Here is a 144179-nt window from a genome sequence, read left to right on the forward strand (position 1 = left end):
GTGTTACTCTTAAAATGCATGAGTTATTATTTAGTTATCTTTATTTCTGATCCTAGAATCAAAATTCCGAATGTATATGTTCATAAACCTGGCTCAGAGCGGGGAAAATGGACAGAAGAAACTCTGAAGGAGGCTGTCACTAGACTAAGCAAGGGTGACATTGGTCTTCGCGAGGCTGAGAGGTATTGTGGCATACCGACTGGAACCCTGAAGAGAAGAATGGAGTATGCTAACCTTTCTAAAAACAGAAAGGTCACATCAGGAGAAAAAGGATGTTACGACCTTACTTATTTTGTAACTTTGAATTTCCATGTTAAAAGAAAAATCTATATAGTGTTACCTCGAGTCCTTGTTAATGTCCATAATACTACATGTTGTATGGTTCGGGTTGTGACGCAAATATGAACGCGCCAATCAAGGCGTTGTTGAACTAATGTATTCACCTTTCTGTAACAATCTAATGAAGTCAGCTCGGGCATTTATTATGATGTAAATATAGATTTGCCAATAAAAGATTATCAATGTTTGCTGAACTAACCTAATTGTAATTAAATAATGGTGGAACATTTAAATTTGTATATTTCCAAAATGTAAGATTTTATCAACGTTAAAGAAATAATTGTTAGCTCAAATGAATATGTAAACTTTCTTTGTAAATTATTATTTGCCAAACTATGTATTTTTCAAATATTCTTCTGTTGTAATTTGGAGTATTGTAATAAGAAATTACCTAAAGACAGGTGTTCGAGGCTGGAACTTTGGGTATAAATACGAAGCAGTTTGGTCTGTGAGGAGGTCTGTTTTGGTGTCAGTCTAGGAAGAAGTGAATAGGTGTAAGCCGCTCTTCTGTAAAGCCTAGACTGGCCAAATAGGAACGGTCTAATCTAGGAAGAAGTGAATAGGTGTATGCCGCTCTTCTGTAAAACCTAGGTTAGCCGAATGGAATATAAGTTCCAATTTAGGAAGAAGTGAACAGGTGTTAGCCGCTCTTCTGTAAGAGCCTAAATTGGCCATCTCGGGTGATAACGCCAAGTCTAGGAAGAAGTGAATAGGTGTATGCCGCTCTTCTGTAAAACCTAGGTTTGGGTCACCATAATTTGACCTTTCTAGTAAGTTTTAAATTATCTACTAACAATTGATCTCCAAGTTCCAGTTACGAGTTACGTAACCACTGGCTGTAAGTACTCAAGTAGTAAATAAAAATTTCATTAAAACTTCAAGACTTTGGTTGGATTTGTTCTGCACCTACCCTGAAGATAGGTTTCAGTGTAGGCCCTTAGAGCCTCAATGCTCCCGGTTATAGAAGTAAAGGGTGAGGAAAGTTACTAGGAACGTAACAAGGAGAGAATGTCACCATCATTGCTTGTTGCAATGCAGCTGGGCTATTCTTACCACCAGTTCTCATATTTAAGGGGGGAAATGTTAAACATGAACTTGGAAGAGGACTTCCTCCTGTCGCCCAGGTGTGGATGAATCCCAAATCCTTCTACATAAGCACCGACCTGTTCATAAAATGGTTTCATGAGCAATTTCTGCAGCAAAAACTTCAAGGCCATGTAGTACTTCTACTGGATGGTCACTCGAACCACTGAAACTCTCCTAAGTTACTTCAGGATGCAAATACAACGATGTCACACTGGTATGTCTACCTAGCCACACGACGCTTTATCTGCAACCCCTTGACACTGCTGTGTTCAAGTCTTTGAAGACAAGGTTCCAGAAAGAGGGCCATGCCTGGATTGTTAGCAGCCAGAAGCGGCAGCGTAAAATTCAGCGAACTGACATAAGCCAGCTGGTTGGAAATGATTGGAAAGCAGCAGCAACAGTGGGAAATGCTGTAAGTGGATGGGAGGTACCAGGATTATTTCCCTTTAACCCGAACAAGATTCAAGATGAATACTTCATGTCAGAAGTTTGACCATCCACAGTGGAAGAGACATCACAAGGAGAAGAGCAGACAAGAGGGACAACATCAGCATCTTCAGATGATGGACGAAACAAGGCATCGAAAAGACCTTTGTCCAAGGCTCCATCACCAGTTGCTGGCACATCTCCTGCCCCGATCCAATGCCACATTCTACACCAGAACATCAAGAGACACCTTCCAAAATATTGAAGAAAATAAGTCCTGTTCCACAGTTACCCAAAAGGTCAACTTCTTCAAGAAAACAGTTGGGAATGATTTTGACAACAGAGGAAAACATAGACCTCAGAACTACCAAAGAAGTAGAGAAACAGATGAGAAAGAAATCAAGAGGAAAAGGGAAGACTGCTAATCAAAAAGAGTCTACTGCTGTTCTGAGTTCCAACTATGAAAAAGAAGGGCCTTCTTTGGTGTGCTGTGAATGCTGGGAAAGGTTCGAAGAGACCAAAAAACAGATGAGTGGATTCAGTGTCCCTATTGTTCTCGATGGTTTCATGAAACATGTTCTCCATACTTTGAGACATGCATTGATTGTAAAAGAAACGCTTTGAGAAAGAATAGAAAATCTAACTAGGCGGAGTTAATCAGCAGGATATCTTTGTTACATTTAGCTACATAGGCCTAAGTATTTTTATGATCTGATTTCACTGAAACATTCATTTGTGTTCACATTTCAGAAATTCAGATTTCCTTTTCTAATAGTTGGATCTTTTTTTACCCAGAGTTTGTATTTGTCATGATAATTAGGCTATATTATTTTAACGAGAATTTATTTGTTCAGTATGATATATTCTTAAGTAAGCAGTACTCTCTAAAGAAGACTTGTCAAATTTCAGTTAGCCTTAGTTTTCTAAATAAAATTCTTGAGAATTTAAAAGGTAGATGTACAAATTTGATTAATTTTACATTTACCATATTCTTTGACTTATATATAGGGATTTTAGTTCTAAGGAAGTTTAGTACTTAAGGAACCGAATATTTTCCACTCATTTATATTTAAACTTGATGCTTTTGATCACATTTGTTTCACATTTTCACTAAGTGTTGTATCTGTACTCCGTGTGGCATCTCACCCCGTTAAAAGAGGCATCTCTCCCACGCATATGGGAGAGATGCCACAAGTGAAAGGGTTAATTTAACAAGCTCCATCTGATTACGTGTAATACATTTACATATTTTTTATTGGCTATTGCTACTGACATAATAAGGTTTCTGGTGGTGATTATTGATGTTTGTTATCGTCCTTCATTTTTATAAAAATCACGTTTTTCCAAAAAGTGTGGCATCTCTCCTGAAATTACCCTATACCTGGGCTAGAATGAATATGTGTTGTTATTCTTAAATCGTTATTTTACCAAAATATTTAATAACAACAATAAAATATTAATTAATTTACATGTTTCAATTAATATTATATTAAATTAACATAATTATGTACTTATTTCAAGGTGTCCCGGGTTCGATACCCGGTAGAAGCACATAGTGGTTCGGATCCCACTTTAAACTGTAGGTCCAGTCCCGATTAGCCTTACTGTGCATAAAGTGGACTTAAAACACCAATTTCATCGATCAATTCAATTACGTACTTATTTCAATTTAAATATTACTATTAGTAGTATTATTGTTGTTGTTATTTTTAATTCTGAGACATTGGTTCGAACCCCCGAAATATATTTGTAGATACGTGCCTGGGCTTGATGTAATATAATACATCAGAGCCTGTTCGGAAGACAAGCTTAGCTCAAGTGGACGAATTCAAACACGAAAGGTGATGTAAGTTTCAGATCAACATTTGTTTACTATGGAAGAAGCTGTTTGATGAAGGCCAGTCTTACAGAAAAGATTTCTTTCAGTCAATTGTCTTCACAAACGCCTCGAACAGTGTTGAATTCAACCATTTTCCTTGGGGGAGGACATCAAACTTCACGGGGACAGCGGCGGCGATTATGGAGGCTTTTTGCCACCTCCGCCCCCCCCCCCTCAACTATGCTAAACCTTATCTATCAAGGAAAAGAACATAGCGTCCTTGCCCGACAGTTTTGGAACCTATTCGCAGCCACTGCACGGGGGGATATCATAGTCATCAAATTATATTACCAATACAACAATACTAATATTTACAAATTGCCCTTTGCTTCTGGTATGTAATTAAATTAACTATAATTAGGTAATAGGTATAATTAACTATCATTTTAAGAATGAAATCATGAGAATCAATAAAATAATATAGCATGCAATTACATTTACAACAAATTAAGACATCTAGGCCTTCTACAACATATCTGTGGATGACATCACTCATCGCCCCCCTCAGTTGACACCTTCAGACAATCTTGAAGAGTATCCTGATTCCTGATCTATCCTATTTCTTAATTTATCAGTTATCAAAACGGACGATAATTTAAATTTGTTTATTATTTTCATTTTTAATTGTAAGGAAGACTGAATCAATGGTTATTACTACGAAAGAACCAGAAAAGGTACGTTTTACTTTAAATTAAAGTGAATGAAAGGAAGCCAAATTGAACATGATTGCCAAATTTCTTAGCTATTGTTGAATGCTCTGCTAGGTCACTGAAACTTTCGGAGGGGGAGGCATTTTAATTTCCGGGGGATTCCCCCCTCCGGGACAAACCCTGAATTCATCACTGCGTATGAACCAGACATAGCTTGTAAACTCTCATTAACAAAGTTCGTGAAAGAGTTGGTATCCAATGGAAGCAAGCCCTCGTACCAGTGACGACGCCACAGGGGGGCAGGGGGCGAGCGCCCCCCAGTCAGACACTTCGCCCCCTCGCCCCCCCCCAACTGAAGGTAATGAAATATCGAATAATAAGAGAGTTCATTCCTAAGAGTATGACGAATTTCACCTTTTCTAAGTAATGTATTCTGCATGATATCACTTTTCCTTCTTATAATACCAACATGACTAGCAAATATTAGTATATATGTGTGTGTATGACTTTCGTTCAAGATTCGAGCGCCGACCTGGGCATAGGCGATTTCTCATTCATTTACTATGTCCTGTAATCGTCCGATTAACCTAAGTTTTAACGAGTTTTAAGAACTGGAAAAAGCGTTGAATGTGGATTGTTTTAAAACATCACGGACATTCTGAGAACCACAAAACATCATCTGTAGTACGGGCAAATTATTATAATCATGGGTCGTTAGTGACAATGCTAATTAGTAAAAGACATTCAAAGGTGATTCAATATTTGGTTGGTTGATTTGGTGTTTTAAGTCCACTTTATGCACAGTAAGGCTAATCAGGACTAGACCTACAGTTTAAAGTATCCCCAACGGGTATCGAACCCGGGACCAAAGTTGATCCAAGAAATCCGACACTACATGTCAGTTCTTGTGGATGCATCATGGGTTCTTACTATTCAGGGACTTGATTTTTGAGATGATGAGTCTGAGGCAAACCTTAACACAGGGAATTTATTTCTTCGATACTCTTGAAGTTCATTTCAAAATGAGGGGATATTATTCGGAAATGTATTGAACTTGAACCTTAAAATGCAAATTACACTCAAAATTCGATGTAAAACAACTTAATCTGCGTAATGTCCACACTTATTATCAGCAAAATAAACCAGGAAGTGGATCAGGTGAAAGTATTAGCACTGATGTCAGATGAAACAAAATACATTGCGAGAAAGGAACATGACAGATATTTGTATCGCGGGCAGGTAAAAGGACGCTTTTTTAGGATGTGTCACTCTTCAATCATTAGATGCAGGTTCGCTCTTTCTCGTACATATAAAAATCGAAGAACTTCTTCCCAAGAACTCCATAGGTGCCTGTAATTGTGTAGCACAAACATACTTTGGAGTGGTAGAATGAGAGGTGCACCAGGGTCAGAATATTTCTTGAATTATGAGATAACTGTAACCTTTTTAAGATATTTTTTCCTGTGATAACATTTCCATGAAAGGTGAAAAACAGATTTTGCCCAAAACTCTTCAGCGTTACAAAGATGGAACAAAAGTACTCCACTTAATGGATTTCTTTGTATTCCTAGGAAAGTATAAATTGACATTTCCCAAGGTTCTCACTCTAGTTGTATTCTCTGTAACAATTCCAGTTCCCAATGCAGCGTGTGAAAGAACCTTTTCGTGTTTGAAACCTTTGAAAAGCTTTGCTTGAAGCAGGATGCTGGATACCAGCTGCCTCATTTGGCTGTCCTTGGTATTGAGAAGAAATGTCAAGTCCTGGACGTACCGAAGGTAGGCAATGTGTTCTCCAAAGCACATACAGCAGAATTCTCGTACAGGAGAATTGCATTTCACTAAATGGCTTTCTTTGTTTCTAATACTTAAAAAGGTTAATTTCTTCCAAAATCATTTTTATTTTGAAAGAAAATTAAACTCTTCGAAACATTTTTTTCGGCATTTATATTATTATCTTATAACTTGAATATTATTTATATCAGTAGTTTCATCTGAAAGACGATTATTATTATTATTATTATTATTATTATAAGCATTATTTTATATTTATATATATATTATATTTATATATAATGTTTTCGGGCGTTTCAATGTGACTGCCCCCAACAATATTTTGTCGCCCCCCTTCCGCTCCCCCCAGTCATTTTTCCCTGGCGCCGTCACTGCCTCGTACCATAAATAGAAGGCGTTTTTCTTACATGAAAAGATGGTAAAATATAGCACAAACTATTAAAAGAGAATACCCGCCTTCAAGGGCGTATCCAGGGGATGGGTCGAAGGGGTCCGGACCCCCTCCAAATTCCTTTCTTCTTTTTGAAAATACCATGGTAGATTCAGCATCTTTCCTATGAGACACTTGAGGTGTCAGATATAGAAAATGTTCTCTGTGTGCACGGTTTGTGGATTCTGAAAATAACATCCACTAAAAGTACTTTTAAGTTTCATACTGAATAGTGATATATGAGCTGAAAACCTGACCTCAGTGAGGTGTTTTGGTACAGTAAGTGAAGTTTGTGTGTGTGTGTGTGTGTTTCTGTTGTTTTTTTTAGAAATTTTACATGCAGAGGTGAAATACTACTAAAAATAAATATATTGCATTATGTACCAGACAGTAAAACCAAACTATTGTCAGTGTGTGAAACTCGATTTCTAGAAAAATATGATTCACTTATTGTTTTTATTTTAAATTTCTTCAACATTATCAAATAACTGGAGCTGTCCGAGTGAACCTTCTCAAGCAAGTGGTCTTCTAGCCGCAGTTGAAAAGGGAACTTTCTTAATCGTACTCCTTATCTGTGAAAAGATTTTCAGTTTTACTGTACAGTTGCCAAAGTATTTAGAGCCCTCATCACAATTCAGCATCTGCTCTTTCTTATGCAAGAGGCGTCATAGAACTGCTTCAGAGACTACGAGATATTTCAAACTGCTTCTGAAAAGTGTCAACAGACATTCTATTCTGACATTGCGATCCCAAGAAAAACAAACCACCAAAAACACTCGTAGTATTATAGAAAGGGGGGCCATGCGCCATTGGCCTTGGGGGATAAGCACCCCTGGCTGGACCCCCTCCAAATTTTCTTTCTGCATACGCCCCTGCCGCCTTCGCGTACAACTAATTCCAGGTACGCTACTGGCTGTTCTGGAATCCTCCAAAAGCTCTCGTCTAGCTACAATAACCGTCCTCTCATGCAGAACTGAAAACAAGAGAAAAACCAGCCTGACATACAGAAGGTGTGAATCATTGACCCTAACCGCGTCTATTCAACAAACAATGCAGTTTGTCAACATGCATCGCGTGACCGACTTCGATGAAAGCTACCTTGCCCAAGGGCTAAATTTATGATACATAAAAACATGGACATTAATGATTAATCTTAAGGGAAAAGTGAACACGTAATAAAAATGTTTTATTGTTTATGCATATTTCATGAATAATGTGCATTCTTGCTCATCTTGGCCAATGAAGCGACAAACAAAAGAATCCTGGTAATTTCGAAGCGTGACAAAATGGTTGTGAATTCTATTGAGGAATGTAGGACAATTGCGATGACGCACAATTGCGATGACGCACAATTGCGATGATGCTAAAATCACGGTCAATTGCGATGATTTTGACGGTGAAAGTCATTTTACAAATTAATGGTAGGACAATTGCGACGATCAGGACCTAACCTAACCTAACCAAAGGCGCCACAGAACTAATAATGCTGTAGAACAGTGGTTTCCAACTTCACAAAGTCCGAGGGCCAAAATTATATACAGCGGTTGATTGGCGGGCCGCATTTTTTTGCGGGGGGGATTAAGAATTACAAAAATTGTAAGTACTGAACTGAAAATGTAGTACTTTCGCATGACCTAAATTTCTAAAATGAGGCAATAGAAACAATGGAATCACAGATCAAAATTGTATTATTACAATTTATTTCACAAAATCCCAATACTTATGGATCAATTGAAAGAAATGAAAAACACACCATAGAAATAAGAATCCTTCATAGTGAGTGTTCAATGTGAAAATTGAGGCCGATCTACTTATTTTATTAAAGTTGGAATGTCCACTTCAATTTCTGTATTTGAAAGTCTCAGAAGGTGAAGCAGTGAAGAATCTGCCAGTTGGCTTCCGTAGCGGTTCTTGATGAACTTCATTGAAGAAAAAGCACTTTCACACGTGTATGTGCTCCCGAACATCGACGTCATTCTTTGCCCAAAACTACGAAGGTTTGGAAAGCGTTCCTTTGAAAGGTATTTGAAAAACTCTGGCCCCTTTTCTTGCCATTGTTGTTTGTAACGATGTAGTATTTTTCCCAACGTTCTTGATAGGTTCTATTTTCATTTTGAATCTTACGTTTTTTGAGATATTGCTCATTTCGATATTTGCACAAACTTTAACAATCAGTCACTGTACAATCCGAGTTAGAACACTGGAAATCTCTTCGTACTTCGTGCGTAGTAAAACAGATCTCTAAGGGGTAGAATGCATGGTGTGAAGAGAAAGTTATGTCACTTTAGATTTTTCTGATGATCATTATTGACTGCAGAATCAATTCTACCTGTGATATTGTCTATCTTCACAGAGCTTCCGTTCCTTCAGTAAACACAGAACGTATTTTAATAAAAATACATAAAATGAATGTATTTTGTAAACTGGCTTCGCGGGCCGCAAAGAAAGGCATCGCGGGCCGCATGCGGCCCGCGGGCCGCCAGTTGGAAACCCCTGCTGTAGAAGGTTGGAAAAACAAAATAAATAGGTGGCTTGGAAGACCATATCCAAAACTTCATGATGTTCTGGCCTGCCTCAAGAGCCAAGCAGAAGACACCAACATCAAGCACATGCGGATGGAACTTAATCTAGAAGGTCACAAAAAGAAGAAGCAGGACATTAAAATCGACAAGAGAGTTGGAAAGTGTATTCGCAGGCTGACTTCAAAAGGTGCCTGTTGGCTCTAGCCAATGTTCAAAAACTTTATTGAACCAAATTCCCAGCCAGAAATGAAAGAAGAGAGAAAAGTAATAACAAAAATACGAGAGTGAGGAAATAGTGAAGACTGACGATGCGTGGAATAACACTGATTTTAAACACGCCAAAATGGTTGTAATGCAAGTACCTACGTTTACAAGCTACCTTGCCAGTCTCAAGCCTGAACAAAGTGTGAAAGGAATCAGTGTTCTATTCCAAAATATCAATATTTCACATAATTACCTTGTAAGAGGTATTGTACGGTGTGTTAAGTTACCCTTCAATTTGATAGAAGACTTAAAATGTCATCACAATTGTCCGCCCGTCCTTTCATTTCTAACTGTGTTCATCGCAATTGTCCGTCATCGCAATTTTTCGCCATCGCAATTGTCCGACTACCCTATTGAAACTGCCATTTCTGTGAGAGGAATGTTTGTTCTACCTCGTTCATTTCACTAAATAATGAAATATCTGTCTTGACAATATGACCCTTGTGACGAAGCACTGTGACTATATTCATCTCTTGATGCCTTCTTCTTAGCTGGCCGCGGTGTGCATAAACTGAACTAAACAAACAAGCAAGCAAGCAAATGGCATACTTGAAGCACCATGCGTTTGGCAAATGGCAAATGGCAAAATGTAGCAAAAGCACTGTATCGGTAGAAAATAAGTCCACTTTATGCACAGATAAGTTAATCTGGAATGTGGGATTTACCTAGTTTAATTTTCAGTAAAAATTAATTACCAAAGTTTCAAGAATGTCGCAGTCAGCCATGAAAAAAACTGGAGGGGAGATATAAAAGTGACACAACGACCTTATACTACTTTACAGGATTGTTTGTTTGTTTGATTTGATGTTCTAAGTCCACTTTATGCACTATAAGGCTAATCGGGACTGGACCTACAATTTAAAGTGGGATTCGAATCACTATGTACCTCCACCGGGTATCGAACTGGGACCCCTTGATTATGTCACAGGATTCGTCGGAGAAAGCGCACGCGTAACGGTAGAGAAGGGAGAAAGCGAGTGGGTGGAGCGAAGCAGTGCGCGCTGTGGCGTAGTTGTAATGTCGTCGCCTTGTAATAAGACTCGATACCCTGTGGACGCATATGGCACAATACTTTAAACTGTATGTCCAGTCCAGATTAACCTTTCTGTGAATAAAGTGGACTTAAAACAACAACAACAATTCAGTGTGCGCCGCTGCAAACGGCTGGTAGCTCCAGCCGCGCTGTCCCCTCCATGCAATTCCTTTCCTTCTCACGCGTTCATTAGTCGGGCCCTCTCGAATCACTGTTTCCTATTGGATGTATTCATTTTCAAAGCGGAAAGAATTTTAAATTATCTCTTCTGACCTCAAATAATAACAAAGTTGAAAAGTGTATAACAACATTTGCTCTGCATTCATGACTGGGCATTTACAAAAGAAAAGTGATGCCCTTGTTGGGATTCGAACTTGGAATCTACGGCATCCAGATTGTGGTTCCATCGTTTAACGCACTTCTTTAAGCGGCAGTTTCCCTTGGCATGTATATTGTTTAGGCCGTACAGTTCTCCCATAGCAACACCAACCAAAGCTTTTCTTGTACTTTAATACGGGTCTAGCACTTAACATGAGCTTTTACGAGAGGAAGTTTAAGCTATAGATTGCGACAATAATCTTATATTTCATTTACACACACACACACACATTGTTCTGCTTTCTTCAGGTCACATGCCAGCTATTCCCGAGCTATTCCGATAAGATCGAACGTGACTATACGGCGTAAGCTTTTAGAAGGAACATGAGTTCAGCCAATACGCTGCCAGCGCTCTTGCGCTGTTGTCAAACCAACTGCTAGCGGAAGGGAAACACAGAGAATTCGTTGTGTCCAATATTCAACTTATTATATATAATGAATGCACGTGACATTTGAGTACAATGAAATATATAGTGAAGAATTCTACACAGGATTATATCATATCACTGCGGCATATAAGAGAAACTCGTACCTGAAAGAAGTTTGAAGGTATTTATTGTAGAGGAACTGCAAGGTCATCATCATCATCGCTCGTTTCTGTTTTCTGGCATGTTTCCCAGGAGATTTGAATAGGGGATCACCGATTTCTGTGGTAGATACTTTACCCTGTTTTATATTACGCAACACAGTACAAACAAATACACCACACGCATTAGCCGTAAGTTCTCTACTCTGAGAAAACACTGTTTCAGCACGCACTTCTTCCGACGCCAATTTACTGAATTAAGAATATACTTTAAAAGTAATATTTCTGTCTTGTGAACGTAATATACTATTACCCTCGGTGCCTGTACTACTGGTACTACGTTTCGAGAGCAACGTTATTAATTTGATTTGATTTGTTTTACTTTGCTTTTCTGTCACTTTTAGCTAATTGCGAAGATGGGAATGAGTGATGATATAATGACATTGATGAATGGACATTCATAAACGTCCAGGCCGGGATTCGAACCCGGGACCCCTGGCGTCGTATCGCGATATGCTAACCACTGCACCATAGGGGCCGGCGCGACATTATTTAATAACACTCACGGAACACAAACTATTGCACAACTATCGAACATAATGGCTGTATTACACAGCGCGCTACGACGCCAGGGTTCTCGGGTTCTAATCCCGGCCCGGGTATAGGTGTTTGTAAGTTTCCCTTCATCAATTTCATCATATCACCCACCCATCCTCATCTTCGCGATTAGCCAAAAGTGGCAGAAAAGCGAAGTAAAATAAATCGAATCAATCAATCAATAAGGGCTGTATTGAATCCTCTCACAATTGTTCTTCGTGTCGTACGAGTATAATTATCTTACACCGCCCTTGTTACGAAAACGCTGAACTCAAACTGACTTAACTGACTCGCAATGTTCGTGAATGCCAACAACAATGAAAGGTTATTGTGTATATTCAGCAGAATTTGACAACCATAGCTTTACCAAGACACAACAACTCAGCGGGGTCAACACGGTGGCAACGAAAAAAACAGACTGAACACGGATGGAAAACGAAAGGGGTCATTGTGTGTGTGTGTGTGTGTGTAGAGACGTGTTGTTTCCCGTGTTTCTTCGAGAAGCGATAATTCCGGCTGTAGGCGACGGAAATTCATGGGACTTGGACGGTCATGTTCAAAATGTGGTGCCCCATCTTACGGTTAGCCTTAAAGTGGCGAGTTTTATGCAAACCTTTTGCGCGCAAGAAAAAATACAGAACACGGCGTTTAACTTGCGCGCCGCATTCTCCTAACTGTACAACGTTGCCAGGCGCGGAGCGTCCATGTAAGCAGGGCTTACACTTTATTAGTTCTAGTAAAATGTATGTAATTATATGGCAAAATTCGTTAAAACTTCAAAGTTCAACTCGGCCCGATACCAGTCTTCGAGATCCTGTTTGTTAGATTGCAACACTTCAGCACCAGGGGGCACATGGGAACTCCCGCCTTCTGCTTGCGGAAAGATGTAAGCCGTCTGAACGTTGCCTTACAAATTTCTGACCATGAAGGAGCAGTGCCTACAGTATCTGAATGGAGAAGAGCAAGGAATATAGGGAGAAGAGCGGGCCAAACCCTAGGTTTGTAAACCTACGGCCACAGGCTTACAGTAGCGTTGCAAACCTCATGTTTGGAAAAAGTGTTGTTCATGGACGTCCGCAGTATTTCCACCAGGGAGGATTAAGCATTTTTTTTTTTTTTAGGGGTTGGGGTAAACTAGGTATATTTCCCTTCTTAAAATATACTAATTCAATTTGAAGTTAACATTTTTCTGCAACGCCCTTACAATAATTAACAATTTGATGTGACTGAAATGAAATTGTTTGTGTGAAAATGGTTGACATTCATTTTTCAGGAAGTGTCTCCTTGCCTTGCCCCTTGTGAACATCGATTGTATGGTTTAAACTCCGAAATTATGCTACATACTACTAAATTGTTCTGTGATTTTCATATTATTAATATTAATTTATAACAAAAACATAAATACAAATTCGAATGGTTCAACCAACGGCATGGGTTCGACCAGGTTCGACGTTATACGTGAAAAGTTTGAGAAAATTCAATCAGAACGAAAATTGGCCCTCTTGTTTTATTTATATCCCCAACTTACAAACAACTTTTTAAACTTGTGCGAGATTTAGCACCATTATGCTTGGGTTGGCTTCACTGAATACGTGCCAGCGAGACACAGGTCCTGCAAGAGGAGGGGCTCCAGCGTTGCCGGGTATGAATGGTTGACGGCAATTTGAGCCGGTGGTGCTTCAAGGAGTTTTTTTTTTCAAGAACAGGGAATTCTGAAGCAAAAATCTAACATGAAGGGTAAAAAGGAGAAACCTAAAAATGAGCGGGATACGGGAAAACTAGATACACATTGATGTGCTAAATTCTTGTTTCTGTTTTTAGCTTGTAGGAGAGCATAAACATCAGAAATATTAAGATCTCTGTTTTCTGTTTATGTATGAACTCAGCTGGTAATAATAGAGCTAAAAAGGGCAAAAATAAATAAATAAATAAATGTTAATGAAAGCTGAAGATTGAAACAATTTTACAAATCTTATGTCAAATGTGAATCAAATATTATTAATTACGTAGTCCGTGATTCAAACACTCTTCGAACAGCGTTCGAAAAGCCTGTTTATGTTCTTTTAGGTGCTAGATTTGCTCTTACATTATCCTAAGAAAGCATTTACATGTCCTTTGATAGAAATTTATGGATATGTCCCTACAATTAGTGAGCATTTCTTTTATAATTAATATTGTATTTTTCATTTTTACTAAATATAGGGAATTTTAAGGCAAGAGAGGGGAGTTATTTATATCCGAAAGGGATATTCCCCTCACAGTCCGAAAGATCACTGCTTTGAGCAGTGACCAATTTTGGATCTGGTTTATTTTTGTTTCCCCGTTCTTGTTGTCGAGGTATTGCTTTTGCGAATTCCATCTATTGAAAGCGGACTGTCGGCCCTGTGCTGTGGTTGGATAGTGAAGTGCATTATGGAATAAAATGAGTGATTGTGCGGTGGGGTGGAGAACTTGTTGAAGACGCCGTTTTCCAGCAAGGATTTTGCTGCCAAGAAGAAACTTGTGGATGTAGGTAGGCCCACCCCTTCCTTCTCTAGCAGGCATAGTAACAGAAACGAAAAATAAAGTGCGCCGATTTTGTGATTCAGGGTACGAAGCTGATACTTGGTTATGCGGGTGTAAAAAGTATTCAGCACTTTTCTGTTTCCTTCTGTTTTCGTTTATTATTATTATTATTCATTTTATCTAACTTTGCATATTTTTTATCGTTACGTTACTCATTGTGATAGGAATAAGACTGACTTAATTATCAGTTGAAATGTAGGAGATACACAGCCTAGCAAAGAAAACAACAATCCCAGGGATTTATCCAGAATTTTTAATTTGGTGAAAAATTCCAGGGAAGTGTTCTGAAAAAATGGGGGGGGGGGTTGATGTATGTGGATAAATCGCTAACCATGTCAGCCCAAAAATAAGCACAACGGGAAATAACCTTCATCTTGATAGGCTTACACTGTTGGAAAGTTCACGCTCCGCCACTGAACGTTGCACTCCTGCCATTGGCTGGTCGCCAAGGACACGCTTTCAGTAGCTCCGCCCGATATCGCTTCTAAAAACGTGCGTCGTATAGTGCTCATATCAGTGAATTTCGAGTCCTAATTTTGTCATTGTTGACGTGCTTTTTGTCTATTTCGTATTTTTTTTAAATAACCAAACCAACACTATCTGTTGGATTTGTGAAATTAAATAAAACTTCATGAGCTTAGAGAGACCAACGCGCCCAGCCCCCTCCCCTCCCCCCGAATCGCAGGGGTTGCGGGGGCGGCTGCTACTCCACTGGAGCTAGACCTGTGTAAATTTTGTCCCATTTTCTTACCTGCTGATGCCGGGTAAAGGGGGTTCGTTAAACACAATGCGACGCTCGGGAAATTAGTTACGAAACCTTTGAAGGATTTTTCAATTTTAACACGGAATATTGGTGATTTGGTCGTTCACGAATCTAAAGATTATCACAAAAAGGCAGTGGAAGATGAGAAACGGTTTTTGAAGATGCGAAGTGATCCTAGTCTCGACGTAATAAATATTCAGCAAAACAAACACCTAGAACAAATAGCTGAAAACAGGGAAAAGTTACTTACTGCTATTGTGAAAACTGTCATACTGCTTGGACGTCAAAACGTTCCCTTCAGAGGTTCACAGGGATGACGGAAAACTCTCCGAATATGAAACTAAAGGTCCAGTCCCTTGCAATGAAGGCAATTTCCGTGAATTTTTGCGATTTCGTATGGATCTTCTAGCTTCTGTATCTGGCCCGATCATCAGGTACAGTACCAATATTTTATTCTTGTTAAAATAATCTAAACTCTAAACGTATGTTTTGATATATTCAGTGGCGTGCCCAGGATTTTCGAAAGGGAAGGGTTATGTATACTTTTTCTTTGTAGTCAGCCCTCATTTTGTCATATTTTCCTACCTTTGACGTTCTTTTTTTTTTTCAGAAATACTGGGCCAAAGGGGGGGTTATAACCCCCATCAACCCCCCCTTGGGCACGCCACTGGATATATTATAATTATTAGTAGCATGGAGGAAGTGTATTTGATATTTACATTTTAAGTTATGAAGTAGTTCTGTCTCTCTGCATTGTAGTCCGAAAGAATATCGCAGTCTGCCAAGGTGATAATATTTCCTCAGGTGCAAGTAATGAGTGACAGTTTTGTTTGTCATCAGTTTATTTACAGATTTACGATGCATATTTTTATGTGTGTGTCACGAAGTTGGAATTAATTACGATAATTATGAAGAAAAAAGTCTAGAATTGGAATTTTCAAACCCTTGTTTCGAACGCTACCAACGAGACAGACTTCAGGCGATAACTCAGCTTCTCTTGAAGCAGCATTGTTTACATAACAATTGAAAACGTACGTATATCAGGATAGTTTCCTGGCTTGGTAAGGTACTCTAATCTACCTGGCGAAAATCGCCACTCCCAACTGCCAATCCTGGATCCGCCACTGCTGTAAACTCTAGGTTCAGTCCCAATTAGCCTCTGAACATAAAGTGATTTTTTTTTGCAGGAAAGCAGCTTTATCGCTTCATTGTGTTAGATTAATGAAACATTGGGGGAAATGTTCTTCTATGACTGACAAAATGTATCTTTTCCGTCATGGGAAGTAGACTAACGCATTTCTTCAAACATAAAACAAACCAGACATGTTTATTTACAGGAAACGCGCTATCATGATAGCATATGTGTGTAATCTTTTCCTGTGTTTTTTAAAGCACCCGTATCATTCTAATGAACACACGCGGGCGGGAGCTAAGTTGTAGTACTCCGTGTTGCTTACACGTTAGCACGTACTCAGTGACATTTCATTCATGAGAAAGTCTCGTGAAATCTAAATATACATTGTGAACAGTCGAATGGCCGCAAAGTTAGCTGAGTCCCGAATATTGGATGATGTTGAAGCAAACGACGGAAGTGTGCTTGAATGAGGTGTGGCCTTTTTCCGCGTGTTGGGTGTAGGGAGGGGGAATGTTGCGACATTCAGGAAATGAAGCGGTCTAACTTTCAGGGGCGCCAAAAGTGATCATTGAATCGTTGCGAGAACAGCCAACACGGGATGGAGGCAACATGGCGGAGAGCAGGCGAAAAGTACGAGTGGAGGAGCGTTTAAAGATAAAAATAGGTAAGTTGCAAGTAAATCGTTGTACTAAATGTTTGTCGAAATGATTCTAGAATATCTAGAGATAATATTTGCTGAGTGTCTTATGCGTTCAGTGGCAATATGTGCATCAAATGATCGTGTCAAAATTGTCAACACCTAGAACAGGTGGTACTGAAGCATGAAGAGAATCTGTTGAATGAACGTACAGCTGGGTGCAAATAAGAAACATTACTGTGATTGAAACTTAGATTGAGCTTATTGCTGTAATATATGGTGTGTGTATACTGCAAATTCATTAACATTACTAAAAGAGATGGCATTAGAAGTGACGCTGTGTCGAACAATTTTGTCAAACCCTTGTCATTCATTAATGCATGATTCAACTTGACGTTATTGATTACTACGTTCATTCATTTAGAAAGAGACATTGCCTAACGAATGCAGTGCTCCAGCTGTTTGGCGTAACATGTGATATTATACATTATTAGAGTTGCATATTTATGAATAAGACAAAATGAAATATACTTGCAAAAAGCAATAACAGATATGTTCTTGTCGTAATTTGGCAATTCTAAAAGTTGCATAACTAGGCCATTGGATTGGTATAAGTTTCAATGTTTTAGATAAATATCATTTATAGATAAGAGATAATTTAACCATTCATTGCATTATGACTGTTTTCAGTGACGTTATTACCATAAGTTTAACCTGACTAAAATAAAATGGTAACTCGGCAATTACTAATCTAGTGCACTAATTTACTTGTTGCCCAGAATGAATCTCACTATTTCTTGGAGTACTCCCTGTATTTCTTTATTTGTAAATGGAGTTTCTCACTAGCTTAAGCATAAGTAACGTCTATTATAATGTTTCGAAAAAATGGTTGAGATGTAAAGAAGGTTAGGTCATTGCCATTTATTCTTATTGTGTTAGCAAGACGAAGTTAAATGTAATAACTGTTTAACCATTGATTAAAGTGAGAGTATGGGCGAGGAGAATTTTTCCCTTGTTGGCTATTATTAGGCTTAATGCAAGTTCGTACAAAAAAATAATTTCTTAATTGACCTCCATTTTTGTCGCAAATATGCAAAATATCAGTAAATTTACTTCATTGAAGTACTACACTAAATGGTATTGTAGTAGTTGTTTCTTCACAGTTAATGTGCAAGGACATATTTATATTGTTAATTTTAGCAGAAGCAAAGAACCTGCCAGCTAGAAGCCATGGATCTATTGGACAAAGGGATGTATATTGTACACTTTCATTGGATCAGGAAGAAATCTTCAGAACAGCTACTGTGGAAAAAACTCTCGGGTGAGATAGTGATTTTTTTTATACTAACTCAAATAATATTTTCCTTGTCAGTGTAATAACCATCTTGAACATTATGTGAATATGAAATGAGTGCAAATGTGATGTGTCAATAATTGGGAAATGTCCTATGAAATGTGTGTAAGTAGTGATGCATTCAGAGGCAAAGAAAATGGTTGAAGTGACATGGATATGTAAGTGAAGATAATTGAAATTGTTTTAAATTACTTGTAGTGAGAGAAAAACTACATATCTGTGGAGTGAAGTGTGAAATGACATCCAGGAATTTGTAGGTAATTTCATAGAAACAACATACTAGCCCCATCTGGTTAGCTGCACTTTTTGACTCGCTTTGACACTCTTTGCACCAAGCATCTAGTTGGTTGCATGGTGCGGTACTTGTCTCTTCTCGACCGAACACCTCTCACTTGTTTATTTCGTTACTTTTTCCATTCATACTTGCCTATTGTGCATTGCGAAACATTCTTCAAGGTGTAATTTTGCTTTTCTCACGAAAATAATTTCAATTTCTGACATTTAGAGTAATTATGGTTCTTCCTTTTTTCGCTTCCGTAACACACAACATGTGGGTATGCAGTGTTTCCAACCTTTGTAACCGAAAAATACCTGAATAGCCCCACAAACCATTGCCGGATAGCCGACGAACAATTTCTGGCTAGGTTAGGTTAGGCAAGCATAGTTAAAATTTTGTTCGTAAAACAATGCGATACAGCTTTAAAAAAAAGTCAACTTCACTTCTTGTAAAACAACGGCGTGGTTGGAAACACTGACAGAAGGTTACGTCTTCAAACGTGCGCAACATCCGCTTCATGTAGAGGAAGCAAAGAAAAGCAATGCCTATTATGCGTCGGAGAGATATTTTTCTTGAAAAACACATGAATTCCCGATCAAACAGATTCAACGATGAAAGAAAATACCTCCACGAACTTTCAAAATGCTACAGAAACTCATTTCGGTAAGTACTTTCTTCTGTAAAAATGAAGAATTACGTTATTCTGAGATGTAATTGTTACCCACGGTGCAACACCGAGTCGTGTAGTTCGTTGATTTCGAGGCAAGTAGTGTATTTGTTGTCTGACCGCCTGCACTATCTTTCGGACCGGTGTATGGTCACGTGGTGCGTGCTAACTAATCAAATGACAGTTTAAAGCAGTAGACAGTCATTTGTTGAATATTCTGAACTTGAAAACCACTTTCCGTCTAGTTGGTTGAACGTAATTTCCTTGCACCACCCTGACACTGGATACACCTGCACTGCACCGAGTGTCAAAAAGTGGTACCAATTAATATGCTAGACCCCATGTTGTAAGTGTCAATTAATAATGTTACCTCCTTTGTATACCACAGCTTTATCTCAGGATGGGTCCTTTTTAGAGAACAAAACTAGACAACTCACTTTAAAGAGATAGAACTATTATATTGTTTAACACTACACTATACACATGGAAATTTGAAGGACTTATACACTGCTAATCTTATTCATAAGCTTTGTGAACTTTGTTTCTTCTTGCATCATGAAAGTTACTTAATCATCATCTCTTCACGTCATCCTTTATGTACATATGTGTATGTTGTTATATTTTCATTGATATGTATTGTCTTTTACATACTTATGCTTTAAGAATCATTCTGCACTGTCCTTTTAAATAAAAATTGATATGTAAACAGTTCCCATGTTTCACTAGTGCTTTATTCAAGAAAACAATTTTCGGGGCATCTTGATGTCTTGGCAAAATGTCAGCAACTCTGGACAGTGTCTTGAGGTCGTCTGTACAAACTCTCGGCATCATCTCTCTGCAACTCATACTGGGCACTCTAGGATAATGTTGATTGAATTTTTCTTTCTTTTGTTCCCACAAACTTTCTAACTTTTTGTATCTGGAACTATTCAGCTTTGGTATTTCTGTTGAATTCCAAGATTTTACTTTCATTGGACTCTATATGGTGCTTCCATCTATCTTTACATTCTGTAAACTTTCCTTTTCTGTTTTTATTGGATTTGTGACAGTGTAGTGAAATGAATCATAAAAACTGACATTTGTCACTTTACAAAAAAAAAGAAGTTTTAATGCCCAAATAAATACTGAAAGCTGAATGTGCAATCTTATTGGTGACAGATTTTTGATTTCCAATGATAGTCATAGGTAGTGTATTTTGCATGCATAATTTGAGTGCCATGTTGTCTTGGCTCTGCAATTGAAATATGGACTGTATAGTGTATATTCAGTTTCTGTACAGTGAGAATATTATTTAAACCAGATGAGTGAGAGCACTTTTATTTTGTAGTGGTTAGCATGATATGTCGTCAAGGATAAAGTATGGTTAGAGTATGGAACTGTTATATCTGTCATGAATTTCATCATTCATCCTCATCAGTAAAGGTTAGGGTTGTGATAGTGCATAGAATGTGTTCAGTTAGGTTCATTTTTTTTTTCGCTTTGTTCATGATATCTAACAATCTAATGTGTAGATTTCATTAAAGTAATCTAACTATACCCATAATGTGGCGGAGTGTTTACCACATCGTGCTATGATGCCAGGGGTCCCGGGTTCGAATCCCACCCTGGGCATGGATGTTTGTGAGCGTCCATTCATCAATTTCATCATATCATCACTCATCCCCATCTTCGCAAATTAGCCAAAAGTGGCACATAATGCATAGTTAAGTAAAGCCATTCATTATATTGTTTCATGCTTGTTGACTATCAGTTTGGACAAAAATTAAAAAAGACATACTCGTAGATATGACTAGAGACTGGGGTTACTATTTCTCGAGAGATAAGACAGTTTTGGTAGACCCCCACACCCAAATGTTAAGGTTTCTGTGAAAACATTAGTTTCCAGCAATATTTTACCATGGCCAGAGAATTTTGCGTTTTGCACATCATTTAGTGACTGGTAAGAAAAAGTACCTGGCACCCTTCATATAAGAGGTTTGGCTAGAAAAAAACCGGACTGATGCTATGATATCTTTTATTCGGCTTTTTGTACAACAGGAACTTTATCTCCTTCAAAGTACTCCCCTGCATGATCTGTACACCGCTCCATACGAATTTTCCATTGCTGGAAGCAGTGTTGCCAGTCATTTTCGGAGATCATGTTCATTACATCTGTCGCTTTTCTTTGCACAGCTTCTACTGTCTCAAATCTGGTTCCTTTCAGGGTGGACTTCACTCTGGGGAATAAAAAGAAGTCACAGGGAGCAAGGTCCGGCGAATACGGCGGATGTTCTAACACTGGGATGCCATATTTAGCCAAAAATGTCTTAACTGACAGGGCCATATGGACAGGAGCATTGTCTAGGTGCAGAATCCATGACTTCCGTTGCCACAAATCAGGTCGTCGTCTTCTTACTCGCTCACGAAGGGTTTTTAGCACATTAATGTAATGATGTTGGTTTACAGTTTGACCCTCGGGTACCCAATGAACGTACACAATGCCTCGATTGTCGAAAAAGACAATGATCATGGCTTTGAATTTGGACTTGCTCATGCGAGCTTTCTTGTGACGTGGCGAACTGGGGGTCTTCCAATGCATTGATTGGCACTTTGTGGCAGGGTCGTACGTGAAAAACCACGATTCATCACAGGTTATCACTCTCTCTAAGAATGTAGGGTCTGTTACAATGTTCTTCAAAGTGTCCGTACAAATGTTCACTCGAGCTTCCTTCTGTTCCAATGTCAGGTTCCTTGGCACGAGTTTTGAACACACTTTACTCATGTTCAAATTCTCGTGTAAAATTTGTCGAACACTTTCTTTGTCTATTCCTGTGATTTCAGCAACTGCTCTAATGGTCAATCAATGATCTTTTCGAATCACATCACTCACTTTTTGAATGTTTGTTTCCATTTTTGACGTGCATGATCTTCCTGAATGTGGGTTGTCTTGGATCATTTCCTGTCCTCCTTTAAACCGTTTAAACCACTCAAACACTTGTGTGCGTGATAAACACTCATCCCCTTACACAGATTTTAACATGTCGTACACTTCTGTTGCGGATTTCCCCAGTTTGTAAAGGAACTTCATATTGACACGCTGTTCCATTTTAATACTCAGCATTTTTCCGACGGAGCACAGACGCACGTTCCGCTTTGTCCAAGTGCCACAGCGAAACTGAGAGGCCTGCACCCAGGGCAATTAGTCATTCTGTAGGCAGGGTATGGTAGTATAGAATCATGCATTGCTCAACCTTCGTGCATTCGTTGTTTGCCAATAGCAACATCAATCCGGTTTTTTTCTAGCCAAACCTCGTATATACATATATATTCTCAAGAGATGTGAATGTACATTTGCATCTACAAAAGGTGCTTATGTGACCCTTTAAGAAGAACATGGATTCTGAAGAGATTTTACATTAGTACACAAGCAGTTCTTTGAAATGCAAAATGAATTCCTGTTCTTAATGTTGGAAATTTACTGCTGCCAGATTCAACTTCAGAAACACTAGTTTTGGAAGCACTTCTGGAAGTAACCTACTTCTTCTCTTATCGCAAATCTGTTCAGGAACACTGAACACTTAATCACTGAATACTGATGCAGCAGGTATGCCCAAATATTTTCTCAGCACTTGCTTCAGGTTTGAATACTCATTTTTGAATTTCCAATACAACATCAGATCCTGGTTCAGCAATGTACTGTTTTATTTCCGATTTTGAGTTAGGTTGATCCTCTGAATGAGAGTTTGCAATAATTTTATTACAAAAACTCTACAACAATGATGAATCATAACCTAATTTTCAATAAATCTTACAAAACTAAAATATAAAACTTATTCGAAGGTAAAACTCTAGTATAATCTGTACCGGTTTAAATATCGGATTTTTGCCGATGCCGATATGTCAATTTCGGCCGATTTTCATGCATCTGTAATCGGCTTCGGCACATCCCTAAGTAAAAGCATTTAATTTAAAAAGAAAAACTACAACAAATGATAACATTTTAATAGTTGTCAGGTGCATTGTGCTTAATTAGTACATATTTTTCTAAGTGTTCTTCTGTTTATGTGTACTGTTGCTGAAATGTTCCTGAATTAAGAAAATGCTTTTTCCAACTTCACTAAACATTATAAGGCTCTGCTTAATATTTCCAAGTAACGCATCTAAAATAAATCCATGCGTGGAAACAGGGGTTAGGTCTTTTCTCCTGATTGATTGGTTTCTGTATTACGAGCACTTCTAAAGGGTATTTTTTTTACCTGCCACCATAGGGATAGACCCCTTAACTAAAGCACAGCTGAGGATAGGGCCATAAGAAACAAACAAAATGTGTGTGTTAAAGACGTCCTCACTCAATTCTCAAACTAATGCAGTCCTTAACAAGAAGTTAAAGGTATATTGTCCCCAATGATAAAATCTTCATAGCCTAGTTAAAAGCTGAGTCTGTAAAGAGGCAGTCAATACAAGTAAGTAAAAACACATTACAACACATCCGCGCAGAGGATTATGCTGGTCATAGGTCCAGATGCCCAAACTTCGTTAGTCTACAAGACTGCAGTTACCAGTTTGTGTAACATGGAAGTGAGGTTGACTTTGTGGTGCCTTCTCAGGTCACCCCTTACATGTCCTTTTTGTCTTCATATCAGTGGGTATGTAGACTGATGTGGTATATTCTAGTGGTTTGTTTCAGTTGCATTTTCTCTACATTATAATGCTTTCTGCACAAAATGATAAAATTGATGGACATGAAGATAGAACACAAAATTGGAATATAATCAGAATGTATTAGGGATGGACCGATATGAAAATTTGTCCGATGCCGATAATGTACCGATCCGATATAAAATTACAAATGATCCTTGAAGAACCTGAATGGTTCACTAACCTCTTCAATAAATGTAAGTTACCATATAGCTACAATGCAAAAGAAGCTTCATATTTAGATGTTTACTTTTAAAAAATCTCGGGCATGTAGATTATATGTTTATATTGAAAAAATGTAACAAAATGGCAGAGTATTGCACTAAACTAAAATATATTTATAGATATGTCAGATTGGGAAAATTATCGGTAATGTTACTGATACACTGATATACCCATATTGGCCAATACCAATAAGAGTGCCGATTTATCTGTCCCATCCCTAGAATGTACATATATTGAACTGATTTTTCATTATTTGTCCATTTTAAACACAAAGGAAGTTAACACTTGTGTATTCCTTTCTGAAATGGATTCTAATGAAATGGACTAGGAAACAAGAAAAGCATTTTTGGACGAAACTTCAGCATAGTAATGTCACATATTGTGTGTCAAAAACAAATATGTGTGTCCTTTCAGAGCGACTACAAGGAAAAGACCCTTCGGCCAAAAGTCTCAGCACACCTTGCCCTCCACCAGTTCAAATCTGGGCATCAGAAAGCCTGCAGGAGGATGATACACAGTAGTTGCGAGCCTGTGCAGCCTCTTTTGCCTGGTTCTACTATAGCTAATAAGCTGCTTTCTCTGCACAGTATTTGTGATTCATCATTTCACCCAAATACATTGGCAAAGATGCACAATGGACGAGTATGGTCGTTCATGCATGCATAGGTGACTGGTCCAAAAGAATGTGTTGATTAATCACAACTTTCACATAAGTTTGTGACATACACTTGTCTCGGTAATTTAATTTCTTTTCACAGTGTTCATTATTGATTTCCTCTTCTAGCCCATTCTTCGGTCAAGAGTTTCAGTTTGCGGTGCCTCGTTCATTCAGATTCCTGTCAGTGTATGTGTACGACAGGGATCGTCCAATGAAACAAGACAAGGTGATAGGGAAAGTGGCCATTAAGAGAGAAGATCTGAACAAATACCACAGCAAGGACCATTGGTTCAATATTATGCCAGTAGATGCAGACAGTGAAGTTCAGGTATGTAGGAGGAACTACAGAGCCTTCGTTTGGTTATTGTGCCAATCAAATGCATGGTGGTGTAGTGGCTGAAATCATGTCTCTTGCTGGCAAAATGAGATGTGTCATAATCCCTCAAGTGCATAAGATATTTCTCAATTACAATCAATCATTAGTGCCACATATTTATGCTGAATAAAATATCAAGATTTTTGTACAAAAACTGGGCACATTTTGGGATCGAGAGATATAAAATGGTATTTCAGTCTTAAAATGGTGAATAAACTTACTAAATTTGATTTAAAAACTACACATTTGTAAAGTTAACTTTTCCCTTCTAATATCACATTTATGTAGTTATCAGATTATTAAATTTATTCCTGTGTAAATGAAACCATTTTCGCTTCTGAAATATTTGCAGCAAAATGAAGCAATTTTCGGTGATTTGCATAACTCTCAAGATAAATCAGACTTCAGAAATGTCGCTTCAGTAAATAAACTAAATTTCGTGTTTAAAAGTTATTTTGCACTTTGCAGTTCATTTCGTGATGAAACATGGTAGGGAAATACATGAAAAACATGCACATTACAGTTGGTTTTTTCACATTTCATTTTTCCGTCAAAAGCAAAATATGCATGCCTCTAGTAATCATGTGCTTTTGTCACAGATGATGATAAATGAAAATGGTTTCCTTTTACTGACACACATTTCTCACATATTTTCAGAAAGTTCACTTAAAAATGCCTCCATACACTTCTGCATGAGTTTCTTTTCACATAAGAATCAATAAAACTATTTTGTTCTAAACTTACTCAACACTAATAACACTGATCAACATTTGTCAGTTTATTACTTATCACCTTAGCAAACTTCAGAGTGGTCATGAAGTGGACATACCCCCTTCTCCCTTTATTTTCAACACTACGATGGTTTTGGTTAAATGCTTGATATGGACACATACCTGATGGTTTAAGAATCCAGAACATCTGTATGGAGACTGTCATTTCTATACACAGCCGAATTCTTTGCTATGTTCTGGCAGATGTTTTGCAGAGATTAATACAGGATCACGTACGGGAGGGCATATTTCACAGCTGCTCGTAACTTTTGTGTTGCATGATACTGGCTATTTCAGACTGTCATTGATGAACCCCAAGAGATGAGGTCTTTCTTCTTGGAAATCAATTTTAGGGAGCTGGGTAATCTTTAGAACCTCCTGCCCAGGAAAGGTCTTATTTACTCAATGACACACTTGCAATGCGAAGTGTGCCAGAACATGGTGCAGAATTCGGCTGTGCTACTAAAATGACTGTCCCCATAACAATGTTCCGGAATCTTAAAGTATCAGGTATGTGTCCATATAAAGCATTCAGCCATAACCATTGTAGTGTTGAAAAGAAAGGGGATATGCCCACTTTGTGATCACTCTGTACACAGAAACGAATATAAATTCTTCTTCAACATGACACATCCACCCTTGTGAAAGCAAGTACTGACATTCACAGCAGTCAGAGAGGTGTCTGTTCTCAACAACGTGTTGATCAGTTAGTGCTATGCAGTGTGCTTATCGAAGAGAAACTTGGAAGAAATGTCAGTGTGAAAAGTTCCCAAATGCCCTTGGGGCTACATGTGCACATATTCAAGCAACACAATAACCAAATGAAGGAAGTATATATTTAAAATTTCTGTCAAATGCATATATTCAGAAATATAATTGAATCTGTTAGATAAAAGACAAATTTAAGACCATTTTGGCTGCTGCTGTATGATATTGACGTTTTGTAGAAGTACTGTAGTAAGATTATTCCTGTGTTTAAATTAATTCTCAACCTTTTTTAAAGGAAAGATAATGTTTATTCATGAAAATAGTAATCTCCATTGAAATGTATGCGCTACTGCCATCTTTCGGGCAGCTGGTGATAGAACGACGGCAGTTTGAAGTCTGCATACTTAACAATGCTATTTTTCACCTCTTGAAGGTGTCTGAAGTGGGAATCCACTTGGTGGTGCAGGAACTGGGACACGGTAGTCTGAAACTGGAATAAGCCACATGAGATGGAACTTCCCAACCCAATGAATAAAATTTCTCCTTAATTCATTTTGCCTTGTACAGCCTGGTATTATAATGCAGCAATATCACCTGCCTAGTCTCACTGCCTGTAAAAGTCCCATGGTTCTTTCCTCCGAATCAATTTTATCACTCAAATGAATCCATTGATAATCCTCAGCATTGACAGCTTCACCCGATAGCAGCAATACATAGTATGAAACACCCTTTATGTCCCACCAAATGCACAAAATAACTTTTTTCCCATGAATATTGGGTTTTGCAGTCGATGTCATTGTATCACCAGGCTTAAAGTTCGACTGGACCATTGGCAGCCATGAAGACGAATTTTTTCAAATTTTCCTCTCCATTCTAAAAACCTCTTTGATATTCCAAAATATGAAAAATTACTTCTGCTTAGAATTCCTTCTAGACCATTGACGTGCATTTTCGTGTAGTTTGCTTTCACTGTTATCTAGATATTCTCAATAGTTTAATAGTTACATATCGCGAAACTAAATGAGAATATCTAGATAGCAGTGAAAGCAAACTACATGAAAATTCACGTCAGTGCTTTAGAAGGAATTCTAAGTGTATGTAATTTTTCATATTTTGGAATATCAAAGAGGTTTTTAGAATGGTGAGGAAAATTTGAAAAAAAAATCACTCTTACGGCTGCCAACGGATCATTTTCACCTTTTTGGATTTCATTCCCAGTCACTGTTTTCAACGAAAAGGCCTTCCTTTTAATCCACGATAGCAGCAAAACTGACGCATTTCTCCATGTTGTGACATAATCGTGCAAGGTAGGAACTGTTCTGGTTGCGGCGATGATGACGAACATCAGAGTAGGATAAGAGAAATGAGGATGAAAGAAGAGGTGGATTCCAGATTGGGCAGCGGTAATCACGATGATAACTTACGCACAATTACTTATATAGTTCAAAGTTTCAACTGGCAGGCACCGAACCCTAGCTTCACTGATTCTTCCCTCATCGACTATTTCACTAAGGCGACTTAGGAATGGAATTATCCCTCACGTGGTGCCGTCAATTCAAATCTTTCAATAAAAGAAGAAAAAGAAATGCAAAAAAGTGGGAAGTCCCAAAGACGTCAACGCGTCATCATTTCTAAAAGGGAACCTTTCTTCTACGTGCCACCAGTAATTATTCATTTCCCCTTTCCTTCAGGATGCGCCTCAATTTTCTCTCATTTTCCCATATAATATAGTTTCCTTTTAGGCCCTTAAAGCTAGCCGGTGGTTGAGCAGGTAGAGACTTTCAATGTGGAATCTTCTGTGACGTCATCTCAGGAATGGGGGGATTGAAAAACCATATATTTGGGCACAACAAAACATATGCACAATGGCGCATGTAATACAAATTGGTAGTGTTCTTTGTGAAAACCTCAATGTAAGAATGTTTGAGAAAAGCAGATCATAAATGGTTTCAAAGTACAAAATAACGTTGAAATTGACAAAATTCACCAAGTTCTTTACAACCCTCTTTAAACTTGAGAGATGCTATTTCTTATAAAAGACATAACACATAGAACAACAATGGGTTGATTAACAGAAACAACAACAATGGACACACATGTATATTAAAGATAAGGACATCTGCTTTTATTTCCATCTATCTTTCTTGCTTGGACAACAATGATGCGTAACAATGTGCTTCCCATCTCATCAGGAGCATGACAACAATACAAGTCAAATTGACAGTTACCTGTTCCAAGATTAACATTCTTTTCTTTAAAACAGTGCTTTGCATAATCTTTGAAAATAAAAGTCCAAATTACTAGAGGCACATATTTTTGGTAAATAAAAAAGCAAAATTTCGGTATAAAAACTGAGTCAATTTCGGGTTCAAAAGCGGTAAATAAAATAAAATATTGGTGTTATAGCGGTGAAAAATTGGATCAAAAGTGGTATATAAAAAGACATTTTGGTTTTAAAATTGTGAATATAATCCTAAATTTTATTTAAAAACTACACTTATTCCACAGAATTTCACTTCTAATAACCCATTTATGTAGTTATCCGAGTATTAAGTTTATTTCTGTGTAAAGGAGTCAATTTTTGTTTCTGCAACATAACAGCAGAATTAATCAATTTTCCGGGAATTGCATAACTCTCAGGATAATTCAGACCTCAGAAGGTGCCGCATCGGTGAATAAACCCTAAATTTCGTGTTTAAGAGTTAATTTCGCTTTTTGCAGTTCATTTCGCATTATTTCGTGACAAGAAATGGTCACAAAATGCATCTCACACCTTTCAAAAACATGAAAAATTAACACTACAATGTGTTTTTTCAAATTTCGTTTTTTCGTCAAAAACGAAATATGCATGCCCCTACAAATTACATATTAATCTTCACAAATGTTTGCATTACAAAATGTTCACTTTTCTCCTTGAGCTTTAAAATTACTTAGGTTACACTGATGAACAAATTCAAATTTTTTTTGCTCCTTTGAACGAAAATAGGTGATTATTTATAATTCGACCCCGCTGAATCCAAATCTGAAAGTAGAAATGCTGTATCACCTATCGTTTTCCCTGGATTTTCATTTTTTGTTTTTAATAAAAATGTAATTCCCTTTGTAATAATACATCAAAATTTGAAATTATTTTTGTTTGTTTGCTCATGAAATAAGTTTTAAATATTGAAGTGAATAACTATGAAATATAAAAAAAATAAAAATATATATAGGACCGATTTTGACTGTTCAATGAAGTAATTTCATGCAAAAAAAAAAAGGAAAAAAAAAACACATTTTTCACTCTCATTCTCAAAATTTCTTTCTTGAACTCTGCCGTTTGTAACTGCCACCAGAAACCTCTTCGTTGAGGTTCCAACTGTAGTCTGCTAACATGTTCTGTACCGATTTTCCTGCATATCGTTTCTCCATGACAGAAATATCCTGGTGAAATCTCTCGTCGCATTCGTCACTAACCACGCCGAAGTTAAGGGGGAAAGAGTCCAAATGTGAATGTAAAAAGTTGAATTTTCAAGGACATATTGCACCCCATGCGCTGATAACACTTCAACAAGTTCCTTGTAGTTGTCAGTTTTCACATTTCCAAGAAAATTACAGCATACTTGTCTGAAGGCTAACCATGCGCATTTCTCTTTTTCTGGTAGCAATTCCAGAAAGTTGTCATCATGAATGATCTCACGGATTTGTGGCCCAATAAATATGCCTTCTTTTAACTTACTATCACTGAGTTTAGGAAATGTTTTTCTCAAGTACCCAAAACCCTCACTGTGTTTATCCAAAGCCTTAACAAAAATTTTCATCAGCCCTAACTTTATATGCAACAGTGGTAACAAAATCTTGTCTTTCTCAAGTAGAGGGTGATTCCTAACACTCTTCTCTCCAGGACTTAAGTTTTTTCATATGGGCCAATCCACAATGTTGTAATGTTTATCTTCTGCCCAGCTGTCCCATTCGCAAAGAAAGCAACAAAATTTTGTAAACCCAGATTGCATGCCTAACAGTATACCAATCATTTTGAGGTCTCCTCATATCTGCCAACCATATTTTTCATAATTTATCACTTTTAATATTGTATCCATACTTTCATATGTTTCCTTCATGGTGGAAGAATAGGCAAGGGTTACTGGTGGGTATATTTTCCCATTATGCAACAATACTACTTTTAAACTATTCTTAGATGAATCTCGTTTGGGTTGTGACTCCTTCCAAGTTTTTGCGGAAGGCCTTCTACATCATTGCAGTAAGTTAACTCATTACTAACAGAAAAAAAATGTGTCCGTGATTGTTGACGTTTCCGATATGTCACCTTAACACCATCTTGTAATAAATTCCACCCTCTGAGACGAGAACCTAATAATTCCGCTTGAATTTTAGAAAGGTTGAAGTCTCTGACTAGATCATTTAGTTCGGATTGGGAAATAAAGTGAGGTATATTTGGATCAGGAAAATTTGGATCGGTGTTTGAATCTGAGGATCCAGGTTCGTCATCTGGAGAAGCACTGCTTGGTTCTGTTTCATCCACTGTCCATTCTTTAGGAGGCTTAGGAATTTGTATAAAATCATGACTCGTAGGTTTCTTGGCTGAAGGAACATCAGGATAAAATATAGATTAAAAATTATAAATTTGATTTAGAACTATATCCACTATGTTTGTTAAACAGAAGTAACAATCCGTAGTATGATCTTTCTGTTCTGTCCATATTACAGGGTTTCCGAAGGGCATTGATTTGTGAGTGCCATTAAGCCAACCACGTAAAGTTCTCGAACAATTACAACAAATTTTACCTGGTGCCCAGCTTTTTCCCTCCTCTACTTTACTTCCAAAGTACAACTCATATGCTTTTTTCACTATAGGAGTGATAGTATTTCTGTGACTTCGGAGTAAATTCCCCGCAAACATAACAAAACAAGTTCGGGTTATTCACACATTTGCCTGACATGGCGAATTCATTGATTGACTTATAATATATTTCTTTAAAAAAACAATTGTGAATGCTCTTATTGTTTTGTTAAAATACAACTTACACTTCACTTCACTATACAATATTACATTCACAATTTCACGAACATACACATACATAAAATACGGCTACTTGCGAAAGCTACTCGCGAAGTTGTCGGAAAGGAAGTTGACTCGACTAACCCACAAAAGAACAAATTTTAACAGAGAAACAGGAAATTTCTCTACTGCCAGATGTTTCCTCCACTATACATTAAGTGCCAGTCATAAATACAAGGTCGCTGAAAAGTTCTTATCCATTTGCTAGGAACCAAACGTTAAGTTGGATGCGGAGCAGGGTGCAGATATCTGAAACCATAAAACTGTAAAACGTGGGTGTTCTGCAAAAAAATTAGGTGATACATGAAAACGGATGCGATATTCATTATCAGCACATCTGAATACATAAAGATCACTTAGTTTTATTTAAAGGAGTATTTCATTGTTTATCAGTGTTATTATTGAAATCTGATGTTAGCGTAGCTGGCGTAATCGTAGGTCGCGAGTTTGAATCTCTGAGTGTGTTCTCAATTTTATGGCAAACAAACAGGTAACTATACAAACCTGAAAAAGGCCTACCCGTCGCCAATATACGAAGCAAATATCTACTCAAAGAACACAGGTGATAATAAAAAGGAAGCAACAAAACAAAAGCTATGTCTCAGTCACTGCAACACTCGTGATAGTGTCTGGGTCGAACCCCAGAATGTGGAGTTGCACAGACCCGAAACTAACAAAACCAACGTTGTGGTGAGAGAAAGTTACATAAGAGAATATGGAAGTCATGAACTACAGACCAAATTAAAAGCACATTCACAACTCTCCAACAGCAACACTATGCTGAAACGGTTCCCCCACAGCAACATCAATGACCAACAGCTCGGCCCAGTAGCGGCTTCTGCCTATTCACACATTCTCACGTGCACACCCAAATATATCTGCAATGCAATTATTTTTTATAAAACTTATTCACTGAATACTATCTCCTTCAAGACATCAAACGTTCCGAAGCCCAATCGCCCCATCGGCTTTGTATTACCAGGGCCAGCTGCTGAGATACGTTCACTCGGAACACAAGCCGCCTGGTGCTCATTGGCTGCTGTTTGCAGCACGCAAGAAAAGAGAATGGATTTGCTTTTCTAGATCATTGTATTACACGCTAGTGCTGTGTTCACGATACAGCATTCCATTCGAGATCGTGTGGCGGAGTAGAGGCAGCACACACATCACCGTAAATCGAAGGATTTCTTTTTGGGAAAGGGAATTTCTATGGTATGTTCGCCCACCCTGTTCCAAGCATGACAAGCGCAAGGGAGAAGACAGGAGGGAGGGGAGGACAACTGAAAGCGAAACCAGTGCTTTAAACAATGTCTTGCATTGCCTTTGCGTGGCCAAAATAAACTGTCCTTGTGGTGCTGTAGTAGAATTATCCACCCGCTCAGTCAAGGGGGAGGGGGTGGGTAGACGTGGATCAATCAGCTCTTTCCATTGTGTGGCAATATTGTTAAGCTATCAAAAGCTCATCCCTCTTTCATTGCAAAGTGAGCATGATGAAAGGGGGAAACTACATAGCGAAAGCAGATACTTAATATTTAACGTTGTTGAATATTTGGAAGGAAGTTAGCTACTCGTACAAATCGCACCAGCGACTGCAGTAATATAAGACAGATAAGGTGGAAGGGAAAGACAAATTATAAAGTACGAAGAAGGGTAGTGTGGACTGAGTACTGTTATTTTCTTTAATGTTTTTTATTTATTTTCTTGATTTTGCTTGAGTTTGTTGGTTTGATCAGTCGGTCGTTAAAAATAAACAGCTGCTAGATAGATTACAACTGATTTTCTGCATGTGGTCGTTGGATCAGCTACCTTGTTTGCAGGAGTGGCTCAAGATAAAATTTTCACCTGGTCGAGATGGAATTTTGGCTCCCCCTACTTTCCACATTCCTCCAATATAAATCATAACCATGTTATATATTTACAGTTTTAATGACTAAGAATAATAACCTTATTTCAAAAATACTATAATGCTGTTAAAGAGCACGTGTATTGTAGGTATCTGTTTATTTTATATCTACATAATTACATCAAAACAACAATAATCTCCTAGCTTAGATGATTTTGCAATATACTTATGAAGTTATTCATAGAGGCACATATTTTTGGTAAATAAAAGCAAAATTTCGGTACAAAAACAGAGTTGATTTCGGGTTCAAAACGGTAAATAAAATAAAATTTTGGTGTTATTGCGGTGAATAATCACATGAAAAGTGCTATATAAAATGACATTTTGGTTTTAAAAGTGTGAATATAATCCTAAATTTGATTTAAAATCTACACATATTACACAAAATAAACTTATCCCTTCTAATAGCACATTTATGTAGTTACCAGAGTTTCCTGTGTAAAGGTGTCCATTTTTGCTTCTCAAATACTTACAGCAGAATTAATCAATTTTCTGTTAATTGCATAACTCACAGGATACTTCAGACTTCAGAAAGTGTCACGTCAGTATATAAATGGTAAATTTCATGTATAAGAGTACATTGTGCAGTTCATTTCGCATTATTTCGTGACAAAATAGTTTAGGAAAATGCACCTCACGCCTTTCAGGAACATGAAAAATGAACATTACAGCATGTTATTTCATATTTCGTGTTTTCGTCAAAAACTAAATTTGCATGCCTCTAGTTATTCATCAGTAGCTTCAATTAATTCTTGTCAACAATGAATTCAACTCTTTTTAAAACAAATAGCCACGCAGCCGGTAGAGGCACATAGTGGTTCGGACCCCTCTTTAAAATGTAGATCGTCTGTATCTGTTTGCTTTTCTGTTCCTTAAAGTGGACTAAAAAATAAACTCACGCTTAGGATTTGGCTCTAATCAAGGAGGATGCCCTGGTTTGGCACCTTGGGCAGTCGCCCGATCCTTCTTGTTTCATGTATGCAAATGTAATTATTCTTGTTCACATTTATCAGTGGAGCGAAGGGGAAAGTTTTTACTAAATATTTTGCAAATCAACAATAATATTGAATATTGTATGTATTCTATGTTTATAGTGATTTTGTCAGGTTATCAAATGTTGAATTATCTATATATTATGGTGGAGTGAAAAAACTTTTATTTTTATTTTTATAAGCTAGAGTATGGAAAATGTGCCATTTGTCCATAGTAAGAATCCTGCAAAATCATATTATTTTCTGTCAACTCCTTGATCGCCCTTCACCTTATTGAAATAATTGGAATTTTAACCCTTTTTATGACTTTGTAGCCTGATTCAGTTTGATTTCAGCATGGCTTATTAAGTAGCGAATCTAAGCGAGCTGCTTATTGAAAAGGTTTTGTCCATCTTAAGCTTACCTATACATTGTATGGGAATATCCTGAGGATAGCATTATGTCCCCAGGATATCCCACGGACATCCTGGGGATAGCGTGTGTTGTATAGTAGGGTGGAGTGAAAATTTTTATTTTTTTATTTTTAGAAGCTAGACTATGGAAAATGTGCCATTTGCCCTATAGCTTACCTATACAACCCACGTTATCCCCAGGATGTCCGTGGAATATCCTGGGGACATCATGTTATCCTCAGGATATCCCCATCCCCAGAACTTCCATTTTCAGAGAGATGGCAGTTACAAGAGATATTTGGCGCTCCACGAAACCTACCGACCAATACTCATGAAGAAATATATTCAACTGCAACCAGACCTGAGGACGGACAATGGAAAATACCCATCATTTTTGGACATATCTCACAAACTGTGCTATGAACACGAGACACACAGCGGCCGTTATCCTCCGACTGGAAGAAACCTTGGAGCGTCCTCTGCAGTGGCTGGTATGTCTGCTCCATGCCAATGAGCTGCCCCTTCGCCATCTATTCCAGGCACTCGATGGCACGACTACAGGCCCGCATGGATTCTGTGGAGATTTCAGAAAGCGGTTAGTGATGTGTAGCGAACAGCCTGTCTCTTCATTTGCACCAGTGCAGCTGACCGAGTAACTGTCCAATGTTGACCCGAAGGAGTTGAGCACAGATCAGCGCTATCTACTGGAAACGTGCAATAACATCGGCAAAGGTGAATGTAGTGTCAATCTGGCAATGCGAAACCCAGGTTGCCTGAATCACTCACGATGGATAACGACAGACAATCGAATCCTCCGATTATATGTAAGCGACATGGAACCATCAGAGAATCTGAAAAAGCTGGTGACGTTCATCATTCGCGTATATGCTCCAACGTGGTTCGCCGTAAAAGCCCACTGGTGATGCAAAGATGGAGCTAGGCACCTTCACCAGATGCTCGTCAAGTGACGATACCTCAGCCCTAAGCACAAGAAGATCGTTGAACCCGTCATTCATCACAATGCATACTTCGCTCACCCGGAGAATCTGCTCCTGGCCATGATGACGGACCATCGGCCACACATACGTGAGCTGGTCCGGCAACGAGTGATGAAGGCCAGAGCTGCAGCAAACCCCAGTGGACAAATACGGAGGTTTAAGGTTCCCGCAAAACTCAACTTCGACGCTGTGGAATACTTCGACGTGATCGACTGGGCCATCTGCCGTATCTCGGACCTGACACTGACCTGAGGGATCTCATCACGACGTTGGTGACTCCAACTCTCACCTTCTCAAAATTCCCCAACCACACACAGGCTGTGGAAAGACACATGAAGATTGTGACCGAGGTGGCGAAAGCTGTTTGTGGACAGAAATCGCGAGATGGCTTCATCCGTGCACGCATCGCTTCTCGACAGCTAATGCCGACGTTCGAGTCGAAACATGACTTCTCTCACTTCACCTTGTAACTGTTTGTGGCATTTGATTGCATTAACTCAGTTTTAAGGTGACTAAACTGACTAATAGTCACTATTGACTGATTATATCGTTATATCGTTGTAATGTCACTTATTTTGGCAAAATAAAAGGTTGCGAAGGGCAATCAAAATATTGTTCAAAAGTCTTGAATTTTTTACAGTGTTCTATTGATCTATTGGCACCTTTTGACATATCTAGCTAATTGAAATTCAAAAAAATAATTTTTTAGCCCATTTTCACTTCACCCTACTATGTATCCAATAGCATCGCTCTTTTCATGATCGACGGAAAATTCGCCGCGGTATTTCAAATTTGTAAAAATTAATATTTTTTATTAAATAAAACTCCTATAGCCTTATTTTTCAGTAAAAGGTGTTCATAACGAGGGTACCATCATTCTCACTACTGCTTCTTTATGTTATATCTTCTGCTAGTCAGATAGTTTACCTTGTTAAGTTGGTATTGGGAGTGGCCAAACACAGTGGAAAAAGTTCCAATTTGAACAATCACAACAGTAAAGTATAATAGGTGAATTAATTTAGAGCCTGAGAATTAATTTGTACATATAAATAATCAGTTTACTGATGATGGGGTGGTTAATGAATTTCAACTTAATGTTGTGTGTAATAAATATACATGGACTTGCAGTACTTTTTATCCTGTGCATCCTCTCACATTTGCAGCAAAGTTATTTATATAATTGCCAGTGCATTTAATTGTTTTGTGTGGGATGACTGTTGTGTTACCCAAAACCTTGTAATTGTAGGGAAAAGTACACATTGAAATCAAGAAAGAGCCCTTTCTAAAAAGCGGGAGTGATCTAGAGCAGCAGCAACAAAGGATAAGTGTTAGGTGAGTAATGATTTAATTAAGAATTTATTCACCTATACTGGCCGATACCTTCCTGGAGTTTGGCCTTTTTGCAGAGTTTACAAAAATGCTGAATGGCATGGAGTCCAAATATCGTGGAATTTATGCAAATTTCAAAATTGTAATTTATTTGGCACCTGTATAGTGTGAGTTAATTGATTTTGTGATTAAATAGCAGCTATTTTAATATTTTGATGTAATTCTTGAATATGTTAAGGCAAGGTGGGTACTTGCACGTTAATATTAACCTTTAGTCGATGACTGGAATAAAGAATGAGAAAGAGTGCCAGAAGGGCGGATAAATAAAAATGACATAGGAGACAGTAAACACTTACCACAATTGAAGAAAAAGTCTGATATTTCGAGGCTGTAGCCTCATTGTCACAAGTAGGTAGAAAGTATGGAAGTAAACAAAAGCATAGAGGTACAGAATACTGATGCCAGCGTCTGCACAGTGGTGCCAGAAACAAATGATAGAACACAGGTTTTATGAATAGATCCTTTCACCAGTGTTTACTGCAGGTGGGATGGTGGGTGAGTTGTGGTTGGGGAGGGAATGGAGAAATACTAATTCGGTGGCTAGGTTGAGTCTAGGGGGTTTGGTGGCATGCATGCCTGATATGTAGGCCCTTTACCATCGCCTGCGGGTGGAGGTGTCAGTCTGCTGGGGTAATAAATGTATTATGTTCAGGGTGGTAGAGGTTTCACCCAGGTAGAAGTAAGCACAGATTTGACAGATGAGGGTGTATGTGAGGTTGGAGGAGTGGCAGGTGCCCTTTGGGTGAAGGGTGAATTCACCAGCTGCAGTCGGGATCTGGAGGGTTGGGGAGGTTGTGAGTATGGGGCAGGTCTTGCACCTGGGTTTGTTGCACTTGTGGGCTGGGAGTGGTGGGATGGGAGCGGTGGGTGTATTATGGACCAAGATGTTCTTGAGGTTGGGTGGTTGGGGGGGGGGGGGGAGGCATTGGAAGATGGCCGTAGGTTTGTCCCAAAAGATGTCTCTGGTGTCGGGATGGGAAGGAGGGAGTGGATGGTATGTTTAATTTTCAGGAGGTGAGGATGGTATTGGGTGATCAGAGTGGGAGGGTTGGTTTTTAGTTGTATGGCACGGGTGTGGGAAGTGGCCCTGGTTATTTGTTTGTTGATGAGGGTGGAGGGGTAGCTCCAGTTGATTAGGGCTTGGTGCAGGCGTAGGTTGTAGTTTTGGCAGGATGAGGGGGGGGGGATCAGTTGAGGCGTTGGCCTCTAAGGGCTAAGGAGGCCTGCAGCCTGTTAACCTATTGCCAACACACCATGTGGCAGCAATTAATGTGGCATTTCTTGAAAACTACACATATTATTTCAATTATTTTTGTTCATTAGTATACATGTGAAGGTGCGACATACTCAAATTTTCAAAACAATATATCATTGTTGTTATTATTAACAATTATTAAAATCTGTTATTGTTATTATAACAACATATTTTAGAAAATTCAATATTTTATCATTTATAGTGAATAGAGGTTCCATGATAAGTATTTCTACATATAAATATTAAAAATATGTAACATATTACCAATATTTTCTAATAATCTAGGAGTTGCCACAAAACAAAGTGACTGCATATCAAAATAGTGGAAATTAGAGAGCCATGGCTTTATATACAACTGCCGCAAAATGACTTCGTACCTCATAACAAAAGCACAAAAAATTACAAAATCCCAAATCATTGACTTGTTGATAGAAGCAAGAGACTTGGTAGGATTAATTGTTCTATCATTAAAGATATTTTCAGTCGAGTAGCCAATCGATATCTGCGCTCCGATGGCTGCCATCTTGAGAATAATCCGCCATATTTGATATATCTCGGGAACGGTATCTCCTATTTTTCAAAAAATATATTTAGTGATTTATTATGAAAATTTACACTATTTTGAACATTTCTGAGAAAACCGGACGTTGACAGAAGACACCGTACCCGAGATATATCAAATCAAAAAATATCAAATATGGCAGATTATTTTCAAGATGGCAGCCATCGGAGCGCAGATATCGTTTAGCTACTCGACTGAAAATATCTTTAATGATAGAACAATTAATCCTACCCAGTCTCTTGCTTTTATCAACAAGTCAATGATTTGGGACTTAGCCTCCGGCCTGTGGTCCTAAAGATGTAATTTTTTGTGCTTTTGTTATGAGGTCTGAAGTCATTTGCGGCAGGTGTAACAATGTATTGCCATTGGACTTGTTCATGGCTAGTTCTGTAATATGTATAAACGTTATATTTCAGGGTAATTGAGTGTAGCGATCTAACAATAAAGAATGGAGCCTGTGATCCATTTGCAACAGTTACAATGTGGTATTCCAATACAAAACAGGAGTGCAAACGAACAAAAGTGAAGAAGAAAACAGTGTGCCCACAGTTTGACGAAACTTTTACATTTGAGGTACGTATGTTTGAATGTCCATCCTTTATAGGGGATGTTGTCATCTTCATGGCTCTAATGCGTTTAAATTTTATTATAATATATGTATTATCAGTAGGACTAGAGAAAATTAAAAATAATTCAGGCACCACCCCTTTTTTCTCGGGCCTTTTTTTTCTCAAATATTGGATAAGAAAGCCATGAATCCAACTAAGATAAGCTATAAAAAAAGTGACCTTACAACATTTAATTTATTAATTGAAGGTCTTAGGTGTAAAACAGGTAAGTGACATTTTGGTCATTTCTGAGTTCATTAAGAAAAAATGTTATTGGAAACTACACTGTAGATAAATTATTTTTGTGTTGTATTTACCAATTTTAGAAGGCTTGACTGAGTCCAATGCAAATTGTATGACATGGCAATTTCACTCGAAAGTTGAAGGATGGAACATTTTACTTATTAACTCAAAAATGACCAAAATGTCACTTACCATGTTTTACACCTTAGTCCTTCAATTAATATAATATGGGATTAAAAGTAATTAATTTTTGGACCAGAGTGTCTTCCTAAAGAAGGCTCAACTTGTAACAGCATGAATAACTAAACAGTACATTCTTATATATGGCTGACTCTACCATATCACAGACATTGTTAAGACAAATGTCATGCCAGGAAAGAAGCTTTTGTAAAGCCATGCCAAAAATACCTGCTGCCTATCTCATTATTTAGATGAATAATTGAATGGTTTGTTGAATATTTCTGAATATCACTGTAATCATAACTGTTAAATTTTGTTGAGTACTTAATTAATTGCTTCATTCACTTTGTTGTTGTTGAAGTTATTAGTATGAGATTTGTTAATGTGTTATTTTGGTTGGAGCAGCTTCCAAACAAAGGCCAGAACCATGACCGGGAAAACACCTACAATCTCCACGATGAGGAAATTTGCTTCTCTGAGCTACGGGTGGCTTTATGGCACGATGCACCGGGGATGTTTGAGAATGTCTTCCTAGGGGAAGTGAGGATACCATTGAGCAATGACATAGGGAAGGAGCATAATGCATGGTGGGTAAATTTTACTAGTGACAATCTCTGTCCTTGTTACATTTAGTTCAGTGAAGATCTGCGTAAAACAAAAGTGGAATGTGTACTGATACAATAAAGTATTGGTTGACTGAAAATTGATGTTGTACCCGTCCAATGTGGAATGGCAAACATTTCATGAAGCACCTTAAATTATTCAAACCTTTTTTTTTCATACATGTTATAACTCTTGGTTAACTCAATGGATTTTTTTTTTTTTTTTGCTATTTCTATAGGCTTTCCCCAATTTGTAATTTTCATTCTACCTAGGCCTTCTTGATATTTCTTTTTTGGTCTTCCTCTTTGTCTGGATGTCTAATCTCCCCAATTTAAATCAGCATATTTTAGATACAAGTTCTATCAGAGGAGTAGTTGCTAAAACTAGACCAGATAGAATCAGAGACACTAAACTTAGGGCATACCTTCAAATAGAATCATTTGAATAGGTAAGATAAAATCAAAAAATGCACTGGAAGCGAGCAAAGAAGTCAGGAGAGGAAGAGGAAAAACTAGAATAGAGGGGAAGCAACATATGTCAGAGATGGTTACTAAAAGAGGGAGGACCATACTGGAAGTTAAGCTGGTCCCTGTGACAGAGTGGTTAGCACGAATACTGGCCTGGGCATGGATTTTTTTGTGTCCATTATTCAATTTCATCATATCATCACTCATCCTCATCTTCGCAAATTGGCCAAGAGTGGCACAAAAGCTAAGTAAAATAAAAGCAAATGATAGTGGAAGTAAATGGCTCTATGAAAATATTTAGAAGATTGCTGAAGGACCCTGACACCTAACAGCACAAAGGGGAAGAAAAAGTATGCTCTATCTCCATAGAGCTACCCATTGCAACTTGCTGTGAATTGGTAGGGATGTGGAGCCATTTATGGAGGTGATGTGATCAGCACCACACTCCTCCATGTTTACCCACAGGTATCAATTTATTAAAAGCTGGATGAACCCCAGAGCCACTCCGTGCAGGGTAATGCCACTTGCTATTAGGTGCAAGCCATCCTTCACCTAAACAGATTATTCTTAATGATAAGTGTCGAATTCAAGCAATGGAAATTTTCAAATGGTTACCGTAGAGGTCTCAGAAAAATAACTTTAAGCAACAATTTTCAAATATTTGGAGATTTACTGTAACAACCAGCTATAAGGGCTTTAGGCACCACAAAAATTTTCCAAGCAATATCTCAATAAACCCCATGAAATTCAGAACAGTAACTACACATGTTAAGTAAAAAAAAACAATAACAACCATAACCAACAATTAAAACCAGGAACTTGTTGCTCCAATTTTACTCGCCTGTTCAGCCTCCAACAGTCAGGTATGGAGTGGCATGCTTCGAAGCCCCCACACACTCCTCTCTCCTCACACAAGTCACATTGCTGCCATCTTTTGGATACACTGCTAAACTACCAAATGATAGTATATTATTATTAGGGGCATTGCTGGGAACATTTTCAACTGGAATCACCTACCCCAGGGATTGAACTGGGGTCTCCTGCATGGCAGCCAAATGTCCTGCCAACTGGACCACCGCAGAGAATACTGAATTGAATAAAAAAATACGAAATGTATAGTGTCATGACTCTACTCTGAAATTGATATTGACTGTTCTGTGAGATTCACTGTGTTGGTGTATGACTTTATGTATAATGCACTTAGAATATGTACTGTTGTTACATATGTTACATACGAATTATGTTCAGTAATTGTGATCATCCTGTATTGTGTGTAATAGATATTTAATATCTTTGTGGTTGCAACATTGTCATTATTGTTGAGTGTAAATCAGAAGCATTTTCTTTTCCTCTTTCAGCTGCTATCACAATATGAACCGTAGCTGTTAATTTTTAATTTAAAATTATGCCTTGATTGTGTTGAATATGAAATATTTGCCTACTCTGACATAAAATGGATCGATAACAGAAACCAATGTTGTACAGTGTCTCTCAAAAGTTTTAGGACAACGACATTTTGAACTAGGCAACCCAATTTACACAAAGCCTTGGTGGGTTGCGTGTAGAGTTAGGCTCAATTTCAGGGTTGCCACATGCACAATAGATATTTATAAAATACGCGAAAGGAATAAAAACAAGTAATATTGTATAAAATTATTAAAAATATCACTATTATATCGCAAGTGACAAAATTCTTTCTGAAAGAAAGGAAAAGAGGTGAGAGAAAACGAGAGGTGACAAAGGAGAGCAGAAAGAGAAAGCGAAAAGAGAAGAGGAAAAGTAGAGGAGAGAAGAAAGAGAGGAGAGAAGAGAAGATTGGAAGAAGATTCTAGGAGAGATGAGGAAAATGGAGCAAAGAAGAGAAAAGAGGAGGAAAACGAGATGAGAGAAGAGGAGACGAGAAGAGGGGAGTGGAGAGTAGAGTAATGGAGAGAAAAAGAGAAGAATGAAAAGAAGAGGAGAAGAGTGAAGTGGAGTCGGAAATCTAAGACAGGAAAGGAGATACGAGGAGTGGGGATGAGTGGGATGGAGATAAGATGCAAGAAAAGTAGGGAAGACGATATGAGATAAAAGCAGAGAAGAAGGAGAAGAGAAGAACAGAAGGGACTGAAGAGAAGAGGTAGTTTCAGAAAATATCGTCTCAGCGTCAAGAATTGATGCATTGGTTAAATTATCGACATGAAACATTCAATAACATTTTGAAATGTATTGGAGAATGTATTAGATCGGTTCGAAATGCCTTTTGGGTTCTTTCAGAGCAAGATAAAATCTTCCATGTAAGATCTTTGATTTTACCTGCGATTATACCACTAAAAACATGAATGTAATTTTAATATTTATAAGAATTCTGCAATTTTTGTCCACTTCTCCATTGAAATGGAGATTTTGTAATTTAATATTTCCCCTTCCCCCATCGTTAATTCCAAACTGAATCATTCCGTTTCACACGGACAATGAACACAATGGGATAGGTCTAAAACTTACGAAAATTTTCTGCCACTGGAAGGGTTTGAACCTACGACCATTAGATTGACAGTCCTGAACGGTAAACACTACCCCACAAGCCTTCGCTCCTGAAAGTAAGTAGAAGGAGCTGACCAATGTGAAATGTAGATGCAACTCTCCTCCTACATGTAATGTGCAAAACAATACTTGTTTGTAACAAAGAAAACGAAGGTAGTACGACTCGGCGAAAACATTTAATGGAGAATTGCACATGATGAGAACTTTTCATTCGATATTTGCGGAGGTATCCTTCCATTGAACTCGAGTGGGAAAAGGGGTAAAATTAGTATGTAATGAATTGCCACAAATATAAATAGTTATTTCATTAATATTTGTCAATGTCTTTGAAGCAGTACACAATTATCGTTAGAGTATCATAATTCACGATCTTATACATGAAAATATCCCTTTGAACGTGTGTCAATTCATTTATTTGTTTATAAATTCCATATGCAGAACAATGTAGCCACTATACACTACTATTACAAATAATGTTACCATGCTCTTGTTTGATAGAAGGGGATTTAAAAAAAAGAAAGAAAAGAATACCTAGTATGGAGGATCGAACCTGGGACCGGAATCAATGCTTTCAAGAACTCTAACCAATACACTACGCCCTTTGTTTCCTTTGGAGCAACAGTTCTTAATTATTCTGTCGCGTCAATATTGTAAACGTTATCCTGCAAAAAGATGTTTAACACTCTCATATAGCTCTGTACTTCTAGAATTACTCTATACACATGCATTTGAAATTTAACTCTGAATTTATTTCTTCGTTGTTAGTATATCTAAGCTTGTGAATATATTTTATTTGTATTTTTATAACGGTTACATGAACATCTACGAAATAGTTCCTTATAATAACCTCCGGTTGACTAAGTTGCCAATATAAACAAATGGAATACAGATTGTCTTCGAGCTTACATTGTTAAAAAGGAGCGGATACTCATATTACTATCCAGATACTTATTCAATAAGGTTTCTTGTTTGTCAGACATTATCACTTAAACTATTTCATGTTGAGTGCCCAACTTGAAATCTATCATTCTTCAGATTCTCTTTAAAATTCGACTCTGGTCACTTGTAACTTGCTGGGTGCAGACACTGCATTGACAGTGGTTTGCGATAAGAAGCGGCCTTGAATAGCGTGAGTCACTTTGAACGCGAGCAAGCTACGATACCAAGCTTGTCTGCCTTTGAAAACCAAGTCATTTTTTTTCACCGTTTCCGAACGCGATTGCTATTGTAGAAGTATATATTCTCTCAAAAGAGCAAGAAAGGAAATTCGACCAATGTTCTCCCGTCGTTTAAAACCAAATGAAGGGCCAGGGGGAAAAACGATGAATGTTCATTCGAGACGATTTGCCAGGAAATGAAAAACAAAGTATTTCTTTTCATAAGTACGTTAATATATGCCAAAATAATAATGCGTTTTTCAGGCACTTCTCATCGTTTCCCAACCAAGGCCGTTCTCATTCTTATAGTACAGCTTCTGAACTATCAGATGGCGTTGCGATCTCAAAATGGGCGAAAAATCGACATTCATCGTTTTTCCCCCTGGCCCTTCAAATATTATCTATTAAACGAAAAGTTCACGATTGCCACTAAACCTATCTGAGCATAAGGTGGATAACAATAAATTTAATAGATAGATTCTCCAAAATTTCTCTCGCACTGTCTACGTCAGGCCAGTACCCAAGGGGGGGGGGGTACATGGGGTCCATGCCCCCTCGAACCCTGAAATAATTAAATGTGAACCTATCAGTAACTACGAAAATAACATCGTCGATTTTAGAAATGTGTAAAAATTTTAATTTTGTTCTTACATAAATGAATCTGTTTCTTGCGCAAAAGTCTTCAGGGTGCAATGTTGGATGGTTTTAGTTTTTTAATGCAAGGCTAGGAAACGTCTGATTTACCGATTTAGTCAGGACAGTGTGTTACTTTCAATCCCTGTCCCGACTTTTTCGAACTGCAATCGTGATGCGAGATGTCTCTTTATTATTGTTTTTTCTTAACTCACAATTAGACATGTTCTTTATTGTAATAATAATTCTTAGTACGCAACATTTAATTTATAAATATATTATTTTCTAAACATAGAATTATCATGACTTTTCAATGGCGCATGCACTATTTGAACTATTTTGTAATATCTGTCTCTCTCTCTCTCTCTCTTATATATATATATATATATATATATATATATATATATATATATATATATATATATATAAATAAATTTGGGTCTGGCCCCTTCCTCAAAGAAATCCTGTGTACGGGCCTGGTCTACACCAATGACAGAAATGCAAGCAATATTTTTATTTTAAACCCAATTAAAGGAATGTGGAAGAATTTAAAAGAAATAAGAAAGGGCGGAACGACTGTTGCTCTACTTTAAAAATTGTTGTTCTTCCAGGAAGAAAAATAAGAAGGATTTCCTCCAGCACCTTAACACAGTGTCCCACGAGTCTCTCTTGATGAATACTGTCAAATGTGAATTGATTTTATGAATAAAATTTTCCGCCTGTTTACGTCTAACGTTGCGCAGATTTGGTAGTTCGCAAACGGTGTAATTATTTCGTGTTACCTTACGCAAATATCAAATACATTTCATAAGACTGTTCTGAACACGAGACTTGCATCAGTAAACAAGCATTTCGTCTGTTGTAGTATCACAGAAAAAGAATATCGTCCTGCAATGTTCAAGCCTCTAGATATTTTCCATTAATAATGTCTAATCACAATAACAAATTTGAAGAAATAACTCGCATTTTCACAACTACGTACCAAAATTCTCGTTTTTCTTCATCACTTCGAAAATAATTTCTCGAAGATATCTGCTATACTACAAGAAAGCAATCCAAAATTAAAGTAAAAGTACAACTACATGTATACCCAACGACATTTACAATATTGGAGGGACAGAATATTTAAAAATTGTTGTTTCAATCGAAGGTAAGGGCGTGGTGTAGTGGTTAGAATTCTCGGTTGGACTGCTCGAGATCCCAGGTTCGATCCTCCTTAGAAGGTTTTCTTTTTTTTAATTCTCCTTTTATTATAAACAAAAGCATGGTAACATTATTTGTAATAGCAGTGTATAGTGGCTACATTGTTCTGCATATTGAATTTATAAAAAAATAAACAAATAAATGAATTGACACTCGTTCAAAGGGATATTTTCATGTATAAGATCGTGAATTATGATACTCTAACGATAATTGTGTACTGCTTCAAAGACATTGACAAATATTAATGAAATAACTATTTATATTTGTGGCAATTCATTACATACTAATTTTACCCCTTTTCCCACTCGAGTTCAATGGAAGGATACCTCCGCAAATATCGAATGAAAAGTTCTCATCATGTGCAATTCTCCATTAAATGTTTTCGCCGAGTCGTACTACCTTCGTTTTCTTTGTTACAAACAAGTATTGTTTTGCACATTACATGTAGGAGGAGAGTTGCATCTACATTTCACATTGGTCAGCTCCTTCTACTTACTTTCAGGAGCGAAGGCTTGTGGGGTAGTGTTTACCGTTCAGGACTGTCAATCTAATGGTCGTAGGTTCAAACCCTTCCAGTGGCAGAAAATTTTCGTAAGTTTTAGACCTATCCCATTGTGTTCATTGTCCGTGTGAAACGGAATGATTCAGTTTGGAATTAACGATGGGGGAAGGGGAAATATTAAATTACAAAATCTCCATTTCAACGGAGAAGTGGACAAAAATTGCAGAATTCTTATAAATATTAAAATTACATTCATGTTTTTAGTGGTATAATCGCAGGTAAAATCAAAGATCTTACATGGAAGATTTTATCTTGCTCTGAAAGAACCCAAAAGGCATTTCGAACCGATCTAATACATTCTCCAATACATTTCAAAATGTTATTGAATGTTTCATGTCGATAATTTAACCAATGCATCAATTCTTGACGCTGAGACGATATTTTCTGAAACTACCTCTTCTCTTCAGTCCCTTCTGTTCTTCTCTTCTCCTTCTTCTCTGCTTTTATCTCATATCGTCTTCCCTACTTTTCTTGCATCTTATCTCCATCCCACTCATCCCCACTCCTCGTATCTCCTTTCCTGTCTTAGATTTCCGACTCCACTTCACTCTTCTCCTCTTCTTTTCATTCTTCTCTTTTTCTCTCCATTACTCTACTCTCCACTCCCCTCTTCTCGTCTCCTCTTCTCTCATCTCGTTTTCCTCCTCTTTTCTCTTCTTTGCTCCATTTTCCTCATCTCTCCTAGAATCTTCTTCCAATCTCCTCTTCTCTCCTCTCTTTCTTCTCTCCTCTACTTTTCCTCTTCTCTTTTCGCTTTCTCTTTCTGCTCTCCTTTTTCACCTATCGTTTTCTCTCACCTCTTTTCCTTTGTGTAGACTCATCAGCGATGAAATACCAGAAAACCTATTTTTTTTCTTTGAGAATAAATTTTGTCAGTTGCGATATAATAGTGATATTTTTAATAATTTTATACAATAATAATTGTTTTTATTTTTTCGCGTATTTTATAAATATCTATTGTGCATGTGGCAACCCTGAAATTGAGCCTAACTCTACACGCAACCCACCAACGCCTTGTGTAAATTGGGTTGCCTAGTTTAAAATGTCGTTGTCCTAAAACTTTTGAGAGACACTGTACCAGTCTGGTAGGAATAGACCGATATGAAATTTTGCACAATACCAATACTAAATTCCAAATAGTTCATTGACCTCCTTAATAAATGTATGTTACCAGATGAACCAAGCTTTTGCAATGCAAAAGAAGCTTCGTCTTTAGACATTTACTTTTATTAAAGAATACACAATTAAGATTATATGTTTATATCCACAAACATTGTAATAAAATGACACAATATTGCACTAAATTGTAAGATAATTATAAAAAATAATTATATATATACACTGCTCGCCATTAAAATTGCAACACCCAGAAGGAAATGAGATAGAAACACGAAACTTGGCAAATATGTAGTTCATAATAAGATAAGAAAATGATTACAGTTAGAGCTCGGTGGTGTGACATGTGACACGTAGAACATGGTTGCATAACCCCAAGGAGCTAGTAGCGTGTACAGCCTCCACGGGCAGCAATAACTGCTGCAACACGGCGAGGCATGGACAGAATGAGTCTATCGATGTCTGCTTGCGGTATGGCGTCCCAAGCGGCTTCCACACGGTGCCAGAGGTCTTCAACATTACGTGCTGGAAACCTGAGTTGGGCCAGCCGGCGACCCACCATGGACCAGACATGGTCAATTGGCAACATATCGGGCGAATGTGCTGGCCAAGGAAGCAGGGGCACGTGGTTAGCTTCCATAAATGCGAGGACATTCCTTGCAACATGGGGGCGCACGCTATCCTGTTGAAAAGTGGCATTATGCAGTGCATGGATTAATGGGACAGCAACAGGGGTGAGAACCTGTGTGATGTACCGTTGGCTGTTCAATGTCCCTTGAATGCGTACGAGACGCGAACGAACACCTATGGCGATGGCACCCCATACCATGATACCCAATGAAGGCCCTGTGTGATGATGCATGATGCAGGCATCATGAAGCCTAGTGCCACGGTGCCGCCACACGCGTGTACGTCCATCATGATGTTGTATACAGAAGGGGGATTCATCAGAGAACACTAAAGCATTCCACTCCGCCATCCATGCACGACGGTCTTGGCACCATCTCAGACGCAAACGCCTATGCTCTAGCGTCAGAGGAATCCGCAACAGTGGGCGCTGGGAAAAAATTCCCCGGTTCACCAAACAACGAAGCACGGTTCGTGGGGACACTGGACGTTGTAAAACATCCCGTACTTCATGCACAATCCTCGTTGACGTGGCCGTTCTGTCTGTAAGGGCCATGCGTATCAGACGTCTGTCCTCTCGTTCCGTCGTCCGACGCGGACGTTGTGAACCTCTACGTCGCTCTACAGTGCCTTCCTGGACCCACTGGTTCCATACACGGATCACTGTGGATGCATTCCATCCTACACGGGCACCGATCTCACGGTAGGATAATCCGCATTCACGGTATGCAACAATTCGGCCGCGATCGAACTGGGAAACCTGCTGGAATCGCTGCCGTATTTGATGACGTGACATTGCTGACCGATTTTAACACACTACACTCATGGCCATGCACTTTCACTGCTCTTCTGCACCTATCTGACCTGCTACAGGTACCACTTACCAGATGGCGTGGCAGGCGCACATGATGCATGACGGCCTTGAACACCTAATCATTTCCTTCTGCACCTCTCCTCTACACACTGCACATTTCGTCCGATTCCGATTACTCCTTCTGGGTGTTGCATTTTTAATGGCCAGCAGTTTATATATATATATATATATATATATATATATATATATATATATATATATATATATATATAAATCAAATAAGGTAAAAGGAAACACTCACCGGACAGTAGGAAAATTCAAAGTTTTCGCTAATTTATAGCATCATCGGTGTGAGAAGAAACAGAAGACGGAACCGGAAGTTGGGGTCCTGCAGAGTTGCCAGGTCCCCATTGAAGAAGAAGCGGTGCGTAGAACGAAAAAAAACACTGTTTCGTCACCAGGCTCGACGTAAACTGTGAGTGTGTAGGATGAGTTGGGAGGGCGGGAGGGTGGGTGAGGGTTGGGCATTACTGGGTGGCCTTGTTCAGGCCAGGTGGAGTGGTTGCACTCATGGCCGATATATAGGCCCTCTCCCATCTTTTGCGAACAGAGGTGTTGGCTGGTTGGGGTAGGAGGTGGATGATCGCTACCCGGAAGCAGTCGTTGAAACTGATGTTGTGGTGGTTGGTGTGGACGGCGACAGTGAAGTCCAGGTTGTGGGTGGAGGAGCGGTGGTTATTGATGCGGAGGTTGAGGGCCGTTGATGTTTCCCCCAGGTAAAAATCACCACAGATGTTGCAGGTGAGGATGTAGATAAGGTTTGAGGCATGGCAGGTCCCTTTGGGATGGAGGGTAAATTTGCCAGTGGCCGTGTGCACCTGGAGGGTGTGAGAAGTGATGAGGATGGGACAGGTCTTGCACCTGGGTCGGTTGCATTTATGGGCAGGGGGGTGTTGGATGTGTGGTGAAGGAGTGTTGTGGACCAGGATGTTTTGGAGGTTAGGGGGGCGTTTGAAAACCACCCTGGGTTTGTCGGGAAATATGTTTTTGGTTTCGGGATCACTGTGGAGGATTGGGAGAAGAGAGTGCAGTGTGTGCCTGATTTTGTTGAGGTGGGGATGAGTGATGAGTGCAGGTGGGTTGGTGGCAGCAGGTTTCTTGGTGGTAGTGGTATGTGAGGCAGCTCGTGATATTTGCTTGGTGACCAGGATGGAGGGATATCCACGGTTAACCAGGGCCTGGTGTAGGCGGAGGTTATAATTCTAGCGGGAGGTGGGTGAGGTGTTCAGGCGCTGTCCCCTGAGGGCCAGAGAGAATGGAATTGCTTTTTTGGTGTGGAACGGGTGGGAGCTGGAGAAGTGTAGGTATTGCATGTGGTTGGTGGGTTTTATGTGGATGGAGGTAGTCAGGTGTCCTCCCTCGATGTGCACGTCCACATCCAGGAAGGTGATCTGGTTGGGGGAGTGGGTCCAGGTGAATTTTAGGGAACGGAAGTGGTTAAGTTGGTCTAGGAAGGCTGACAAGGATGGTTCTCCATGTGTCCAGAGCATGAAGATGTCGTCGATGAAGCGGAGCCAGAGGAGGGGTTGGAGGGGTTGGGTAGCCAAAAACTCTTGCTCAAGTTGGCCCATGAAGAGGTTTGCATAGGATGGGGCCATTCTGGCTGTACCTCGGATCTGTAGGAAATTTTGGTTTTCAAAGGTGAAGTTGTTACAAGTGAGGACAAGGTGGGCTAGGTCTGCTATTGAGATAGAATTCTATGGAGCGGAGGCCATGGGAGTGAGGTATGTTGGTGTAGAGGGAAGTGACATCAATGGTGGCAAGGATGGTATTTGGGGGCAATGGTGGGAGGGTGCTGATTTTCTGGAGGAAGTGGTTGGTGTCACAGAGGTAGGAGGGCAGAGCTTTCACAAGAGGCTGGAGATGGGAGTCAACAAAGGCTGAGATTCGTTCTGTAGGTGAGTTATAGCTGGACACAATGGGTCTGCCAGGGTTGCCAGGTTTGTGGATTTTGGGCAATAGATAGAAGGTGGGGGTGCGGGGATTGTCGGGTATTAACATGGCGGTGGTACGAGCTGTTAGGCCTTCAGGTGGGCCGCGGGTGTGGATGAAGTCCCGGATTTTGGTGAGGTGTTCGGCGGATAGGTCAACTGTGGTGGGTTTGTAGGTGGAGGGGTCAGCCAGCTGGCGGTTGGCTTCCGCCAGGTAGTCTTGAGAGTTCAAGACCACCGTGGTGGACCCCTTGTCAGCTGGGAGGATTTTGATGTTGTGGTTGTTGCGGAGGTCTCCGAGAGCTTTCTGTTGGGGGGGATTGAGGTTAGGTTGGTTGTGAAAGTTATTTAAGAATGATCTGTCAGAGGTGGTGGAAATGACGGCAGTGATGTATCTTTCCAAGGGGTGGTTGGTGGGCAGGGGGGGTGGATCTTGGGAGTAGGGGAGGCTAAATTGAAGGAGGCTCGGGTGGGTTTCACTGGTAGTAGTTTGGAGTGAGGGATTTTTGGCCCAGAAATGTTGCCATCGGAGGCTGCGAGCAAATGTGTGTATGTCAAAAAGTAGGCGGAATTTTTTGGGGGGAGTTGTGGGGGAGAAGGTGAGGCCTTTTTATAAAACAGCTATTTCATCAGTGCTCAGTTTATGGCTGGATAAATTGAGTACAGTCTGGTTGTTTTTGAGTGGGTTAGGGTCATTGGTGGTCATGGATCTGGTAGGGGTGGGTTTGTCCGTGGACTGGTTGTTTCCCAAGGTGCGATGTATGGGAGTGCAGTTTTGGTTTTCAGGGGGGGTCTGTGGCTATAACTCACCTACAGAACGAATCTCAGCCTTTGTTGACTCCCATCTCCAGCCTCTTGTGAAAGCTCTGCCCTCCTACCTCTGTGACACCAACCACTTCCTCCAGAAAATCAGCACCCTCCCACCATTGCCCCCAAATACCATCCTTGCCACCATTGATGTCACTTCCCTCTACACCAACATACCTCACTCCCATGGCCTCCGCTCCATAGAATTCTATCTCAATAGCAGACCCAAACCTCACAACCCCAGCACCAACTTCCTGACCCACCTAGCCCACCTTGTCCTCACTTGTAACAACTTCACCTTTGAAAACCAAAATTTCCTACAGATCCGAGGTACAGCCAGAATGGCCCCATCCTATGCAAACCTCTTCATGGGCCAACTTGAGCAAGAGTTTTTGGCTACCCAACCCCTCCAACCCCTCCTCTGGCTCCGCTTCATCGACGACATCTTCATGCTCTGGACACATGGAGAACCATCCTTGTCAGCCTTCCTAGACCAACTTAACCACTTCCGTTCCCTAAAATTCACCTGGACCCACTCCCCCAACCAGATCACCTTCCTGGATGTGGACGTGCACATCGAGGGAGGACACCTGACTACCTCCATCCACATAAAACCCACCAACCACATGCAATACCTACACTTCTCCAGCTCCCACCCGTTCCACACCAGAAAAGCAATTCCATTCTCTCTGGCCCTCAGGGGACAGCGCCTGAACACCTCACCCACCTCCCGCTAGAATTATAACCTCCGCCTACACCAGGCCCTGGTTAACCGTGGATATCCCTCCATCCTGGTCACCAAGCAAATATCACGAGCTGCCTCACATACCACTACCACCAAGAAACCTGCTGCCACCAACCCACCTGCACTCATCACCCAATATCATCCCCACCTCAACAAAATCAGGCACACACTGCACTCTCTTCTCCCAATCCTCCACAGTGATCCCGAAACCAAAAACATATTTCCCGACAAACCCAGGGTGGTTTTCAAACGCCCCCCTAACCTCCAAAACATCCTGGTCCACAACACTCCTTCACCACACATCCAACACCCCCCTGCCCATAAATGCAACCGACCCAGGTGCAAGACCTGTCCCATCCTCATCACTTCTCACACCCTCCAGGTGCACACGGCCACTGGCAAATTTACCCTCCATCCCAAAGGGACCTGCCATGCCTCAAACCTTATCTACATCCTCACCTGCAACATCTGTGGTGATTTTTACCTGGGGGAAACATCAACGGCCCTCAACCTCCGCATCAATAACCACCGCTCCTCCACCCACAACCTGGACTTCACTGTCGCCGTCCACACCAACCACCACAACATCAGTTTCAACGACTGCTTCCGGGTAGCGATCATCCACCTCCTACCCCAACCAGCCAACACCTCTGTTCGCAAAAGATGGGAGAGGGCCTATATATCGGCCATGAGTGCAACCACTCCACCTGGCCTGAACAAGGCCACCCAGTAATGCCCAACCCTCACCCACCCTCCTGCCCTCCCTCCCAACTCATCCTACACACTCACAGTTTACGACGAGCCTGGTGACGAAACAGTGTTTTTTTTCGTTCTACGCACCGCTTCTTCTTCAATGGGGACCTGGCAACTCTGCAGGACCCCAACTTCCGGTTCCGTCTTCTGTTTCTTCTCACGCCGATGATGCTATAAATTAGCGAAAATTTTGAATTTTCCTACTGTCCGGTGAGTGTTTCCTTTTACCTTATTTGATTTTTACTTAGCCCTTTTGGCCCTCCTTGCTTTTATCCTATATATATATATATATATATATATATATATAAAAAGTATAATTATTGGTAATTTTACCGATATTCCTATTTCGGTCGATACTGATATAGTACTGAATAATCTGTCCCATTCCTTCAATCTGGTATAAAATTGCAAATGTTCCATTCGAAGAACTCAAATGGTTGGGTTTAGACACTTCATAAAAATAACAGAACAGCAGTCTTTTGCTTTAAGTTACATGCTATTATTTGAAATGTTAATAGAATATCAAATTAACTGTCCCACTCTTAATATACAGGGTGGCCCAAAAAAGGTAACCAAACAATAAGGTAATGTTTCTACATTTCGGTTAACTTTTTTTGGGCCACCCTGTACTATATTAAACATTACCTGTGAGTAATTGTTGTCTATTTCAGGTATTTTCTTAAACCTCGGGAGACCACGCGGGCATCTAAATTGGACCTTGGCTCTTTGCGTTTGAAAATTCATTATACTGCTGACCATGTATTTTCTAGTCATGTGTATGATGGGCTCAGGAAATTAGTATTACAGAGTCCACAAGTAGAAGTAAGTAAATTGTTTGATTACCTTATGTATGCTGAACTGATACTCATGTATCGTTATCAGCCAATACTGGTGGTATTAATATTGGTTAGAATTTATTTACCAATGCAAGCTGAGACTTTTCCAGTATTTTGGTCTTTCACAGGACCTGCAAAAATGTCATACTACACCTTCTCAGAATAATCCTGTAAATTTTTGCAAAATTTGAAGTTTCAGTATATTTTTAACCAATATTGTGTAAAATAATAGTTTCTCTGATTACAGAACAGGTATTTTAATATTCTGCTGTAATTTTTTGATATTTTAAAGTAAAACTGGTAAATTGATGTACTGCATGTGTGGAATACTTGCACACTAATATTAATCAGTACTTTCAATGACTTTCATTGGTTACAATTTTAATTGATTGGTACTGGTGGGAATCTGTTACTTTTGACATCATTATGGATATTGGATCACATTTAGTTCTTGAATTTTACATTTTCCTGCATTTAAAGTTTTCTCACCTTGGTTCCAGTGGTGAACTCAGACTCTGTGCTCCAAAGAGGGGTAGCAAAAACTCCCCCACCAATCCCCTAATTTTCCTCATGTTTAGGTATATAAGTTTATTGAATATAATAATGTAATAATAAGGGGTGTCTCAGAAATATTTTCATTTTTAAAACTATTTTAAATTTTTTGTATAAAGATAAATTTATTACCAAAAGAAAGCTTAAACATTAAATTTTCATTTGTGGAAAAGAGTGTTGGGTAAAAATTTACTATCCTTCGGACACCCCTAATTTTTTCGGTTCCTCAATTTTTGACATTCGTAGTTACGTATCTCCTTCGCAGAACATTCCTGAACGTGTATCAACGTTGTTTTGATGACAGTAACAGCACTTTTTCACATTACCAGTACGTCTTTCTCGTAGGCCTTTTCGCTTGCCTCACACACAATATGGCGAGTACACCTTCCTACATAATCACACGTCGTGCTTGTCTTTTGTCAAATTTTTGACATTCGTACTTACGTATTTGCTTCGCGGAACATTCCTGAAGGTGTATTGACATTTTGATCAAAGTAAGAGCAATTTTTCACATTACGAGTACTTCTTTCTCCTAGCCTTCCCGCTTGCCTTACACACAATATGGCGTGGACACCTTCGTAAATAATGATGCGTCGGGATGACGCAACGGCCTTGTCTTTTCTCGATTTTCAATTGTTATGCAGTGTTTTAACCTTCAGAACCCAAGAAATGCCCGTGAACAAACTTCATCAGATCTCTTTCTTTTTAATTTTATTTTTTGCGTTCTTTTACGAAGAAAATTGCAATCTTTCGTGGCGCTATCCGTGAATCGTTTTTGCGGCTATCCGTCCTGGAATAAGTGTGAAACATCCACAAATTGCAAAATAAGCTAAAATAAGGCGTTTGTTTTCGGAATTGAAACTGTCGATTTTCGTGATTTTTTTTTTGTTTCACAACCAAATACATATATTCCTGATACTACCACGACACCAAATTTTAACTATGTATCCCAACGTAACTGAACTAACCTAACCACGTGCCAAAGGTTTGTGGGGCTAGCGCCAATGGTTCGTGGGGCTAGCGTCAATGGTTCGCAATTATTTCCAATTTCTAGATCCTGATACTACCATGACACCAAATTTTAACTATGTATCCCAACCTAACTGACCTGACCTAACCTAACCACGTGCCAATGGTTCGCAGTTATTTCCAATTTCTAGATCCTGATACTAACACGACACCAAATTTTAACTATGTATCCCAACCTAACTGACCTAACCTAACCACGTGCCAATGGTTCATGGGGTTAGCGCCAATGGTTCGTGGGGCTAGCACCAATGGTTCACAATTATTTCCAATTTCTAGATCCTGATACTAACACGACACCAAATTTTAACTATGTATCCCAACCTAACTGACCTAACCTAACCATGCACCATTGGTTCGTGGGGCTAGCACCAATAGTTCGTAGGGCTAGCGCCAATGGTTTGTGGGGCTAGCGCCAATGGTTCGCAATTATTTCCAATTTCTAGATCCTGATACAAACACGACACCAAATTTTAACTATGTATCCCAACCTAACTGACCTAACCTAACCATGCACCAATGGTTCGTGGGGCTAGCGCCAATGGTTCGCAATTATTTCCAATTCCTAGATCCTGATAATAACACACCAAATTTTAACCGAAACATATATTCTCTTTCTTACCTTTCCATTATACATATTTTCATCAAAACTCCAAATCTCCAAAAGTTCTGCACTTAAATGTACTCCATTTTACTCGCTTGTATAAAAAATTCATGCACTCTACTTTCCAGTGGAAAATTTCTCTTGAACAGGTACTCCGATAAATAGCCTGTGAAATGGTTCAAAAATTGGAATGCTATGCCGAACATCACACCACACTCTCTCTATGTTCTGAGAGTGAACTGAAACTTCGTCCACCATCGTTCGTCGCAAATTTTCCTCATGAACACGTCCACTTGCAGCGGTGTCAATAAACTCTACACTGTGGTTAACTCTAAGCTGTCTGTAACCTGCTCCCTGTAAGTTGATATATGCTTTCCAGCAGTCTGACACTATAGTTGTTCCAGGAAGAGCAAATGTACGAATTACTTACAGGAGAGTTTCTTCGTTCCGGTTTTCCACAGGAACCATGAAAAGTCGTTCAGGATTTCCCCTCTCAATCCCTCTCAAACACCCACTGTCCGATAACTGGACGTGCCCTTCTATTTACACATCTCTTGGTCTTCCCAAACTTTGCTTCATCCACTTCTACAATTACTCCCTCACCTTCTATTGGTCCAGAATTTGCAATTACCCATTTCTCACACACTTGTCTACAATGATTTGACCAGTCAACAATTGTCCGTGAACTAATGTCAATCTGAAATTTTATAAAATCTTGTCTTGGGTATGGCACAGTCAGCCACAAATTACAAAAGTATATGATTTTCTCCTCAGAAAGCTTAGTTTGTCCTATGAACATACCCAATCTGGCTGATTGTTGAAATCTACACGGAACTCTTTTAAACCGTAACTTGCCACGTCCCTGCACTCTCTTTGAACACGCATATACCCACATCCCATTCCTTCTAACGAGTAGCTTACATTCACTGCCACATTTTGGACATTCCTTTCCTTTCTTCACGACCCCGTGTTCAATTAGAAACTCCACTGGATCCTCCACACCCGGTACAAGCTTTATCACGCATCCAGGACACGTCATTCTTCTAACTCATTTCACCGTTCTAACTTTCGTCGCAAACGCAGACAGTTCAAAACACTGGATACCCAATGAACATAAACAAAACACAATCATGACGCATCATGATAGTCACGATGTTGTACGAAGGTGATGGTGTACGAATGTGATGGTGTAGGAAGGTGTACGCGCCAAATGCTAGTCTCCGTCGGAGAATTAATTTTCAACAAACAACATGAATTTCAGCTATGAAACATTCCCACATCACACAAAACACCTTCCCGATGTTCGACAATGATACAGGAACTTATTACGGTAAGTAGTTTCTTCTGTAAAAATAAATAAATGTGTCCGAAGGATAGTAAACAAGTACCGAGTGTTGGACAAATGGTGACGATTCATGTTTTCACATTCAATTATTCTTGAACTAAAGTTTTTGATCACTCGCCGAAGCATTGCACGAGGAATAGCATTGATTTCATCTGTAATTCTTTGCTTCAATTCTGTTCGATCTTGATGACCTTGGACGTCCCTGCGGTTTACTCCTCATAGTGCTTCCAGTGTTTTCAAACTTTCTCTCAATATTTAATTAAATTTGCGTTTGGGACGTCTCTCATTCCTGCCAGGTTATAATGATGCCGGTACAAATAACGCACAACAACATAAGAATCATTAATTTTATAAAATGCACGAACACAAAAAGCACGTTGCTGCCCCGTAATGCGCTGCATGGCAACTAAATATTAACAATGTTGCCAAGCGTTTGCGATCTATCTCATTTCTCCGTAATGTGCAAATTGCCCCAGAGGGCATTCAAAAACGAAAATATTTCTGAGACACCCTTTACATATGTATGGATATATATATCGGGATGGCATTTGAATTAATGTAGGAAAAGTTGACCTGATTATGTGATGATTTTTCTAATAATTGAAGATCAAAAATTGAACCTGCACTAACATGCTTTGGGCTTGGCTTGGGATGCACACGTGAGATTTCAGCATTGTATGGGACCGGTAGCCTTCCACCATCGTAAGGAAATTGGGGAGCTATGGATGAGTAGCATAACCCGGTCGTGCTGACCACACATCATTCCGAAAATGGTTGGATGATCACCCACCTCTGCTGAGGCACGTGGGAGTGAGAACAGGAGCCAGTATGTAGGCCCTGACCCTCATGGGCTGTTGAGCTAAGGGTTGCCTTTTTTAGGCTAAACATGATGAGCATGAATTATGATTAGATGAAAACTGATGGAACAGGCACTTGCAAAGAAATACCCATACCCATACCAGCACTTGACCTGAAACCGTCGATGGTAAGATTTTGAGTGAAACATTACAGAACAGACTGCAGTAAATCCTATATACATCGTACTTTTGTGTGATTTGTTAAACTATGTTCAATGAAGCATTTTGAAGTTCATTTCTTGAAAAAAGATAATATTTAGCATTGTCAGCTTTGTAAAAATTAAGAGCTACTTTCATAAAAAGTAATGCATGGAATGCAGTAGCAGAAAAGATAAATGGTGAGTGGAGGGGATGTGTACGTCATTCGATATCCTCAGTATGGATATTTCCACCTTTTGCCCATTTATTTACATTTTTAAAACCTTATTTAGGCCACATTAAAAGAACAAAACAGCGTGCAGGGGACAGACCATTCAATGGCAGAACTCTATACACTTTCATAAGGACTTCATCAAAAGGTCAAACACCTCTTTCCCCATTTTTAGCCATTCTGATCATCAAAACCCATACTATTTATCCATCACTTGGCACCTTGTAGGCCTATTTATCATGAGCATACATACAACTGCTTTTAATGAACAAATATAAACATGACAGAACTCTTGGATAGAAATGGCAAAATTGCAAGTGAAGCAAGGAAGATATTAGTTAACCCTATTTGTAAAGCAAGAGAGATTTGGGAAAAGTTAGTTTTCTTCACTTGGACGAGAAAAATTAAAATGTATAAACTCTGAAAATTTATATAGATAATCTTGAATTTCGTTGGCATGTAATTTTTCTTCAGTAGGTGGACAAGATTGTCTGACTGGCAACTGATAGCCAGCCAGACATAGAAGGTTGTGACAGAGCAGCTGCTACCTGATTTTTAAGTCGTGACTAACTTCCTAATCCTTTACATTCCATCTTTTAGCATGTTTTAATCCAATCTTGCCTATGTATGCTTTATCTAAACTTTGATATATTGACTTGAATTCCAATGAAATATTTATATGTTAACACTCTAAATACAGTGAAGCCTTAACTTTTTTCTCATGGGATTAATAGAACAACTTAATATGTGCGAAAATGTAAAAACCGGGGAAAGTTTAAAACTAGAGTTGCGCTGGTATCAATGCCGATGTATCAGTTCCAGCTAATACCAGTGCTATCAGTATCAGAAAGTATCGAGTATTTTTTTTTTTTCACCGGTACCGGTTGATACTTTTGTCGGATTTTTATTGTCGTGCATCACTTTCGTGGAGGCTAATTATCCTGCAAGTTTTGCTATGATTGATTTATTTATTTTACTTTTTTTTTTGGCCACGTTTGGCTATTTGCGAAGATGGGAATGGGTGATGAATTTGATGAAGGGGCACTCACAAAGAACACCCATGCCCTGGCCAGGATTTGAACCCAGGACCCCTGGCATCATAGCATGCTGTGCTAACCACTCTGCCATGGATGTTAGTTCCTGAAAGTTACGCAAAATTTGAAGTTTCCATTGTTTTTGTGAGAAGAACATGTTGAAAAAAATATATTTTGTGAGCACATAACAGGTGTTTTTGTATTCTTGTGTAATTTTTGCATGTTAAAGATCAATTGGTAAATGGATGGTTATAATTGGAGTAGAATTCTCATCCACTAATATTAGTCAATATTTTGACCAACTTTTGTTAACAATTTTCAAGTATCTATATCTGCTTTGGTGGTAATCAGTAAGAATACAGTATTGGTTCAAAGTGGTATTGTATCAGCCCTATTTAAGACATTTTGCTACGTTGGGACCATGAAGTTTGAATGTATAATGGGAGATGTAAAATTCAGAAGTGTAATACCTGGGTTCCACTGTATGCTGAACTATTTATAATTGTAAATTGTCATCGGTCATAGAATCTGTGAGAGCATCACTTTCTCTTCAAAGTGTCATTAGTTGACCCTTCATAATCATTAGAGGCATGCATATTTCGTTTTTGATGAAAACGTGAAATGTGAAATAACATATTGTAATGTTAATTTTTCATGTTTCCGAAAGGTGTGAGGTGCATTTTCAAACCCTGTTTTGTCACAAAATAATGCGAAATGAACTGCAAAATGCGAAATAGATTCTTAAACACGAAATTTAGAGTTTATTTACTGACGTGCCACTTTCTGAAGTCTGATTTATCCTGAGAGTTATGCAATTCATGGGATTCTGCCGTAAATATTTGAAACAAAAAATGGACTCCTTTATACAGGAATAAACTTAATATTCTGGTAATGACATAAATGTGCTATTAGAAGGGATATGTTTATTTTGTGTAGTAAGTGCAGTTTTTAAATCAAATTTGGGATTTTATTCACATTTTTAAAACTAAAATGTCATTTTATATAACAGCAAAATTTTATTTTATTTTCCACTTTTGAGCCCAAAATTGACTCGGTTTTTGTACCGAAATGTTGCTGTTCTATTAACCAAAAATATGTGCCTCTAATAATCATGATTCTATAATAGTACAAAGTTTCTTCCAACTGTACACACGCACACACATATTTAGCAATTACTACTTCTTTTCAGCCCATCACATCAAGTGTTGCGTATATTCTTGGGGAAGTTGTTCCTGATAAGCTTGATGCTGCTGAACCATTGGTCCGTGTATTTATGCATGAAGGTACAATAATACCCATGATACGGACCCTGGCGAAATGGGAAATCTCCAAAGTGACGTAAGTGTTTGCTTTTTTATTGGTAATGTTTGCATGATATTTGCCTACACAAAAAATATGATTGATGCTTACACCCCTACATCAGATAGGAAGTTATATTTTTCATGAACCGTTCGCATATTTAGTAAGATGTATGAGAAACTTTTCATATATGTACAATGTAATATGTTAATACAGATAGACCAAAGTGAACAATAAAATGTAATGTACAGCAATTGTACATTCCTACAACCATGCATAGTTGGGTTGAAAATAGGCTGATACTTCTTGGGAAAAATTAAAAGCAATGTATAAGGAGGACAGTGTTGCCATCTTATAAAAAAAATGACTAAAATCGCTTCTAGCCTCAGCCCTATGGATGCAGGATGGACAAGATTTGCAGGGAAGAAGCGTGACAAACACCACTCTTTGAGGACAGGTAATTCCCGTTCTCTAATTTTGAGGATAGATAACAGACAGGAAGTTTTAAAAATTGGACATTTTGGGCTTGATCCCAAATTGTTACATTTTGTGAACAAAAGAATGTTGTCCTTTTGTTTTCATTATTACATGTAAAAGTAAATATCATCATCATCAAACTTTGCTGTTTCCTGCCTCTGGCTTGGTGGGCATAGAAGTCAAGCCTCTCCATTTTTTCATGGTCTTTCACCACTCCTCTCTTTCTACGGTGTTCCAATCTTGTCCTCTTCTAACACTTTTCACTATCTGCTCTTTCCACTGACATCTTGGTCTCCCCCCTTGGCCTTATTCCCACTCCTTGTTGGCCTTATTCCCACTCCTTGTGCATTGTAAGCTCCTACTGGTAGTGTTTCTGCATCCATCCTCTACATGTGTCCGAACCATCTCATCTCTGCCTAATTTATCCTGTTCTGAAGCTTCACCACCTCCACTGTCTGTCGGATCTCCTCATTCCTTATTCTATCCCTTCTAGTCTTCCCCAATATACTCCTTAAGAATTTCATCTCCACTGCCTGCAGCTTTGTTTTGTCTCTCTCTCTGTCATTGTCCGAGTCTTTGTACTCACATAGTACAGGAAAACCTCGTTAATACGATATTGGTTAATACGAAGTACCCTTTAATCCGAAGTTCTTCCCATTCCCCAGCCGATAAGATAGGATTTATAATGTATTTCAGTACGGATAAATCGAAATATGGATAATTTTTAATACGAAGTTGTTTACAAGACCCTTCCGCAAAACTGGTTTCGCTTAATTTGAAGTAGACACCTGCGTAAGTCGACAAGAGAAGATCGAAAGTGGAGAGAGCTTGGACGTTATTTTAACTTGACCTTGACATGTTTCCTTGTCCTAAGAGCTGCTGACAACTCGAGGGAAGCAGCCCGAAATGCCCGCTGGACATTGACATTCTTTGTCAATGTGCATGGCAGGTCAAGCTCTTTCCCAGCTGAATGCGCCACCTTGGAAATATTCACCAGTGTTAGATGAGAAATGCGAGATAAGATCGCACGAATGTTCCAAAATACAAGATGCGTGGCGCCTGGAAGTCTCACCCATCTGTCTAGCTCTGAGCTCGAGATACAGCAATTTCCCGTGAGCGAGCAACTTTTGGCCTGGTAGCCGACAACTTCCGGTAACCACTTTCATTAAAAGTGTGTTCTTTGTGCCCTGTAGAACTTCATAAAAAAAGGAAAACTGTTACAGATAATCAAAGCCGCATAGACCAACTAAAGATCGTCAACCCGCTTAATGCATTGTCATCTAGGTTTCCCGCAAAAGTTGACGTCGATCTTACTTATGTTGCAACTCCAGTTTCCCGCTTCATACATTTCCCAACTGTGCTGGTCATAAAATTTGCCTCTGAGTGACTTCTCCCCTTTTTCTATCAGCAAACATGGGGGGGGGGGAGTCCGTTTTGGCATCTAAAAAAAAGCAAACAGTTCTGAATACCTTCTTCAAAACTAACAAAAACTGCATGATTAGTAAACGAAAAGTGACCCCCTTCCTTCTCCTACAACAGTTCATTATCCACCACTGGTGTACATGCAGAACCATTAGCGTGCTGCTGTTAATAAAACAAAAAAAAATAAACTTGCAATGCTCAATGTAGGAATACGAGAGAAAACGTTTTGGCGGAATGAGTGTTTGACCTCCAGAATACTCCTGAAACCTACAATAAATTGTCGATTAATCTGAAAATACGCAAGTTTCGTAAAGCTTGTTTTTAGTTCATTTTATGCTGATGAGCTAAGCGGGACTAAATATAGAGTTTAAGTGGGTTCCAAACGAGAGTGATTATCGAGTGTGGCACTGTTTAATGTGTCCTAGGATACACATTCGGTGCAAAAAGATCGCAAGTTGTGTGTTTACTTTTTCAGAGTGGATTACAATGCAAGTTGAGGAAGAGTTTGAACTGATCCCTGCAAAGGGGGAAGGGGGGCGAATATGAAGTTAACTGACGCAAAGAATACGTGACTTTTTTTACAATGTGTTTTAGACAGCCGAACCAGAACCACATTTACAGCACCGATTTTTTTGTTCTGTTTTGTGCCAGGGAAAGGTTGTGTTCTCTCCCAAGTAAAGAGAGTCTTCTCTTACCAGTTAATCCTGTAACGGACAATGTTCTAGTGAACGCAGATAAAATCCAATATTCATTCTGTCTGATTATCTCCCATCTTTTGCTCGAGCCAGTGTGACTACTGTCAAGATTTCCGAGTTTCACTTCTTGCAATAAATGAGATTGTTTTCCTTTCCGAAGGTCTCCTTGCAAACGGGTTTCTTATGAACTAAAATTGTAAGAATTTCGTGGAAGAGCAACTACTTTGCACAATTAAAAGAAAATACTGTTTTTTAAAAGACTTTTTGCCACAACATGCATCCCGTGCATAACCGATTGTATAACTAGGCAGGATAAATGGTGTTACCGTCTCTTCGGAATCTTTGTGTCCACGTAAGCTCCGTGTTCTCATTTTGTGTAACATTTTTTACACTTTCTTTAAAGCATACAATATTATTATATATTACATATAAAGCTTATTTTCTGAGCTACCACCAAGTATAAAACATCCTTTGTGGGGGTAATTTATACTCTACTTTATTTACACCTGAAAACAGGCACCATCTTGAAAAGTTTAGATAACTCGAAGTCGTTTAATACAAAGTTGACATTTTTTGGTCCCTTGAACTTCGTATTAATGAGGTTTTCCTGTATGTGTTATATTACCTTCATGCTATTCATAGGTACATCCCTGTTCCATAATAATCTTCAAAAGCTTTGATATATATTTATAAAAGTAAATATATCAGCAAAAAACAGAGCTTGAAGAGTAAGTAGCTCATGTATAAGATTATCCCATACTAACATATTACAATGGTGCATTTTATTCACTATTAATTCAAATAAAAATATATAAATAACTTACGTGAGTGAGTAGGAATGTTTCAGAATGACGTTTCAGAAGTCTGTACTACTTCGTTTATCAGGTAATATAATAAAAAACTTTAGGTGCCAAACATGGTACTGCATTGTCAAATGCTAAGTTGAGAATTCAGGTTGAAGATAGAAAAGGTAAAAAAAACTTACGGTGACAGCATAAAAACTCCGATGGAAGTCTTCACTGGTTAAAAATTCCCTATGTTAAAAACAAAAACCACAACTAAAACAAATAAAAATCATGATTTTTTTTTTATTAGTGATTTTTACCTTTTCTATCTTCAACCTGAATCCTCAACTTACCATTTGACAATGCAGTACCATGTTTGGCACCTAAAGTTTTTTATTTTATTACCTGATGAACGAAGTAGTACAGACTTCCGAAACATCATTCTGAAACATTCCTACTCACTCACGTAAGTTATATATATATATTTTTATTTGTATCCCATACTATGGTGAGGGAAATAATCTATCTTTTCAATTTGCATTTGTTGATAATAGTAACAATGGATATATTGTTTTGTTTCCAGTATGTTGTATGTAAAAATACAATTGCATTATGATCTGTAGTTTTCAAGAGATGGCATTTTAATTGACTGCCACGTGGAGGTGGTTTTGATTGAAACCAGCCATTCAGAGTGCCATAATGTGTGTGTTTTCATTCAAAACCTGACTGTCCGGTTTTAACTTCCAGTGGCCATCTGGGACAACTGCCATCCCAGCCAAGATTTTTCAGTTCAGTTTAAATTTCATTATTAGGAGATGATTTTTTTGAAAATTTCACTATCACCAAGAGTTCTATAATTTAATTTTTTTTCTACAACAGTTAGCTCTCCTGCAAATCCTTTTGTGTAACAGTGCACGCTTGAAAATTCTCCTGTCCCAAGAGGTTATCAGCATCAGAAGCTGTTGTCAGCTAAATTTAAAAGAACTTCGTATCATACTAAATTTATGAAACCGTTTTCTCTATTTCAGAGATGCCAACACGATATTTCGAGGGAACAGTCTAGTGTCAAAAATGCTGGATGAATTCATGAAATTAGCTGGGCTACATTATCTCCACAGTACGCTGAAACCAGTGCTGGATGAAGTTTTCCAGGAAAAGAAACCATGCGAAATTGATCCCACAAGAATTAAGGACATCACAACAATAGAATCAAACCAATCAAATCTCATAGTAAGACATTTTTAACTTTTGTTTGTTTTTCCTTGTTCACTTATCAGTGGTGTATGCTGACTGCAAGATCTGGGTTATCTCTCAATACTGTAGTGTTTCAATTGAAGAAGAAGAAAGTGTCGAAGGGAATCTTCCTCATTCATGTTTATTAAATTTCTGAAGTGATGTGTAAGTGCTGGGTCATTCCACGTCAATTCATCCAGGCCATGTCACCCACCATCCCCAATTTTGATGAAATTTTGTATACTTTTAGAATTTTTAATTCTGATTACAAAAATGACGTTTTTTTTAGATTGGTCAAGGGGTTCAGAAGTTACGCGCTTTTTAAAATCTTCGTGTACGCCACTTGCGGCTCCACTTTGAATGACACGCATTAGGTTATAAGATAGTATCTTCCCTCAGGTTTGCAGTAGAAACTTCAAGTGTCTTTTCTCTTGTTCAAAATAGTGTAAACTTTCATTTTAATAAGGTTTCAGATGATTGTATTAATAACCATGTATTTTTATGTATAGTTTCATGTATTTTTTTAGAAGAAAAAATGACTAACTTCAAGAGCAAATTTCGTGCAATGACCCCCCCTTCAATTTCCCCCCAATTTTATATGTAGGTAGCTCAAAGTGTGTACTAATGCCTGATGGAAAAATTGGGATGGGCGGTTCAGAGACAGGGTGATAAAAAATCATTTGCATCAAATGACATTAAAAGTTAATCTTATTAAAAATGCTTATGTATTTAGCACAAAGCCTGAAGTACAATATGTTTTAAGGTATAATATTCACAATTTCTGCTCACTATGTGTGAAGGTAAGCATAGGCGTAACCTGGCGGGGAAAGGGAAACATTTGATCCCCTCCAAAATTTATAGATTAATTAAAATTTGCCAGTTAAATATATAGCTATTGTGAACCTTCTGGCACTTGAGGAACAACCAAATAAAGAGTAATAATTGTGATTTTTCAAATGTATTTAGCAAATAATCTTGGACACAATTTTTATGGGATGGAAAACTTTGTGATTCTTTCAACCCAATAGTTCCCAAGTTACGCCCATGAATATAGTACTAATAATACTTACACTATTGTACACTATGCATTGCCAAAGTTTCATGTAGGATTGTGCCCTTCACATCTTAGAAGAATATTTTGACAATTTCGAATACTTTAAAGTATTTGACTTATCACTAAGTACATACAGTGTGTCCTTCCATTTGTGTTGTTAATGTCCACTGGACACAGAATATTTTGTGGCCAGTAGTAGGAAGTTGATGGACCAAGTGGATGCAAGAATTTAATTGCTGCATTTCCTTTTTTCCCATGGACTCTTGAAGCAATCTTACAAAGAAGTTTTAGTCACACAACACACACAAGCTACTACATAAATGTTTAGAGTAGGAATTCAGAAAGAAACTTCTTCACAACAGTCAAACCACACAGTTACACAAAACGTATTTCATCAGCTCTTATTAGTTTTGCATTGACTGTTAAACAACTAGTGTTTCGAAGTAACTGGTTGCAAGTAACAGTTACTTTTTATTTAGAAATTGCTGGCCTGGCAAGGAAGCTATGCTTTGTTGCATGCTGACTTTAGAACATCCACGCTTTACTTCAATTCATTTTTAATTACATGTGAAAACTTCAGTGTTTTTGGTGGTATGCTGCGTTCGTTTGGAATGTGGTTCTCAAGCTAGGAATATGCCATTGTCAAAAAAGTGGACCTTGTTGATCTTGGAATGGAGGAGAAAGATATAGGTGCAAGTGGAATCAATGACACCATATTCAATATACCGTGGTTAGCATACTAATGATTTCTTAATTAAAATCGTTCAAGCAAATCTGACTCTGTGTTCCATCATTTATTTGCAGTAGTAATGTAAATATATGAAGGCATATTATGTACTAGAAACATAAATAAAACACTCAAGTCTTCATGATCATTGATTTTGTGTAATTTTTACACAAATCAATGATCATTAACTGTAAGTTACTTTCACAGTAATTGTAAAGTAACTCATAATTACTTTCAAAGTACCAGTAACTGTAAATGAGTTAGTTTTTAAATGAGTAACTGTAACTCAGTTACTTGTAAAAAGTAACTTACCGAACCTGTAGCCTAAGTTCAAAATAGTGCATACTTAATTTTCCTGGTTCTGTTGTTTAGTTAAGAAATGTATGCCTTGAATACTATTTCTAATTGGTACATCATTGCCGCACTTGTTTTAACTGTTCCAACCAGCCCGTCAGAAGAGTTTCTGTGGTATATGGCAAAATTTCCATGAAAACTTCAATCAGCACAAATGTGTATTATTAATTCTAACTTCATATTACGTATCCCCGTGAAGAGTAGCCAAAAAAAGAACTTCCATATTGAGATAAAATGCACAAAAAGAATGTTCTCGAAGATAATTTGCTAAACTTGGGAATGCTAATAATGATGATTATATTTCTTAAAAAGTTGAAGACAGTTGAAACTGACTTACAGTGGAACCTCGATTTTATGTTATTCAGGCGACAAAGCTGAAAAAACTTAGAATGCGAGAAAATGTAAAACGGAGGAAAATATCTTAGCAATTTGCTATGTTGGGACCACCAAGATTGAATATAGAATGCAGGACAATGTAAAATCAAGGCACTTGAAATCGGGGTTACGCTGCAATTACTATTTGTAAATTTAATTTAATTTATGAATATTGGAGGGGGCAAATGCTTCCCTTTGACCCCGCCAGGTTACGCCTATGCTTACCTTCACACATAGTGAGCAGAAATTGTGAATATTATACCTTAAAACATATTGTACTTCAGGCTTTGTGCTAAATACATAAGCATTTTTAATAAGATTAACTTTTAATGTCATTTGATGCAAATGATTTTTTATCACCCTGTCTCTGAACCGCCCATCCCAATTTTTCCATCAGGCATTAGTACACACTTTGAGCTACCTACATTTAAAATTGGGGGGAAATTGAAGGGGGGTCATTGCACGAAATTTGCTCTTGAAGTTAGTCATTTTTTCTTCTAAAAAAATACATGAAACTATACATAAAAATACATGGTTATTAATACAATCATCTGAAACCTTATTAAAATGAAAGTTTACACTATTTTGAACAAAAGAAAAGACACTTGAAGTTTCTACTGCAAACCTGAGGGAAGATACTATCATTTATAACCTAATGCGTGTCATTCAAAGTGGAGCTGCAAGTGGCGTCCACGAAGATTTTAAAAAGCGCGTAACTTCTGAACCCCTTGGTCAATCTAAAAAAAAAACATCATTTTTGTAATCAGAATTAAAAATTCTATAAGTATACCGAATTTCATCAAAATTGGGGATGGTGGGTGACATTTTCACAAAATTCTGGATGAATTGACATGGAATGACCCTGCTGCCTTCTCTTCATTTTCAATATTTAAATCAGCAATTACAAAATAATAATAACAGAGAAATAATTATAATTACATAATTTTTAGAGAAATCATATTATTTGTCCTACAGATATATTTGCATTACTCAATGAAAACTAAAGAAATGGTGTAAAATACTGCATTTTTGTAAAAAAAATATGCACTTGAAAGAAAGCATATGTAATGTACATCGAAATATATAATGTGAAATTCATGTATCATTCTTAGCATTGTAATTCAGTGAAATTTGTCATTTTTACTTGGTTACCTAGAAAGGAAACAATAGGTAATTACATAAATATCCGGGCCATAGTTATTAACTTTTTCTGTTTTCAATTTTTTTCAAGAGATGCATAGAAAAATGTAGATAAGTTATACTACATAAGGAAAGAACGTTGTTTTCACATGCAAATTGTAGTTCACAAAACTGTTCTATTTTGCATTCATTTTGAATTTTGTTGCGTGTTTCTATTAATATAAGTAATATGATTAAATGCAATTTTTGTGTCAATTGTAGGAGTATGTTGAGAAGGTCTTCCAAGCAATTACGTCATCAGCTTTAAACTGCCCATCACTCATGTGTCAAGCATTCCATGATCTCAAAGAACTAGCAAGCTCACGTTTCCCAGGTTTGTAGCAACATATTACATAATATTTAAGATAGAAATACAGTCGTTCTCATTTTTATTACCATGGTGCCAATGGAACAGAATGTTATAATATTTTCCTAGGCTGCATTTTAAGCTTTTACAGGTTTGTCCCCTGAGAAACGTAAAATTGAGTTCCACTGTATGTTTTAATGAGTCGATGAGGTATATGTTTTTGTAAAAAGAGGCCATTTGACATATTGATGTCTGAACTACCTCAGTGCATTACATTCAATTTAGAGTATATTGTGCAATTAATTTTACTTTCATGATGATAGATACAATTTTGTTCATGAAGCGAACGTTGCCTGGTAACTGAATTTTTACATGTATTTACAGGTATTTATCGATTCTTAATGCCAAAGATCATAATGCTGCCGAAATTCAACGAGAATTGTGTGAAGTATATGGTCTGTGTGCATTTAAAAAATAAGGGCCCTGTATTTATAAAAATTGACTAGCAACAGTGATCGGATCATGCCCACTCAATAACATCAACTAGTCCATTGGCGACCCAGCAATTATATTTTCGCTAGTCAGCTGTTGGTTATTTTATGAGTTAAAATGGATGCCCGATTACACAATCCCACCAGTTGAGAAATACAGTCTATGATTCGATTCTAATGCCAAATGTCATCATAATGCTGCTGAAATGCACCAAGAATTGTGTGAAGTGTATGGTCTGGGTGTAATGAGTGAAGGAGTCGTGCATTCACACCCACCAAAGGCGAAAAGTTAAAGCAGACTCCATCTGCACGAAAATTTCATGGAGCTGGGGAAAACAATCACAACGAACATGGGCTGTGAAACACTATCAAAAAAAGACGTGCCATATAAAACTCAAGACGTGGAATGCTGCACTCAGAAACTGTTCTTATCCATGACAATGCTAGACCACTCACACTGTTGCCCTCACTCGCTAGATGATTCAGAGATTCAGATGGGATCACTCCTCAAATAGTCCTGACCTTGCACTTAGTGACTATCACGTCTTCCTACACCCCAAACAGTGGCTTGAAGGATCTGAAGAAGCTCAGCTTGTTGAAAATGGTAGTTTTGGATTGGATGAACTCCCAAGCGGCAAACTTCTATGCAGGAGGTGTACCAAAAGTGCTTGGAAAATAATGGTGACTATGTTGAAAAGTGAAGTGGATATGTACGTGTTTGTAACCACTAATACAGTGTTGCTACACTTCTTTTATTGTTTGACATAATCAATCAACCCTTTCTTTTGAAATGCATCTCGTAAGCATCTCTAGGAGCATGTTAGTTCTTCACTGTGGCCATGCGATCTAAAGTATCAGGTTTTGTGCGTGGGCTACGGGATGCATGCTGGTTCAGGTCTCCTTGGGGGAAGCGTAACAACTTTTCTCCTGAGATTTCAGCCAATATATGGGACTGGAGGCCACCCACCATCGTGAGAAAATTGAGGAGCTAAGAATGAGTAGCGTCACCTAGTCCCGGAAACCTTCGACAAGTACCGGAGTTTTGTTGTGCTGACCACATGTCATAGTGTAATTGCTTGGATGGTCCGCCAACTTCTGCTGAGGCATGTGGAAGTGAGGCTGGAAGTCATAGGTAGACCCTGGCCCTGAAGGGCTGGTGTGCCGTGAGCTATATATTTGTTTAGAATTGTGTTAGTCAGTATAACTGAACACTTTTGTGTGTTTCCATGGATGAAAAGGAGAAAGGTTTGCTCTGATTAGTGAAAATTTTAAAGTTGAAGTTCAAGTATTTTCAGCTGTCCTCTGTGGCAGAATGGTTAGCGGAGCGCACTACGATGCCAGGAGTCGTGGGTTTGAATCCCAGCTTGAACATGGTTGTTCTTTGTTCAATTTCATCATAGCATCACGCATCCTCATCTTCGTGATTAGACAAAAGTGGCAGAACAGTGAAGTAAAATAAATCCAATCAATGAAGCATTTCTATTTTATGTAAGAAAATGAGTCTGAACACATTTATTAATGGTAAGTTTAATCCTTATTTAGCTTAATAAATGACATAAAGACTGCAATGTGTGGAGAAATCTATAATTTAGAAGTCACTGTTCTCTTTTTTTCTGATATTTTTTTTTTTGCAAGTATTATAACATAATGGAATTAAATGAACACTTTATGTGCAAGTGTGTACCTCATTACCTTAAAATAATTTCAGTACTCTTATTAAGTAGCATTACAGTAAATAGAATACAGTGTGATGTGCTTCTGTTTTTGATAAATTTCAAATTGGTTGAACATAACTTTTGTTATTAATTTTTCTGTGTAATGAAATTAGAATTTTTATTTGAGTTATTGTATTTTTATGTTCATTTCTGTTCCAGACAATAAAGAAGTAAGGTACTCAGCAATATCAGGCTTTATTTTTTTACGATTCTTCGCACCAGCAATACTTGGACCAAAATTGTTTGAATTAACAACTGAACAAATAGTAAGTAGTCTTTCTGTATTTATTTATGTCACTTTTATTTTCCATGGCAAAATTAAGACTACAGGAATCTTCTCTATCATTTAACCATGATTACATCTACAGTTTTTCATTGAAAAGATCAAATACAAAGAATAAAAACATAACTACAAGGAAATTCGACACAAGATAGTACAAAGTAATATCATAAATGGAAAAAAACAAACTAAACACACACAAGAGGACACACATACACAACTTATTTCAGAAGTATTCAGGTCATGTTGAAGTTTAGTGTCATGATAAATTATTGATGGATTTCAGTGTCCTTTTCTGCAGTTCGTATGTATATTAGATTTAATTGATGAGTTATTGCTTGATAGGAAATATTTTACTTGGCTCTTAAGAATAGATATTGAGGAAGCATTCCAAATTTTCAGGGACAGTTTGTTCCACAGACGGGCAGTGGACACCATGAACGATTTTTGTGTAAAAATTTTGAGTTGTGAAGGGGAATGGACAGCTGAGACATCTCTCTCACAATCTGGCTGTGGGAGTCAGAAAGGACAGAATGTGCTTGAGAGATAAGCAGGTTGTTTCAAGGTCATTGTTTTATAGAGTATAGCGAGATTGTGTAGATTTTGTCGATCATTCAGTTTAAGTATATTTAGTTGTTCATAGAAGGGTGATGTCATTGAAACTATTCTCCTTTTGAAATTTGTGTGTTATAAGCTTTCGTTTCTAATTGCAGGACTCCCAAACCAACCGAACGTTAACATTGATCTCAAAAACCATTCAGAGTATAGGCAATTTGGTGAGTTCGCGCTCCTCACAGCAAACGTGCAAGGAAGAATATATGGCGGCTGTTTACAGGGTATTTTATACAGAGCAACACATGCGGGCTGTAAGGCAGGTTAGTTGTATAGTAATTGCATTGTACATTTTTCTTGGAATTATTACTTTTTGAGACTTCTAAATTAGGGTTTTTCTCCACCTTTTCTTTTTTGCTGTAACAAATCTAAACTTTCAGTTCTTTCTTCCCTATTTATTATTACCTTGGTGTTCACTTGCATATTTCTGTGTGAAGCATTGCTTCTGCTTGTTTTACAGGGTACTATTGTACAGTCAACGGCAAAGATAATGGTAGGCAAATTGTCCATGGTTATTTTCATTACTTTTTATTCTACATCTTGTGTTGTCTTAAGGAATGAAATTATGTTGGTGTGAGACAGGTATTGTGCAATACAGACCGAATGAAAATGGTGATGGACAATTCACTTACTGTTTCTTTTGCCGTTGGGTGTACAACACTAATAACCTTTCACAGGAAAATATAAAGACGACAGCTTTTAATAACATTTTTCTTTAATGTCTTCTCAGCAATGTCACGTGTTGAATAGAGCATGCTTTTACCTGTCGCAGTTGGGATAAAAATAAGAAAGAACAATGAAACACCAAGGGAGCTTTCAGACCAAAGTGACAAGCTAATACTTTGAAACAAAACTTCAGAAATAAATGCAATACAGTGGAACCCCGATTTTACGATCCCACATTATACGTTTTCCCACTTAATACATTCATCCAGTCAGGCCCCGGCAAAATACCGTGTTAAATAATAGGACGTTCACCTCGATGTTACGTTCTCTCTAACTCTCATTTCCCAGCTTTATATGTTTTCTGAGCTGTGAGGATGTCTTAAAATTTGGCAGAAACCTGTTCTGTTGACTACGCAATTTCTTCTTCCTCCTCCTCCTCTTCTTTCTCCTCTTCCTCTTCCTCTTCTTCTTCCTCCTCTTCTTCCACCTCCTCCTCTTCTTCCTCCTCTACCTCCTCCTCTTTCTCTTACTCTTCCTCCTCCTCCTCCCCTCATCATCCTTCTCCTTCTTCTCCTCCTCTTCTTATTTCTCTTTTCTTCTTTTTCTTTTTTTCTTTTTTTTCTTTTTTTCTTTTTTTTCTTTTTTTTCTTTTTTCTTTTTTTCTTATTTTTTTCTTTTTTCTTTTCTTTTTCTTTTTTCTTTTTTTCTTTTCTTTCTTTTTTCTTCTTTTTCTTTCTTTTTTCTTCTTTTTCTTTCTTTTTTTCTTCTTTTTCTTCTTTTTCCTCTTTTTCTTCTTCTTTTTCCTCTTTTTCTTCTTCTTTTTCCTCTTTTTCTTCTTCTTTTTCCTCTCTTTCTTCTTTTTCTTCTTTTTCTTCTTTTTCTTCTTTTTCTTCTTTTTCTTCTTTTTCTTCTTTTTCTTTTTTTTCTTTTTTTTCTTTTTTTTCTTTTTTTCTTTTTTTTCTTTTTTTTCTTTTTTTTCTTTTTTTTCTTTTTTTTCTTTTTTTTCTTTTTTTCTTTTTTTCTTTTTTTCTTTTTTTCTTTTTCTTCAGCTCGTTCATTCACCACACGACCTTGAACTTCCAGATGTTAGGCTTTCGTGCGAGAGGAGGGAGCGAAGAGACATGGTCAATGTGGAATATGTGTGTGTGTGTGGGTTGGGGGCAGGGTACAACTTGCATTTGTCGCACCTTCCTTGATGGACAGGATCACCATTTGCTTCTTTGCTCACACAGATTTACAGAATCCTTTGTAGTTGACGGGAACGAAAAAGAAAAGCTGGGAGCAGGCTTGTTTGTGAAATTGTTTTCTTTCTTCTTGTCTGCACTGTTAATAAGAAGGGTTTGCCAACCTCCGCTATCTGATACTGAATAAGAACTGCACTACTTCTTCAATGGGAAGTCGTTTAGTTTCCTAAGGAAATACAATTGAATCTAGTCTATATATCACTGTAAATTATTTTGAATCTGAAGTTTTTTTGCAAATGCTATGTCATTTGGTCATCAGAATGAAGCTGAAGATGTATGTGCTAAAGTGATTATTTTTTCTATGGAAGAAGTCGCAGGGTGTCAGGTCACATGACCTCCCTGGCCAGTTCTGGTTGCCGTTGTGCAAAAAGACTTGGCCTGGAAATTTGTCTTCCAGCAAGGCAATCATCTCATGGGAGGTGTGGCAGGTAGCGTCATCCTCCTGGAACCACAAGTGTTCAATAACCACACCATTCAAATAAGACAACAATACTTAAATATATAAGAAGAGTGCTGCCAAAGCCTCTATCTGCGTCGAAAATGTTGCTTGTATGTCAGTATCATTGAGGTGACAGCATGGGAGAGCTTAAAGTAGTGACCCCCCCCCTTTCCTTCTTTCCTTCTGCAACTTGGCCAGGAATGATCACACTTGTGATAAGACTTTTCTTCAACAACTGCAATAGCGCCGCTCCAGCACATGTTCGACTTCCCTTCCTCTCCCTCCAATTATCGCAGGTCTGTATGGTGTCTGCAGGCAGGGAGCAGCTGGCAGCCGGAGCCAGTGTTTCGTTTTGTCTCCTGGCTCCAGAGCAATGACTCATCCATCGTAAAGGGAAGAAAAACGGCATTGTTTTGAATCTCGCCTTGGGAGGTTGTTTTGTTTTTGAAGATTACGAAACACCAGCACCAGACACAAAGTGACGAGTTAAAAGACAAGCTCTTTTTTTTCTTGTTTTGCCTTCTGATAAACATCTTGAACTCGCAGAACAGAGCAGGATGGAAATGCACAGGATGCTAATAATAATATACTCCCTTGGGAACCATTCACGTGTTGAAAATAAGTCGCGAAATATTAAACGTAAATGGGGAGGAAAAGAAAAAAAACTGAAACAACACTGCTAAATCCAACAATAAATCATCAATTAAAATGGACGTAAATAACAATCAGTGGCATGCCCAAAGGAGGGCTTGATACGGTCATCAAAGGCAGGGAAAGATGCAAAATGAGGGCTGACTATTAAAAAATATATACATACCCTCGCCACACCCTTTCCAAAATCATGGGCATGTCACTCATAACAATTCCTCGTATTGTATTGTGACGTCAAAAGTGCGTAACTTTGACAAAGCTTGTTTATGCAGTTGGGCTGATCGGCACTGGACACACGTGTTTATGCAGTTGGACTGATCGGCACTGGACACACATGCAGCTAAAGTGGGATCTGAATCATTCTACATGTCACCACTGTGAACTGAATCCAGGACACTTTGATTACTGTATATAAAGATGCCTGACATCCAACTATAAATAATCACCCCCTCCATTTACCCGATACTTATAAAACTAGCAACTAATTACCAGTTTACAGAGTAAATGAAGATCCCACACAATCAGAAGCATAAATAGAAACTAATAGTCGGCAGATAGAAGCAGTCATCCACCGTCCCTACCTTCGAAAGTGGGTCACTGATTATTACAGGAGATCTTGGTTTTTCCCCCTTAGAAATTCATAATCATACTTTTTTACCGTTGTTAAATTATTTTTGACACAATATACCCCCTAAAAGTCGATTGTGAAGTCGTTTCTTACTAACACTTGAGATTCACCCCTCCCCTATGCTTTCCTGCTTTTTATGTTTTTTATTTACAGTCCCCTGAAAAACGTAAAATTGGGGTTCCACTGTATATCATACTGGAATGGTGCAAGTCCCTTCAATGTTACTTGAATTTCCTCAATAGTGTCACCTTATGATTTGGCCCACACAGGAGATGTAACATAACCCATGGTGCAATATCCTTGAGGGCCAGAGCCTGCTGCCTACAGACTGTCAACCTCACTCCCACATACCTCAGCAGAGGTGGGTGACCAGTTACAGGCTAACATGTGGTCAGCGCAACAATCTCCCTTTCATTGTAGGTTTTCCATGACCAGATTACACTACTCATGCCTAGCTCCCCAGTTTGGGGTGTGGCCACAGATCCCATACACTGGCTGAAACCTCAAGAGAAAAGTTATTACGCTTTTCCCCAGGAAACTCGAAGCTGCTTGGGTCCTGTAACCAGAGTCCAAAGCCTGACGCCATAGATGTTGTGGCAACTGTACGGGACACAAGATATGTACTATGTAGAAATTTTATTGAAGAATGCAGGCTTGACCAGGACTCAAACCCAGTTCTCTGGCATACCGTGCCACACTGTTTTACCTGGGTGCAATTGTAAATCAGCATCAGTGAAGAATCAGGCAAAGCCAGGGCTAGCTCAGTAGTTCGATTGGTACAGGAATGGCACAGTATGCCAGAGATGCAGGTTTGAGTACTGGTTGAGCCTTCTTCTTTCGCAGTCCTCCCTGATGGCGCAGTGGTAGGGTCGTTGCCTTGTAATCAAGGGGTCCCGGGTTTGATACCCAGTGGAGGCACATAGTGGTTCGGATCCCACTTTAAACTGTAGGTCCAGTCCCGATTAGCCTTAGTGTGCATAAAGTGAACTTAAAACACCAAATCAATTAATCAAAAAAATCTTCTTTCGCTTAAATTTCTACGTGTCACTTCGGTCGAAGGAAGTAACAATTGTCACAAATTATGTAAAATATTCACTTTGAAACAAAATATATTCAACATAAATGTGCTTCCATTTACTTACGTTTTTGTTTAAGCAAACAAGATAAAAATATTTGTGAACTATCCTTTTTTAATTTATAAAAATCATGCATTTGCACAGATGTCCTTAGTCTCCTGATAACCAATGTGTGACCAATAGCAGTGGTACCTTGTAATCAAAGGGTCCCAGGTTCATTATCCAATGGAAACTCATAAATATTTGGATCCCACTTCAAACTGTAGGTCCAGTCCCAATTAGCCTATATGTGCATAAAAGTAATAATCATAATCCATGGCACAACAGTCCTTGAGGCCTACCTACTGACTGCTGGCCAGGTTTCCCTACTCATTCATAGCTCTCAAATGTCCTTACAATGGTGTATAGCCACCAGTTCCATACACTAACTAGGTAGGCCTTGGCCCTCTAGGACTCTTGTGCCACGGGTTGTTACATGTGCATAAAGTGAAATTCAAATAGCAGTTGTGTCTGTTAGCAAGTACTAGACTGTGCTATCAGGTATTTTTTCTGGATTCCGTGTCGCTTGGGAGTTACATAAAGTACAACTGACATTTTTGCAGAATACACATCATGGAAAATTATGCCAAACTTGTCAATTTCCATTAATTGGGTGACTGGTGATTTTGTGATTGATTGCTATTTTGATGCATGATAGGCTCATGCAAGGATCTGGATATTTCTAAGCTAAATTCTGGTAAATTGATGCAATATAGTTGTGATCAGATTCTTACTTTGTAACACCTTTGAACTAATTTGATCAGTTCAGAATTTCCTGAATATTAAGGTGTTGTTTTTAACAAGAATAAGTTAGGGTGGAAACATTTGTGTGGGTTCACTAGTGTTGGTAAAATTATTCTGTTGTTGCTGTTTGCTTGAGTGTCGCATAATTTTCTGTTCTTTGTAAGCTGACGATTCGCTAATTGTATTTTCTCTTTCAGTTTCTTGAAATCATATCAGCCTCTTCAAATCCTTGTGACAGAACCTTGGACATGCCAGTTGTGCTTAAAGAAGGGTGAGTATTTCTGCCTATAAGCTTCATGTTATGTATAATTAATATCTGTTATGTTAATTCTTAAAAAGGCATCATTCCCACTAGAGAATCATCACCAGAATATGAATATAGTGCTTGTTAAAATGTAGTAGGAGCCGAACGATAATCAGTAATGATATAAAGGGTGTTCCAACAAGAACGTCTGATTTAATAACGTGAAAAAACTTTTGTGTTCATGAAATGCCATATTTTTGAACATTATTACAAAGGGTACATGTTGCCAGTTAAGTATGAAAAACAATATCTGTCATGTGTGCCCCACGACTTGCTCTGCATGTAGCCACTGAATCAATGAAATTAATGATGAGGACTTTTACACAGACTTGCTACACGATTTTGCCGATGACACGTCGAATTTCCTCATTGAGTTCTGTTAGTGTTCGGGGATTGTTTTCATAAACCTCCAATTTCACATAGCCCCAAAGGAAGAAGTCGCAGGGTGTCAGGTCACATGACCTCGCTGGCCAGTTCTAGTTGCCGTTGTGCAAAAAGACTTTGCCTGGAAATTTTTCGTGCAGCAAGGCAATCATGAGGCAGGTAGCGTTATCCTGCTGGAACCACAAGTGTTCAATAACCACACCATTCAAATAAGACAACAATACTTAAATATATAAGAACAGTGCTGCCAACCCAACAACAAAACAATGGCGCAATTCAAATCTGGCATTCTTGTTGGAACATCCTTTAGCATTATTGATAGTATTGCCTGTAATTTTACCGTGTAACTTAGTACAAAGTTCTGTAATTTTGTTATCCATATTCCCTGGTTTCTTTTTCTAAGGCAAAACCCATCAAAGTATTCGAACAGGTGTTCTGAGGTTATCGGCCAGGTTAATTTGATGTTAGCGTCCTGTTGGCACCACTGAGCTCCATCAAACTATCTTTGTTTCATGCATTCATTTATTTAGGTGAACAAACCATTCATGTTCTTCAAAAAACATTTGCAATTTTATATCAGATCAACAGAATATAGATGAAGAATTTATATCACTCCATCTGTAAAACATAGTACCTAGTCTTACCATAAATACTGTCATGGCTTTGAAGATGTGGTGCTCAAGGTCAGCAACTTCCCCCAGCTAGAAGAAACTCATGAGTCATTGCTAGTTGAGATACAGAAGTGATAGAATGCTTGTTTGACTTTCATGATGGAATGGGGCTAGTATGAAAATCATGTGGCTATTAAAGCAGTTCATAAAGTAGGGAAGTCAGTGGGCAAAATTTTTCAGACACTCCGGAAGCTTGGAATCTCCACGGAGTTCACATATTGTACTATCGAGCATTTCAGTGACACTGGAGCAGTGAATAACCGGCCCAGGCAGGAAGAGTCACACACTGTAAGGACTGTGCTACTGGTAAAATCAGCTTGTGTGTGCAGAAATCCTGTATTGAAGTACAGTCCATGAACTGAATATTCCAAAATGCCCAAGTCTCATAGGTTGTAAAGTGACCTAGGACTGAAAATTTACAAATAACATTCAGCTCACAGCTGAGGTAAAGCATCAGAGGTCCTACTGGAGCATTCATTACACATAAAACGGACACAGAAGAATTCTGTTCACTGATGAAAAATTGTTTACCGTGGAGGAGGTTTTCAACTCGCAAAATAACAGGGTGTATGCCACAAACTCACGAGAAGCTGATGAAAAGGCTTCAGTGGTCCAGAGGTGCCACCATCTCGCTTCAGTCATGGTGTTGTGGGTTTGGGGGTGTTAAGATGGCACCACTGAGATCCATTTCTGCGAGAAAGGAGTCAAAACATCAGCTCTAGTGTTCCAGGAGATAGTCTTGGAGACAGTGGTCAAGGATCTCACCAATCCTCTCTTTCCTGTTTTGGGGTGGAGCATTTATCAGGATTCTGCACAAGCTATGAGGCTCGAATAACCTAGCAGTGATTTGAGATAAATGTGCGCAACTTCATTTCCCCCTCAGATTGCCCATCTGGCAGTCTGGAGCTCAACCATCTTGACTTCAAATTGTGTTTGTGCTCAAGATAGGATTGCAAGAAAAGACATCCCAGTATTGCCAGTCTGAAGCACTCTCTTCTGAAGGTAGCGGCAGATTTCCTTCTCAATACATTGTGTAATGCAATTGATGAGTGGCCACAAGAGACTGAGGGCATGTGTGCAGGAGGTCATTTTGAACAATGATCAGTGCTGTGTGTACACAGTATATCCATATAAGACATATCCATGAGATAGTAAAGTATCGAAGAGCATCTTTCTGTTATTTGATTCAAAACGTGACAGTATATATTGGAGTACTGCATGGGATCACTTTCACTCGCTTGTACTCGTTCAGCATGCTCGAGCTTATACAGTAATAATAAATAACCTGTGGTGCAACAGCCCGTAAGGGCCAGGGCCTACCTACGGACTGCCAGCCTCACTTCCACCTGCCGAGATCATCCAACCAGTTACGGGGTGACGTGTTGTCAGCATGACAAACCCGCTTTCGTTGTTGTAGGTTTCCATGACCAGGTTACGCTACTCATTCGTAGCTCCCCAATTTCCTCATGATGGTGGGTATCCACTGGTCCCATACATAGGCCGAAATCTCAGGAGAAAAGTTGTTAAAGCTTTCCCCAAGAGATTTGAACCTCTGCGCATCCCTTAGCCAGAGCCCAAAGCATGATGCTTCCACTTTGGTAGTTTCAGCCCACAATCGTCTATTATATTTTCATATATCACTGTATTGGTAAGATCGACTAAACTACATTTTAACATGGAGATGATGACTTGTTCACTTAAGTTTCAATTTCACTGTATCTTTCAGGCCTCCCCGATGGCGCAGTGGTAGCGTCGTTGCCTTGTAACCAAGGGGTCCCGGGTTCGATACCCGCTGGAGGCACAAGTGGTTCGGATCCCACTTTAAACTGTAGGTCCAGTCCCGATTAGCCTTACTGTGCATAAAGTGGACTTAAAACAACAAATCAATCAATCAATCAATCAATTCACTGTATCTTTCACTTCACGATCCATATTTGAGAGCCCACTACCACAGACAAATTACGGTTATACTTGTACTACTGGGCTTCGAGTGCATATGGCTTGTTTTGTCTGTTTGAGCATTATTCTCTTGAGCGAAATCCTCAGCCTGCAGCACTCTAGTATTATGGTAAGACAGGGATATTTGTTTATGTTATTTTGAAGTGTGTGTTAATGAGTAATGGGCAGACTTAAGAATTATCTTGACAATATCTAGACCGTTCTTAGGGTATTTATTGATTGATTGATTGAGTTGGTGTTTTAAGTCCACTTTATGGACAGTAAGGCTAATCGGGACTGGAGCTGCAGTTTAAAGTGGGATCCTTAGGGTATTTAATACTGATGGTAATGTACAGAGTGATCATTAATCCTGGAACCAATGGGAGCACTGATGAACAACACACTTCAATGATTCAACCCATTTCCTTGAATTTTCTTCAAAATACTGGGATCCAGAGCAACCATTTCAGTAGTTATTCCTCCCAAGAGATGATCCAGATCCCATCTTTTCAAAGCATATTCAAGATTCCCATGTGCCAAAGTTATGTGGATGAGGTCAGGAGACCATGGTGTGCCCATTTCACAAGAACCACCTTTTAGTGTCGTAGCTCATATGTAATTAGAAAGCAATACCCTCGTTGGTTCCAGACTTATGTCTACCCTGTATTAAATGGATTTATTAAAATGGCTTTGTTCTAAAACTGCAAACTAGTGTTTATTAATTTGCTGTAGCTAGTCAATTTAGTACTTGCATTTTTTATAATGGATCAAATATTGAATTGATACTTACTTTCATTTCATTGCTGCCATAACTTTGACAGGAAAAGGTAAGATGTTCTAAATATCCAACACTGAATAAATTTTGTTGCGTAACAAATCCATTTTTATTAGATTATCAATTTCTTCCAGTATGGAGTATCTTAAACAAAATAATGACAGCTGCATGAGTTGGTATTGTAAAGTCTTACTACTACAATTAAGAGTTGATTTCTATTCACTCTTTATGTGAGCGAGACTTTCTGATAACATAGTGGCTGACACCTCCTTTAGAATTAACAATATTGAAGATAGTGGTAGAACATATGTACGTATTCTCTTATCTTATAAAAATTAGAAAATGACATGCAACTACCATAATAGTGGAATAATTATGGATGTAAGGAGCATATACAAAGACCATTTGTAATTTCTTTTTATTTATTAATTAACAGTTCTAAATTATATTTTCCTTTTTGAGTTAGAAATTAATCAGTTTCATGACATGCATTTAAAATCAATAATAATTATTAAACCACACTAGTTCTTTAAAGAGTACATACTTTACTGAGCATAACATGTAACATTTATCAAAAATTCTTCTAAGAAAGTCAAGGAATATATATCTTAATCAGATTGATTGCATCTATAAGTAAATATGATTATAAATCCGGAAGATGGCTGACCTCTGTGGCAGAGTGCCAAAGTGCCAGAGGTCCTGGGTGGGAATCCTAACCTGAGCATGTGTGTTCTTTGAGTGTCCTTTTATGAGTGTCGTCATATTGTTACACATTCTCTTCTTCATGATTTCAAATTGCATGTCACAACCACCAGAACATTGAGGCAGGCACCATCGAGACAAGTCCTGATATTTAAGATCCACAGTGTCAATATTAGGAATGACTCAGGTGCTGATAAGAATGACTCAGGTGCTGATAATGCATAAGTGCACATATTTTAAGCTTGATGCAATTAATCTTTCATATTTGTACTCCAATGCTTTAGTTATATTATTTGTTTTCAGGATAATGATCAAAAGAGCACAAGGAAGGAAAAAATTCGGAAGGAAAAATTTCAAGCAGCGTTACTTCAGACTCACAACACAAGATCTGACGTATTCAAAGGCAAAAGGTTAGTACATGTCACTCCATGCAAGATGAGGTGTTTCGTAAGTAATGTATGTAGTGATTGGTTTGTCATGGATATATATACAGTAGAACCCCAATTTTACATTCCCAGATTTTACATTTTCCTACGTTATACATTCAATTTGATGGTCCCAGCATAGCAAAATGTTATAAAAATTTTCCTCGATTTTAAGTTTTTTCATCTTGGTCCCCTGAAAGACATAAAATCGAGGTTCTACTGTATATTCCCTGCTCACTCAAATTACAACTGTGGAAATTTGGTACCATTGTTAAGATATCCATTTGATGGGTACACTCACCTCACTTAGTACTCCGGCAGTTTGTTTTTTTATACAGCATATTTGCAGACGATAGAATTCAACCTACAAGTGTATCAATATACACTTCATAACACACATATTATTACTAACTTTGTTGACCCTGTGCATGGAGAAAAGTAATTATTCAAATCAACTTGAATGTATCCAAATCATGACCAAAACTACACAAAAAAATGAATAGTGAAGTGATTTGAGTGAGATTATTGTAAAGTATGTTTTACATTTAACAGCATAGAATTCCCCCCACTTTTGCAAATTTTGCAGGTAAATAGAGATGGATGATATGCAATATGCACCTTCTTTTGTTATTATTTCCATGTGCGAAGCTGCAACTGAAAATTTATGCTGTAGCTGATCGTGGCAGAGTGGTTAGCATAACGAACTATGATGGGGTTTGATAGGGTTCTGGGTTTGAATCTCTGCCTGTGCATGGGTGTTCTTTGCGAGTGTCCCTCATCACTCTTTCTATCTTCACAATTAGCCAAAAGTGGCAGAAAAGTGAAGTAAAATAAATCAAATGAATCAAATTTATGCTGTGGAAGGCCATAGAGTGAGCAAGGAAAAATGGAATAAAGATGATTGAACCATTTTGAAAGAAAAGACCAGCTATGGTATAAAGCTTTACTGTAGATCCAGAAGCTGTGTGTGTGAACAGGATGAGACAGATTCTACCATGAGCATGAGCTCTTTCAAATCAGCTTCAAAGGCCCCTGGTACATTGAGCTTGGTTATCAACAGGGAAAGGTGCAAAATGATGGTTGGGAAAGGAAAAGAAAGGTTCTTATTTATTTATTTACCAGGGAATTCCAAATACAGCTTTGGCCATGTTACATTGGAATGTAATAACAATGGAAATACGAAAAAATTACAATGGAAGTAACAATAAAGAATAATAACATAAACTAAAATACATATATGAGATAAAGTGAATTACATGTTGTTAGACAGTAGCCTTTTAAATCTTGCCTGGTTTTCAAAAATGTCAACTCGGTTTGGTAGAGTGTTGTATTGGCCGGGTAGTCTGTGGAAGAGAGAACGCTGTATTAGGCTTAATCTCGGTTTTTGATAAGTGAAAAACTTGAGTGCTCCTTGCGGTGCGGGACGGTACTCGAAAGTGAATTTTTTGAAGGTGGTCACTTCTTATGTTCCCATTGGCTATTTTATGGAGGAAAATATGGTCTGCAAGTTTGTGTCGTGTTGTGTTGTGTCATAAGGGGGGTATGGATATTTAGCATTTTCAGAAGGATGGACTTATGCAAATGTTTTGTGGATGGAATTCGGTGATGAACAATGGCCAGGAAGAAATTTAGAACAGAAAATGTTTTACAAAAGGTGCTGATGAAATGCCTCTTATTTGATGCTCTCTTTTTGTGCACCTTCTGTATGTAATGCACATGGACCGCATAGAGAACTGTGGTTCTGCTGAATAGGTTTTGTTGAAGTTTCTGTTTTCTCTCGCGGGTTTTGCTACATTATCTTGAGAACTATTGGGCCTGCAATGATTATATTATACCATTTTATAGCTCTCGTTCTGCTCTACAAAATGAGACTATATGATTTTATGTAGTTGCTCAAGGAGAGTGAAAATCATTTATTTTTCTGTCCAATTTTTTAACAAACATGAAAGAAAAGGAAGGGAAAAGATGCTGAAGCATCAAAGAGGGGATAAATGTGCTAATCTCACAAAAAGGTGCAACAAAGTGTATTCATTTTTACTTGATTTCATGTCCTAAAATGCATATCTCAAAGAAACTGTATGAAAAGATATATATTTTTGAAAAGGCGCTGCACCTCAAAATCCGTTCCCTAGTTACCAATATGGTGCTCCATAATTGAATCTGCTCAGTCCTAGCTACACCATGAATAACTGAAGGTTAAGTGGTACAATATCATTGAAGTATATTCAAGATAGTGTGCAGTTTTGCAACCTTATGTGTACTTATTTTCCAGGGAAGGAACCCTTGTGCCGTATTCCACTGGATGAAATCCTGGCTGTTGAGAGGCTGCAGGAAGGTTCTTTTAAAATGAAGAACATGTTTCAAATCATACAGCCAGAACGAGCTCTGTATGTGCAGGTACGTAGATCTTCAAATTGTACTGGCTAAGGGCTGAACAGGTATCACTTAGAACTGACATACTGAATGTAGTAGAAATTTAAACTGCTCAGAAGTGCTATAAAGTAGAGATGGGCCGATATGAAATTTTCGCCGATACTGATAAAGAAACTATATAAAATTTACAGATACCAATAACCGATATTCTACCAATCTGATATAACATTTCAAATGTCTTTTGAAAAACCTGAATAGTTCATTGACCTCCTTAATAAATGTGTGTTTCCAGGTGACTGCAATGCAAAAGAAATTGCATATTTAGACATTTAATTTTGTAAAAAGTAGGGCATGAATATTATCCATAAAAATTATAACAAAATGGCAGAATTTTGCACTGAATTGTAAGATATTTATAGATATATCAGATCGGTAAAATAATCTGTAATTTTACGGATAAACTAATGTGCTGATATGCCTATATCGACTGATACCAATAGAGTACAGATTAATCTGACCTATCCCTACTATAAAGTAAGGTAACGTAAAGGTGCCTGTTCTCATTGCACTGTGTCATAAACGCATATAGGGGGATGTGGAGGTTGGGCTCCACATATTAACGATCTTAACCATTTTGTGGAGATTATGTGATTATCACTGTGCTCTGGCTGCCTTCATCCAGAGACCTTTCATTAACGTTAACCTCCATGCAGATAATGTCAAAATGTTATGTGGTTTAGGGAGATATAAGAGAATAATTTTTAGCTGGAAACTGTGTGTTTAGTTTTATCCTGTACCTTTTGAAACTTTATAAATCATGTTACATGGTAATTTTATCATTCTCCTGAAGAAGGCCAAAATTAAATTGCTCCAAATACCACCATAAGATACATTGCAAATTCATTTTACTCTGAATTATGGGTCTTTTTTACTCTTACGACGGCCGGTCCTAGTTCTGGCATGGGTAATGGAGATTATGCTACAGACCAACCAGACAACAGCGGTGGCGCCAAGAATTATGACAGTACGTGAATCTCCTTCTACTGGCTGCTGTGTTTCTTATTGTGCTGGGTTGTTTGCTTCCCCAACCCCCAGGTCCCTTGCCAGCATTAGGATCGGCTGCCTCAACAGTAGAAAAGACCTTTAGTGATAAATGGGCTAACATGGATAAGAAAAAGTGATATTGATGTGATCTTGCACAAAGCATGCAATGGAACCCTGACTTTATGTTCCCGGATTTTACATTTTCCCACATTACACATTCAATATTGAGGGTCCCGACATAGCAAAGTGTTATAAAATTTTCCTCGATTTTACATTTCCCCGTATAACGTTTTTACAGCTTTGTCCTGTGGAAAATATAAATATATTAAAGGTTTTGCCTCGTAACAGTTTCTTGCTGTACCCAATGGAGAATTTACAGGAAAACTGTAGGAATTTATGTTTTTGGACTGTTGTCTAGGTTAGGGGTTTTCAAACTTTTTTCTGTAGTGGTCCCCTCTGCTGCCAAAATCTGCACGTGCCTCTCCTCAATAATAATAGATAATTTCATGTGACCAACACAAAATATCTTCATGTGTTTATTTATTGTTGGTATACATACAAGTAATGAAAATATAATGTGTGTGATTAATACAGATAGTGTACAATATTTTAATGTGTATAAGCTGGTGTCAATTCATTAATCAATACCACATTCATGTGGTAAAAAGGATAAATACAGGCAGTAGGAAAAGAACTGGATAATATATATTAAAAAAACAAACAGGAATGCAGCAATGTTCGGATTTCTTCATTTAATTGTAATCCTGTTTCTTGTAACAACATGCTCAATGTACAAAGCAAAGCTGACACCTTTGTCACGAGCCGGAAATAAAATGCTGTGTAATCAAAAATGCCAGCAGTCCCCGGGTGACGAGAGGTCGCCGAGAGAGTCTTGGTCGAGGGAGCGAAGCGCGAAGTGTGTTGCGAGTGACAGTGTTAAGTCGGTCCATTTAAAAGGTTTGGGCGAACCCACTGAGGACACCTTCATTGGACCGATAGAGCGCCACGTCTTGACTCTACCGAGGAACCTCGAAGGAAATGAGGTACAGTGGTGACACTTTGGGTTTATTATTGTCAGTGTTTAGATATCTTGCTGGCTCGTGCGTGATCTCCCCCCCCCCCCCTCTCTCACTTGTGCGATTCTATTAAATATTGGTAAAGAGCAATGAGAGTAATTTATTCCATTCTTCATACACACAACCTCTTGCAGCCAAGCAGTTTACGCCGGCGAACGGCCTAAATGTAACACCTTGTTTGATAGTTGTAGAATTCCCTTATATTTTGTAGAGATACATTCAGTTTGCGGAAAATATAAGAAGGCATGCCAATTTCTGTACAAAGCCACCAATGATTTTTTCAGCATTGGCTTGGTTTTCTTCTACAAGGTACAAGTGCAGTTCCTGTCTTGAGTACAAATACACGGGAGATAGACAATGCCGAAGGAAAAACAACGTTAGTAGCAATAATATAGAAAAATATATTGATGTATTTTTATTAACATATTTTAAACTATCAGAAAATAAATGCTTTTTTCTGAAGTTCTCTTGCCTCTCCTGAGAAACTTTGGTGCCTCGGAGGTGCGCCGCATAGTTTGAATACCACTGATCTAGGTTATTATTATGTATGGCATAAAAGATAATAATATCCAGAGGTGAACCAAATTTTCAAATTTGCCTGAGTTCTTCAGGGATTGAGAAAAGAATGATGTCATATTAGATAAAATTGTTAAAACCTAAAACTCCTTCAAAATCAGGAAGTCAAATCCAGCCACTTCTCTCTTTGTCTGCTGATAATGAGAGAGGAACCAGTTGGACATGACTTCCTGATGTCAAGGAAGTATTTTTAACAATTTTACCTAGTGTAGCACCATTATTTTTTAAAAAAATCATTGCACAAGCATGATTGAATTCTCTTCTTACACAAATATATGATAATTCCATGTATCGTTTTGCATAAAATTACTTTACTTGCCCTACAGTGAGTCAGTGAAATTGATAGGTGAGTCAAGTCACATGGAGATACTATATATTTGTGTAAAGAATTATTATACAGGGTGCCCAAAAAGTCACAGAACAGATTCTGAATGTACATAAAATTTGTATAAAAGCGATAGAGGGTATGAAACTTACACAGGGTTTTTAACTCTATGTCGATATTTTTTAAACATTAAACAAGAAAATCATGCCCTACATAAATGTTCGGTATGCAGAAAAAGTTACTAAGGCATAAGAAGGTTTTTGACATTAGAAAGAAAAAGATTTGAAATTTATTATACAAAAAGATAGGTAGGTTAGGTTCTTTTGCGATAAACCCGGTACTGCCCTCTGACATGACTAGTGTTGCCAGCACACCTTGTTTTCGAAAGAACAACATTTTTTTAGGAGTTTGTCATAACCTTATAAATCGTCTGTAATGCACAAAATGCATAGACATTTTTTGTTCTTTTATCAGTTCGGTAAATACCCACTCATGCCATCGATATACATCATTTTTTGCAAGCGACTCCAAAGCTGCCTTTTATCCAGGTGTCTTTTTACTTCATACTAAAACTTTTTTACACTTTAGTAACTTTTTCCACATACTGAACATTTATGTAGGCATGATTTACTTATTTAATGTTTAAAAAAATATATATGTAGATAGAGTTAATGCCCAGCGTAAGTTTCATGGCTCTATTGCTTTTGGTACAAAAGTTATTTTATTTTTACTTACTTATTGAGAAAATTTCAGATACAGCACGTAGCAGTTTTACACTGAAATCAGTAACAATGAAAAGAACAAAAATAAAAATAAGAAAATAAGACAAAATATAATATGAATAAGTCAAGATAGCACAATTAAATATTATTTAGCAACATATGTTCTGATGGTTGACTGAAAGGCGTACTCTGTGGAAAATACATCAGCACTTGATGGGAGGTTGTTATATTGAGTGGGAAGTCTGTGGAAGAACGATTTTTTTTTTAATTTCCAGTCTAGGCTTTTTTGTGTAAAATAGATTTGTGTTGCATGTTGTGCGCATAGGCACTCGAAAGTGGAATTCCTGGAGGAGCATGTTGCAACAGATTTTGCCATTGACAATTTTGTAAAGATACCTAAAATCATTCAGTAAATGGCGCTGATACGGAGTCTGTAAGTTTAGAAAGGACAGGAGATGTGGTGTTGAAAAATTGCGTAATGAGGAAACCCTGTAACGAACTATAGCAAGGAAAAAGTTAAGAACAGAATCGATTCTGGAGAGCTGAGAGTGACATGCCATGGACCAGACGGGAGAGCAGTATTCTATTATTGGGAAAATGAATGTTACGAAGTACAAGGTGAGGGCTGAGATGTCACTAATTTCGGTGAAACGATAGAGTAAGCCTAAGAGACACATAGCCTTTTTTGTCGTGCCTGTAATATGTTCTTCAAATGTGAGTTTTTGGTCAAAAACAATGCCTAGGTCTTCATGAGAGGATACTGCTTTGATGTTATTGCCAAAGATGGAGTAAGATGACTTTAGCAGGTTCTTTTTGAGAGAGATGGTGAGAGTAGTACATTTTTCAGGATTTAATGTAAGTTTCCATGTCGGGCACCATGAAAAAAACATTGTTATGTCATTCTGGAGAAGATGAGTATCATTGGAAGCGGAGATTTCTCTGAATATCTTACAGTCCTCTGCGAAAAGAAGGTATTTACTAGAGGCAACTGTGAGATGGTCGGTAAGGTCATCGATGAATAATATGAACAAGAGGGGTCCTAGAACACTGCCCTGTGGTAGGATGAGAGGAAAGTTAGATAGAGTTCCTGGAAGGACTACACGTTGGCGATCGCTAAGGTAATCTGTGAGCAAGTTAAAGAAGTTACCGTAAATGTTGAATCTATTGCATAATTTGTGAATCAAAAGACGATGACTGACAGTATCGAAAGTTTTGGCTAGATCAAAATATATAACGTCCAGTTGTGAATTGTTTGAAATACATTTCATAGCATGTGAGAGAAAAACAGACAGGTTCGTAAGACAGGAACTACCAGAAAGAAAACCATTTTGATTTGAGCTTAGGTATATAGCCTGTGTTTGATGATTTTTTCACAAATGATGGACAGAGGAGAGAGTAACGAGATTGACCTATAGGAAGAAGCAAGGTTTTTGTTGCCATTTTTGTGAATGGGAGTGATGTTAGCTTGCTTCCAAGCGTGAGGAAAGATGCCCTCCGAGAAACATCTATTCAGAAGAATGCAGATGGGATAAGAAAGGAATTCCCCAGTTTTCTTCAGGTACATGGTGTTGATATTGTCCGGCGCTAGGGCACGGTGAGCTGGGAGAGATGACAATAGACTTTTCACTTCATCGGTTGTAGTGGCAAGCTTTGTTAGAGAGGAAAAACAGACTGATCTTACGTTTGGCAACGTTGCAAGGGGGGCAGGTGGACAGAAGTTACCGTGGAAATAAGCATTTAAGAGTTCAGCCCTTCGTTCACCTTTAGCACTTTCACTAGTGTGTGTAATTTCAAGAGGAATTCTGCTGTTGTTTCTTCTCGAGTTTATTAGACTGAAGAAGTTCTTTGGATTTTCCTGTATTGTTACATTGATACTGTTTATGTATTCTTTGTATTTGTTTCGGAGTAGGTACTTTGAGTGCCATCGAAGAACAGCGAAAGTATTGTAAGTGTGCTCACTCGGGAAGTCCTTCCAAACTTGCCAGGCTCGATTCTTGTTAGCCAGTACATCACGCACTTCGGAGTTGAACCAACTTGTCGGAAGGGATAAGGTCGTTCACCGTTGCAAGAATGGCAGCTGTAAATAATTCACCTGCATCGTTGACTGTTCCATCTTCCAAAATGCCCCAGGGGAATCAGTCTAGGGTACGTCTTATCTCCTCCCACGGTGCCCGTTTCCGTAAGTAGCACTTCTTCTGGATCTAGGGGCGATGACCTCTTTTAGTAGGTGGGGGGATGGAAATGGACACGTCCAAACTATCGTGGTCAGAACTGAGGAGTTTCTTACGCAGCGTAATATTTATATTGTTCAATGTGGACACTACATAATCTAGATTACTGTCCTTCCTGCTGCCTTAGCTTTAAACCAGAAATGAAAGTTTCAATGAACCATAAGTCATTTACACACTTCGCGATTCCATGACCAGGGTCTTGCCACTCAATAGACAGGTTAAAGTCTCGGAAAAGCACATCGTTTCCCAGGGCAATTGCTGCAAGTAATGAATCTCGACATTCTTCGAGAAGGTAGTGTGGACTATTTTTATTCGATCTATAGTACGAACCAAGGCGAAGATTATTTGCATTGGATACTGAAACCTCGACCCACAGTAATTCACAGTCCCGTTTTAGGTAATTGCGTACTTTACTGGGCCATTTTGTGCTAACACATATCATTACACCACCACCACCGCGAGTTACACAATCTTTTCTATATATGTTAAAATGGCTTGCGAATGGTAGTTCACTGTCACTAACATTTTCACTTAACCATGTTTCAGTAAATATCAAGCAATCGTATGTCATTAGTTCACACGCAAAAGCAGCACAGTCAGTAAGCTTTTTTTAATGCTCTGTGTATTTTGGTAATACACAGAGAAATTTGCCAACGTTTTCACAAGTCCCGGATTCACTTGTATGTCCCCACAGATTAAAGCCATGAGTAGGAAGTGAAAGTACCGGGCTGGGGTCCCCTTACCTACTGAGCGCTGCTACCGGCTGCTGGGTGAAGCCATGGCGGAGATACGCATACCTGTTGCCTCGAGTGCCGAAAATGAATCTCAGCACATCTCCATTGCAATAGATCGTGAAAATCCTTTGACATCGGGGAGGAAACACTATAGTGGAGGCACGAGTACACCAGGATTAAAGACACACTCAGAAAGAACACTGAAAATTCTCGAAAAACTGGACGACGATCAGCGGAGCTTCTACTATAGCTCTCTTCAGTTCTTACGGCTTCTAAGGGGAAGTGGGGAAACGACCTATCCAGCTCAACGAGACAGGCTGGTTAGAGAGAGAGACTGCAGAATTGCCAGAGTAGCGGGAAAGGTGAGTTGAAATCGAAAGAACTATGAAATACAGTCGTCCCATTGTTCGCGTATGGCCTGAGTATACGTATTATCCCCATCTTGTGGTCAGTAGAATACCGATAAGTGTATGATATAAAGTGTATAAAAAGGTTCATTGACGAGACCGAAAAACAATTGGTTTACAAGAACAGAGACATGTCAGGTGTATTGTTTGCAAATCAACGCATAACTTGTTCAGTGTTGAATATTCACCCTTTACATAATACCCAAGGATAATTCTTATTATTATATCTTTATCGCAACCGTCGATTGCCTTTTTGATACTGTTCCTTTTGATTCCTTTGCGCGGTGATTCAAATTACTTGGAACCCGACGCCTCAAGACTGTCTTTGCCTTCCCTAACAATACGCTGCACAGTTCGCATACTCACTCCACAAGCTTCCGACACTCTCTGTCGACACTCTCTGTTGCACTTCGTGCACACTTACCAAGGGACCACTGTTTTCTGCTTCCTTTTGAAAATATTCATGAACCCTACAGATTATTTTCCTGCCTTGGCTACGAACACCTCCTTCCTGTTTGCCATCTTACCATACTAACTGCGTTGATAAACACAAAGCTCCCAATGGAACAATGAGAGTACAAATTAACGTCACATCACATGCAACATACATGTTTATCGACGAAACAATGCAGTTAGGCAATCCATGACGCAACAACAATGACTCCCACGCATGTTATTCCTCCATTCTGCTCATAACAAACAGGAGTCAACACTGGGGCAAAACACCATCAGCAGCACAATGAATTGGCAACACAGCAATGTGCAGAACGAGATTAGCGCTGCAGCTTCCTCCCGCAACTGCGTAACTCTCGGCTCCACCACTAGGTGGTCTGTTCTCTGGTTGGTCAGCAGCATGTTCCCCGTTACCCACTTCCCCTGCCAGCTTCTAGAGTGCCTGCCATAAGAACTGAAAAGAGCTATAGTTGCCGCCATTCAAAATCTTCGGACTTTTGGACACCCTGTATATTTATGTAAGATGATAACATCATTCCTTTCTCAATCCCTGAACTCAGGTGAGTTTGAAAATTTGGATCATTTTTAAGTAAGTGTCAGGACATTAGTGTTTTATTATGTTTACGACACTGACTACATGTGCGATAAAATTCATGCTTTTATTTTATAACAAAGTTGTCTCAGTTGCAAATGGCAAAATCATATATAATTTCTCTGTTAACTTCATTTGTTAGAACATCTGAGTTCTATGTGGGATACCCAGGATACAGGTGGTCTTTTTTTTTTTTTTTTTTTTTTGTAATGCAAAAGAGGTCATAACCTCTTTATTAACTGATGTAGATCGTTAAAATTGCACATGTGGTTAGAGTGAATCTTCCTCTATACAAACCAGCTACTCAACATAATATCCATTTAAAGCAATGCATTTGCGCCACCGTTGAACATGATTCTAGAATCCTCTTTGAAAAAAGTCCGGTGTGCCCTGTCAGACATCCACAGAAGGCTACAGAATGTGTACGGAGATGACACCATTGACAAGAGCAATGTGCACACGTGGATGAAGAAGTTTACAGAAGGGGAAACCATCATTGAACATAAACCGCACAGTGGGAGACCATCAACTGCGACCACTGACACGAATCGTCAGCGAGTGGATGAGTTGATTGCGCGTCATTCTCCTTGATTTCCTGGAATGCTGCCGTACCGGCCGTACCATCAACAGCGAGCGGTACATTGAGACACTCCATAAGCTTAGAGAAGCCATTAGGAGGAAGAGACCGCACAAGAATCTGAAAGCGATCCACATTCACTATGACAATGCACGACCACACACCTCTTTGGCAACAAATCAGGTGATCGGTGGTCCGTAGTACCCCATCCACCGTACAGCCAGATCTGGCACCCTCAGACTTCTACTAGTTTGGTCCCATGAAGGACTGTCTTCAGGGACAACGATTTGATGACACAGATGAGGTGAAAGTGGATGTCGGACAGTGCACACCGGACTTTTTTCAAAGAGGATTCTATATTTGGGTTCAACGATGGCGCAAATGCATCGCTTTAAATGGAGACTACGTTGAGTAGCTGGTATGTATAGAGGAAGAGTCACTCCAACTACATGTGCAATTTGAACGATGTACATCAGTTAATAAAGAGGTTATGACAACTTTTGCATTACTTTCGGTATGACCCACGTATATTGCTTTTTTATTGTGTGATAACATGACTTTGCTTTCAACCTGGTGTCAAATTCTACTTTCTGGATTATGAATTATGTTAACAGCCATTTTTGTAGTTTCATTTTAGTAAAATTTTATCTTTTTTTTTTTTAATTTTCAAAGGCCAACAACTGTGTTGAAGAGAAAGAATGGATTGATATACTTACAAAAATTTGCCAGACAAACAGCAACAGGCTGAAGCTTTACCATCCAGCCGCATTTATTAATGGACGTTGGTTGTGGTAGGTAGCAGTTAATTAGCATAATATACTAAGTGTCATTGTGTAAATTAAATGGAAATTGTCCAGGAAAGCTGTAACTTTTTATTTTTATTTCATGGAACTATTATGATTCTTGAATACCTGTGGTATGCAAAGTATAATGTTAAAATTAGGTCTGAGCAGATACCCTTTTACCAATTCCCATCGATGCAAAGATTTGAAGATTGCAACAATTCAAAGTAGTTCGTAAAGTATTTATGACAATCATGCAAAGTTTCATTAAAAATAGGCTGATACTTCTTGAGGAAAAGATAACAACAATGAATACGAGGGTCTGTGTTGCCAGCTTAAGAAAAATTTCCGGAATTTCGCTTCTAGCATCTGCCCTATGGGTGGTGGATGGACAAAATTTGGAAGGAAGCCTAAAAGACACCATTTTTTGAGGATATGTAATGCCTCTTCTAATAGTAAAAAAACAAACTAAAATATGCAACATTTTCGAGTCTTAATTTAAGGGAATGTTTGAAAATTTTCCATTTCCCCCTGGAGCCCTATTTATCATACATTCTTTAAATATTTTTTTGTTATTATTATCACATGTAAAAGTGAAAGGGGTGAATTTCATAAGATCTGTCCGATAATAAAGGGAAAGAATGGACTTTTTGAACTACTGAATGACTAGCTTTACTTGGTGAAGCTAGCTTTTGTGCTATTTTCTCCTGGTTTTAAACTGTGCATGCACATGATCTACAACCCAGCCTGGCCTATTACATGGATGCGTGCATTGTTTGTTTGTTGGCATGTATCAAACTTACGTCGGTGTGCACTTATTATGCTGCAAGGTGTTCATATGTGGACTGCTGCTGCTAATATGTCATGTGACATAGGTATGAAGGGTTATTGCATTCCTAGATGCTTTTCTTGTTAGGGTAGGCAGGTCAGGTTTAGGGCTGTTAGCATTAAAAATACTGCCAATACCTGATTGTGTGATTTCTGGTCTTCAGCACTTTCTGCTGTTTTTACCTCCTGATGATAATTGACCCATATGCTTGCAAGTTAATGTTTGGTTTACCAAATTTTGAAAATGAGGGACTATGTTCTTGGGACAATGGTTTGACCCTCAAACAATGATTTTATGCCCCATTAGGAAGTATTGTATTTTGTCCCCCCCCCCCTTACATATATGTATACATGGGGATTCAAGTTTAATTGTACATAATAAATTTAGTTTCTGCCCTAGGTTGTTATGTTGTTAAAGACTAAAATGCCTAATGAAAATCAAAAATTGCCTTGAAAGTTATGTGCAATTCTATGTAAAGTGCAGCCTACTCTGAGGTTAGTTGTATTTCAGAATACAGAAAAATATCGGCCAGTACTGGTACTTAAATTCCACTGATACTTACTAATACCAATACCACTGCTATCCATATCAACTCAACCCTATAAAATTAAAAGATAACAACATAGCAGTGTGTAGTAAACAATGTCCCTTCATGTTTAAGAAAGTATTGAAATATTTTATGATCTCCTTTCTTGATTTTAGCTGCCAGTCGCTGAATGAATTCGCTTCAGGTTGCAGTGAAGTATCGCAGAAGATGGAGGCAGTTTTTCCCATGAATTTGGACCCTGATCGTGAACTTGAGAGAATACACTCTCTGTTCATCACAAACTTGAAGCAACTGGAAAAACTGCTCAGTAAGTTTCAGGGTATGATTTTAGCATGATAGTCATTGGGCAGTCATTCAGAGTAGAGGGAGAAATAAACCTGCATGTAATGTAGTTTTAATTGCTTACGGATCCACAAAGAACAATTGATTTTACACCTAAATATGATACAAGAAATGTGGTGAAAGTTATAGTTCTTTGGAAGAAGCATCATGGAAGCACGAACTTATTCTGTAGGCATTGACGAGGTCAATTTCTTTATACACATTGTATCTACATGTAAATCAGAGTGGCTACTCACCGGGAATTCCTTGAATTGTGGGAATTATGCGTGAATTATTAACTCCAGGAATTATGCGTAAATTGTACTTGAATTTTTCTCCGTAGACGTGGAAAATTACAACTTTTATTAATCCAATTCCTATTCAAGTTATACATGTATTTAGAAATGCCCTGAGGCAAGTTTTTCATTTTGATCTAGGAAGGCAACGAAAGCTGTGTGAAAAATAAAACAATTCTCTCAATTTACTTTGTTACTGTCCTTTCCAAAACAATCTGACAGCTGAAAGATTATTGCAAGATATATTGAGTTTGAGAGTTAATTTTTTGTAGATTAGTACATCTCGTAACATCTGTGTCTTGTGTTTGTAGATGTATTTCGAGTCTGATTATGTGAAATTGTAAACAGGGGGGCAGGGGGGCATTGCCTCCCAACCTTGGATGGAAATGAGTTCTAGGGGCGCAAACATCGACAGCCAAGTGAACCTGCAGGGGTCAATTACCGCCCACAACTTCACATTTTATGCAAATAAAAATACATGTACTATTGTAAAATTTTCTTCCTCGCTTCGCTCGCAATTCCAACTTTTCTTAGTCTCATCAAGTTCATAACCATAGCTAGGGGGCGGTGGGAGTCGGCCCTGGACACCAAACAATCTAAATGAAAAAAGTTGTAAAATTGATCGATTGATTTGTGGTTTTAAGTCCATTTTATGTACAGAGAGGCTAATCGAGAATGGACCTAAAGTTTAAAGTGAGATCCGAACCACTGTGCCATGTGCCTCCACCGGGTATCGAACCCGGGACTCCTTGATCACAAGGTGACGATGTTACCACTACACAATCGGGAGTCACAAAAGTTGTAAAAGAGAGAATGCATTGGCGTACCGTGAAATTATTTGCACCCTATTAAATCGATATTGATTTCAGCCTGCAAAAAATTTGATCAAAACATTTTGTTGCTCGCTTCGCTCGCAATATTTGGTTGTTCTCTCTAATGCATTGTAAATTACCAGAGAAATAACACTTGTCTTAATTGATTTTGTTTAAAGCATGAACAATTGTTTTCAGGAAAGGGAACGTGTACATTTGAGAGACAATTTATGTAATTTTTGCTGTTGGTTTATTGTGAGATGGATGAATTGGATGTGTAATGTATTTAAACAATATATGTTGTATATAATATGTATTAAAGATACTTTGAATACGTACTCAATTTAGTGTCCACGTCACTCCATGTTGCATGAAACATATATCGTGCATGACAGTTATACATGTTAATGTAAAAAGTAATTATATTTGGAATGCATTTATCAATCATTTTCTGTCTCAAAAATAGTTTGTGTGCTTGTTTGCAATTATTAATGTGAAATTGAAGGGGTTGAAAAAATAATTCAAATCGTTTGTTCGAACACAAATGCTTTAGCACCAACTTCTTCCCCTTTTTACAAAATTTACGAGGATAATAAGATCTTTGATACTACTACTACTACTACTACTAATAATAATAATAATAACAATGTTGGTCCCAGGTTCGAATCCAGGCTTAGACATGGATGTTTCTGTGTCCATTTATCAATTTCATCATATTACTCATCCCCATCTGTGCAAATTAGCCAAAAGTAACACATGAAGTGAAGTAAAATATAGCAAATGAATAGTAATAATGTTATAATAATAACATTATTATTAACTCTGTTATTATTATTAGTATTAGTATGTTTATTCTGGTACTTCCCCCCCTCCCTCCGACAAATATTGTGGTTGCTCCTCTCATTGTAAATTGAAACTGAGCAACTGAAATTAAATATTTTAATTATCTTACTTATACTGTTTAATGTGTGGATGTTGAGAGGTGGTAACACGTAAGGTTGAAATAGAGAAAACATCTGCTTGAATTTTTGGGACCTTCACCTTGAAAACCGGGAAATATACTCGAATTTTTTCATGGTCCTAGAGTAGCCACCTTGTGAATACATACCGTGTAAGCAGATGTTTAGTCATCTACTAATGGGGAATCTTATACATGTCTTCTTTTTGTTTCACTTGTTTGCAAGTTTTGCTTGCTATACCTTTGTGTTAATGGTGAAGCTGTTTTTTTTGTTGTTTTTTTACTTACTTTCAGATTGTATGCATGCTCTCTTATTCAGAGCTATATTTCAAAATCAAAAATATTTAAATTACAGTTGTAACAATATAAAATAAAATAGAGATGTGTTCAAGTAATTAATGTACTGAATGCAATGTACCCAATAATTTTGCCAACCTCTATTGCAGAGTGATTAGCATGACATGCTATAATGCCGACATTCTAGGGTTTGAATCCCAGCCTGGGCGTGGGTGTTCTTTACAAGTGGCACTTCATCAATCTCATCATATTATCACTCATCCTCATCTTTGCAGTTAGCCAAAAATGGCAGAAATGCAAAGTAAAATAAACCAAATCAATCATACAAAACCGTGAACTTCTTAGAAACCAGTCAAGTGAATAATGAGAATTTCAGTATAATAAAAATTATTCTTTTATTCACGTATTTTATTCAATATACAATGAAACCTCGATTTTATGTTTTTCACGAGACCAAGCTGAAAAAAATTAAAATGCAGAAAAATGTAAAGTCGAGGAAAATTTTATAACATTTTGCTATGTTCGGAGCATCAAGATTTAATGTATAATGCGGGAAAATTTAAAACCAAGGAATGTAAAATCAGGGTTCCGCTGTATATCTTTTATTATTGTTATATTTCAATGCCTGTGGCTAAAAAGCCTCCTCTAGAAACATTGAAATCTGCAACATATTAATGTGTGTTTTATTTCTTTCTTTTCCTTGCAGATATATGTGAATGCCAGGCTGTATATACAGGAGAGAACATGTGCTATGTGCCGGGTTTTGTAATTGAGGATGTGAAATCCTGTTTTAAAACCGTAAACAGTCTTCGAGTCACAATATTTAATCTGGAGCAGGAGCATAGGAGCCATCTACGAATCCTAGCTCGGGAAACGAAGTATGGAAGCAAGTAAGTGTGTTTCACGTTGAGTAATTTCATGGTCACTGACTTTACATTTTGGAAAATTGGATTCAATTTGCAGTTCTGATACCAGCCCTTTGTTTTACAAGTGCTGCTGCTAGCTAGATCCACAAAATCACCAATACAGAAATATATAAATGGTGCACATGTATTTAATAACATATAATTGCATGTTAATGTAATTGTGGTAATACCTTTAAATGCAGTAACAAATTTCTGTCATTCAATTTTCGAAAGTTTTGATTTTGTACAAACAACATAGAATAATATAGAAATGCAAGCTATTTTCATAAAATAAGATTTAAAAAAACAAACTAATGGCCATTTAATTGACTTAATGCCAGTCACTTACTGTGGATTCTTCGGATAGCATATTTCCTAGGCTGCCATTTTCATAAACAGCAAAGTCTGTTAGAAATAACTTTTTCCAATTTCTGATTCTTGAGATTTACATTGTAGGACTTAGCATAACATGCACCAAAATGACACCTTGTTGTATACATGCAATGATGAGTTGTAGACTATTAACTTTGTCTACATGTATTGTTAAAATCTCCACTTGTACACAAGAAAACAAGCCACATATTTTATGGTGAATAAAATATCAAGATTTCAGTATAAAAGCTGGGGCACATTTTGAGATCAAAATCAGTATATAAAATGGCATTTTGGTGTTAAAATGGTCAGGGTTCCCACACACCAGGAAAAACCTGGAGTTCTCAGGGAATTTGAAGAAAAGTAAAAATTCAGGGAAAATCATCTAATTATCATTTAGTCCCGATGAAGCACATCTGAAGGACTAAAATATGTTTGTTCTTGTACTAATAATTACAGCTTCACTAACTTGCTTTATATGAACTATTTGGAAGATGTAGGCTTTATATATGTGTCACAGATTAATTGATGTTATAAATAGGGTGTCTACCAATCAAGACAGTCAAGAAATCAACGGATAGGTAAAGAAATTATGCTTTAGGTCAAGAACTTTTGATATTTTTTACAGTATAGTGAGCTTACATTGTTATATACCTGTATAGAAAATAGAATATTTGGAAATCTAAAATTGTATTGAGTTGTGGTTAAGATTTGTTCATTTTATTTCTTAAGAATAATTTTTACATGCATCAATAACTAAAGCAAGTCTAAATCTCTTCCTAAAGTACAGCTTCAGTTTTCATCGTAACCAGCCTTGGGGCAGGAGTTTTTTATTGAATAAAAATATATATTTCCTTAATTTCCAACTATACCTAACTATTTGAATAAATGTTAAGAATAAAGAGAGAAAAAAAGGCCAAGAAAAAGTCGAGAATTTTAGATTTGTTATTTTGGTAGACAACCTGTATAATCTTCTGTTCGTCGAAAGTATTCTACATATACACATCCAGTCTTACCATATAAATATGTCAAAGCTCTGAATGAAATAACAGAATATACTTTTAAGATATTATATCCTATGGGTATGTGTTACGTGGATATATTATGTACACAAATCACAAAATGACCACCTTTGACCTGCACATAGGGCTTAAGTCTCTGTGGCCACTCATCAATTGCATTACATGTGTATTGAGGGGGAATTCTTCCACTTCCTTCTCAAGATAGTGGTTCAAAGTGACAATACTGCATTATATCTGCAAGCACTTACTGACGCCAATAAAATCGCTCATGTAGAAATGGCAGAAATGCAGAACATTTCCACTAACTGTTAGTGGAATCAATCCATCTATGCTGTTTTTCTTCTCTGACGAGGCAACATTTCATGTGAGTGGTTGCGTTAACAAACACAACTGTGTGATTTGGGCTTTGAACACATGTCATGCAGTATAGAGCGTATCACTGTCGAAATTCTTTGGTTAAGGTCTTTTATGTCCTGCGGTTTTGTTGCGTAAACATGCTCCTTACCATCCCCCATAACCAGAAATCGCACGAGCTAAGGTCTGGTGATATTGCTGCCCATGGTAGTGGACCACACCGACCAATCCATCGTTGACCGAATGTCCTGTTGAGGTAACCACGAGCAAGAATGGCTAATGGAAGGTTGTTTACCACGTAATGCGTTAACGTAGCCAAATAGGAGGCACCAGTGACCGTTGCAGTGTTAAAAAAATAGGGGCCCACTATTCCCAACTTTGAAACACCACACCATACGTTTATCTTCGGGGAGTCCCGTATGTGTTCCCTCACTACATGTGTATGTTCAGTAGCCCAAATCACACAGTTGTGTTTGTTAACGCGACCACTCACATGAAATGTTGCCTTGTCGGAGAAGAAAAACAGCACAGATGGATCGATTCTTGTCATTTCCACTAACAGTTCTGCCATTTCTACATGAGCGATTTTATTGGAGTCAGCAAGTGCTTTCACAATTTGAATGTGATATGGTTTTAATCTCAAATCATGGTGCATGATTCGTTGAAGAGATCGTTGAGAAATTCCTGTTTCACATTTTAACTGAGAAAGTGACTTTTTCGGGCTATTCAACATGGCTTCTTGCACCTTTATGACGTGCTCACTTCTCACACTTCTGGGTCTTCCACTGTTCCCTTTGTAATTATTTGCCACTGGACCAGTTTGTTCAAATTTTTTATACACTCGCCGAATGGTTAATCTACTTGGGGGTCTTTGTTATACCACATTCTAAACTTGTTTCTCACTACTGTGGGTGATTGATACACTTCCATCCATGCTGCAATCTTCCTTCGTTCCTCCATACCTAATCGTGTGGCCATATTTTATCTGAAAAGAAACAAGAAAACACCATATGAGTGGAAACAGGAAACACCATATAAGTGGTTACATTATTTTGCCCCACCGAAACACCATATAAGTGGTAACATTATTTTGCCCCACCTTGTATATATATATGTCATTATCACTGGCGGTTTTCATTCTATCTATTTTTAAAGTTCTGACGTTCAAATTGGTAGACCCTATATAATTGTCCCTTTTCCCAAGATATAATTGTTTGTCACTTTTCCCAATCAAAAACCAGGATGCGCATTATACACGCATGCGTAAATACCATATCGCCACAGATTATAAAATTCAACTAGCAACAGTGAAATAATTTATAATAGCATGTTTATTATTCTGATGTAATGATACACATGATACAGAAAACACAAACATTAAAAAAAATACACATTGTATTTGTTATTTAAAAAAAGGAATAAAAATTTCCACAAGCGCACCGAAATGTTAAAAAAAAAAAAAAAAAAAAATAGCACTGAATTTCAAAATTTTCAGGCACTATGGCAACCAGACACCCTGTATTTTTCTACCCCTGTTGGCCATAATATAGAAAAATCAGTTTTTGATTGTCCATTCGATACAGAGATATGATTATATCAGTTCATACTGTTGAGTATCTCGCTATATTGAGCAACTAATTCACAGTCTCACTGAAAACTCTAGATTTGAGTCCCAACCTTGATCTGGATGTTACCATGTAGTGCGTCCCTAAAGTCATAACAAAACAAACAATTTGAATTGAAATAACTGGCCTTGCTCGTGAAGTTGATGAAACCAGTTACTTTGAATTTAGGGACACACCAGGCAGAATTGTTAATTGCAGTGTTTTCTTTATGGAGAGTTTCTACTTCATATACAGCAAGAAACCTGCTCTTTCTGGCAGAAATAAACTCTATTTGCAGATCTTGTTGCTCATTTTAAGGATTTAGATAACCTACATGTTGGATCTTTTCCAGCGTTCTATCAGTCTTCGTTTCATTGCAGGCAAGCACCAATTGGTGACGACAATTACTTGCACCTAGCAGCAAGAGTTGGAAGGATGGAGAACTGATACGTTTCCAGTGTGTAGGTGAATGCTAACAAAGCCATGGTTTGAATTGTGTTGCTTCGGTAAGTAACGGAGGGTGGAAGTTTGGCCGCTACTTTCTTCCACAATAGTCTGATGTTCACAGTCAATCAGTTGTGACGCTGATACCTGTGCCTCAGGTGCGAGGCCATGCACGTTACGGTACAAAAGAGTGAAAGTTTACCAAAATATGTTTGAAGAAAACAGACAGGAGACAAGTTTTCTAGCATTGTCAGTCAATTTGTAAATGTTGTTTATACATGCATAGATATTCATATTCCAAAGGTAATGTTAGATGGTTGAAAAACACTAATGCTTTTTTTTTTTTTTTCCTAAAAACGTTTTTTTTAGACTTGTACCTTCATACAAAATGGAGATGGATGTTTTTCAATGTACTCGTCTTTTTTTTAATTGTTTGATTGGCTATATATTGAAGGCAATCTCTCTGTTTGATAAACCATGTAAAAAGGACCATTATTTATATTTTATTAGAGAAAATATTTATTTTGAATCTGTAATGTGAAAATGTATAAAAATGAAATCGAAGCCAAAAGAAAAAGTATTTCTTATGGTGGTCTACGAATAATCTAAGACTTTAAACTTTTGAACTATACTGAATTTACCATTTTTCATACTTTCTATTGAATCATGGAAATACATTCTTGTAGAAGTTGCAACACCAAGAAACTTCTTATCTATAGACAACCACGTTAAGATGTCGGTTACATCAGTAATAATATGAATGAATGACTTAACTCTTTTTGGTCTGTTGTTGCAGTTTTGTGATGCATAGCAGCAGGTTATATTGTTAGTGATCTTTTTCTTGTGTGGTATAAACCTCACTTTCCACTATCATATATATTTTTTTTGTTAACCTAGACATTAACATATTAACAATTGGGAGAAACAGAGTGCCTCCCAATCATAATATAAATCATACAATAAATTTGTATGTTTTTCTTTTTTGCCCGTATTGTGTGTGCATTTCTAAAGCAAGATTCAATATGAGGTTGTCAAGGGTATGAGACAGATATTAAAAATGAAAATTGAATGTTTATCAAAGACTTGCGGCCACAAAGCTCAAAGGATGAAGCCCTGCATACAACCTTTTCATTGGGTGATGTTTGGTCAGTACTGTTATGTTAATTTGTACAACTGGTGCTAATATTCCCTTTAAGTAGTTTCCTAATTACTTTTAGTGTCGAGTCAATGCAACTGCTGAACTATCCATCCTCACAAATTTCTCAGTTGACTGATCTAAATCATCATTGACTTGAACTCCTCGTGTGTGACCGAAAAATCTTGTAAATAAATATTAGATCAACAGATAGTGCTGATAGTGTAAGGCTCTTTTGGCCAATGCCTGCAAAGCCATTTTCAAGTTGTCCTCTCCCTTCGAAAATTCTTATTCTTATTCCAAATTCTGAAAAAATTACATCTGCTTAGGACTCCTTTTAGACATTCATGTAAATCTTCATGTGGTTTGCTTTCGTTGTTGTCTAGATATTCTCAATAGTTTAATAGGATTATGTAGCCACGAAACTATTGTGAATTAGACAACAGTGAAAGTCAACCACACGAAGATTCACAAATGCTCTAGAAAGAATTTAAGCAAGGTTTTTTGAGAATTTGTTTTTTCAAAATGAGAAAGAAATTCAAAAAGGACTGATGGTTGGTCCAAAGTCCAGCCAAACCTTAAGGGTGCACAACGATGGACAATTCACACATGTTACTGACACCATACTTCTCATCGGCATTGCAAAAATGGACATTTATGCTATAGTCTCTAGAGTGCAGAGAATGTTAAATTGTTAACCAAACCATTGTGTGTGTATACAGGGTGTCCTAAAACAACTTCAACAAAAGTTGGGTGCTTGTAGATATGAAAACGAGTAACTTTTCCTTATAAACGTTACCTCGAAAATGCTTAGTTTCTGTGCTATAAGCTCTTAAAATCTAACCTGTATGTATGCAACCCATTACATCAAACGATCACTTGCACATAACTTCCAGGGGATGCACAGCAGGGTTGCCACTAGTGTCCCATGTTAAGAGAGATGAAAACAACAAATTGGGAGTCTTACCTGAGCAAAATACGAAAGAATAATAATACTTTTCAAGCAAATCTCAACCACGAAGACTAATGATGCAGACCTTTGTCCAGGCTGGAACTTGTATCCGGAACCTTCAATAGTGAGATCGTGCATCGATCACTAAAGGTACTCAGTGACCGAGTAGACTTGAGAGTATTTCTCTGCTCAATGTTGTATTGTGTTTTGTCATTGTCCATTCAGACCACCCTCAAGAGATTATTGTTTATTGGAAAGTTTCCCAAGATAGGGACATGTGTTGGGTTGCTGCTTAAACTACCCCCTTTCCCCCAAAGCAATTGAGCTTTCTCCCTCTATTGTCTTTGTGTGGACTACTTTGCAGAAAGCACAGCCAGACATATCTAATCAAAACGAGATTTGAAAAATTCAGAAATGCTCAGGTTTTGACTGAAAATTGAATCAAAGAGGTTTGAAATCAGATCAGAATGAGTGTAACAATTGAAGAGCATTGAACTCAAATCAGAATGAGTGTACCAATTGCAGAAAAGGTGAATTTTTTTCTGAAAGTGTGGGTCGGAAAAAACAATACTGAAAATTAGGAGGGACATGGAGATCCTCCCAAGAAGCTAACTGGTTAGAAGCCACATGTCTTCTTACAGTACTAAAACTCTAAAGGCTGGTAGAGCCTGGTACTAATCTCATTCCTTGCAATGTGCAGCGGCTAGTTTTAACACATAACTTGATTCCTCTCAAGAAGTCACTGGAAGTTGAAGCATTGACCAATCACCCAACGAAATACAACTTGGCAGGGCATTATTCATACAGAGCTGTTGACAATAGAGTTTAGAAAAGTGCACTGCCTCAAATGCAAGCTGGATACTATGTTGTCTTTTCTGATGGAAACTAGAAAATAAAAAGATCAGGATAATTTTTTTTCTGGATATTGGATAATGTTCTATCAAAATTTCAAATACCTGGCTTATCTGGATATATGGGTTATCCAGATATCCAATATTTTGATTATCCAAATAATCCAATATCTAGATATTCAAATTATCCAAAATTTCGGATATTTGAATGTGTGAATTATCCAGTTTTATCATTTATCTATTTTAATGTCTACCCACATATTCTTTTATTCACAATCTTCGTATTTCACTGTACGGGTTTTCTACAAATCCTTTATCAAAACTGTACTATCCAGATATCCATACTATCTGGATCTTTGTATTGCATGGATATTCGGAGATACGAATTATCTGTGGCTATTTGGACATCCGGATTTTCCGTTCCATCAGAAACAGATATTGGATAATTTGAAATCTGGATATCTGTTATCCTAATTTTGTGGTCATCCCTTAAAATGTCATAGCAGGATTGCAAGTTTTGTATGATGATGCACATGTGATAACTCATCTTTCAAGAGATGCAAATCTGACTGTGTGCATTATTTCAGTGGCAAATACTTATTCCCACTGCAGGCCTCTCCGATGGCATAGTGGAGGCACATAGTGGTTCGGATCCCACTTTAAACTGTAGGTCCAGTCCCGATTAGCCTTACTGTGCATTAAGTGGACTTAAAACACCAACTCAACCCAAACCATTATTCCCACTGCTTGAAGCAAGGAATTGCATTTAATAGTGAAAAAGATGATTGAAAATAAGGATAAGAAATAAGTGAAATGTTAAGCTTAGCAGTGCAAAACTGGCAATTAATATTGTTCTGCTCTAACCTTAGGTTATCTGAAAGTTTGATATAAACTGGATGCAAATAATTTTGAAAGTGATTGAATTTTTCAGTGATTTATAGGTATTTTGGCTACTTCTTGGTTATAAGCATACATATTTGTTGTCAAGTTTAAAGCAAGCACACAGAGATATAGCAGAACAGACCAGATTAAGAAAGTAGGTGATGAAACGAAAATACTCAGAACCGTCCACAAATCGTGCCTTAAATGGTGAGATCAACTTAGGTTAATTCACCTTTAAAATAATCTAAAAACAATGGATGATCAAATTAAATGAACTTAATTAGTCTTCTGATTTACACAAGTTTATGATGATTATTGTCTTCTCTGGTATACTCATAAGCAGCTTTCACACTGAAGCTACAAGTAACACGTGTCGCTTGGAAATGAACCATCAGAAATAAATGCAACATTTCATACTAAAGATACAGAAGGTGCTTGTTGCTTACGTATATAGGGCTGTATTCTCAATATCATGCATCATGTCCACTTGATTTATTGGTTGTTCATGTCGCTTTGCTCTGAAAGCTAAATCTTATAGTATCTTATAGTGAATTAACAATCATAGACGACTGTATTATTTCTATAATCTGTAGCTCTTATATACTGATCACCATAAGCAAATACTCATATTTCAATGGCTACGCTGGAGAAATATGCAAGATATGTATAAATATAAAAGTCCACTTTAAGGTGCAACACCAAAATTACCGGTTGTATTTTGAAATATTATTAAGTCAGTTGTCACTGTAGTAGAAATTTATAATTTATTTACATGATGCTTTTTTTTAATATACTGTAAATGTAGTATCACAGTAAAATGTAATTCGTGATATTAAGAATTTTGTTAGGATATGCTAAACCAGAATGGCATACATCACACGACCTATTGTATTTTTTTTGTACATCTTAAGTTATTTGATATTTTTGTAAAAATTATTAATGTAAAGAGGAGAAATATAGATAGCTTTGCCAAAATAGCAAATTGTCAAAGAAAATTTATTGAACAACAGTTGTAACGAATGATGTTTTTTGCATTTATTTCACTTTTAATGTATTCACCATTTAACAAAAACCAATAATCATTCATGAACACATGCAATACGTAGTAACAAGTATGGCGATCAACTCCTCCCCTCACCCCTTCTCTCCCTTTCAGGTTTACCAACTGTGCCCCTGGAAGCATTTTCGGATTACAGGTTTTGGAATGTCTCAGTTCACACACACATAAATAATTTGTATTTTTGTGGATTTTAAGGACCCCTTTGAAAGTCTGTGACTGTACACAAAAATTTATCAACTTTGCACCCTCTTTTCCCCTGCCTTAGGCCTATGGATGCATCTAGTACAGCATTTGCTTGATTAAATATTTAGTAACGCTTGTTATTTTTAGAGCAGAGTCAATACTGATGTATCCATTGGAATTAATTCACTGATATCATGGTTTACTTTTCTGGCATTTTGGTGCTTTGCAGGATCCACAAAAAATTGTCGAGACTCTCTTCCAGAGTGTAGTTATCCTGTAAATTATGCAGAATACAAAGTTTTCATGTAATTTGCACCAATCTGTGATTAAGTTACAACTTCTATAATATTCTGATGCAACTGTGTGAATATTTTCAACCAAAATTCTGCTAAATTGATGCATATAAAATATGATTCCAAACTTCATTGAAGAAGTAGTATTATCACACAAAATACAAATTTCCATTCTAATAGCAGGAAAGCATTGTCTGTAAATAAACTCCAAATTTTGTGTTTAAGAGTTTGTTATTTTTCATTTGATTTTGCAGTGTTTCATGAGGAAGTGTAGTAGAAAAAAATGTTATTCACACCTTTCAACAACATATAAATAATATTTCAGTATGTAATTTCACATTTTGTTGTTTCGAAAAACAATTAAATGTCCACATCTCTTGAGTATATTAAGTAGAAAAATACACTGTAAATAACTAATACTGATTGCGGATTTTGCATTGTTATTATTTTACTCCCCCTTTCACCTTCTTGCTTTTTTTAAAAATCAAGACTGCTTTTGGATTCAAAATACATCACATCTTCACTCTTGTCTCAGTCTTCTTAAGCACTTTTTGATCTTGAAGTTGTACACTATCCAAATATGTTTGCTTCAAACACACTTTCACAATCTGACAAATGCTATTTTGGCAAAGTAATCGATTCAATTTCTCCTACCAGTGTATTTTTACTTGTACAAGTTTTTAGGTTATTTATATGTGTAACATGTCTTAGAAATCATACCTTGAAATATACAGGACCAGTCAGTTGAATATGTACAACGTAATGCAATAAATTTCTAACCTAACTGTCCAGTTATTTCACCCACGATGGGAAACACCAAGTCTCTTACAATCACTTATGTAGAACACCAAGTTATTGTAGTGCCTTCAGATGAATTGAGGATGTCCGTATTGAAAGTCTAATTAGTCTTTTCTGACATTTTTTTAAGTGCAAGAAGTCTCGATAATGAAAAATGCACGAGTTGAAAAATTTTATGATTAACAATGTGTTTTGAATGGTCTGCTGATTTAAATTATATAGTCTTTGTATGTAAAAATATATTTCAGCATTGCTACCCTGTATTACTTTGTGTGATGAAAGTAGTGTTTTCAGATGATTACCTTAAATGCAGTGTGTTGTAATATTTTAGTGATGAATTTTATTTTGAATTTTATACTGGTGGTGTTTTGTTCCAGTTGCCCAAAACCTTCTCAAGGTGAGACTTATCAGCAGGGAACGGATATATATGTAAATATATATTTACGTGTGAAGCTCAAGTCGGTTATATTTTGTATTATCATTGCACATCATGGCATGTAGACTCAACAAAATACAGTTTTTATTTTCCGTATTTTGCATATATTAGGATTTTGCTTATATTTTACATATTTTTAGCTATTTTTACATATTCATAGTTCAGAACATTTCTCAACATATACTCAATATTCGCACAATAACTGTATGTCCCCATGTGACTAAAAGAGTTGGGTGAATTTCTCCGAAGCAACGTTAATAAAACTAAAGTTTATGACTCTTTTTATACCCTCCAATTGCATTAATTACAAGTTCTCTGTCATCCGAACAAGATTTTTTTTTTCCAATTTTACACCTCCAAACTGTTTGCTTTTGCTATTGTAAAACATCTGAAATCCTGTTTATTTACAATTGTTAACAATACAGAATGAGTGTTCAAGCATCGGCTCTTGTTATTTTGGCAACATTGGAAGAGGGTCCCAAGTCGAGCAGCCCATTCCTAACCCCACCCTCACTACTATAGTTGTGCACTCGACAACAGCACCAGAAGCAACGATTTTGTGGCACACTTACGGGATTCGCTTCTGGTTTCTCTTCTAAGATAGTCACGGTAATAGTTACAATGCCGAGGCTGTATTTTATGTAACTTGTTTACTGTCTTATATTATTTTAAAGGTAAATTTTTACAATTTTAAGTCCATATTTTGGTGAAAATAATTAAATATGTATTTACATATTTAGCACATTTTTACTACATATAAATCTGTTCCCTGCATATCAGTATTGTACAAATGTGAAGTTGTGTACAGTGGAATCCCGATTTCACGTTCCTGGATTATTCATTTTCCTGCATTTTAACTTTTTTCGTCTTAGTCCTCTGAAAAACGTAAAATTGAGGTTCCATCATGTATATAGGCAATGTTTGTGTGAGAAAGTTTTGAGCAACTGGAACCAAATTTCATAATGGAATTCATTTTATCATTTTGTAAGACACATTGGTTATACAAAACCTGTAAGTACAAAATTGTAATTTGTTGAAGTATGAAGTGTACTTATGTTTCCTCTTTGGTGGTGTGTATATTTGTTCATTTCTGCTACTAGATGGTACCTGCAGAGGTAGCTTGATGTATTATGGCTTCCACTTCATGGTGCAACAACTCTCCAAGGGCCGGGGCCTGCCAGAGCAGCTTTCTCATTGGGTGACAGGTGGTCATCACATTTGAGTCCCATCGCTGCTGTTTTTGGGGTTTTTAGACTTGAGCCAGCTACTTCTTCTTTTCAAGTAGTTCCACAATTGTCCTCACTAAATGGGTCATTACCAAAATTTTGGGGGCTCCAACAGGGCTTATGGAAATGAAATGCCCAGCCAGTGTTCAGAGTATGTTTAAAACAAAAGTCCAAATTTAATTTATTCCATTTATATTTTATAACCTATTTGAAATATTAACAGCTTTCAAACCAAGGATTTACTTTCATGCCTTGCTTGATATTGGAGCATGCTGTACTAACTTCTGCACTACGGGATCTGGTAATGCACTGCGAGACCGTCATGGTTATTAATAATATGAAATCTTACCTCCTGCATTAATAATAATTGTAGTAACTTTTTTTATTCTGTTTTAATTCAGACTGGATTTTCTAATGAAGCTAAACATAATTTTAATACAAGATCTTCATATAAATGCAAATCAATTGGAAACTTTTATGTGCGTTAAACATGGAGGTTTTAGTACTTGAAATAACTGATAGTGTACGTACAGTATTTTCATTTTTACACTAATTATATACATAGTTAAAGAATTGCATTAAGCATAATGGACCTCCATGATGGGGTAGTGGAAACACTGTCACCTTGTACTCAAAGGGTCCCATGGTGGTTACCTGGTGGAGGCACATTGCACACAGATTTTGATCCCACTTTAACTCATTCATCTCTTTTCGTCTCACTTGTACCTGATTGAATTTAGCTCTCATCTCATTTAACGTGTCAAACCTGTAGGCATTCAGAGGTTGCTATTTTTGTCTCCATTATAAATATTGCCCACTATATTTTCTTTCGCTCTTACAAAGGCTGCCCATCCACGAGCCCTATTTTGATTATTTCTATCCCTGGGATGTATTTTCAATCTGCTAGACGTGTTTGTTTACCTCTGATACATCCATGGAAGTCCTTCTGCATGTACAGCACCCCTAAGGCTGCAGGCTAAAAACTAGGTACATTTTCTAATGCATGTCCCAGCTACTGAGAAGGAGAAAATCATAGCAAAGAGGTGTTGTGCATCTTCTTTAAATGTTTTGAGGTGTAAAGTGTGATGCATAAGTATTACCAAGCAAATTGTCCATCACCATGTTTGAGCTCTTTGTTTTATCCAACAGAGCTTCAAAAATTGAAACAAAACACCTATCAGACTGCTGACAACCTCAGTACGAGATACATAAAGCTTCAGTCCTTAAAAACAGACAGGATGGAAAAGAAAATTCAATGAAAATTGTAATGGACAATTTGCCGAGCAATACTTGTGCATCCCACTGTACCGCACAAACAATTTTTTGAAATGGTAAGAATAGGAATTTAGGTATCTCAATAAATGCAAAATTTGATGTCAGTATACACAGTAGTCTAATAGGCATTACTTAAAGTAGTGCAAAAAGTATCGAGCAGAGGACATTTAAATCACGAGTTAGAGAACTGTTTCTTTTGAAAATTTGAAGCAAATGGTTTAAACTGTAGTTCCAGTCCTTATCAGCTTAACTGAGAATAAAGTAGATTTAAAACAAACTTTTAAAAGGAAAATATAGATATCACACTATTTGTAGTGGTGTGTGTGTGTTAAAAGAATCACTCTATTTCAACTGTAGTGATTACAACCTTAAATTATAACAAATGCAGATTGAGATAATCATTTGAAAACACCCTGTACTTTTATGTTAGCAGTGGAAATACTTTTACACTCAAGTGAGTGTAGTTAAAGAGCAAGTTCAAAAGCTGTACACCATGGCAGTGATACTAATTAAATACACCAATATTTGTATAGTTATTTTGGCATCCTCAGAGCTAAGTAGAGTAAGTAGAAATTTAATTTTTATCTACAAATTGTTTCATCCAAAGAATTGTAAATTTCTAAAACTTTAATCATGACTGTACAATAAATGTACATAATAAACAAGATAAAAAGTGTTTTGAAAGCCCAGTGCTTTTATTCAAAAGTTTCTGGCAGAACATTGTCATTATTCTTGTAAATGGAAAACTTGTATAATAAATATCATAGATGTTTTAGTACGTGTTGTTTGAAAATGTTTACCTTTACCCAGTGGCATAATTAATGGCTTTGGGTCATCCTGCAGAGAACCTTATGGGGGCCCTGACTCTTAAACTTTGTCCATGTTGTCCTTCATTTCACTAAGCCCTTATTCTTTTAGAAGCATAGCAGATAAAACTTAACATATAAAATGAAATATGTTGTGTTCCTTATAGAGGGATCAAGAAATAAATGCTCGCCATTTAAAAACGAAATGAGACATTGTTATGATTTTTATTTTACAAGATACAGAAGCTCTCTAGAGTTTATACACTAATAGTGAATACATGTGCTTGCGCATGCACGTGCAAGCATTACAATACATTACAAATGCTACAGAACATTTGGCTGGAAGATGTTTCCAGGGCAACTCAAGGTGCACAGATCGAACTGCATTGACCATTTTCCTAAACTCAGTTCCTACATCAAGGTGTGTTAACCATTATTTACACTTCAAATTATCAATTATTTCTAGATTCCTCTAAGCAGAACACACTGAAGTTCCCTGTGCTTATAGCACCCTGCCATTAAGCACATTTAGGGTATTCTTGATCTCAGCCATTTTGGAGGGAATGTGATCAGCACCATAGTCCGACTGCCTTACCTCCCCAGGTACCCATTGATTTGAGGCTGGGTGAACCCTAGAGCCACTTTATACATTGACAAAGCTGGAAAAATTCCAACCTTAATCACCCACTGGGAATCAAATCTGTCTCTCTGCATGGCAGTCAGACACCCTACCGACTGCTATCAGATTAAAAATTATATATACTAGAGTTTGGACTCCAATTAGAAATTAACCAGTAGACCTACATAAAAACGAGTTACACCAAAATTTAGCTTATTCAATTCTGTGTTCATCTATGCTAGCCGATTTTTTTTGAGTATGCGTTCTATTTTTTATCGTCGTGAGAACAAAAAAGGGACGTTTTTTTAGTTTTGCAAACCATTGCTATCTTTGAAATTCTGTAAATCAAAAACTGGTTGTCTGATCATTATGAAATTTTTGTAGGGTGCAGGTATTCAAAAGTTTTCAAAAAAAGTTTTCAATTTTGCCAAACAAACAACATTTTCTTGGTATTGGGTACTATTACAAATACAATATTGGTTTTGTTTTGAAGCTCTTTGCATCTGTTTTTCAAATCTATTATCATTGTCAATGCACATTGCAAAACAGATTTTATACATCGCAAGCATTGAATCGCAGCTTCCAGTGGCAGTTTCCACGCTTCAATGGACATCACTGTGTGCCGTGTTGCCACGTTCTGCGAACAGCTTTACTCTGCTGAATAAAAATCTGTATAAAATCAGTTTTGCAATGTGAATTGACAATGATAATGGATTTTAAAAACAGATGCAAAACAAGACCAATATTGTTGTTTGTAATATGAGGCTCAGTCAATAAATAATGAGGCAGAGGATATTACACCAAAACTATGGTAGTTAGAAATGGGTCGATGGGCCCGAAATGGAGGTGCAGGTGTGACGAAACTGATTCATGCACGTTTTTCTGCTAGATGGTCTAGCAAGGTATGTCCAAAGGCTGCTAACTGAGCAGCAGCTGTGTCCAGTCAGATTCCCCTCCACCAAAAATAGTTTAAGACGGTCCACAGTAGTGCCGGTCACAGGCAAGGTCATGCTTTCGTTCTTCTTCGATCGCAAGGGACCGCTCCTCGTCAACTTTTTGGAGCATGGAGCTACGGTCAATGCCCAGCGGTATTGTGAAACATTAACAAAGCTCAGGAAGGCACTCAAATTGAGTCATCCTGGTCACCTTTCTCGTGGTGTCATCCTATTGCACAACAACGCTAAACCACACAGGCAATGCAACAAAGGAATGTATGATAAAATTCAAGTGGGAAGTCCTGAGACCCCTCCCCCCCCCCTATAGTCCAGATCTGTCCCCTTATGACTTCCACATCTTTGATGAGCTCAAAAAAGCACTGCGGGGACAATGGTTTCAATCGGACGATGACGTATGACGTCAAGGAGTACGTGCATAATTGTTTCCAACAACAGCCAAAGGAGTTGTACGAGCATGCCATTTTGCGACTGGTGTCACAATGGGATAAATGCCTAAATAGTGGCAGACAATACTTCTGAGGTTCGTTACATAAGTACTGTGAAATATCCTCTACCTCATTATTTATTGACAGCCTAGTATTACCCAATACCAAGAAAATGTTGTTTGGCAAAATTGAAAATAACGGTTTTTTGAGCAATTTTGAAACCTGAAAATTAATAATTGTGTTTAAAACCTTTCTGTTTGCACCCTACTAAAATTTCATAATGATCGGACAACCCATTTTTTATTTACAGAATTTCAAAGATAGCGATCGTTTGCAAAACTAAAAAATTCGGCCCTTTTTTGATCTCACAGCGATTACAAATAGAAGGCATATTTGAAAAAAATTGCTGGCATAGATTAATGCAGAATTGAATAATTTAAATTTTGGTGTAACTCGTTTTTATGTAGGTCTACTGGTTAATTTTTAATTTGAGTCCAAACTCTAGTATCTATAATTTTTAATCCGATAGTAGACAATCATGGCTCCTTCTAACTTAGTATCAAGGACAAAAGATCCCAGGGTCAAAAGCTCGGGACTGGTTATAGTGCCATCTTTATTGTTCTGTTTTTCTGGTGTTCCAACAAAATGTCTTTATCAGCCGGTAGTATGAATGTTTTTTTTTTTGTCACCACAAAATTGAAACCTTTTTCATCCAGACAAAGAGGAAGACCAAAAAAGAAATGTGAAGGTCTAGGTAGAACAGAAATTTAAAAAAAATTGGAAAAAGCATACAGAAGTGGCAAGAAAAATCATTAAGCTTGTCAAGACCTAGCATGCCTTACCGACTAGACCACCGTGGCTCTTGAAACAAGCTGTACGTACTTAGAATAAAACTGAATCATAACTCTACATATTGATGCTAAACTCCATCCCATTTTTCCTGCAAATACGCTTGGGCTTCCTGGGCTCCCTGTCTCAAGAACTTCACCATAGTGAGAAATCTAAGTTCCCAAAGGAAGGCGATCTTGAGAATGACTGGTGTTTTTCGTACCACATCAACTTTGGCCTTATTTGTGGTGATGGGCATTTGGCCCTTTGATAAGGTGGTCAGATATAAAGCAGCAAAATACTGGCTAAAAATGAGTGATGAACGGGAAATCACTGACATACTCGATGCATTTACACCCACCACTAAAGATATGCAAGATACTCTGATCGATCAATGGCAGATCGAAGTGACAAATTCCGAGCAAGGAAGGAAATTGCATGACTTTCTACCAAATCTCCAGGAAAGACTGAGAATGACTCACCTAAATCCCACCCGGGGAATGATCCACTATCTCACCGGGTATAGCACATACAGAAGCCACCTGGCAAAATTCAACTAAAGATACTCCGAACATTGCCCTACTGTCCCAACTCTCCTGAACATAAACTTTTCTCCTGCCCAACAGACAACCCACGCATCAATTCCCTGAGATAAGAACTTCCAAATCATGACACCTATCAACTGCTAAGATCGGAACATTTCCCGGCTCTCAACACACTTGGGGATCTTGTTTCCAACAACGAACTGGTCTGTTTCCCATCAACCCAACCCCCACCCCATCCAAATCGACAGCAAAAACAACCACCTCCCCAGCCCCGACCAGAAGACAGAGAGAGAACTGTACTGGCAAGGTTGCCACCACCCAGCCTGCCCTGTGGGTATAAAGTGCAGAAGATACCAGTACAAAAACACAATTCAAAGAAACTGAAAAGGTTTAATCAGTGAACGGTTAGTTCGTATGAACTTTCCAACCTGATCATTACCTGTGCGTAATTAGAGATTGGTTAGTTCATTGAACTCTTCAGCTTCATTATTGCCTATTTTTGTGGGAGCAGGAAAAGGTTTATTATACAAAGTGCAGAAGATAATTCCATATCGTGTCTATGGGCAGACAGGCAGCAGTTGAGAGAAGAAAAACCAGCAACCTACAACAACAAGAATGTGATTGATGAAATCTGATTAGATGAAATTGAACATCATCTGCCCCAAACCTCGCAAATTTACCTTGCTTATGTATCCAGCAGACCAATCAATACCCCCTTGCTGTGTCCATCCCAGCATCCCCTCAGCCTGATTCATTCTCAATACTGAAGCCTTTCCTAGTATTCATCCTCTCCCCCCCATGCAACAACCACCAGAATACAGAAATCATTCATTTAACTATCATGAAAAGAAAGGAAAGAAAAACCTGCATCACCAGAACACTAACAATATGGAATATGATTATATGAAGTCCGTATTAGACAAACCAATTGTACCCCTAAATGTCACCAACCATCCATTCCTGATGCATCCCACAGACCAATCCTCTCCGATGCTCGCATCCCAAGAAACCCATGTATCCCCTATCTAACCTAGTACTGAAGCCATCCAGGTATTTAAAAAAATAACAAGTAAATAAATATTTTTAAAAAAATCATAAAAAGAAAAAAATATATCAAAATGCTGACACCCACCAATGCACAGAAGTTATTTCATCCCTGTACTACCAACACTATCTATAACTAATACCTAATAACGTAGCATAAACTGTTGTAAACTAACCTGTTTCTGAATCTCAAGAAATGGGTTTGTATCTTTATATGTACCAGGTGGTTATACGAGGGGCGTTCAAGTCAATCGGGGACTTTTTTTTTTTCCAGGTTTAAATAGACGCCTAGGCTGGAGGTTTTGTATGCAGTAGGAACTGGCAACTGTGTGCTGTTACTGGTAGGCGGCGCTTATTTCCCACACTTCTGCATAGACCATTATTCAAGATGGCGGACAACAGTGTGGATGTCTACATGGAACAGCATGTTGTGATGAAGTTTTTTAGTGAACAAGGACAGGATTTTCACCTGTTTGGAACCCTGAAGGAATTCCTTAGAGGAAAACATTTCAACACTGGTGATGAAGTGAAGAATGCTGTCCTACAATGGTTCCGCCGTAATGATAAATCTTTCTATGCCGAAGCATTCCAGTCGTTAGTTAAACGCTGGGATAAGTGTATAACTGTAGCAGGAGGTTATGTGGAAAAATAAATCCAGTTATCACACTTTGAAATTTTTTCTTCTATTTGTTTTAAAAAAAAGTCCCCGATTGACTTGAACGACCCTCGTAATTAAAGTGACGGTGTTCAGAGTGGTACAGCACGGGCTGTAATGAGAGTAGCAGTCTGAAACTTCGTAGATATGCTAATGAAGCAATGCGCTCGCGAATTATGCAAAAAAAAAAAAAAAAAAGTTCCAATTCTCGCCACCAGGGTAAAAAATGGCACTGTAAGCAGTCAAAACGTGGAATTTTCCGTAACTCTGACGTCAAAGTCGGTGACATTGCCTACCCATTGTGTGAGCTCCCTGGTGGTTGTTGGTGATGCTTGTTGCTTTTTTTTCCTTTTGTTATGTAAATGTTCGCCGAACATTAAAAGTTTGAATTTTTCCGTGTAAAAAGCAATGGCTATTGCGAAGAAAGACATTGCACTGCTAGTGAAGTTGTTTTACCAGAATGGGAGCAATAGCAACGCTGCACTGCGGAAATATCGCCAACAGAAAGGGCTGAGAAGAGGGCCCATATCAATTAATGGGCTAAAGAAGAAGATGAAGAAATTTGAGGAATCAGGTGAATTGGGTGTTGCACCAGGGAGAGGAAGGCAGCCCATCCCCGTGGAAGTTGTGGACGAAGTTGCTGTAGCTGTAGCTGACCGTGCAGCACATGCCTCAACTTCTGCAACCAGTGCTAGAGCTGTGGCACGTGAATTGTCACTCCCATGGTCACCAGTTCGCAAGGTTTGCGGTGCATTTTACAATGGTATCCCTACAAGATTCAAACTGTGCACCAATTGAAACCCCAAGATATTCCACAACGCCGTGAGTTTGCCCATCGGTTTTTGGCATGCATGGAAGTGGATGACATGTGGCCGGGGAATACTCTGTGGACTGATGAGGCGCATCTTACTCTGGACGGTGCAGTGAATACTCAGAACAGTCGCATATGGGGTTCCACTCGTCCACATGTTGTGCAGGAACAACCATTACACTCAGTTTACGTGAGTGCTTGGTGTGGGTTCACTAGCTGCTTCATTCTTGGTCCGTTTTTCTTTGAGGAGATGACACCTCAAGGGCCTGTTAAGTGTATAGTGACATCTGCACGTTATAGGAACCTCCTTGTGCAACACTTGATTCCAGCTTTGCAAGAACGGAACTATGAATACACCACCATTTTCATGCAAGATGGGTTAACACCACATGTCCCTCGCCACGTGAAAGATTTGCTGCGAGAAACCTTCACTAATGACCGCATCATCTCTAGGCAGTTTCCAGATGCATGGCCTTCCAGATCCCTCGACCTTAATCCATGTGACTTCTGGCTGTGGGGATATTTAAAAGATCGTGTCTATCAGGGACATGTCCGGTCTCTGTCTGATCTGAAAGCTAGCATACAACGACATGTTGTTCAGATTTCACCAGACATGCTGCGAGCAACCGTCAACCATGCCGTGTTACAAATGCAGCATGTTGCTGAATTGGGAGGCCATATTGAACAGTTATTGTAACCATAGTTCCTAATAAACATGCCAGAACCATTGTTCTCATGTGTTTGATCTTTCCTGCTTTTTTCCTGTAACTATACCACGTTTTGACTGCTTACAGTGCCACTTTTTACCCTGGTGGCGAGAATTGGAACTTTTTTTTTTGCATAATTCGCGAGCACATTGCTTCATTAGCATATCTACGAAGTTTCAGACTGCTACTCTCATTACAGCCCGTGTTGTACCACTCTGAACACCGTCACTTTAATTATAACCACCTTTTATATGTATGTAATAAACAATAAAGGGCAAAAAGAAAATGGGGGAACAGTATAACCTTTTGTGGAACAGACACCCTGGATTTAAGTATTCAGGCACCAAGGCATAAGTGCATACCCCTGAATGTATGAGGGTGTAGGCTGGATATATTCAGGGACCCCCCTTTTTATTTTTCCATTGTCTCTTTGTTCACTTGCCACAATTTTTTTTCACCAATTTGTCTAGTCAAGATGTGGCAAGTTTTATGTTTGATAGTGTGCCAAGTTAAAACACTTAATCCTGTCACTTTGTTTCCAAAAGAATGTTTTGATTAACTTGAATTTAAAAAATGACTTTCTTCAGCTGTTGTCAAAGTTCTAAGTAGGGTTAGATACAACAAATCAGGTAAACTGCTAGTTACACAGCTATTGCCAGCAAACTAAAATGTGGCTAGATCTTTTATGGATAATAGAACAATTCCAGAAAAATGTCAATCTCTGTGGTCAAAATTATACAGGGTGTCCGGGCTTCAGGTAAACAAAAATAACTTGCTATAACTTTCGAACGAATTGATAGAAATGTGCAAGCAAATACTCATTCGATAGGAAATATCTTCAAGATTTTACAGCCAACATGGCAACATTGTAACTGCCACGCTGCACGCTGCATGATGGGAAATCTCAAAATCATGAAAAGAGCAGAATTTCTTAAGCAGCCATGTTATGAATGAAATGATTTTCACGTTACATGTTACAAATAACGTAAGGAAACTATGTATGAACTGTTCATAATCGTAGAAGAAAGCTGAAAGTGTTCATGTGTCAATAAATCTCAATATGAGCACCATTTGTAGCTATACAAATATCAAAATGATAATCTACCTCTTGCCACACATTGCGAAGCATTTGGGGCGTTATAAGCTGAACTGCATTAATGATACGTTGTCTCAAATCTGCCACATTTCGAATTTTTGTTTGGTACACAATGTCCTTAATGAATCCCCAAGCAAAAAAGTCTAATGGTGTCAAATCTGGGGATCTTGGGGGACAAGGTATCGGCCCACCTCATCCAATCCACTATTCCGGAAATGTCCGATTGAGCAACACTGTCATGTCTCTTTTATAGTGAGGAGGGGCCCCATCCTGCTGGAAAAGAAAATAAGGAGGTATCTGAGGAAGTACAAAGTTCTCCAACATGTCTAGGTAGACCTGTCCAGTCTCTAGGTTCTATGAAAAAAAAAAAAAAAAAAAGATCCTACCACGCCATTCTTATTAAGTCCTAACCAGACATTAATTTTCGGTGTATCCCTTTCATATTCCATCAGTTGGTGAGGATTCTCACTACCCCACATACGACAATTATACCAAGTTACCTTACCACAAACATGGAATGTGGACTCATCACTAAAAAACACCTTATCGAGAAAATTTTCATCTTCTTCAATCCAGGTCAGCATTGTCACAGCGAAGTCTCTTCTCTTCTGTGGATTGTCTGGCTTAAGGTGTTGAAGCAGTTTCACTTTGTACGCATGCAAACGTAGACGTTTGTGGACAATATTGTGTGCTGTTGAATGAGGAATCCCTAGTTCTCCACTTGCCTGTCTTACCGATTTCCGTGGACTCCTGCAGAATGCATGCGCACATGTTCAACAGTCTCTGAAGTTACACACTTCTTCGGAGACTTCCCTGCCTGAGACAGCAAACTGCTGGTTTCCTTTAGAGTCTTGTCCCACTCGTAAATGGTTTTGCGTGTGAAAGGATTCACATTCCATGTGTAACAGATTTCAATTCAGCTAGCCAAAGCACGCACTGCACTTTCTGCTGCGGGGTCCACATCATGAATTACAAAGCAAGCAAGCACGCTCCGATACCTAACGATTTTGTGATTTCCCATAATGCAGCGTTCAGTGTAGCAGTTGCAGTGTTGCCATGTCGGCTATAAAATCTTGAAGATATTTCCTATCAAATGAGTATTTGCTTGCACATTTCTATCAATTCGTTTGAAAGTTGTAGCATGTTCCTTTTGTTTACCTGAAGCCCGGACACCCTGTATATCAGTGAAGAGTAATGTTCTGGACATTGTTTTAATGGAGAACATCTTTAGATTGTGAATATACAATACATCTGTTGCTAAACTCTAAAATTTGTAAAAAAAATACCTCGTCAGTCCACTAACTTTGTTTCAGAAATTTTGCTACCTAAGAAGAAAAACAACTACTTGTAAGTTTCTTTGGTTATATTTTTTCATTATATGATCCATGAATCATATAAAATATAAATAAAACTGCTTCTAAAATGACAAGTCTTGTTACCTCTGGAATTTCTCAATATTGAAAAGTCTTTTTTTCTTCCAGTTGTTGGGCAGATATAACAATTATGTGGAATCCAAAAAAGAAAAATTTTCATTTACACATGCCATACTATTGTATATGTATAGTACAATATGTAGAAGAAAGTCATTGGACTTTCAACTCTGAAACGAACTCCTCATGGAAAAGAGAGTACAGACGGATATATATACGGCAGCAGGAGGCTTCTCAGATCATTTGCTGATAACATGACAGACAGGAAAGAGCTCAGCATGTTTGAAAGATGGGTCATAGTAGGCTGCTCCATAGGAGGCATGAGTATACGTAGCATAGCTGATGCCCGACAGGTCCCTAAATCAACTGTAGCTTTTGTCATCATGAAGTGAAAGGATAGGGGACAATGCAGCAATGCACCACGAAGTGGAAGACCAATGAAATTGTATGACCGGGACAGGCGAGTACTGAAGAGGGAGATTCGGAAAAACAGGACCTGTCCGATTGCAGAAGAGTTTCATAGTGCGACCAATTCGACTGTTTCGACCAAGACACTTCGCAAGGAGGCCAATGCGCTCGGTTATCATGGTCGAGCCGTTGCCCACAAACCCCTGATAACAAAAAGCAATAAACTGCAGAGACTACGCTGCTGTAAAGAGCGGAGAAACTGGACGGTGGAGCAATAGTGGAAGGTCCTATGGAGTGATGAATCACGCTTCACACTGTTTCGATCAGATGGGAAAGTGTGGGTTGTAATAGGTCCACTCCCAGTCCCCGAAATGACGTATCTTTCATACCCTGGCACAGGGCCAGACGTCATTATTGGTACGGGTAACCGGTCGTGTGATTTTACTTACGGTCCAGGTTTTTTAGTTCGGTACTGAGACGGTCGTTTATTGTCGTACTAGTGCGAGGTGGGGATAAATACCTTGAAAATGTTACACTTTTCGGTTTACCATAGATATGTAGACTCGAACAATAATAATACACTAATAGCATTATACCAGATACCTGAAAAACATCAAATGATAACACTGACGAACGGTAAAAATATTAATATATTGTATCAACAAAAAAATATTGGAATCAACAAACGGTTTACATCGCCCCCTCACTCATTCTCTCACTCTCTCTCTCATGCTCACTTCTGGGGAATTTTTACATGGGAATATACATACAAATCATGTATCTAATCAACATACCATTTCCTTTTTGTTTGAACCTTTACGTGAATTTAGGCCATTAGTCTGCCCGCTCCTGTGCTCTTTTAAATCAAATATGAGCCAGCCCTCAGAAAGCAGTTATCTAAAACAATTGGGTCGGCGTAGTTACACCTTTCGTTCGAATGAACGTACGCATCAAGTTGTAAGCACGACATTTACGAAGTTTCTCAGATGGGGGTAATACACACAAGCCTTTCTTGTCCATTGAGAACAATTACACCATGCATAGTGATGCAAAACTTAATCGGCTCCAGCTGCCGGAATACACAAATCAATCGTTGGCGTGAGCAAAAATTACAACAAAAACCACTATGCAATAAAGAATACTACACTCGCACGACCTTGCAATATAAAATATGATTTCCACAAATTAAAAGACTAATCAGTCAACTATTGACAAGCTAATTGACGTGACGGGGAGGTCGGGTACACAAAAATGGAGCACACTTTGACAATTTACACGAAAAACTAATGTAATGGAATGGAGCTTCTAACTCTGAATGGAGTCAATCAAATTATTACATATGAACATGAAATGACCTTTTATATAACATTACTCGAAAATATCAGACACGGAAGTTAGGTTCGGGGTTCCTGCGTCACTTTGCAAATCAGTGAGACTTCGGCTTTTACGGTACGGCATTGATACAAACAATACATGCTTACATGGAGATAGACCATCTGAAGAATACTCTACCGGACTCTGCTACATCATGTGATCGTTCATCTTTCCTGGATGCGGGAATTTGCACAAGGTTCTCTTAAGGCGAAAATGTTCTTCGAGGTTGAACGCGGCGAAGGATGGTTGCGACGATATTGGGCACTTTCACTTTCATAGAACGTCTTGTGTCTCTCTTCTCACAAGCGTCGGCTGTACGTTCTCACACGTCAGTCTGGAATCCTTTTGTGTGTCGGGCATCAAACAAATGTCGTCCTGGAATCATCTCTCTCTCTCTCTCTCTCTCTCTCTCTCTCTCTCTCTCTTTGGGCTTCTGTCGGCCGTTGATCTGGAATCATCCTTCTCTCTCTCTCTCTCTCTGGTAACGGGCTTCTGTTGGGCTTTGAACTGGAATCGTCCTTCTGGCCGTTGGGCAATGGTTGGCTTCGCGGCGCTGCGTTTCAGTCGTTGGTTTTGGCGTCGGCTGGCTTCACCAGAAGGTGGTGGTGCATCGTTGCAGGCGTCGGGGAATGCGACAGCCTCCTTTCTCTATCTTTTTAGCTGCCATCTTTATGGTAGTCCACGCTTGGTAAAAACAAACAACTGCGAAATGCTTCACAGAATAAAGCACACACTCGTTAACTCGCTAACGGTACGCAAAAAGAACGAAGTCCACGGAGACAAAACAGTAGTCACGCGGGAGTGTAGCACGGAGATGCTCTCTCTACAAAATCCGGATAAAACTGTGATGAACTCGAAGTCTTGCAGATTTATATCAGATTCAAAATTTTCCGTTGGAAAACGTTTGGATGGCTTGGGTTTCCGAATAGATGGAAATGACCCCTGCTCATTGTCCCGAAACGCAGTCACAAGGCATGTCTTCAGTTCTTGCTAGCTTGGGCTCCAGCTGAATATCCTGGTCATCCGTGAAAAGTAGTTTTCCCTCCCGCGGCGAATCCTCTGTTGGTTCTGACGAAAATACGTCCATCCTTTCTCCGTGACGACCCGCTTTGGTGCAAATATGCCATGTACTCTGCCGTATTGACAGTTCGTCTGTCACTCAGAAAAACTCGTCTCCCAACTCCCGATGTCTGGCTCGGATACCAATTTTGCCACATAATAAACCAAACCTCACACTTTACATTTAAACATAATATGAATCAATAAACAAAAATGATTAATATCGAACAGTGATTTGACATGTCACTGGATACCGTGACAGGGTATGGCGATTACCCTGTGAACGTGTGTTACCCGAGTGTGTAGTGCCCACAGTGAAATATGGTGGTGGCAGGATCATGTTCTGGGGTTGTTTCAGCTGGCATGGCGTGGGTCCACTGGTACCGGTGTATGGCCACATGACGTCTGCATCCTACCGAGATATTATCGACAACTCCATGCTCCCCACGTGGTGTTTCTATGGAAACGAAGAATGTGTGTTCCATGACGATAATGCGACTTGTCATGTTTCAAGGGCTACCATGCTCCCCACGTGGTGTTTCTATGGAAACGAAGAATGTGTGTTCCATGACGATAATGCGACTTGTCATGTTTCAAGGGCTACCATGGAGTTGTTTGCAGAAAATAATGTCACCCTACTGGATTGGCCTGCTCAGAGCCCTGACCTCAACCCTATCGAACATCTATGGGCCGAACTGGAGCGCCAATTTAGGTCGCGATCGCCTCGCCCTTCTACACTTCCAGGGTTGGTGACTGTACTGCAGGAGGAATGGCAGAATATCCCACTCTGTGTACTACACGACCTTGTGGCCAGCTTACCACGACGAGTGGCTGCTGTTATAGCTGCCAAAGGTGGACCAACCTCCTATTGATTGCAAGAAAACTGATGGTATCCGCTGACATGTGGTGCTTAATGACTTCTTCCACATAGTGTATATACAGTATAGCCATGGGGGCTCAGTCGTTATGGCATCTGACTATCATGCGAGAGACCTGTGTTTAACATCTGGGATTTTTGCTCCGGCACCCACCCAGCTTCGTATAAAGTGGAGGAAACTCTGGGGGTTAAAGGTGGCCAGGGGTGCTGATCATATCAGCCCCACCTTTGCTCATGATCAAGAAGCCCCCCAAAATCAGTCTCAGCCCCCCCCCCCCCCCCCCGTAGCCTCCCAAGATTTTTGTAGTACCGTGTACGCATTTTGACCGAAAAGTTAAAATGTAGAAGTTTCCATTTTCCATTATAAAACTTCCATTGGAGCAAATACAATGTCCCTGCACATTTTCTGGTTCAGTTAGATCGCAAGGCAACTTTATTATGGTGTGTTCTAAAATCAAGGGGAAAAGGGGGCAACTGCAGATGTGTCTGGATAACAGTGGCCACTGATCATTTGATACTAGTAATTGGCCAATCATGCAGGCACATAACCAAAGGGAGGGGTCGGGGGCTGGAGCCCCCTCTCAAAATCCTACAAATATCTAATTTAAATTGTGTATAGTGGTAATTAATTTGACTTCCTTCCTGTACAATAAGTTGAAATATACTGAGAAATTCATCTTCAGGGCTTCTACCTCCCCACTTTTTTGCCTTTAGATGGCATCTTTCGGTAAGGGATGAGGCCCTCCCAAAATAAAATTCTGGCTACGGGTCTGCAATCATATGAATTGCCAAACTTGTTACGAAATCTTCTGTTTGCCTGGTAGGTGGACGTATTCAGTGTCTGTGAGATTTTTATTTGATTACTGGCATGTACAGCTAAATGTGTGCAATGAATTATTAACCTCCATAAATCTTATCACTATATTTCGGAATAGATCTAACAGGTGTGACAAATGAATTTTTATAAAGGATGACAATAAAAATCTTAAGGTACGTTATGCTTCTTTTCTGTTTGTTAGTTTCTCATTGGGGTACCTACAATTGCATGAGTGTTAGTAATGCTTTCTCATTGGTTTCATTGTTATACGAGGGTCACTATTTATATTTTGAGCCTTGGCAACACTGATTGAAGTTAGGCGCGATTTGACGTTTGCACGGAATCGTCTGGCATTATTGACCATAACGTACTTCACATGTTTTGTCAATAGCTTCATTTGTGTTGTTTATGTTGCTTTGGAGATTGCGCGACAACAATAAAATCGAATTAACTCGTGAACATTTTCGTGCAATGATTTTTTATGATTTTCGACGTGGATTATCAAGACAAGAGCGCGTCGATCAACTTACTTCCACATTTGGCGATGAAGCCCCATCCTTTGCCACTGTGAAACGCAGGTATAACGAATTTAATCGTGGCCGCCATTCGCTCACCGACGAGATTCGCGAAGGTCGTCCAAAATCAGTTGTTGTTCAAGAAAACATTGATGCTGTGCAAAACCTAATACTGCAAGATCGTCATGTGACATACTGTGAGATTGAGGCAACCATAGGCATTAGTTCCACCAGCATATGTAAAATATTACATGATCATTTAGCTGTGAGAAAGGTATGTTCTCGTTGGATCCCACACAATTTGACAAATACTCAAAAAGACGCTCGCATCAATTGGTGCAAACAAATGCTCAATAAATACAATTGTGGTGCTTCAAAAGACGTATATAAGATTGTAACAGGTGACGAATCATGGATATATGCATATGAGCCGGAACGTAAACAAACAGCAGTCGACTGTATGGGTGTTTCAAAATGAACCCAATCCAACAAAAGTTGTTTGCGCTCGAAGCACATCGAAACAAATGGTTGCCTGTTTTTTTCGGGAAAATTGGTCATGTGGCAACTGTGCCTTTAGAGGAACGTAGAATGGTCAACTCTGAATGGTACACAACAATTTGTTTGCCAGAGGTCTTCGGTCAAATACGGAAAACAAACAAACACCGTCGGATCATTCTTCATCAAGACAATGCCAGCTGTCACACATCTCGTCTAACAACCGACTTTATGAACAGTCAAAAAATCGAATTGATGGGTGATCCGCCGTACAGTCCTGATTTGGCACCCAATGACTTCTTCTTGTTCCCAAATGTCAAGAATAAATTGCTTGGACAACGATTTTCGTCGGCGGAAGATGCCGTTGATGCGTTCAAAAACCATATTATGGAGGTGTCTCAAGAAGATTGGAAAAACTGCTTTGACAAATGGTTCGAACGAATGCAAAAGTGTATTGACCATAAAGGAGAATACTTCGAAAAACAATAAAGCAGTTTTCAATGCCAAATTCCTGTTTTTTCATTGTTAGGCTCAAAATATAAATAGTGACCCTCGTATCTATCCTTATCGCGGCAAATATTCGATGGAAAGAAATACGATGTTAAAAATCAAAGAGTGTAAGAACTACAATTCTTGAATGCTAAGAATTGGAAAGATTAAAATTGGGCTCCCAGCCCCAATAATCTATCGATAAAACTGCTGCTTTGATATCAAGAGGACCAGGGTTTGATTCCAGGTGGAGATAACATTTCATTAAGTGGTTCAAATTCCACTAGAAACTGTAGCTCTCGTCCAGATTAGCCTCTGTGCATATAGTGGACCTTAGTACAAATCCAATCAAGTAATCATTGCAATACAGTGCGAAAATCAGCAAGATTGGGCTATTTTATTGCTCGCAGTCCTTGTCCTATATGTCAATTAATTATAATTTGTGATGTTAGAAAATAATTTCTGCAGTACCATCATGGTCATATTTGATTCTGTGCAGCAGAATCCAATCTTTGAAGCACATCTAAAACTATTTATCCAATTCTGGTCATTATTGATGCACAATATAGTGTAAAATTTAATTATAATCCTCATCAGTTATTTCACTAATCAAAATGCCCAGTGCAAGAGTTGCAACTATAGTCATTGCTCTTATATCAATGTATTTGTCTCCTAGTGGAGATGAATTTGTAGTGAAAATATGTTTGTTCCTTGAGAGTGGGACTTCCTAAGTGGATGGTATTTCTCGCATCCTTCCCATTTCCACCCTAAGTTCTGAATTCCAGTAATAAGATATTTCATCATGGTAGAGAATATGGTATCATTAACACACTTTCTATCCAAGGGTGGTATTGTTTATTTGATGTCTACTTTATTAAGTTAGTGCCGCTTTTCTGAAGCACGAAAAGCTACAATCTTTCTCCACTCACTACTGTCGTGATTTGGACGTTTCGAGTTACATGGTACACTGAGGCAGAAAGGAACTCAAAATAAAGACCTATAAGCAGTTGCTTGCAGGCTGCTTGCGGAAAATCAAGTGTTGCCTTTGTAATCGAATTGGTAATGAGAGGTTGAGTGCTCTATCTATTCTGTCCTTTGAGAAAGAGCTTGCAAAATCTTTGGATTTAAACAAGGTTATACCTACTCATCAAAACATATGTACAGGCCCATAGCCAGACAGGTGCCACTACCGTCAGCCCCTTGACATTAGGTAAAACTATTTTGTTTAATTTGTTTGAAGTGAAAAGTGAAAATGTAGGCAGCAGATATTATTTTGCTCACAACTTTGGTGAAGGATAAATTCAGGGAGCATGGACAGCAGCTATTACATTCGTTCATCTTATTTATAAGAAGAAGTCTTAAGTAGCGGCAAGCATTTAGGAGATTCTCTTCTCTAGACTTCAGAAAGTTTCTTCACAGCGGATCTTCTTTATCTGTACCTTCGTTGTACTGTTGCGACCTCCCATTATACAGAAATCTGTGACTTTGATGCCTCTGCATCAAAGGTTAACAGCTCCCAAGTTTTGGGAACGAAGGAGAGTTTCATTCCTTCAGCTGGGGAGTGGAATGTATGTATGGTAGGCACTATGACTGAATAATGTCCTTCTTTTCTTGTGTAATATAAATGTTGATGTTGATTTAGTGTTTTAAGTCTACTTTATGCACAGTAAAGCTAATCGGGACTGGACCTACAGTTTAAAGTGGAAGGAAGGAAGGAAGATTTGGTGTTTTAAGTCCACTTTATGCACAGTAAGGCTAATTGGGACTGGAGCCACAGTTTAAAGTGGAATCCGAACCATTATGTGCCTCCACCAGGTATCGCACCCGGGACCCCTTGATTACAAGGCGACGACACTACCACTGTGCCATTGGGGAGGCTTGTGTAATATAAATATCTTTATCATCAAACGTAGTATGGAGTGTGTAGTAAGGGATGATTTCAGTAGCAGCCAATTAACATTTCCAGTGATATTTTAAAAGATATAAAAAATTGTAGTATTTGTGTGATAATTCTAAACTGTATGTAACTTTATGACCCCCCTCCCCCTCACACACATAATTTACCTTCATATAAAACTGTTAAACTTTTAAAAAATGCACTTGATTTACAAATCCCCCCTGATAACCCGTGAGCCCCCCCTGGAGATCAATTCTGGGTACAGTCCTGCATTATTGTATGACGTTTTCCACACCCATGGATATGGGTCTACGGAAATAAAGAATTTATTATTATTATTATTATTATTATTATTATTATGTATCTTATCATAGTTTCTTGATGTGGTTCATTTTCTCATTTTAGCAAAAAAAAAAAGTACTCACACTCTTTCCATAGAAATATACATGTATAAATATATAGTTATTGTATTTTCAGCGAGTTGATAATGAGTGTAGTTTTTATGGTGTATTTTGAACTGTTCATATGAATAGCAAGTCTGTGATATTATTCCACTCAATAATAGCTTAGGAAAATAAAACAATATAATTCTTGCATTTTATTTGACATAAAAAGATTCGTGCTCAAAAGTACTTTTGTATATGATGGAACATAATGCAACATCTCAGTGACTTGTCTTTCTATATGACTGTAAAATATGTCACTGGTAACATTACACCGCAGTAAAGTAGTAAGTAAATACCTTTTAACCGGTATTAGTTAGCCCCTCCCGAGAATTTGACTTCAAAATCTGTAGCCCCCCACTTATTTCAGGCCGGCGCCGTCACTGCATTTGTACTGTAGGTATCTCCCTTTGTATGTTAACTTTTAACAGACAGCTGTTGATATTTGATTTCTGGATCTATCTACTAGGACATCTGAGAATGGTAGGCGTTTGATTTGTTTCTTCTTCATTGCAAACCTGATTGATGGATGTACGCTATTAAGATGCTGGAGGAAATCTGGAAGTGTGTCGTCTCCACAAATGTATCATCTACACACCTAACACAAGTCTTTGGCATCCTGGTGCTTAGGGTGAGGACTGTCTGTTCGAAGTGTTCCATGTATATGTTGCTAAGTATTAGTGATACTAGCGATATTGCCATACACTCTTGTTATTGGCAGAAGCCAATGTCTATTTGAAAGTATGTCATCATTATATATAGGGACAGTAACTCTATGATCGCTTGCTGGACAGTCAGTAACTCTATGATAGGTGGCTTGCTTGTAGTGATGGGTTCAAGCCGTTCATTTGTGTGTGTCGACTCATGAGCACTCGATCACTGAGAAGAGTTGTTCAAAAGAGTCCCCAAGCTTCTTTTTCTCGAAACACATGCCTGAAGAGAAAAACGGGGGGGGGGGGGGGGGAGGAGGAGGCGTTGAAGAACGTATCAGCCTCTGTTCTTGAAGATTAATAAATTGTATTGCATTTGTGTGTCAGGGCAACAGTGTTTTTTTTTCCTTATTGAAATATTTATTAATATGTTAATTAATTAGGTAATTACGTGCAGTGGCGAAGGAACGTTTTTCATTTGGGGTGGTACAAATTTCAGCCTCCCATATATATATATATACATACACGCGCGCATGCATATATATACTCGTACTACGCATATGCTACTTCAATGGTAGTACCTATAGGTATAATGTGAAGGCATCGGAAATATTCCATTTTAGAACAGCACACGAATTTTCTGTTTTTTAAATTAAAAATTGGCATAAATAATTTTTATTTCTTTGTTTTCCTTAGTATTTATGGTCATTTTAAAAACCGATTTTAACCAGATAACAATTCCAAAAAATATAAAGCTCTGGACCTTGTTCATGGGTTCATTTTGAATTTAACGAAATGGAATATCAGGAGTTCAAAATGTGAAAATTGCGAACAAAGATACAGCTATTGATTTTTAATGTAGGGTGAGATTACAGGGGGCGAGGAGGATTCCCCCTTCTCCTCTATCTTCAGCTATCCCACCCAGGAATAATCGTCTCTCACCAACTGTATATATATATATATAAACCATATTATTGAATATATCATACTTATAGAGTCCACATCAGTTTGGTTCATTTTAATTTTAAAGTCCTATAGCTAAGCATAAAAATATATTTAAACAATTTATGGCAGATGTGTACCACATCTAATGCCTTTTAGAAGCCGTGTATTCGGTATTTCCTCAGACATCTATAGGGTGTTGTATTTTTTTAAAAAAAATATTGAGTTGAGATGGTTCCCGATATCCTGTAAGAGGTCTAAGTTTGGAATGTTTGTAAATCATTTGACAAAGCATTTATTTGCAACATAATTATTTGTACCTAACGACGTTCTTCAAGCACTTAAAATACTATCATTATATATACAAAACCGAAATCCTTCAGATCTCAGAGCAAGCAAGGAAAGCCGAATGCTCGAAAGTTGTTTTATTTCTCTTGTCAATCTTCGGTGGATAATATGAAGAGCCGACCAAGGTTTCTTTTCATATTTAGTAGTATTAAATGCATATACATGCATGTTTTAAGGTGACTTGTCCATTCCTCGTTTATGTGAAAAGGTGAACTTTAATGTAAGCAAAAGCATGTGCGCGTCACAGTTAAAAGATTTTCGCATCTACAAAGAAAATCCAAAACACATTCCCACCCCGCCGGCCTCCGTGGCAGAGGGGCTAGCATAGCGTTCTACGATGCCAGAGGTCCCCGGTTCGAATCCCGGCCTGGGCATGGGTGTTATTTGTGAGTGTCCCTTCATCAATTTCATCATACCATCACTCATCCTCATCTTCACGATTAGCCAGAAGTGGCTGAAATTTGAAGTAAAATAAACCAAATCACTCAATCAAACATTCCCATCTTGCTCAAAGACCTTGTGAATTCAATCAAAACTCTACCAATATCTACCAACCGAATGTGAAATGTCATAAACGTAACCTTAACTGATTAGAAAAATAATTTAGAAGTTTTAAACATACTTTTACTTTCCTTATACCCCCAGTGCATTGCTTTCATGCAGAAAAATTTGCAAGAAATTGAATTAAGTCTAGTCTAGATAACACAGTGGCCTTGACAAGCCAACTGGCAAACTGTAGAACCTGCAGTGGCCAGTGAGTTTCATTTATCCCGTGCATTCATTTAACTAATGTAATTTTCTTCCAGTTTGACTATAGGGTTTAACTTCAAATGGAGTTGTGTTTGTGTTGCATTCGATATCAAAATTAGATTTTAAGCGATTAATGTCCAATTGTAAGTATTATATCTAATACTTAGGTTAAAGTAAGTTATCGTTCTCTGATAAAATCACAAATTGCACCCTGTTCTAATGTCTAGGAAAGGGAAACCTTTCATTTGACCTAGGAATGACATCAAGATGAGACGAGTCGAGAATTGTCACAGCCTCATCTCGTCTCCTGTGTGGTGAGTTTGAGTTTGTTTGAGTTGGTGTATTAAGTCCACTTTATGCACAGTTAGGCTAATCAAGATCTGAACCACTGTGCCAGGTGCCTCCACCGGGTATCGAACCCGGGACCCCTTGATTACAAGGCTACGACACTACCACTGCGCCATCGGGGAGGCCCTCCGGTGTGATGAGGTCCTTCTCGTTCTTGTTCGTGCTTTTCTTTTGTTTCGGTTTCCACTCAGAAGTTGCTAAAATGTATTATATGTTCTTTATAACCACTTCATGGGCTAATCGCGACTGAATTTGCAATTTAAAGTGGAATCCAAAGCTCAGTGCATGTTGGACCCTTCAATTACAAGCCGAGATATCTCGTCCTGCCGCACGAAATGTTTAGTATAAGCAACACGTACATTGTGTCACCACTCAAAGTTTCACAACGTATATGTCATTAAAGCAAAACTTTTCTTAATAATGTTTTTCTGCTTTATATCTTGTTTCGATGCTGTGAACCGTCGAAATACGGAATTATATTATAAATAGATTAAACCGGGCAGCACAGGCTTGCAATTATTACTAATGCATTAACTTTGCAATTACAGTAAATAAAAAAAAAAGACATTTTGAAAAAAAGAAGTCAATAAATTTAAACGCTTGGTATGTCTGATAAGAGACACAGTAATTTAAATTTATTTTTACCAATTTCTTCAAATATGATACCAGAGTTTCGAACGAGATCATCTCGGACATCAAGTATCGCCTCGCTTTGATTTTGCAGAGATTTATTTCAGTCTCGTTTTGAAATTTGAGAGGAAACACAGTATCATATCTATGTTCAAAAATCTCTTAATATATAGGTTTAGGTATAGTTTTCCCTCTTACAAAGTTATGAAGTACAGGAGTACATTGTACCCCCAATGTCTCGTCTCATTTGTGTAAGTATTTCGTTTCGGAAAATTCCGTTTGAAAAATTCAAAAGAAAATGTCAGTCATATACTCTTCTGATGAAGATTTATATATTATCTTTAAATCGACGCGACCACTTCTTTAGAAAAGTGTACCCCCTTCCTTTACGCAAAGGGGCATTCATCTGGAGCATTATTTTCTGAGAGTAAACTTTATCTGATTCCATCCTTTCACAGAAATTTTACACAATTTTCATCTCCTTAAAGAGGTTTCCAAGAACACAGGTCAATGAACTAAATACATAGTAGCAAGCACAATGTAGTAGAATAAGTTTACAATGGTTTGAATTTCTGTGGTAGCTAAGTAAGATAAATTAGATAATGCTTGTAAGTTATAAACAATATACCTAAACCTTTTTTATTGAGCGAATTGAAAATATGTTCCTTTAACAGTAGAACCTTGCGTCTGTGAAATTATCTAAGGGGGTACAGGGGATACAACGGGATTTTCGGATTTAGGGGGTACAGTACCCTCTTCAAAAATTTGAGAGGGTACAATGTACCCCTGTATCCCCTCGTTCCTGCGCCACTGATTACGTGTATAAAAACATACAAAGGCTGTCGCAGAGAAGGTCAGACTAATTCCTGTATAGGAAAACAGCGACCTCCATTGGCTAGCAAATGTACTAGGGTGAAAATTTGGTTCATTAGCTGCCGATTGAGACCAAAATGAGCGCAATAGGTCAAAAAGTCGTGACTGCATAGCAGTTAAAAGACAAGCGTGTACATGGACCCCTCCAAGAATCATTAAAATGAAACAAAAAAATTACAAACCACAAAATTTTTATTCAGAATCAGCCATATCAAGTAGACGTACATCTTTTTCAAAATAAGCACCATTGACAGCTAAGCAAGCGTCCATACGCTCCTGCCACTTTCTGAATGTTTTTGAAAATTCTTTGTCAGGTAGCGAACTGAAGAAAACTTGCTCTGTGGTGATCACTTCTTTGTTCATCATGAAATGACGACTACATAAAGCGGGCCTTTAAAAGTGGAAATAGCCAAAAGTCGCAGGGTGCAAGGTCCGGGCTGTATGCTGGATGCGGGAAAATTTCTATTTTTCTCTTCGTCGCGTAATCCTGAAAAGCCCGCGCAGTATGCGGGAGTGCGTTATCGTGGTGCAATGTGAAGGAGTTCTTCAAATGCAGCCTCTTTTTTGCTACGTTCTGGCGAAGAGTCTCATTGACAGTGGCTGTGGCTCTACTCAGTCTGTCTTGATCGGCATACCTATGCCTGTTGAAACATTGCATATGTTTCCGCAGCACTTTTCCCTAAACACCAACAAAATTTTATGGCATGTCGCTGTTCATCTTGGATACTCATCGCGAAAAGCAATGTTATACACAAAAACCTGGAGAGGTAAACGAAACACGTTCCACGTAAATCAACACAGCTGCTCACTAACGTGGTTTTGCAACATGTGACAACTAACTACGGAAACAGAATGAGTCATCCTACACGAGGCAGTGTTGCCAAGCCAGGAAAAAATCTGTCTCACCTTCTCTGCGACAGCCTTTGTATATATGTATGGTTAGTGTATCTCGATTTATTATGCATTTTTAGGTTCGTATATATTCCATGTATAAAAACCATGTAGCTTTCTGTTCTTTCTTCGTGTTTCGAACGGTCAAGGAAAAGGCTGTTAAAGATTAAAACTTTTGAAAGAAGGGCCGTTGGTAACAGACGCCAACCAAACATATATAAACTCTCAGATGAGAGTGGGGGAGGTCAGCTGTTGGTGAGACGTGGAAGGGAGAGGCTGTTTTGCTTCGGTCAGCTCGGATCGGAGGACAGATTTCCCACAAACGTATGTTGTAAGAGATAGATTGGATCAGTGGCGCAGGAACGGGGGGTACAGGGGTACATTGTACCCCCTAAATTTTTGAAGGGGGGTACAGTACCCCCTAAATCCGTAAATCGAGTTGTACCCCTGTACCCCCCTTGGTAATTTGACAGCAGACGCAAAGTGCTACTGTTAAAAGAACATATATTAAGTTCGCCCAATAAAAAAGTGTACATTGTTTATAACTTATAAACATTATCTTCCTTACCACAGAAATTCAAACCATTCTAAACTTATTCTACTATTGAGACCACAAGGAAAAAACCTTGGGACAAAAAGTCCCCGCGCAGCTTTCCTTTCTTCCGCTCAGCTCGGGCCATAAGGAAGCAAAGTCCACTCTCCCTCTCCCCTCCTCGCGGGAGTACGGTGCACAGGAGTCGCTGGTATGCTCAGGTTGTTTTGCTTGTAGTTCCACTATACATTGTGGTCGCTACTAGTTAGTTCATTGACCTAAGTTCTTGGAAACCTCTTTAAGGAGATGAAAATTGTTTAAAATGTGTGTGGAACGATGGAATCAGATTTGCTCTCAGAAAATCACGCTGCAGACGAATGCTCCTTTGCGTAAGGGGGTGGGGGGGTGGGGTACACTTTTCCAAAGAAATGATCGCGTCGATTCGAAGGGTATATGACTGATCCCATTTTCTTTTGAATATTTAAAATGGAACTTTCCAAAACGAAATACTTACACGATCGAGACGAGATACTACAGACTAACTTGGGGGGTACAATGTACTGCTGTACTTCACCCATATTTTTCATAACTTTGTAAGGGGGTGTTCGGAAAACTATACTTAAACCTATATATTAAGATATTTTGAAAATAGAGTCCCGATTAGCCTATCTGAGCATGAAGTGAATCTAGAATAAGCAGGGACATCGTTAGGGGGGGGGGCACGCGGGGCACTGGCCCCGGGAAACTGTTCTGTATTTGCTGGAAATTTTACTTTCATGACAAATATTGCAAAATAATTCTTCAGTAAATTTTGCTTGCAGTTTAAAACACTTCTTCAATTTTCAGTAGCACGAATCCAAGCAAGGCATTTCTTTCCTATTTCCCTGTTTCTTGCTTGTTGAACTCAAACAGATGTATTGGGAGGGGATGCAGTAAATGGTTTTGTGGTCCGCCCCAGTCAGGGAAGTCTGAGACCTATTGAAAATGCTCTTTTCCTCTCTGCTGCACACCAGATCCAGGATCCCCCTAAAACCCGCACTTTCTCTTCAATTGGCCCTGCACTGGCACCATGGGCGCCGAAAAGACGACACAAACAGGAAGATTTAGCTACGGGTGGCTAGACCTTTCTGGGTTAATTATTTTTTGGTTCAGAAAATATATCCCACGCGTTTCAAATTCCAAGAACAGAATTCTATTGCTTGTCCCTTTTTGGGCGCGGGAATGAATGACAGCGGTTCTACTCACATGCGCTCAACCCTCCTGCTAATGACCTGCCCTACAAAGTAGGATTTGTGGTCCGAGCGGTGTAAACTTCTGTAAACGCGAGAAGATAGCATCACGAAGTGTTTGTGATCTCGTTTTCCTACATCGCGAGTAAAATGTCGAATGAGAAACTGCCAGATTGTCTTCCTCTGGAAACAATGGATCAGGATCGACTGATAGTAGTTGGGATCTACGCTAACGTCGGTCGCTATTTAATATTCGCAATTAATTTGCACGTACTTATAACTAATTTGCACAGGTTTTAATTAATTCGCATGTACTTAGAATTCATTTGCACGTACTTAGAATACTTTACATTTATGTATTTGCATGTTTATAACTTTTTATGAATATATAATTATTTATTTTATGAAAAATATGTATATAGAAGGTAATTAGAGGTACTAAACGCTATGCATATGTTTTTATATTCATTACTGCAAAGTATGTAATGTATAAAATGTTAATATTAATGTTTATAATATTGTAAATAAGTTTTCTATGGTTTATGAACCGCTATGAACGGTGGTAATGGGTGTAGGTACAGGTCCAATTACGATTGGGGACGGTCCCGGTACTCGAACCCGTGATATGTAATATTATTAATTAGTACTATGTAATAATGTATGTTATTATGTTATGAAAGACGATGGTACGAGATGTCAGACAGGAGACTGTGAACTCCGCGCAGGTAGAGGAGAAAGGAATTTGTGGGAGTGTGCGTTCAAGGTCAAATGATGTCAGAACGTCAGAACAAAGAAGGAACCTGATTCATCAATCAGAGAACGCGTCGGTAGATTTTCAGAACCGGTTTTTCCAAGGTTAACCAGTACGCAATAACAGGGGAAAGCTATGCAATACTGTAGGGCAGGGGAGGGATTCAACCAGACAACAAAGGATGTCTGGAATGCGCAGCAAGGGTCAATTTTTTTGAAACTGTGCGTCGCTTGTAGAACTGGTTTCCGCCGCCAATTAATATTCCGCTCAGGGTTGCCCCAAGGCACAGGACGCTTTAGCGCAGGGTTTGTTTTATCTGTACTATGAAGAAGGGAGAGCTATCAGGGACGGGGCCTACAGTTTTCACCATTTGCTTTTATCATGGGGTAACGAACCTAGGACCCTTTGATTATTGATTTAGGTAGTAAATGTATGTTACTGTGTGCTATTTAACTTAATTTTGAGTTTATTTTTTACCAAACTTTGACTTTATGTCAAACATTTTCACAGCTTATCCTTATTTTTACAAAAATAACACTATTTGTACTATTCAGGCAACATTTTTTATTAAATTTTGGACTCGCAAAGACATTTTTTCAACTTTTAAGTTATTATTTTACAATTTTATGTTAATTTTTTACCAAAATAACACTATTTATACTATTCAGGCAACATTTTTAGTTACATTTTCGATACATAAAGTGCGCTTAGTCAACTTTTAACTTATTATTTTACAATTTTATGTTAATTTTTTACCAAAATAACACTATTTATACTATTCAGGCAATATTTTTTATTAAATCTTGGACTCACAAAGACAATTTTTCAACTTTTAACTTATTATTTTACAACTTGATATTAATTTTTTACAAAAATAACACTATTTGTACTATTCAGGAAAGACTTTTAGTTACATTTTCGACACACTAAGTGTGTGTTCTCAACTTCTATCTGTTTATTAGGCTTATTATTACTCAAATAACACAATTTCAGCTGTTCAGGCAAAATTTTTTATTAAATTTTGGACTCACAAAAAGACATTTTCTAAACTTTTAACTTATTATTTTACAACTTTATGTTAATTTTTTACCAAAATAACACTATTTATACTATTCAGGCAACATTTTTTATTAAATTTTGGACTCACAAAGATATTTTTACAACTTTTTAACTTATTATTTTACAATTTTATACCTATTTTTAACCTAAATAACACTATTTATACTATTCAGGAAATATTTTTAGTTATATTTTCGACACACAAAGTGTCTGTTCTCAACTTTTATCTGTTTATTTCACAAGTTTAGGCTTATTTTTACCAAAATAACACAATTCAATCTGTTCAGGAAAGACTTTTAGTTACATTTTCGACACACTAAGTGTTTGTTCTCAACTTCTATCTGTTTATTAGGCTTATTATTACTCAAATAACACAATTTCAGCTGTTCAGGCAACATTTTTTATTAAATTTTGGACTCACAAAGATATTTTAAAATTTTATACCTATTTTTACCTAAATAACACTATTTATACTATTCAGGAAAGAGTTTTAGGTATATTTTCGACACACAAAGTGTGTGTTCTCAACTTTTATCTGTTTATTTCACAAGTTTATTCTAATATTTACTCAAATAACACGATTTGAACGTGTTTTTTATTACATTTTGGACACACACACACACTTACACACTTGCACAGACACACACACACATACACACACACACACACACACACACACACACACACACTTACACACTTACACAGACACACACACACACACACATACACAGAGAGAGAGAGAGAGAGAGAGAGAGAGAGAGAGAGAGAGAGAGATATTTTTTTCCAAGTTTACAGGATTATTCTCCACGTTTACTCAAATAACACAATTCAAATGTGTTTTGAATTAAATTTTGTACACACGAAGTGTGTTTCGTCAAGTTTTACCCTTTATTTTTCAATTTTATGCTTATTTTACCAAAGTAAGACCTCTTAGTCTATTCAAGAAAGAGTTTTCAATTATATTTTGGATGCAAAAGTATGTTTTGGCAAGTTCTACCCTTTTATTTTACAAGTTTAGGCTTATTATTACTCAAATAACAACGAAAGTTTGTTTATTTTAGAGTTTTCTGAGTATTTTGTTACTGTTGTACTAGGTAAAAGTTTTCTAAATATATCAGATAGGGCTCTGTATATTTTTGTTTTTGCTATTTTGGAGATGATGCGATGAGATCAGCACCACTCTTCCTTCATCTGCTTTTTTATTTTATGTACCCTAATATTATTTTGAGGCTTAGTGAATTCTAGAGCCTATTTATGCAGGAGAGAGGGCTTGAAAATTTTGATCTCAGATAACCCACAACTATTTGTCAGAGTATTTTAAAGGATATTTTATACTTATTATGGGCCACTAGAATATCTAAGCTTGCTTAATTTTAATGCCTGTAACGCTGTTATTGTATTTCTAGCTAAGGCTTACTGGATAAAGTACACGAAATGTTTAACATTTCGACTATTTGCCAAATTTTTAGTGTAACAAAAATTATTGTGTGTCTATAAAGACTGAAATCCTTTTACCGAGGGGTCCACAACTGGACGCTTACCAACATTGTTTATTTTCTTTTTTAAATATAACCATTTATCAATATATTGACAATTCACAGGACAAGACGAAGTTCACAGACGACTGACTATATGAACCATAGGTCCACTTGCTAAACTTTTTTCTATGCTAGAAGAATAATTTAGCCTTATAGCCTTTTTCAAGGTATTTTTGAAGTATTACTGGTGTTTTGGGTGCATCAACACTTGGGTTATTTCCATTTGGTTTATGTACGAGGCTACAATCACTATCTGAACACTGAAATCCTCAGATTGAAACTTAAAGCTTAGGCTGTAACTAGGGACTTAGTATGTATATCGACAATTTATAGGACAACACGAACTTTACAAAGGATTGTAGGTGACGTAGGACCAGACGCCAGAGCTTTGTTAATCTTCAAGAAGCATTTACAGCTAATATTACGAGGAAATGAGGTTGATTTTTACTGTTTCACAAGAATGCTATCTTTTATACACCCAATATTTGCTTTTTCAAGTAACTACATGTACCAGAAGTACTTACAGGCCAACTCTAACTAGACTTCGACTTATTCTATATCAGGTGCTAAATTTATAAATAACTATGATTGTGTATATTTCTGAGGAAGTACGCAAAAGAAGATTACCCGATTAAAGTATCTGAAAAACAGATTTTTCTATGTAAGTATATTTTTATTGACTGGATTATTTAACAGATCAAACAGGAGGACTGCAAAATTCATTAAATGTAGTTCTATAGTATAGGTGGTTTCAGAGATATAAAAAAACAAATACAGTAGAGCGTCGATTATCCGAAGTAATTGGGGGACATGGGTGTTCGGAAAACTGGTTTGTTCGGATAATCGAACTGTACATGTTTATTTGCCAAAAAGAAGTACTGTACAGTAAATTTATTCATAAAAACAGGCATCTCTTTAAGTATGTATTACAAAGTAACGTACAAAGGCAACTTTAGTAGGAATATATA

The 144179-nt window shown here is 38.1% G+C and overlaps 1 protein-coding gene across 1 annotated transcript; it reads left to right on the plus strand.

Moving 5' to 3' along the window:
* Positions 1-16825: 16825 nt before the first annotated feature.
* Positions 16826-115131, plus strand: RasGAP1 (Ras GTPase activating protein 1). Its single transcript, XM_083129762.1, has 19 exons — positions 16826-17048; positions 18222-18342; positions 25006-25207; positions 37324-37409; positions 39700-39856; positions 40720-40901; positions 54987-55137; positions 62129-62277; positions 66646-66847; positions 70762-70873; positions 73212-73318; positions 74046-74207; positions 79629-79702; positions 84509-84615; positions 86903-87027; positions 96413-96531; positions 98054-98205; positions 101289-101472; positions 105220-115131. Exons 1-19 carry the CDS (start codon positions 16994-16996, stop codon positions 105284-105286), a joined length of 2514 nt encoding a protein of 837 aa, XP_082985888.1. The 5' UTR covers positions 16826-16993; the 3' UTR covers positions 105287-115131.
* Positions 115132-144179: the final 29048 nt, after the last annotated feature.

This window comes from Lepisma saccharinum, chromosome 10 (genome assembly GCF_977018435.1).
Source record: "Lepisma saccharinum chromosome 10, izLepSacc3.1, whole genome shotgun sequence".
NCBI classification, from domain to species: Eukaryota; Metazoa; Arthropoda; class Insecta; order Zygentoma; family Lepismatidae; genus Lepisma; species Lepisma saccharinum.

What these genes read in the sequence shown, in the direction of transcription:
- RasGAP1 (XM_083129762.1), top strand. Translation starts at nt 16,994, where the DNA reads ATGGCGGAGAGCAGGCGAAAAGTACGAGTGGAGGAGCGTTTAAAGATA. An exon ending in TGGGAAATCTCCAAAGTGAC is followed by an intron (nt 62,278 to 66,645) that starts GTAAGTGTTTGC and finishes TCTCTATTTCAG; the next exon opens with AGATGCCAACACGATATTTC. An exon ending in AGCAAGCTCACGTTTCCCAG is followed by an intron (nt 70,874 to 73,211) that starts GTTTGTAGCAAC and finishes TTTCTGTTCCAG; the next exon opens with ACAATAAAGAAGTAAGGTAC.